Source organism: Salvia hispanica, chromosome 2, assembly GCF_029641045.1.
Source record: "Salvia hispanica isolate PSC_SH4W2 chromosome 2, Shi_PSC_v1, whole genome shotgun sequence".
Taxonomy (NCBI): Eukaryota; Viridiplantae; Streptophyta; class Magnoliopsida; order Lamiales; family Lamiaceae; genus Salvia; species Salvia hispanica.
In genome coordinates this window covers 40,540,578-40,681,565 of record NC_142693.1, presented here as the reverse complement: position 1 = coordinate 40,681,565, position 140,988 = coordinate 40,540,578, and the positions used below count along the sequence as shown (strand labels likewise).

Sequence of the window (140,988 nt, the reverse complement as noted above, 5' to 3'; positions counted from 1 at the left end):
TCACAAGAAATATGTGTCTAGATAGAGATAGACTTTTAACAACCCGACAATCCTTAAAGTGTTTTTTTTTTAAGTCAAACACAAAGTTTGTGATAAAGCACACAATCTTTGTGCATGTGTGTTGACCTTGTATAAGGACAATGAAGTGCAACTAAGTTGGTAAGACGTTTCTCCTCCAACTAATAGGTTGGGGTTTGAGTCATCTTATTAGTTGGGGTTTGAGTCATCATGAGATTAGATGAGGAATCATTGTTAATCCTCTTTAAAAAAGTGTTGACCTTGCATAAGGTGATTAATGTTCGTGACCAAGATCTCAAGTTTAAGTACAATATGATTCAATTTTTTTATAAAATTTTGTTTATTTATCTATTAAAAAAATGCACATTATCTTCATTGAATTAAGAACTAATTTATGTGTACAAACATGCAAATATATGTCGTATGCTAAATTGGAATTTGTAATACACCATTAGAGTTTAATTAGACTTATAAGTTATAATTAGGACTTGATTAAATTTCTAGTCTGCATGAGAGTGTAACACTTATACGCTCTTTAATTTCTTCTAAGTTCTAACAAGGCCATCTCCTCAAATTATTACTCCATTTAATCTCTCCACATCCCCTTATATCTTAATGTCACACGTTCATATTAACTTCTCCATGGCCGAATTTCATTTGTCTTGCACTACAAGGCTGCCATGTGTATTTGTGTTTGTCTTGTTTTATTTGTCTGAGATTCTGAATAGATGTTTGTTCCCTTCACCTCCCCTTCTAGATAGTGATATCAACTCACTTTCAAACTATACTAATCTCGATACAATTAAGGAACTTGTAATCTTTAATTAATTTCTATTAAAACAATGGATATGGAACTTAATTTTACCATGTAATATTGTATGGGTGTATGGGAACAAAAATGTATATTTATTATGATAATTTAAGTTTGAGATTCTATATAAATGGTTGGTCATACTGCAATGTGATGGAGTACTATAAATTAAGTAAAGTATGCTAGTAACAATTTGCAGTTGGGTTAACATCTGTTGTCATGGCTAGCTAGTAGAGATTAAATATTGGGATATAGAGTAATACATTGAGCTATCTTTCCCCCTAAAATAGAAATTAAAAAAAGTACTAGCTGATGGATGTCAATACAGAATCAAATAATGACAGTGAATTTAATTGATTTTATTTGCATCCAACTACAATGAACCAAAGGAAACTGGCCTACCAAAAACAGATGCAAGGAAATGACATTTTATTGTGGAACTGTTTCTTGCTTTTTATATGTTCTTGTCTGTTTTAGCCTTTGGGAATCCAATGAAATGATGGATGGTAATAATAAATTGCAGAGTATATTTATAGTCTTCTTATACAGTCCTTGAACATGGGTTATGACATTCAAGAATCAAGACTACTATTGTGTTGGTGTATATTTTTGTGTGTTTGTGCACATTTCTAAATAGTTCCATCGTCGGCTATCCCTCCTCATTTGTAGTTTGAAAATACGAATCCCAATTAAATATAGTTTAATATTTTGGATTTATTGGGTTATGAAAGTTCAAGAAATTGGTAACTTAACTGGATGAATTGTCACACTGTCCGAGTAAAACAATGTTATAATCCTCTTCATTCGTTCCAAATTCATATATATAAAGTTGGTTAAGGTCCTAACAAATGGATTGTTTTTAAGGAAAAAAATAATTCTTATTTTCTTGGATACATTTCAGCATTAGAACATTGTTACGTTGTCGTGTTCTTTTAAATCGACTTGCTATAGTTCTTAATCAACATCGGATCACCGATCTTGTCCAAAGTGGAATCTAGTTCACCTTCTGCAGAAGGTGCGAGTGCAGGGGCACTAGTCTCTGAACCCAATCCCAGTTCTACGGTCATGTGGATCCGACCTGCTGCGCGAGCATAGACGACAAAACCCGTTATGTACTTGGATCAAACAGAACAGAATGCCCCCGACATCTGAATTAATTACCAAGAGAGAGAGAGAAAGAGAAAATTGAGGGAAATTATCAAAAATTTAGAGCGAGGTAAATGGCATTTACTAATGTAGTATTAACAGAAAAAAATACAAAAAAACAGAAAAAAAAATATGACAGTAAAAGAAATCGAGGTCGACTGCTGTGAGTTTGTGACCCCACAATGTCGTCGTGAAACGATTGAGAAACAGTCGACCAACCCGATTGCCAAACCTTCCCAAAGGCAGATAGAGGAGAGGCGGCCCTGCAGTAGCGCCTCATTTGAGGTCGCCCAAATGAAAACTCTACTACAAATGACCTAAAATATTTTTGCTATCGATAGGTTGATATATCTACATACTCTTGTTAAATATTATTGTTAATAGATGATAATAGTAAATATCAGCATATGTCAAGTGCAATATGAATTGGCGATTTTCTTACATTGTGAAGATATAGCTTGGATGGATGTCATCGGATTAAAATTTAAGAGATAATATTAATTCTTACATTGTGAAGATAGTTATTAAAAGATCGCAAGAGCCAGCAACTATGTCCCTATGTAAGAACTACAATAACAAGTAAAAAAATTACCATATGTCATGTCACACTTTATTTCATTACTACTTGATGAGCAACTAGTATAGAAAACATTGATTATTATGACGCACAAACCTACATAAATACAACCATCAAAGACGCGACATGAAATAGTTAGCTCCCAAACAGAATAGAAACTTTCTTCACAATCTCACCTCCAAATATAGCAAAACCTTCCCTCAATAAATAAATAATTTAATTACATGCCAAAGCTGAAGTGACCTGACTCCAATCTTTATATACCCAATTAATCTTTGAAATTTTCTGCCCAAAAATATTATTGAATTTTGTTGCATGGGGCACCAGAAAATCATTGGATCCCACAAAAAGATTGTCCAATATTTTCATTTTATTTGTTTCAACTAATTAAATCTCTTGGTGTTCATGGAGATCTGTCTGAATATCTTTGGAAGAAGAAGAAGATCAAGAAGAAGAAATGGGTTTAAAGAGTGGAGATTTCACATTGTTCTTACTACTATCCTTTTCTTCTTCCTATGTTTTTGTGCCACTTTTATTTCCTGTCAAAATCCACAAATTCTTCCAGGTCAGTGGTTTGTTTTTCCTGAATTTTTAATTTCTCAGTTGTAATATTAATTAAATATTCTTTATTTTCTATACGATGTACACGAAATATTCATCACAAATTCTGATTTTTTTTTCACTTTATTGATGACTTTTGCTATATTTTTCATGGATTATGCAGAGAGCATGAGTTTAATGACTATTGGAGCTGATGTTATTTCTTACAAGGTGAGAAATATTACAACACTTTTTTTTATTTTACTAATCAAATGAAAAACAAACTGAACACTGAATTTAGATATGTGGAAAAGTATTTAATTTGCATCACTTATCTCTAATTGTAATTTCTGCAGAATAAGGAGAATGGAAAAATCTAGAATACCAAGAATCTGAATTTTTTTGTTTATGTTCTTGATATTATTTGTCATTGAAAATGGAATTTATTGGGATATACTGAAATTTCTGTGGTACCTACTACATTAAAGAAAATTCAGTCACCACCAAACAATAGTCTTTAGTTTCCAGTCAGGGGCCAGGCTGGAATTGGAAATGCAAATGATTTTACTAAAAACTTAATATTAAGATATAAACTGTAAAAATTATTCTTTTTCATAATTCAATCATTTTTCTGTTGCTCAACCCAATTTCTTCTCAAACCATTAGGGCCATTTTCTGCATAATTCTTGGCTTCGTCTGCATCATTGATTAGTTAAATTTACATTTCACTGATTAGGCCTTTGTAAAGTAAGTGGTAAGTTATTGATTACAAAATGATGCAATTTGAGGTGGTAGTAAAAATGGATATTTTGTGAAGAAATAAATAGAGGTTGTAAAAAAAGCATAATTAATTGGGCCCTCTAAGTAAAGCCCAAATAGCAGTTCGGCCTACCACCAAACCTATCATTTAAAGAAAATAGTAAAAATGCAATTACTTCTAAACACATTATTTATATAGAAGTTTATTGATGTAGGGCTTAGAAAGCTACAAGATTGGAGGGGCAAGACGGCTACTCAGTGGCCCGGGATCATCTCCGCCGCGATGCAGCTCAAAGTGCAGCGGCTGCACTCCCTGCAAGCCGGTTCATGTGCCGGTGCCACCGGGAACGCCGGTGACAACAGAGTACTACCCGGAAGCGTGGAGGTGCAAGTGTCGGAACAAATTCTACATACCCTAGCTAATGACTCAACCTCATTCCACACTTCATTTTTTATGCATCTCCTTTATGAGTGACAACCTTGACAAATTATTATAAGAAATATTATTTATATTATAAAATGTTTATATGTATACTACCTTTATCCAAAAAAATAGTTTTACTATTGGACGTTATAGATTTTAATATAAAATTAGGTGAGAAAGATAGAAAAAAAATAGTTAAAATATTATTAGCAGAAAATGAAACTTGTCTTATCATACAGAAATTCTTATTATTAGAAATAGAGACTAAAGTTAGTGGATGATTCAAAATATAAATATAAAATTATTTTTTATGGAGGGATGTACTCAATTACTATTATTCAAAAGCACCTATCAATAATATGAATTACTTAATAATATAATTAAATTTTGAAATCATAACTCTTATCAAAAATATTTTTAACATTCGCTCATCGTTTGTGCGCCAAAACATTTTTATGAGCTGCAATTGTTTTTTGCGATTATATATAGCCATATAGGTATAGAGATCAAAACGAAAAATAATGTTAAACATGCATAAAATAAGAGTGATACTGATATAAGGTCTCATAGTTAATGATATTTAAAAAAAAAAAAAAAAGACTCCTACACAAAAAAGAAAATTACAAATAAGAAAGGAAGAAAATTACAACTAATATTAACAAGACTCAGCTCAACACCTCATACAATAATACCTAAGCTCATTGCCAATAAGACAAATAATACTAGTATTTTGTTGTTGATAGCTAAAGTTGGGAAAAAAAGCGTCATTTTCTAAAATAATGAATTAATAATAGGAAAATAGAATGTGCAGTAACAGCATTTGCTGCCATTTCATTTAATTTATATGATGTTGGTAATAAATTATTTAATGGATCATGGAAGTATTGGCTGGCACATTGTCTATTTTTAATGTGCGATTCAACGATTCATCAGTCATATATACCGATCTACAATTAATAATAGCATCTTTGTTAGCCTTTAAATTACATGTTATTTATAATCGGAAATTTAATTTTAGAGGCATAATTCAATTAAATTCGACAATTAATTTACGTAAATATATTAAATTATTGGTCCGTTATGGGCTAAACGAAACTATTAATAAATGCATTTGTATAATTTGCTCAATTTTTTATACTACGACTTTAATTATGTCATAACATTATTACAATATTTATAAGGAAAAATGAGTTCATAGTTAGATGACTAATTACCAATTTCTGATAAATAAAAAAAAGAAGATTTATATAGCCACTTTTCCAAAAATGATGTTAGATTATAACCGAAAAATGTACCAATAGTGACTTAAAATAAAATTTTGATGAAAATGAAAATAAGACTGAACAAACATAAATATTAAAATTCGAGTGTTAATAATCTATCAGTGAGTCAATATGATACAGTATTACTCTCTTTGTCCTGAAATAGATCTCATATTTTCTTTTTCAATTTATCTAATAAAAGATACTCCTATATTTCTTTTATTGACAAAAGTCCTTTCTTAACATAAATATCTTATTTTCTCTTTAAACTTAACATACAAAATAATGTATCCTAAAATTCTATACCATTATCTAGGTGTGACATCTTTTATAATGACAAAGTGAATATTATTTTTAAAATATAAAAAATTACGAAGATTTGAGTGGAAATTTAATTTTGTTACGTCTAGAGAAAAACTGATTTTTTGCGCTACATGCCACTTACGTAATTTATAACATAGTTTTCAACGGAGTATATTTAAATTTAGAAATAGTTGACCAAGCGCCGCCGCTTCTCGGCCGATCACCGCCTGCCGCCACCCTCAAATTTAAATATCAAGAGCCAAATAGTATATAATTTAAAGTCATACTCATACTAAGAATCTTCACATAAGGTTCACACCTTACACGTACAAAAAATAAATAGCAACGTGGACCACTCTAAATTCGAAATTGATGGATCGGACCATTTTTCCGGGTCGGGTTAGATCGATTAATTTTGAAATGGAGATGTGTTTACGCGGCATTAAACGTGTCCATAATTAGGAGAAAGTAGTTGGAAATGTTGGCAAAACTCCACACCTTCCATTTTTTTAAGTATTTTTTTTTTAAATAAAGTGCTTTTAAAGAAATTCAATATACGAAGTTACATTTTTTTTCGTTGAAGCGTTGAACTTTACTTGAGTTTTATACATTCACCGGTATCACGTCTGTGCTATGCACAGATTAATATATTTTTAACATAATCAAATAAATTTATTTAATATTAACAATGAACAATATGAGTAACAATTTTAGTTATATGAGAATTAAAAATCTATACAAATCAACAATAAAGCATAATAAATTTGAAACAAATCACATAATACCTAAAATTACAATAAAATAAGAACAAAATCAATTTGCAATGCACAAAATCAATAATCAATACGTATTAAAACGATTATATGTAGTGCAAAGCATAAGATGAGACCCATGAAAGTATACAATCGAACAATTCACACCACATATATTCGATGAAGGACAAAAATATTGTATATTTGCAAGTTCCTCTTTCAATCACAATTAGATCACATCATGATACAATTAGGCTTACGATTAAGCTCCTCCTGAAGCTCTCAGCTCCGATGATCAGTTGAATTCCCAAAGTGATACACTCCCGCAGGGCCATATATTCTTCATGCTGATCAATGATGATTACAATATCGGGTAACCCTGTCATATATTCTCAGCTCTCGTGCAACTCATGTGTGCAACTCATGTTCTGCCTTCGCCTGAAGTTCCAGTGACTTCAGATTTGTCTCCGCTCGAGCAGCTCTCTCCTCAGCCAACATTGTCTCCAGTTTCGAGATGCTCTCCTTCATCCGAGCTTCAATCTGCAATAATCCATCAATCCCATAAAGACAAGGATACCACAAAATTATTTGCGTAAAATTATTCACAATTTCACATTACTTTTTCAACCACAAGATCATACTGCTCTCCACCAACAATAATCTCAGCAGTTTCCCCATCAGCAGCTTCATCAAAAATCTTATCTTTCGGCAAGAAGGAAACATCAAAACCAAACAACACTCATAAGAATAAACAGCATAAATTATAGTAATTGCAGAATCATTATCATTATTATATTAATAACAAAGGAAAAACTATGCTATTGAATGGCAAAAAATAGTAGTAGTAACAATATTGATAACTTGACACACCTTGATTTGTTGGAAGAGTGCTTACAAATGGGAGGTTGGCTGCACCGTGAAGATTCTCCGCGGCCGCAAATTGTACGGACCCGCCGCTGCCAAGGTAGCTACTGATTTCAGCACCTTCAAGCCCTAATTTTGTTGAATTTTTTCTGTGTTTTTTTTAATGCGTGTGTACGATTGATTTGTTGTTTCCTCCACAACAGAATCTACAAGAGGGAGAAAGAATCGAATTATCTTTGTTAATCTCCCACTCACTCACGTATATATGAAGCATGGGAAACTAATCTCCACTAATAAGAAGAAACATGAGAAACCTGTATATTATATTATATATTTATTAGAATTAATTTCTGAATTTTATATTAATTGCATTTACATTCTCCAGCATAAAATATTATTCAAAGCCTCCCAAAACTCCCCTTTTATATATTGTATAGAAGCATGGAAAACTAATCTCCATTAATAAGAAGAAACGTGAGAAACCTGTATATTATATTATATATTTATAAGAATTAATTTCTGACTTTTATATTAATTGCATTTACATTCTCTAGTATAAAATATTATTCAAAACCTTCCAAAACTCCCCTTTTATATATTGTATAGATGTCATCTCCAAATTTATTGGAATTCGTTTACTAAATCTTATAATGGTATTGGGTTACAATTGACGAAGTTAGGAGTGAACGAAATGAAATTGGATAAATACGGGACCAAGAAGAAAATTCTAGATAATTTTGATATAGGGTTTAAAAATATTCTATAGTTGTTTTGTTGAAATCGTATGCTCGGTCAAAGGATTTTGACCAAAAATAGTTTCAACGAGACATTTAATTTTGTGAAATTAAATGATATAGCGTCGATCTACGTTCGGAGTAGATGACCGTAGTATATTCATTTTCTCAAATCCGATTCCCGGTGAGTGAGAAATAATGTTTAAAGTTGGGCAAAATTGCGAGCTAACTAAATGAACTATGAGAGAAGCCATGATATTAATTAAGAGAGTTAATTATCCCACATTGAAAGTAATAATCTTATCAAACTAATATTTAATAAGAAGAATTATTACATGTAATAATTATAATGGACGAAGATGAGCTGTAGAACCCACACGCGCGCGCCACCGCCGCGAGCCTGAGCCCGTGCTCGTGTCCTTGGACTTGGATCTTGGCAATTGGTCTTTGTGTGGTGTTTGGACTGTTCTTTGGGCATGGTCGTAGCACTCGGTGCTTGGGTCGTGAACGAACCTAGACGCGCAGCATGTCCGATACGTCCGTCCATGATCAGACTCTCCAGTCTTTGGACTGTTCTTTGGGCCTGGTCGTGTGGTTCGGTGCTTGGGTTGTGAACGAATCTAGACGCGCAGCGTGTCCCGATACGTCTGTCAGGATCAGACTCTAACGACTTGTAACGCTTTGTAACACCCGACGGTTACAGACTCGCAGTGATGACAACCATCATGGCTGGTTGACCCCTGTAGTGATTGAGTCTATAAATAGGCTAGTCATTCCATGCATCACAACACCAACTCATAAGCATACACACAACATAAGCTCTATCCCTCTCTGCATTTCTTTTCTGTCGAAGCTCTGTTCTCTCCTCCATCCAGTTTGCTGGAGGTGCTGCTTCATCAGAGACGAAAGTCGTTTTATCTTTGGGGACGACACGCCAATCCGAGAGCACTACCGGGGCGTATCTCGTTTTGTGGAAAGAGGCCTCCTTGACTCGACTTATTTCCACTTTTACAATTTACTATTTTGATTCCTATTATGTAATTTCGTTTTAGTTTGTTTTTTTGTATTCCTTTTTTGGATTTTATTGCGCCCGGTTTATTTCCTGTAATCCAGAAAGTAATAAGTTTAATGTGATTGTAAATGCACAATATAGTACTACTAGTGGATAGTGTAAGTTGGAGTGTGGGTTAAGCGAGACGTGATTTATTATCTCTATCTTACCACTGCTTATGAATGTAGAAGGATAATTTCAATATCTTTTTAACACTAGAAAAATAAAATTTGTTCCAGTACTAGATTAAGGTCATCCACAATGTGAAGCCTCCTACAAGGCTTTAACTCTCGTCACATCATCATTCATCACTTTCTTTTTTCACATACCACAACTCCCATAATGGACACCGTCTCCCACTCCAGAATATTAATTCACACTATTCATTTAATTGGTCAGCAACCGCCTCTAGTAGGATAGTTGGATGTATATATACACTTTTGGCCGCTAGTGAACGTCACTCGTCGTGATGCCTTGTGTGCATCCTCCCCTGTCGCAGGCTTGTCCGCAACGAAGGGGGGGTGCTAGTCACAGTGCCCTGCGAGCGTCTCCCCCTCCTTACATATACTGCTAAGAACATCCACAATAAGGACGGATGTCCTGGCGGACAAGCCTACAGACATCCCAAAAACACCTCTTGTCACGTCATAAGGATATCCCACTGCACTGCCAGTGCCACGTCATAAGGACATCCCGACGAACAAGCACAATAATAAAAATTCACAAAATTCACAAATATGCAATTTACAGAATTAAAATTTCGACACGAATACGGAAAAATGCAACCATTTTATTTATAAAAAAACATATATAATTAAATTTAAAAAAAATACATAGTTCATAAAAAAAATACGTAGCACCATCCCACCCATCCCTCACATCCAAAGGTATATATTATAGTACCTGCCCATCATTCCCGGCACTTGGGGCATCATCCCCGCCATCTCGGTCATCCCTGCACTTCTGTTGGCGTTTCCTTCACCTCCAACGTGGAACGTCGGCGTTTGTGACTTGCTCGTGGCGGAAGAATCACTATCATGCTCCATTTATCTTGAATAGAAATGAGAGTAGAGAGAAATTCATTAATACACGTGGTGCAAATGAAATGAAGTGCAACGAACAGTATATATAGAGTTTAAAAAAAAAATCAGAAAATGGGATGTCTGCCGGGACGTCCGTCGAGTCACCACAATAGCGGACGACACGACGGACGAACCGACGGACGTCCGCCTATAGCCGCGGACGACCTCTTGTCCTTCGCTCTCGTCCACCGAACACTCGTCTGTCGCAATAATGGACGTCTCGGATGGACAACCCGCTCGCCAGTTGGACGTCCGCTATTGTGGATGCTCTAATGTTCTAATGACTTGCCTAAAAAATGCAATAACAGCATAACATAATTTTAAGTATTGTTGATAACATGCACATAAAATTATATCGCTTAATATATAATGAATGCTCTATACTCCAAATTATGAATGCATATGAGAAATTAGTTACTTGATGCTAAGTACTACTACTACTAGTTATACTTCATTTTTTTCAAAAATCAACAAAAAGTTAATAATTACAATGACAAAGAAATGACAACAACGAATATGCTCAATATATTTTTATAAGCACGTTGCAATTGCCTAAGAAAAAGACATTTCACCTTTCACGGTGTTCATATTTGAACTGATTTTCAGGAAAAAAAATGTTAGTTTAGAGTAATAGTGTCGATTTTACCAATATAATAAGAGCATCCACTATAGGGGCGGCGCGCAGGCTGCCCCGTTCGCAGCTAAGCCGCGGCGGCCTATTGCGGTGGACGGATTTGCTGGGGCGGAAGGGCAATTGCCCCGAATGCGGCGAGGACGAGCCGGAGGAGAGAGAAGCGTGGCGGCCGCCGCGCCTATCTATTGCACGGCGAAACTGCCGCAGCGGTCGCCGGTTTCACTTTTTTTTTTTTAGACTTTTCTCTCTCTCTCTCTCAGTCTTCCCTGTAGGATTTTTCTCTCTTTTTCCTTTCACCATTTTTCTCCCAACTTGTGCTCCACACCAACTCTACGCAGAGACTTCAAACTTCCAACTCGTGAGTCCTCCGTCTTGCATTCTACAATGCCTAAACTTTTGTTTCTTTATATTGTTCACAACACTTGTTTTTCTTTCCACGACTATTTCTATTCCAAGACACCTTTTATTGCACTAGCCGTTTTTATCTAATTATTTTTAGTTGGATAATTTTAATTGTAATTGAATTAAAATATACAACAAATAAAATAAAGTGAAATGTGGCTAAAAAAAGTGTCCACTATTGCTGCAGACACTTTTTTTTTTGCTGTGGACAAATAAAAAGTGGCTATGGACAAAAAACGTAAAAGTGTCCGACCAAAGTGTCCACTCTATAGTGGATGCTCTAACAAGACTTTCATTTTCCATGAATTTTTTATGGATTTTCTTCGTGTGGAAGACACTTTAATATCATCAACAATTATTATCTGAAAATATCTTGTTTGCCCACCTCTTGACCCCAGCAAAGAAAAAGAGAATAAAGAAAAAACAAAATTCAAAGTTTAATTCCAAAAAACAAAATAAAAGAAGTCCAAGTTTATTATCGACCGCACACGGCAGTTTCATATGACGCGTTAATTCATTTACAACAGCCATATTAAAATTCAAACTCTCCAGTCTCCAAAATATTAAAATAATCAATAATTTTTTGGAATAGTTCCCAACCACTATTTGGAAACAGCCACAACAGCTATTATTAGCTGTTTACCTAACAAAATCATCCCTGTTTCTATATCCCCAATTTTATTCTTCAACAATCTCTCAGAAATCGGAATCGTTGTTCTGCGATTAGATTCCACCGTTGATTCAGAGATCCACGGGGCGTCGAGCGCCGCCGGTGGCCACCGCTGCTTCGACCATGGCTCTGTCGCCGGAGAACGCTCTGTTCAACAAGTACGAGGTCGGCAAGCTGCTCGGCTGCGGCGCCTTCGCCAAGGTCTACCACGCGCGCGACGTCGCCACCGGCCGCAGCGTCGCGATTAAAGTAATCAACAAGAGTAGATTGAACAACAATGTGGTGCTGGAGAATAACATCAAGCGTGAGATCTCGATCATGAGCCGGCTGAGGCATCCTAACATTGTGAAGCTCTATGAGGTGCTCGCGACGAAGAGGAAGATTTTTTTCGTTTTGGAGTTTGTCAAGGGCGGGGAGCTGTTCGCTAAGGTTGCCAAGGGGAGATTCAGCGAGGATCTGGCGCGGAAGTATTTCCAGCAGCTGATTTCCGCCGTGAGCTACTGCCATTCCAGAGGCGTCTACCACCGCGATCTGAAGCCGGAGAATCTGTTGCTGGATGAGAATGGCGATCTGAAGGTTTCGGATTTCGGTTTGAGCGCGCTGGGGGATCACGTGCGATCTGATGGACTCCTGCACACGCTCTGCGGCACGCCTGCCTACGTGGCGCCGGAGATCCTCGCGAAGAGAGGCTACGACGGCGCGAAGGTGGACGTCTGGTCGTGCGGCATCGTTTTGTTCGTCCTCACCGCGGGGTATCTGCCGTTTAATGATCCGAATTTGATGAATATGTATAAGAAGATCTACAAAGGCGAATTCCGGTGCCCTAAGTGGATGTCGCCGGATCTGAAGCGGTTTTTCTCTCGATTACTGGACACAAATCCTGAGTCTAGGATCTCAATTGAGGAAATGAAGCTCGATCCGTGGTTCAGGAAGGGGTATTCGGAGGTGAAATCGGAGAGCATCGGTTTGGTGAGGGAGGAAGAGAGAAAATTGCAGAATCTGAACGCGTTTGATATCATCTCCTTCTCCAGGGGACTCGATCTCACCGGACTGTTCGACGGGAAATTCGTAGCGTCGGAGGATGTGGACCGTCTGACGGCGGAGGAGCAGCCGGAGACAGTTATGGAGAGGGTGGAGGAGGTGGTGAAGGCGGAGAGCGGCGGCCTGCAGCTGAGGAAGACCAAGGAATGCGGGATGGAGCTTGAGGGGCAAAATGGTGATTTCGTAGTGTCTCTAGACGTCTACCGGTTAACAGACCGGTTGGTGGTGGTGGAGGTGAAACGGAAGGCCGGAGATGCCACTGCGTTCGCCGGGTTGTGGAATGACAAGATTAGGCCGGTGATTCAGCGGCGACCGGAAACCACCAACTAGATTCCCACTCGGCCCACGACGGTTGCAGGGGTAGTTTCGTCATACTTTTTTTTATTTAATTTTTTGGGTTTATTTGCGATACAAAAACATACCTACTCTTGATTTGTGATTGTAAATTTATGTATTTCAGATTTCAGTGATTATTCAAAGTGTATAAATTTAGTGTTCAGAAAAATAAGAACGCAGGTGCCGGATTTTGGAATTCATGGCTGGGCGATTCATCGTCTTAGAAAATGAAAACAAATTTCTGGTTAGTTCGGGTTGTACTTTGTACAGTGATGTTGATTTTAAATATAGTTGTGAATCGCGTTAGTGTTGTTTTTATCTTTGGCTATTTAGGTTGTCTCCGGTGGCGCCCCTCCCACTAGCCCTTCTCATATCACGTCAGTACTAGCCCTTCCCATTTCACTACCACATCACTAGCCCTTCCCACTGCACTAGGACTTCCCGCAATAAAATTAATAAATTCACAATTAAAATTAAAATTTATGGAATTAAAATTTACAGAATTAAAATTTCGACACGAGCCGTATTTATAGTTTTTTTTTTTTAAAAATAAATAAATAAAAATTCGGTGGGACGTCCGAGTGGGACGTCCTACCCACGCCACAGTGGCGCCCGTCAGGTAGGACGTCGAGCTGAGGGGCGAGGCCATCGCAGGGGCACTCGGGACGGGCGTGGGCGCCCTTCCCGCCCACTATGGCGCCCGTCAGGTCGCCCGTCCCCGACGGGCGAGTGGGAGGGGCGCCGGTGGAGATACCCTTATATTGATGGTTCTTGACATCTTGTTATTAACGTTGTCTTCTAGTAATGATTTGTTGCGAGGATGGATGAAAAAAGTGAGTTATTCTGTAAAGTAGAGCATGGATACAATAGTACGGGACCACAATAATAATCAAATCGATTTGTTGGTTAATCGACCATAAAAAATAGTCAAAAAAATTAATCGGAACCGAACCGTACCAAACTCTATTTCACTAACCGACTCAGTTAGAACCGATCGATTATGGTACTAACCGAATTGGACAAAAATGAAAACGCCATATTAAAAAAGAATCATTTATCCTCAAAGTTCAATCTCTGCTCAATTTTTCGACTCTCTTCCTTCTTCAATCCCACCGCTGCTCCTCGATCCAAACTGCCTACGGTTTGATTCTCAGTTCTGTGGTAATGCTCGACTATATCCTTTAGCAAGAGCTCGTACGACGACTCGACTCAGGCATGTGCCTCACCATCTCCATGAGCTCCAACCGCCCTCTCGCGATCGCTTGAGCTCACGAATCCAGCAAGAAAGAGCCGCCGAGAAGGGGGCGAGACTATGGCTGCTCCTCCACAAAGGCGGCGGGATCGCGCCAGAATCGTCAGTTTCCATGGCATGAATTAGCACGAATTGCACCTTGGCGTAACGATTCTTGTGGTTGTGATGGATCTGTGGTAGGGATTTTGATTGTGATGTCATGATTGAGTTAATTTTGTGATTTCATGAGAAGGAATGGTTATTCGTGTGATTGTATCAACGGTGACTCGCGCACAAGTGGCATGACGGTCCATGCAAAATTGCGGTGGAATGAATGGCAACAGAAAATTTGAATTGGGCGACCTTCAATTTACAAGGGGCATGCATCCAAATCTTGGTTCGACTTTTTAAGGCAGATTCAAAAACCACCTTCCTCGAGCGATTTGAGTTCATGTTATTTTTGTTGTGAACAGTACAGACCATGATTTCACTCTCGGGCTCTTCAGGTTTGATACTTGAATACTGAACAGCCTATAAACCCCGTATAAACCCTAGAAAATGAGATTATTTCTTGGCATATTTGACGAAAATGTGAAACTAAACAAATCATGAAAAGTGCTCACAATCAAATCCAAAAAGAGATTTCAATTGTTAGGATAAAATAGAATTTCTTTCAAATTTTGAAATTCAACTTCTTTCACAAATGAGATCATGGCTCTCCAAACTTTTCATTTGAAGAGATCTTTTTTATCTATTTGAACAGATTTTTATCTTTTTTATTCTCTATTTTTCTTTTTTTATCACAAAAAAAGTTCGGAAAAGTTAGCAGTGACACGATCCCTATAATCCAATTTATCCCTAAGAGCATCTCCAACCGCGGACGTCGCGGAAGTTCGACCGGACGTTCGCCGTAGTGAACGAAATACTAGGACACGGACGTCCCGTGCGCCCGTCGGATGGGCTCGGATATCCGGCCGACGGGCGGGCGGACTTCCGCGACTGTGGCGTGGGTAGGACGTCGAGGTCGGACGTCCGACCGAAAATTAATTTTTCTTTTGTTTTTTTAAAAAAATTCTATAAATACGGCTCGTTGAACTTCATTCATTCACACCACTTGTGTTGACAAGTTTCTCTCTCTAAACTCTATTTTCAAGTATATCTAGAATGGCTAGTAGTCGTGCGGGTGGTAGTGGCGGGGGCGCTAGTGATAGTGATAGCTGTTGGGACTACCGCAGCGGAAGACACGAAAACCAAACAGGTCCTTGACCGGATCTATTTAGGTGATTATGCATTCGACTCTAATTTCATGCAATAAACATAGATCTATAGATATAACATCAAATAAACACATAATCATGCATATTCGATGTAGATTCGATTGTTACCTCATAATCCATCATTGGATTGACGTTGCTAGCTGCACCACCCGGAGATCCTTGGTTTATCGACCACGAATCTTCCAACCTATTCCCTTGTCCTTGATTCTCCATCCGTGTGGGCGGATCTCGAAGAACCAATAATAGTCTTGAAGAGATCTAGAGAAACCCAATCACAAACTCGATATTGTCTTGATCTAATCATATGAATTAGGATAGAACAAAAACGAAACAAAACCCTAATTCTCCCACGTGTCAAGGCATGAAAACCGAGGCAAGGAGAGAGAGAGAGAGCCGGCGACGGCTACTAGGGTTTAGGGGGAGGAGTGTTGTGTTGAATGGTGTGCTAGGGTTTCCACATCTCATCACTATTTATAATGGACTTGTTGGGCTAGGTTGGGGATCCATGGAATGACTTAAGTGTTGGGCTCACCCATTAGATAAATTACTAATTAAATCAAATGACCCATGATTTAATATATTATCAATGAAATATTATTTTATTCCACTAAAGAATAATATTGCACTCCCACTTAAATCACCAAATTACAAATAACTTGGGTCCATTTTATTTTATAATATTTCCCGCATTTAAGATTATCTTGATCCATCAATTTAATTATTTTGTCTGCTATGTGACTAGAATTAAATTAATTCTCCAAAGAGTTTTTCTAGTTTGAAACTTTATTTATTATTCGTGGAATAAATTCCAACTGCGCAGTTTTCTGAATAATAAATTCCTTTTTCAAACACCTCTTGGGGATCACCCCTTAGGGATTTAATCATACCACAGTGGGCACGCGAATTCTATGAAATAATATTCCAATACCTTCATGTTATTCAATTACTACCACCCAAGATATCATGAACTTGAGTTACGTACAAACTCTCACATATTGATAAGTCAAAGTGGCGTTTGATTGAATAAACAATATTGATATTAATATCATAGACTAGAAAATACTAAAACTTTCTGAAATATATTCTTTCAGTAGATAGCAATAAAGAATACATTTCGGATTAGATCCTTCCAGTGCTTTACCACACCGGTGTTACTAATCTCTTCTTAGGTAAGAGAGAATTATCACAAACACCGCAACCGTACCAATAGGTAGCCAAAGCCTATCTAGGTTGTGAATACGTTTTTCTTCTTACTAGATCTGGCCAAGTCCCCTACTGGAAAACTCATGAGGAGATTCATCGAATTTCCCTACTTGACCTTCTTAGTAAAAAGCCTTAGACTTGTTTATTATATTTCAATAATAAACCATTATATTATATTATTTATTCTCATAATTAGGTAAACAAGTGGACGTGGCGTTTCTCTTATACATGCACAAGCTGACTGTACAAAGGCATGTACGCTCGAAGCATCTTTTAGTATACAAACCCCAACAATCTCCCACTTATACTCAAAGAATGCTTTCGAGTATACCAACCGCTTTATTGGCCTTGTGCTACACATTCACACACATTTTCTCCCACTTATACTCAAAGGAGGCTTTGGCCACTATGTACTCAAAACTATAATTCTTTAAAAAGAATCTACCAACATAGTTTTCTAGAGTACATAAAACGAAAATATACTTGTAATTTATAACCTTAATTCTTGCTAAGGAGCACGATTATTTGATCAAAATATTTCTAGGCCCTTTGATCCAGTGGAATAATTTTATGTGCCTTTCTCAAGTGCACTTATACATATTCCTCTATCAAAATCCACTATTTTGATCCTTCTGAATTTCTACTAATTAAAGTAGAATACTTATAGCAAATATAAAGTTTTTAATCATGTCGAATATGATTCCCAAAACTTTAATTATATAATACCAAGCTAACTTGGTATTATCCTTGCTATATAATTTGTGATGTAAATTTATGCATGAACATAATTACCTCATCACAATGACTAATTGGAAATTAGTCCTTATGACAAAATAAAACCGAATGATTGCATTCTTTGTTTTATAGTCATAAATTCCAAGAGTTCATTTATTTAACCATTTGTTGTGACTTTTAGAAATACTTCATTTGGAAACCCAAAAGTAATTCCAATTTTTAATAGCTAACTTGGAAATATCTTTTAATGTTTATTAGAGTCTTAGAAAGTGTGCAAGTCATCACTTCTTTCATTCTAGGGTGTGAACCCTTTTAACTCTATCAAACATTACCTTAATTCCATTTATGAATATACATTACCTTAATTCCATTTATGAATATTCTATGAGACTAAATTTAGCTCCCACTTTTAAAAGTAGAAAAATACCAGTCTCAATATTCTTTAAGGCTATTAAAACAATTTAAATAGTGCTTGGAGTTAAATTCATCCTAGTTTAATCAAACGAGCTATGAAGCTCTTATTAAACACTTAGAATTTAATCATTCATTAAGAAAAGCTCCCACTATTTTAATTATCACTTTCACAACAAAATAAATAAAACAATAACTAATCAAATAGTCAACTCTGAACATTAAAATAAATTTAATGTGCACACTATATTTACTACACAAGAGTTTCTAGTATTTATAATAAATACTTATCTTGTTTCTAGTTGAATTTAAATTACTTGTCTTGTAATCAATTATTGTGATTATTTTTCTTACACCTTTATTTGAACAAACGCGATCATAAGATCATTTTATTTTGTATTGAATCCATGTCGAACATTAATGTTCTATTGACTCATCAACAAAATAATGGTTCAAAAGACTTAAGGATTAAAGAAACTTAATAATCAATATTTCTAGAAGAAAACTTCATAATAATTGAATCAACAAATTTAATCACAAGTAAACATTTTGATATTAACCATGTTACATTTGATGTCATAAATAATTGGATAATCAAAACTTCATTTATCTAATAATGCAAGCATTATAAAATGACATCGATAATCCAAAAACACAATTGATAAACTAGGAATAAAATTCCATATCAATAATCCATATGATATCAAAACCAAACAATATAAAAAACTCTTAAAATTCAACAATGTAAATAAAGCAAAATAAGACTTTCATTGTTCAAAACATAAATGTCATAGCTAGATCAAGATCATGTCTTCCTCCTAATCACATTGGGTTGGCTCGAACTCTCTGCCATGTCAGACTTGCGTCTTAGGTCAGTGGAGTTATTGACCATCCCACCCTCCATCTTCCTTATTTGGACTTGTGCCTCAATGAGCTTGCTAGAGAGTACTAGAAGAGATGTTGGCCAAAGATTGTCCATTATCTCTTTCTTTAATTTCTCATAGCTCTTTGGAAGTCCGTCGAGAATCATGAGTTGTTGGGTTTCTAGGCCTATTTTCCCACCCAACTCCTCGAGCCTATCAAAACCATCAACCATTTCCACGACATAGTCGTTAATGTTTTGGTTCTCCTTCAAGACCGTTCTCCTCAAAATGTTCACCACCGATCTCATGAGACACTTGGTGGACATTTCATCAAACCATTTAGGTTCTTCAATCAATGACCTGTCGGGCTTGTCAACCTTGCCAAGAGCATTGCCGACCGAGGCCAACAAAAACTTCTTGACATGACCGCTCGCGGTATCCCATCGATCACAAGCATCATTTTCCTTGTTTGATATGTAATAAGCAGAGGGGCGATCCTTAGTGAGGACCAACCTCAAATCACTAGCCAACTGATCAATGTCAAGTCTCCTTTTCCAATCCAAATAAGAATCAGAATCGCGTTCCTTCGATTTAAGGATCGCACTATAAACTTCCCAAGTAGTAAACATCTTTCGTTCAAGCTGAGAATAAAAACCAACAATATAAACATGTAAAATTTCAAGGAATTGCAAATAACCACAAAACAATTCATCAATTTTACATCCACAAAAATCAAGCACAAACGTTCTTCTACTAGGAAGCCGAGTCTTATTCATGCAAGAAATTCATTATTTTTACTGGCCACAATGTCGACAGATAGTCCAGAGACCATAAGAATGGCATGGCTGACTAACAATGCTAAAGCGTATAACCATAAAATTAAGCACTAAGGATTCTTTACTTGTGCGTGAACTCCTCTAAAGAAAGGTCGAACCGGACAAGCACCTCCTCCTATAGCTCCCTCTAAGTATTATTAAAATACAATCCTTATAATTTCGCAGCAATATTGCTCCGGTAAAGACCAGTCGCGATATTACTGAAAAACTAATTTTACGATTTTAATAACCTTTATCTAGAGAAGTCCAAACTTACGAACTGGTAATGTTCCTCCCGTAAAGACAGGCCGGTCACTACTTCGCACTAAGACCAATTTTATGGAGGCCATATACAAACGTGTTGTAACTATCGCTTCATATTTTCTTGCTGATGGTTTTAATAGTTTAATTATCACTTAAGCAAGGCAGGTATCCACATTCAAAGAATAATTAAACATGTACTAGCTATGCATGCAAGGCAATAAGTACATAGGCGATGCACGAGTTAAACTAGATTTTAACAAATAAAATCATAACTCAAATTAAATATCCATCAATCATCAATAAAACATGTAAACTCATTTACAAAAGGTTCACATAAACATAATGACGAAACTTGATCATTTAATTAAGCATCTAAAATAATAGATAGAATTGAAATTCTATCTCCACATAAACAAGATTATCTAGACATTAAGTCCAATCTTAAACAATCATACATTATTAGTTAAAATAACGTATCTTGATTATTAGAATCACCTATTAATACTATTAGGATTTACTTAGATAGAATTAATCCATCCTTATCCTAAAATTAATGTCTAGGTGTATATCATAAAAGATTAGCTAAGTCTTAATTTTAAATGCCCACTTGGATATATAAATCCACATTTATCCAATTAAGACTAAATCCATTTAAAACACATCAATTAAATTTGAGAACTAAATTTCTCATAGCTTTCATAAAATCACATGACAAGAAGAATCTTATTACATCTTTAATTCAAAATGATGTTTTCTAGATGAAATAAAATTCACCTTCATCAAAATTAAAGACAAAATTCAACTTAATAAATAATTAAGGATTTTAATAGCAAAATTAATGCTCTATGAATTTTCATACCTTTAAATCTCATTTGATGTTATCTAGATGAATTATGAAACAAATTCACCTTCATCAAAATTAAAGATAAAATTCAAATTAAACTAGGAATTGAATTCCAATTAAAATCCAATTAATCATTTAATACTTTAATAATTTAGGATTTAAGTAGCATGTTAATGCCAAATGAATTTTTCACTTCTTTAATTAAACCGATGTTATCTAGATGAAATAAAATTCACCTACATTATATTAAAGACAAAATTCAAACTTGGAATAGGATTCCAATTAAAATCCATCCAATTATTATATATATAATTTTCGAAAATTTGAAGGTTTAAAACAATTGAAAAACTCATGTCTTTTCCTTAGGTATATATCTATGAAATAATTCCATAACACACCAATTAAAATAAAGACTATTTCAATTAAACCTTAAAATAAAACATGAAAGCATATAGTGAGAATATTCTTTAAAATTCCATTCTATTGTGGAAAAGCCAAAATTTAGATCAATCAAAATTGAATTCCCTTATGTTAATTATCATGATATTATCTAGATGGAAATAATCCACCAAAATCAACTAATTAACAAATTAAATCAATTATTTGACTAATTATTCAATTGGCAATTTTAAAGAAGACAATTATTCTCTTTTAAATTAGAATCTTGACTTAATTGCAAAATCATTCTAATTCCCACAAGATATTTTAATTATTCTAGGTTTAGGATTTTAAACCACAATTATAAATAGCTTGCGCGTTAAGAAACGAAACGAAAACACGAAAAACAAAACGAGACGACGAGACGACGCAGCCCAAAACCCTAATTAGGGTTTGGGCCGCCACGGGCCTCGCGGCAGCCGCTGCTGCCGCGCCCGACCTCCGCTGCCTCCCGCGGCTGCTCCCACTGCAGTGGCCGCCGCCGCCCGAAGACGGCGCCGCTGTTGCTGCTGCGAGCGTCGCCACTGCCCGGAGTAAGGGCTGCTGTCACTGCAGCATTTCCGCCGTGATGCTCCCACTGGAGTGGCCGCCGCCCGCTGACTGCCTCCCGCCGCCGCCCGAAGACGACGACGCCGCTGCAGCTGCCCGGAGTCGCTGCTGTCAGCCGGAGCTGCTGCCCGGAGAAAGATGACGTCGCAGCTGCCTTTTTCTGGAGCTGATCGCCACTGCCGCCGCCGCCCGCCGCCGACCGAAGACGACGACACCCCAGCCACCGTGGCTGCCTCGCTCAGCCGGATCTGGATCGGCGATCCCCGACAAGGCAAGATCCACAGCCCGGTTTGATTGAACACATCTAGGGTTTTAGCCCTTGTATTCCTTTTTCGTTTTTCCGATTTAATTAATCTTGATTTATCGCGGTCGCTTCGCTTGACCGCGATCTTAAATCTTAATTAATCGTTTCTTAGTTTGTAACAAACTTTTATGTTCAACACATATGCACATTTAAATATCAAGCATTTAGCAATTTAAATAGATCTAGCATATTAAGAACATAAAACTATAGATCTAATGAATACTTGTTTAGATCTAGAATATTCTTGTGAAAAACTCAAATAAAATTCGAGATTCATAATATTCTTTCATCGATCCAAGTATTCAATCATGGACCACTTTATTTATTGATTCAAAAGCATATATTCACTTAAACACATACATATATGTAATCAATAAACATATAATCTAATACATATTACTTAGAATATATAGATCTAATGATGTTCATCATAGATCTAGAATATTTTTGTGAAAAACTTGAATAAAATTCAAGATTCATAATATTCTTTCATCGATCTAGAACATCATACCATAGATCCAAAAAAAAAAAATCAAGAAAAACATAGATCCAACACACATTGCATTATTTTCGAAAATCCCAAGTTTTAACACTATAATTTTCAAAAAATTCAATTAATCAAATACATAATCAGAGCCTAAAAATTGGCTAGGTTGGGGATCCATGGAATGACTTAAGTGTTGGGCTCACCCATTAGATAAATTACTAATTAAATCAAATGACCCATGATTTAATATATTATCAATGGAATATTATTTTATTCCACTAAAGAATAATATTGCACTCCCACTTAAATCACCAAATTACAAATAACTTGGGTCCATTTTATTTTATAATATTTCCCGCGTTTAAGATTATCTTGATCCATCAATTTAATTCTTTTGTCTGCTATGTGACTAGAATTAAATTAATTCTCCAAAGAGTTTTTCTAGTTTGAAACTTTATTTATTATTCATGGAATAAATTCCAACTACGCAGTTTTCTGAATAATAAATTCCTTTTTCAAACACCTCTTGGGGATCACCCCTTAGGGATTTAATCATACCACACTGGGCACGCGAATTCTATGAAATAATATTCCAATACCTTCATGTTATTCAATTACTACCACCCAAGATATCATGAACTTGAGTTACGTACAAACTCTCACATATTGATAAGTCAAAATGGCGTTTGATTGAATAAACAATATTGATATTAATATCATAGACTAGAAAATACTAAAACTTTCTGAAATATATTCTTTCAGTAGATAGCAATAAAGAATACATTTCGAATTAGATCTTTCCAGTGCTTTACCACACCGGTGTTACTAATCTCTTCTTAGGTAAGAGAGAATTATCACAAACACCGCAAATGTACCAATAGGTAGCCAAAGCCTATCTAGGTTGTGAATACGTTTTTCTTCTTACTAGATCTGGCCAAGTCCCCTACTGGAAAACTCATGAGGAGATTCATCGAATTTTCCTACTTGACGTTCTTAGTAAAAAGCCTTAGACTTGTTTATTATATTTCAATAATAAACCATTATATTATATTATTTATTCTCATAATTAGGTAAACAAGTGGACGTGGCGTTTCTCGTATACATGCACAAGCTGACTGTACAAAGGCATGTACGCTCGACGCATCTTTTAGTATACAAACCCCAACAATAGCGATAGTGATAATGAATTGGATCTCGCTGTGGAAGGGGCGATTGATCGATTGCCACGGCAGGGGCAGCAACGGCGGCAGCAGGCGGCGGTACCTCTGCCGATCCATCGCCGACGTCATGTACCCCGGGACCACATTGCTGCACATATTCGGTTGTATTAGGACTACTTCGCTCCGCAACAGCGTTTTGGGGATGCCTTATTCCTGTGACGTTTTAGGATGCATCGTCCGCTGTTTATGCGTATCGTGTGTGCTTTAGAGAGAAGATACGAGTATTTCAGGATCAGGAAGGATGCGGCTGGCAAACCCGGACACACGCCCTTACAGAAGTGCACTGCGCAATCAGGCAACTAGCGTACGGAGGCCTGGCCGACATGTTCGACGAGTACCTCCACATTGGCGAGTCGTCAGACGAGAGCCGTCGTATGTCTGCAGAATTTTTGCGCGGGTGTTAGAGCGATATTCGGGGATCGCAATCTTCGGAGTCCGAGCCCCGCAAACTGCCAGTTGCTGATAAATATGCACGGGTCGGTGCACGGGTTCCCTGAGATGTTGGGCAGCATAGATTGTATGCATTGGGAGTGGAAGAACTGCCCCGCCGCCTGGAAAGGGATCCACACTTCCGGCTTCAAAGCCAAGCATCCCACGATGATCCTTGAAGTTGTAGCTGACTACCGACTGTGGATATGACATGCTTATTTTGGAGTCGTCGGGTCGAACAACGACCTCAACGTCCTCCAGTCGTCGCCCCTGTTCAACAATTAGTGCAATGACGTTGGTCCCGCCATCAGTTTCGTCGCCAACGGCAACCAGCACAATATGAGATACTATTTGGCGGATGGGATATACCCAAACTGGTCCGTCTTTGTGAAGACGATCAAGCATGCGATCTGACCAAAGAAGTCCTACTTTGCGAGCCGTCAGGAGGCAGCGCGCAAGGATGTTGAGCGGGCATTTGGTGTGCTCCAGAGTCGATAGGCGATGGTGAAGGGTCCTTCACGGATGTGGTATATTCCCAACATCGGCGACATCATGTACGCATGTATCATTTTGCACAACATGATTGTCGAAAGTGAAGGTGACGAACTGACTCAGTGGACCAACGAAGATGATACGGCTGTCGGTCCAAGCCACGGCGTGGCCAGCGCAAATGTGAACATGGGGGTACCTCATGGAGAGGTTGAGAGGTTGCGCGCATTTGCCGACATGCGGCAAAGAGATGCCCATATTCAACTTCAGGAGGATATCATCGAAGAGGTTTGGACGCGGAGGGATCGACGTTGATGTGGTTAATTTTTTATTATCTACTATGTAATTTTTTTTTCCGAATAATGTATATTTTTTTATATGAAATATTCGCATTTCCCCATTCGTATTCGTGTCGAAATTTTAATTCCGTAAATTTTAATTTCGTAAATTTTAATTTTAATTGTGAATTTATTAATTTTATTGCTGGAAGTCCTAGTGGAAGTCCTAGTGCAGGGGAAGTCCTAGTGATATGGCAGTGGAATGGGAAGTCCTAGTGATGACGTGACAGGAAGTTTTGTGGGAAGTCCTAATGGAAAGGGCCGGAGAGCTCTAAACCTGAAATCTCTCCATCCAATTTTGTAAAATTAATTTTCAAATTTGTAAATGATGCTTTTGAAATAAAATCTGAAATTTAGGATTAGAATACTGTAAAATCAATTACTTCTATGATCTATTGAAATTATCAGTCTAAAATTGACACATTTGTTTCTGCTCTCTGCCACAGAGTTATTTGTATATGAGGCTCCATAAATGGATCGATCGCATCATGTGGAGACGGGGAGTTTGGAGTCATCATTTGTTCAAATGATCGACGATCACAATCGTGCGGCGATTGAGCTGCGGGAACGAACTGGTTAGTCACCAATTAAATTATGGATTTCACAACATATATAAGTGTGTTTGATTCTGTAACATTTTTGCTTGTGTTGGATTTTGTGGTTGGTTTTGGGGTTTAAACTTCAGATGATTTTCCAGTTCAATTGGTATTTGCTATTGCAGGAATTTACGGTTGGTTTTGGGGATCATTTTGATTTAAATTTCAAGTTGAATTGGTATTTCCACATCATGCTTGATTTTGGATGAATGCGTTTACTTTTGTGGGGAACTCTGATTATCTTTCAAGTTGAATTCATACTTGCTTTTGCATTCTGTATTTTTGCTGGATAAATATAGAGAGAGCGAAAAAAGAAGGTCTTCGGAATGCAATACGTGTGGCAGATCAGCTTATGAAGGTCGTTGATGGTGGTGTCCACGATGTATTCATAAATGAGAAGTGGATCAAGGTGGAAATTCAAGCATTGTCAGCAACTATCATGCGATTCTCAAAGCAGACTGATCAGTGGCTCGCAGTGTCTCGTGCTATCAACACCGCTGTCAAGGTCAGAGTGCGAATGGTTTCTACCTTGCTTCTTGGCTGGCCATTTGATGTATTGTTGTCCTACTGCATTTTATAAATACACGCTGGTTCTTGCAATGTGCATCTTGAATCGAGCCGTTTAGTTATAAATGGTTACTGATCGCTAGTTCATGTTAATATGTGGCTTCAAGTATTGAGGATCGTGATCAACTTCAAGCCTTTATCCATCTCTTGAATTTAGATTTGAAGTTTATTTTACCTATAGTTTTGGGAACTGAAATTTCCCATTAAATCAGGACATCGGCCTTGGAAGATACAGTTATTTGAGTTGTTAAGTTATAAAGAGTGATCAAAATGGTTGCAGCCTTCAAGTGCTGTGATCAACTTCAGGCTGATATCTAATTCTTGTACATGTCGTTTTTCCAGAGCTGAAATTTCTTGTATAAAAATCAGTACATTGGCCCTGATGTGCTCACGCATTATTACATATTTTAACTCGATGGAAAGGATCAAGCGCATTGGCCTTCATGTATTTTTTTGATGCCATAGTCTTTCTCTTGGTTCGACTTAGTTAGGCTCCAAGTTCATTGTTCTTGCAAAAGTTTGTGGAAATTGTTTGAGAACGTTTTAGCTTCAAACATAACTACATGTTTCTGCAACAGGAAATTGGAGATTTTGAGAACTGGATGAAGACAATCGAGCTTGACTGTAAAAGTATTAGTGCTGCTATCTGTAACATTCACCAAACATAACCTTCAATGCTGGATATCGTTGCATCAATGACTATGACAATTCCTGTCCTTCACAAGGCTCGCCTCGTCCCCGCACCCCTGCAGCAACAAGCATATCCGAGATCAGAAGGCGATTCCCAAATCTCGATGATCAAGTTGGAACAAATACTAGTCAGCTGCGTTTGGTTTTTCTGAGAGCAAGTTGTGCTTCTTCTGAAAGCCGGCTCATACAGTCTCCAACAAATTTGAAGGCTGATTCTCATTTCTGATCAATATCTAACATTCTCGATGGTTTCTTCTATCTCTGTAACCTTTTTAATAGGCTTAGTATTGTGATGACTACAGTTGTGCTAAATACTCCCTCCGTTTCATAGTAATGGAGATATTTCTTTTCGGCACGGAGATTAGAAAAATTTGTGTAATGTATATTAAATAAAAAGATAATAAAGTATGAGAGAGGAAAAAGTAGATAGAAGAAAATAATACAGATGGAAAAGTGGGTGAGAAGAAAATGTGTTGACTTTTACTAAAAAGGTAAATGAATCCATTATGAATGTACTAAAATGACAAATAACTCTATCACTATGGAACGGAGGGAGTGAATGTTAGCTTTGATTTCCAAAAGTTTGAGTCCAACGAACCTATAAATTTATGTTCATTTAGCTACTATAAAACCAGAAAAAATGAAAATAAATGACCCAAAAGAGGGAAATAAAAGCGATATGAAAACATTTAAAAAGGTTGAAAAATTAATTGAGAATAGCAAAAAAAAAAAAAAGGAGTTGATAAATAATCTTCGTCAAAATAGAAAAACACTCTCGGGATCCGGATCCGTATTTGACTCGAACCGCCCGGTTCGGTAACTCAGTCCACGACCGCTACTTGCTAGGGCTCAATTCCAGGTTGCATTTCGTCGTCCCAATTTTTTTAATTTTTAAAAAAATCTCGAATAATCAGAGAAAATTGATGAATGTTTGATGATTGCTATGTGAAGCTGCGGTAATGGAGCGATCGCATCAGGTGGAAGCGGGGAGTCTCGAAGCTTCTCTGCTTCAAATGGTCAGCGATCACAATCATGCCGCGATTGAACTGCGGGAACGAACTGGTCAGTTTTAATCACACTCAGTTTAATTCGATTACTATTAGTGTTTCCGTGTGTGTGATCAGTATCTATGCTTAATTTTGTAGCTTTAACCCAATACTTTCAAGTCGAATTGATATTTGTTTCTGTTGGAAATTATGGTTAACTTTTTGGAGTTTGAGCTTTAATTTGCGTTTTAGTATTTGCTTGTGCTGCAAAATGATGATTGGTATTGGAGTTTGAACCTTTCAAGTTGCGTTTTTACTTGTTTAGGGGAATTGTGGTTTAACTTTCAAGCAGAATTTCTGCAATTTTACTATTTTGGGTGTTTTAACTTTTGGGGGTAGTTGTGATTAACTGTCAAACGGATTTTCTTATTTACTGTCTGCTGGATAAAATCTAGAGAAAGCAAAGAAAGACGCTATTCAGACTGCAATACGAGTGTCGGATCTGCTGGTTAAATCCGTTGATGGTGGGGTGCGTGAGGTCTTCATCAACGAGGAGCGAATTGATAAGGAAATTCAAGCATTGACAGCAAGTATCACGCGATTCTCAAAGCAGAACGATCAGTGGCTTGCAGCATCTCATGCTCTTAACACCGCTGTCAAGGTTAGTAAGCGAGTTGTTTCTACTTATGCTTCTTGGCTTGTTGTTTGTGATTTTATTCGTACAAACACAAATTGATTCTTGCATTTGTGTATCTTGATTTGAGTTGATTAGTTATTTAGAATGAGTTAAAATGATTTTTCTTTTTGCCTTTTCCTTCTTGGCTGGTTGGAATGTGTATCTTCATTACACTGTACCTAGTCTTGGTGTAAGTGTTCTTGTTGGACGTAAAAATTTAGACTTGATTAGTAAGATCCTGCATAATGGCCTTCACGTGTTGTTTGGTATCGCGTGATAGATTCACATTTTAAAAAATAGTGTCGAAGGGGGTGACAAATTTTAGCCAGGGAAATCAAGATATGAATATCTGCAGAGGATTTTGGGAGTTGTTTGTAAAGGGTTTAAGCTTAAAACTCACATTCTGCATTTACTTCAACAAGTTGTTGGAATTTTCTGAGAATCAAAACTGAAACTTGAGTGTGCGAACAGGAAATTGGAGATTTCGAGAACTGGATGAAGACGATGGAGCTTGACTGTAAAAGTATTAGTGCAGCAATCTGTAACATTTACCAAACATGATCTTCCATGATGTATTATTTGATTGCATCATTTTCCATAACTTCATGAGTGTAAGAAACATACATCCTTGAAGAGAAGAAAAAAGAAAAAAGGAATGAATTTCTCATACAAAAATTTATGTGTGGCAATCAATCCACTTTATATTACAGTGTCAGGTTCTCTCAATTTGAGCTCCCAATCATCAGGATTCATGATACTCTTGAAAGTTGAACCAGGTTGATGTTGACGAAGAAGCTGAGTAGTTTATGGCCCGAGCTCTATATTCTTGTCAAGAACTCAACGTCAAATTGTCAATAATTTAGTATCAAATGTGTTCACCAATAATCACCACATGAGCACTGGTTATCCACAAAGCGATGAAAGCGGTTGTTATCTCTCACTATAATCTCTCTGCCAACAATTCTTGATATAAACTTCATAGCACTGTGACAATCCACACAGATCCTAAGATTCTTGGTGATCCTTATAGGGACGCCAGGAGGGAGCGCGATGAGGCCAAAAGCAAGTGCGAGCTTCTCACTGTGGTACCACACCTCTGACTCCTTTTCCTCGTCCTCCAAGTCGTACAGAGCCATCTTCGTGTCAGGTACGTAACCAGCAGCCTTGAGGTCGTGCTTCAGTTTACCTAGCATCGCTTGAATCTCAGCGTTTCGACTATGTGATGCATCCTTTGCTTGAAAGACATGGACATCGTTCTTCACAGATATCCAACTGCATCCTGCCCCTTTCTTGATCCCCACCTCCTTCATCTCCTCCCTCACCACGTTGGCCTCGTCCCACCTCCCCGCTGCGGCAAGCATGTTTGAGAGGACAACGTGGTTCCCCGAGTCTTGTGGGTCGAGTTTGAACAGATTCTCAGCTGCAATCTTGCCTAGCTCTGGCTTACCATGCATTTTACAAGCATTTAGTAGAGCTCCCCATATAGAGATTGTAGGTTTAACTCTCATCTCCTTGATGGCTTGATAGGCCCGTTCGACCAGCCCAGCCCGGCCTAGCATATCCACTACACATGCGTAATGCTCTGCCCTGGGCTCGACACCGTGCTTCTCCCTCATGGAGTTGAACACCTCCATCCCGACCTCCACCATCCCCCCTCTACTGCAAGCACTCAACACACATACGAAGGTGACATAGTTAGGCACCAAGCCTTCCGAGTCCCTCCTCTCAATCATTTCCCTGAACATCCCTAACGCCATGTCTGCACGCCCTTGATGAGCGTATCCACCAATCAACGCGTTCCAACACACCAAGTTCCTCCTAGGCAGCGCAAAAAATACCCTCTCACAATCCTCGATGCTCCCACACTTCCCATACATGTCCACCAACGCGCTCCCAACGAATATATTTTCATCAACACAAGCCTTCACTGCTAAACCATGAGCCAGTCTACCTGTCTCAAGCGCAGCCAGGCTTGCGCACGCACTGAGCACACTCGAGACCATGAAGTCCGTAGGCTCAACTCCCGCCCTTCGTATCTTCAGAAATAAGGCGCAAGCCATCTCTCCCATATCATTTTGTTCAAACACAGCCAACATAGAACCCCAAGAAACCTTATTACGCTCGCTCATCTTCTCAAACACTTTCTCCGAGAAGCCAACTTCGCCACATTTCCCATAGAAGTCGACCAGCCCATTTCCCACGGAGACGTCACCTTCATGCCCCCCTTTGATCAGATATCCGTGCAACTGCCGCCCTTGAGCCAAGAACCGTCCATCCGAGCACGCATTCAAGAAAGCACAGAAGGAAATTGAATTCGGAGCAGCCTCGTCGCTGCGGAGGAGCTCCAGAAACCTAAAAATCCCCTCACGCGGCTTTCCGTTTAACACCGAATTCGAAATGCTCGCGTTCCACATGGCTATGTTTCTCTGCGACATTTGATCAAACAGTTTGTCCGCGTCGAATAAAAGCCTCGTCTTGCTGTACATGTCGAACGCGCTGCACGCGACGAACGCATCGCCGATAAGGAGCAGCTTCACCGCGAGGGCGTGGAGCTGCTTACCGAGGAACGGCGCGTGGAGCCCCGCCGCCGCTTTGAACAAGCAAGGGAAGGTGAAATCGTTGGGCTGGAGGCCGTCGCGGCGCATTGTGGCGAAAGTGGAGATGGCAGAGGGGTAGTGGCCGTTCCCAACATCGCCGGCGATGAGGGAGGTCCATGTGACGACGGAGCGGAATTCGGGGCTTGTGAGGGAGAGGACCGCTCGGGCCGAATCGGGCCGATCGAGTTTAGAATACATGTGGATGAGGTGATTGGAAAGGAATGCCTCTAGAGCTACGCCTAGGGTTTTGACGATTCGGGCGTGGGCGGCTCGGCCGAGGCGTGGGGATTGGGCAGAGACGGCGGATTCCACCAGCGCCGCCAGCGATTTGGGGCTGAGGAATGACATTTGATCTCTGATTTAGCTGTCGCACTATTTCTCATTTAATCGGAAATAGTTAGTGATTTAGGAGGGCGGAGTTGAAGTGTGCTAAAGTAGGATTTTTGATGTTTACAGCGTCAGCCGCCATTGATGGAGGTTGGAGAGAGGGAGGGAAGTAATTTTTCATTTTTTGAAAATAAAAAAATTATGCTTTTTCATTGAATATATTTATTCATTGGGCTCAATAGCCCAATTTACTGTTAATTGGGCTCGAAATCGAATTGGTGTAACGTTTTGTGAAATGTAAGAGCAAAAAGATACGATCAGTTAAACAACTATGGCGTCTTGAATTTCAATCATAATCTCTCCACAGTTTCAGTAGCAATGGCGGTTTCCTTGCTGCGAAACCCCTTTTCTCCACCGTGGATTACATCGCTATTATCAAGAGGCTGCTCGCCAAACTCCTACGGCTTCAAGCCCCTCAGAGTTACATCTTTCAGCTTCTCCACCTCCGCCGCTGCCGACGAAGAAGTTGGGTCGTCGGAGATAGCCCCAAAATGGGAATCTATTCGCAAGAAGAAAGTGGTTATGCGCGTTGGCTACGTGGGTTCCGATTACAGAGGTTTGTGCGGGTGTGTGTGTGTGTGTGTTTTCAGTCATTCTAGTTAGTTTGTTCATTTTGTTTTTGGTTGAGCTCTGTTTCTGATTTTTGGGTTTTGTGCTAATGTTGTGGCAGGATTGCAAATTCAGAGGAGTGAACCTGATATATTAAGTGAGATGCTTCTCTTTCTTCTTTTGTGTTTTTTGATTTTTTGTTGTTTCCTTTGATCTATTTTTGTTGATTGTTACTATTTTGGGGAAAGATTTGCTTCTTTACTGGTTTTGAGACCGCATAGTTGAAGAATTCATTTCTGTGTTGTGAATTTGGAAGAAGATTTTGAAGTTAGGATTATGCTAATGTGTGTTCTTATTTTTATGTGTAATAGAACTTGTTTCCTGCTCTATCATTGGGAGAAAATGCTGTTGTGTTTGCTGAAAGATTTTGCTTTATATGCTTTTGTTTGACACTAGATAAAATACTGATCATTATCAGTTTTGACTATCTTTGGCTCTTTGATCCTTCTCTCCTTGTATTTCTGGAAAGCCATTGTCTTTCGTTGCTTGTTGCACTCAATATCAAACAAATTCTCGTGTATTATGACTTGTTTGTCAGTGGATGACATGGTTTTCAAAGTTATGTATATTGACACAGAAAATGTCTCAGCTAAATTTTGTTTGAAATGGAGTTACGAATTTGATTATAATCTATTGGCATGAAGAGATGCACATTTCTATGAATTCTCTGGTTCTCCAACCAAAAAAAAAAACATCGACTGTATTTGAATTTGACACTACTTGAGGTGGAAGTAAAAAAGATTTCACTAAGCTCTGTGATCTTGTTATGTAGCCATTGAAGGTGAACTAGAAAAGGCTATTTTTAAAGTTGGCGGAATTAGAGAGAGCAATTTTGGGGATTTGAACAAAATTCGTTGGGCGAGAAGTAGCCGGACTGATAAAGGGGTAAGCTTAAGTCACTATTGTAGGTTATCTTTCTAAGCTAGATTTTTGGCACAATCATTCGTCCTGTTGCTTCCCCAGATTCTGTAACCTTTGCACATTCAGGTTCATTCGCTGGCGACCATGATCGCTTTTAAAATGGAGATTCCAGAATTTGCTTGGAACAATGATCCAAATGGTGTTGCTCTTGCTAGATATGTTAATTCCCATCTTCCAGAAAATATAAGAGTTTTCAGCATCTTACCTTCACAAAGGTAAAGAATTCTCTATAAGGGTATTGTGACTTTGCATAATGCTTTTTACAAATATTCTTGGGGCTATTATTCTCTGTGCTTCCCTTCCTCCGGTTAGATCTTAATCTTGCAATAATAATAGACTGTTTCTATGTATCTGGCTAATTCACTTTTAAAATCTTCAAAAGTTAACAACTTTTCAGGAGTTTTGATGCCCGAAGAGAATGTAACATTCGCAAGTATTCCTATCTTCTTCCGGCTGAAGTTATTGGAGTAAAAGAAAATTCTACAGCTGATGAAATCGATCATCATGTATCAGATTTTAATAATATACTGAATGTTTTTGAGGTAAATCTGATGCATTTTAGATGTTTGGTTTTCTGCTGATAGATTTATTCGAATATTCAGAATTACCATCTTAGCGTTGAGAGATTGATCCTTGCAGTAATTTTGTATGTCTAGAGCTTCTCATAAATGTTCAAAGAAATGCCATTCCATTTACTCACAAATCACAATATGATCTTCTTCTTGACTTGGGATTTAGAAACTAATATCTAGTTGTGGTTAGACCTAAGTTGATTCTTTATGATGTGAAGAAAGAAATAAAAGTGTCATTTTGATCAACAAGTTTTGTGCAACTCTTTCGTTGTTTCAGGGTGACCATCCTTTTCACAATTATACTATTAGATCTAAATACAGAAAACGCTCTCCTCGTGGAGTTTCTGTTAAGAATTATCCATCAAAGACGTCCAAGTTATCACCTGCACAGAGTGGCTCTGACTCGGAAGGAAGTGATGAGGAAGATATCAGCGAAGCTGATGAATCCTCCGCCACAAATTCTGGGGAAAGGGAGCACGACTCTCTCCTCTCCAACTCAGACAGGAACGCGGATGGAGACGAGGACACCTTGAAGGAACATGAAAATATTGTTGTTCCTGTACTTGCTCGGTGGCTAGACGAACCTGATGAGAACGACAGGATTGGAGCATCACATTTTAGAAAGATTTTCCAGTGCTGCTGTGGCGAATTGGAGCAGTTGTATGGTGCGAAATTCATTGAAATCTCCATCTGTGGAGAGTCATTCATGCTGCATCAGGTAATGATCTTTCTCCCTTTTCATATTTCGTGTTCGTTTTGTTTTATAAAGTTGTGCTCGATGTGTTCTTACCGCAAACATGATCAGATACGCAAAATGGTGGGGACTGCTATAGCTGTGAAACGTGAGTTGCTGCCAAGAGACATTCTGAGTATATCGTTGTCCAAGTTCTCGAGGATCGTCTTGCCTCTTGCCCCGTCGGAAGGTCTATTTTTGAGGAGCAATAGCTTTGCAATCCGAAACAGACCAGGCAATCTAAAGAGGCCGGAGATGAAGGCATTGGTCGAATCTGAGGAGATCCTCAAATCAGTCGATGATTTCTATCGTTCGGTGATGTTGCCTCAGATGTCCAAGTTTTTAGACCCTTCAAACTCCCCTTGGAAAGAATGGGTGCCGTTGTTAGATGCAAACACCGGTATCCCAGAGTCTCAACTGGACAACGTGAGAGTTGCTTGGAAGTTGTGGCACGAGAAGCTCGGGAGTCAAAGGAGGATGGCAGCCTAGCCTCGATTTATCGAAGTGGTTCGGCCTATTATTTTTTACTATCAAAGGTATCCCTTAGAGCATTTGTTTCTTCGCTTACACATTGTATGTTACATTGACTAGACCTAGACCCAATTTATGAGATCGTCTCTCCATCAATCATCATTTTGATATACTATGTTGTAAATAATTTTCACATATTCTAATGTCATTATTTATTCTTAGGAAGTTTTATATTGAAAATAACAAAGCAAATTGGATGTGTTTTTCAGTACTTATAAGCTATAAGTTGACTTCATTCAAAAGCCCTTAAATTTAATCTCCGATTTTTGTGACCCTGTATGTTTCAAAACTTTTCGGTTGTAAATAAAGGAAATAATCTTGATTTTCCTATCTTCTTTACTACAGAGTTGATTTTGGGTGTGTAGGGTACTAGAAATTAGAAATAGAATAGTGTTGTGGGGCTTAGAAAAATATGATTTCAGTATATTTGTGTTAGTAAGTGAAATGGTAATGATTAGAATTGTATTTCTTGATATCCTGTCCAGAGTAGTACGGAACAGCCACGTCTAGGTCTATCAAAATGGATATTGGATATTGGATATCTGATATCCAAACCCGAAAAATTGGATAATTGGATACCTGAAATCCGATTTTTCGGGTTTCGGATCGGGATCAGGTAGTGAGAGTTTTGGATTACCGGATATCGGATAACTTCGATACCCGTTCGGGTATACCCGAATTATCCGATTTTTTAAAAATTAATAAATTATGTATTTATTTTGATTTTTAAAAAATACAAGCAATTAAATATAGTTTCTTTATCTTCTTTTTATGTTCAAAGTGCTGAACATTATTCAACAACACTATATTTATTCAACAAAGTGATAAATTCATTATAGATATTTATGATCAAAATGCTAAAAATTAAATTGTTAATAATTTTTATTACTATAAGATGTGAATCTGTGATTTTATTTTAGTCAATAGGGGCAATGCTCGGTATATCAAAGTGGCAATGGTACATTGATTGCTCGATTAATATATATAGCTATAGGTTTAAAAATAATGGCACTATATAAATTCTGATCCAACTTTGAGTAAATAGATTGTTTTATTTACATTTATTTTAATATATTATAACTTATTAATTTTGTATTTCTAAAAATATGAAGTTATTTTCACTTAAATTTGACCTGTTTCAAGAATTTTGTATTTTAAAAGTTTGTGGTTATTTTCTCTTAAATACTGTAAGTTTGTATTAATTTCGAACTACATGTTTGTATTTTTAAAAGTTTGTAGATAATATTCTAAAAAGAATTAAAATCAAAATTGGGACTCGATACCCGATTTTTCGGGACTGGATCGGGTAATTGGGTACCCGACATCAAATTCGGATCGGGTTTTAGTTTTTGGGAAATTCAGGATCGGGTATCCGAAATTTTCGGATCGGGTATCCTGGGTACCCGATTTGACAGGCCTAGTCACGCCACAACAACAAAAAACTCTTCCGCCACATCATCACAACATAAATTGAAAAAAGAAAAAAAAAAAAAAAAAAAAAAAAAAAAAAAAAAAAACTGAAGAAGACCGCCGCAGCGGAAGCTAGACCGCCACAGTGAGCCTATTGTGGACACTCTAAGGCCAAATCCAGCCAACTACCTTAAAAAAATATATGTGATTGTGCATTGAGAATATAAATTACATAGATGTATAAATGGTTGACTAATTTTAATTGTAGATTACTTCTCAACAAGAACAACCTAGAAACAGTTCATAACATCATGTTTGAATGCAAGTTTTCCAGTTCTCTATCTTATTTTGCATGCAACAGTTGAAATCTCGCCATTCGCATGCCTAAGGATCCAGTGTCCTGCTTGTTTTCACGAATGGACACACCTTTTCGAAGGTTTGACAAAAAATATTGAAACTATCTCTTCTATGTGATCTCATGGTCTATTTGGTTGCTCAGAAACAAAATTATTTTCGAAAAGATGGAACACGGATAGAATGTGGAGAAGGAGCAAATTCTATGGAGATTGGGGTCTTCAACTTAATTGCCAAAATGTTCATATTGATTTCATAAAAATCATCAACACAAACTAACTAAATTGCCACAATATTCAAATTGATTTCACAAAAATCTTCAGCACAATTTAACTTCAAACTCTAAATTAGAAAAGGTATTACAAGAAATGTAGCACTCCTAGTATATTTGAAGCGATTACAATGATTAGTGACTAAATTTTGAATCAACGTAGTAACTTTTGAATTTTCATTAATAGAGTTGAGGAGAAGGGGCGGGATGATGGCCATGGTGTTTCGGAGAATGAGCATGACCATGATGTTTCGGGGAATGGGCATGATCTTGTTGTCTGGGAGAATGAGCATGTTGAGGAGTAGGGGCAGGAGCATGACCATGGTCTTTTTGAGAATGAGCATGTTGAGGAGCAGGACTTGGAGCATGACCATGACCATGATGTCTTGGAGGATGAGCATATTGCTCGTGATCATTATGGTGAGGAGGATAAGTATGGTGGGCATGTGGAGATGGGGCATGGTGTTGAGGAGGATGATCGTGGTGGGTATGAGGAGATGGGGCACGTTGTTTAGGAGGATGGACGTGGAGAGCACGAGGAGATGGGGCATGATGATGAGGAGGATGAGCGTGGTGGGCATGTGGAGATGGGGCATGATGATGAGGAGGATAAGCAGGAGTATGACCATGGTGTCTTGAAGGATGAGCATGGTCATGGTGTCGAGGAGGATGGATATGGTCGGCATGAGGAGATGGGGCATGGTGTTGAGGAGGATGGACTTGGTGGGCATGAGGAGAAGGGGCATGGTAATGAGGAGGATGGGCGTAGAGGGCACGAGGAGATGGGGCATAGTGATGAGCGTGATGGGCATGTGGAGACGGAGCATGGTGTTAAGGAGGATGGACGTGGTGGGCATGCGGAGATGGGGCATGGTGATGAGGAGGATAAGCAGGAGCATGACCATGGTGTCTTGGAGGAGGAGCATGTTGAGTATGAGGAGAAGGAGTGTGGTGTTCATGATGGGAAGAAGGGCAACCATGTTCATGTTCATGGTGAGGAGGTGGAGGTTGATGGTGGTGATGGCGCTTGATTTGTGAATCGATATTCCACTTCATGCCGTCTTCTTGTTCATGAGCGAGAGAAGGGGTATTGCTAATTGCCAAGAGTCCAAGAAGCAAGAGAACATAGACATTTGACATTTTTATTTGTTAATTTGCAGTGTTGATTGAGAAATTAGTCACATATGCATTGCTTTTTTATAGGTGCTAATGTCCTATTTTTCCACTATTTTTACCCCTTTATTTTAATTTCTTTCCATGTTTGGAAATTTAGACTCACGAAATAAGATATATTGTTTCATAATTTAAATTTCTAACTATAAAATGAGATTAACATATTTGGGTTGCCAACAATAGAATTTGGACTTATTTATAAAAGAAATACATAACTCTCAGTGATCAATTGCTAACTACAATTAATTTAAGGTCACATGATTTTAAAAAACGTGTGGTCTACAATTTGCCACGTGTAATTTTCGTTTTTATTAATTAAATCGAAAAAGATAAAAAAATAACGCCAAATTAGGGTTTTGGATGAAAATGTCAATATAGTGTTTCGAAAATATCAACACAATGCTTTGAGAATGTCAACACAAATTTAGGATTGGCATTGTATATGCTTTATATTGACATATTATCTTAGCTGCATTGACATTAACCTGTGTACGAAAAATACGAAAATTCTAGATTTTTTTTTCAAATTTTGACGTCGGAACATATGCATGTAGTATATCGTTGGAATCCTTATAAAATTATCTTTAATTTGATATATGTTATATGAATTTAAAGTTTTGGGATTTCTTTTAAAAGTTAGTTATAACTAACTTGACATTAATACCCCTATTGATTTTTATTGGAATTAATCATATAGCCTTATTGACGTTTTTTGTTGATCGTATTGACATTTTGTGGTTGATGATCTAGGCCTTTAATTTGAATATCTAATGGCTATTATTGAGTTGTAGTTAGCAATTAAGCATTGAGTTAGCAATATAACACCCCCTAACTCCCATTAATTAGTTTGTTGTATTTGGTCAAATAAGTTTTTTGGTTAATAATATCCTATTGTCATTTAATGTAATTAATTACATAAATTTAACTTCCCTAAACAAATACGGATCATGTCACCTTATTATATTGATGAAAATCATTGAATTTGTGATGAAACATAATTATTTAGAACTTTCTTATGAAAAAAAAGATTAAATTAATTAACAAACACTATCGAAGAGGATAAGGTGGAATAGGAGCATTCCTTCAATCCCCGTTGATTATTCTTTAAGTATTATTTTAATGGTTTTAATTTCATTCAATTTGGTATAATGGCTTTTGTTTTCCATATTTTTTGCTTTCCTTTTTTTTATATTCATAAATCAGACGTGACATTCAATGTAATAATATCGTCCTCCATAATTAATTTGATGCTGGTAATAAGATTGATCAAGATTCATTAATATTGACAAAACATTTTTTACTAAAAAAAGTTATTCATTTTAAATTAAATTTATTATTTTTGTAATAATTGATATTGTTTTAATGAAAGTTATTATGTTTAAATAATAAATTATTATTCTAATGAATGAAAAGTATACCATGTTTAAAATAAATATTACTATTATTCTAAGTTAAATACTAAAAATTATTGTTTTAATGTACCCAAGTTTTTGTTCCAATAATACTATTCTTGTGGATAAAAGTTACTGTTTTTTCTGATAAAATTTATTTTTCTAATGAATAATAAATGTTATTTTAATGATAAGAGTTTTTTTATACAAAAGTTATTATTCTAATAAATAAAGTTACTATTCCTGTGCATAATTTTTTTTTTTTTGCAAAATAAAGTTATTCTTTTATGAATAAAATTTATTACTCCCTCCGTCCTAAAAAAATAGACTAGTTTTACGATTTTGGATCGTCTCCCAAAATCAGTTAACAAAGTCTAAATATAGAACGTTTTCAACAAATAATAGTATTACACATCATTTTTAATATGGAGTCCACAATCCACTAATACTCTTTCCACTATATTTTTCCTTTTTTTATATGTCTCTTATTTTACTAATTGTACATTAAAACTCGTGTTATTTATAAGTTTAAGTATTTTTTTTTAGTACGGAGGGAGTATTATTTTTGTGAATAAAACATAGTACTACTATTATTAGACCCAATTTATTAGATCGTCTCTTCATCATTTGACATACTATGTTGTAGATAATCCTTTGTCAACATCAAACTTAAATATAGGCAAAGGGATTAAAACTCTTCTACTTTGACTGATTGCGAAATCAACTAATCGACCTGTGGCTTTTCGATCCATATAGGATTGACACAAGAACAATAGCCATTCATTGATCAACCGGAGAAAATGTGGATAAAATTGTCTAAATAATGTTTTTGAGCAATACAAACAACAAAAGTGAAGGGGAAAAAAAAGCTAAGAAAATAAAATGGGGTTCGTTTTAATTTTCAAGCTCACGCGATGAAAGAGCAAAGCTAATGAAACAAATACACCGAATAGTAAGAAATGTTAAGAAATAAGGTCAATTCTATGCATAACAGGTAAAACGATCATGTTTTGATAATTGAAATCTATTTGAAGTTTTAAGGTGAATTGTAAGTTTGAGAGAGAAAATGAAAGAGATATTAAATTCGAATTGTATATATATTGAAAATAACAAAGCAAATTAGATGTATTTTTCACTACGCATAAGCTATAAGTTCACTTCATTCAAACGCCCTTATATTTAATCTCCGATTTTTTAGACCCCATATGTTTCAAAACTTTTCGGTCGTAAATAAAGGAAATAATCTTGAATTCTTGATTTTCCTATTTTCTGTACTACATAGTGACTTTGGGTGTGTTGGGTACTAGAAGATAGAATAGTGTTGTGGGGCTTAGAAAAATATGATTTCGATGCGTTTGTGTTTATTGGAGAAATGGTAATGATTAGAAATGTATTTCTTGATATGATAAGGCCAAATCCAGCCAATTACATGAATAAAAATAAAAAAAGGGTATATGATACTGTATTGAGTATATAAATTACATGGATTTATAAATGTTTCACTAATTTTAATTGTAAAATACTTCTCAACAAGGAAAGCCTAGAAACAGTTCATATCGTCACGTTTGAATGCAAGTTTTCCGATTCTCTTTGTTATTTTGCGTGCAACCATTGAAATCTCGTCATCTGCATGCCTAAGGATCCGGTGTGCTGTTTGTTATCACGAATGGGCACACCTTTTCGAAGGTTTGACAAAAATATATGAAATTCTCTCTTTTATGTGATCTCACGGTCTATCTAGTGGCTCAGAAACAAAATTATTTTTGAAAAAATGAATGTGGAAAAGGAGCTAATTCTATGGAGATTGGGGTCGTAGACTAAAAGATGGTGCCCAGAATTTCATTATTTACCTAGACAAATAAGTGAGAATTTGGCTGAAGTAGAAGATGGTCCGGAGGGAGTCGTAAAACGTAGCATAGAGTCGAAGACCATCGGTGAGGTTTTTCGCTAATCCTTTGTCTCTATTTCCTGCTACCTCTTCGGATTCTTAATGGTCTGCGTTGTTGGAGGTCCTGTTCTGTTGGCCTTTTAGTAGGGATATCAATCGGGCCGGTCCAACGGGTTTTGGGCCAACCATACTCGGGTTGCGAGTCAATCGGGTGCAATCTAATCGGGTTGCGATTTTTTCCGGGTTATAAAAGTTCAACCCTAACCCTAAAAGCTCGGGTTTCGGGCTAGCCCAACGAGTTAATTGAGTTGCTATCGATAAAATTAACACGCGATCAATCTAATAAATATTGATGAAAATTAGTTACATTTACAAAATGTAAAACATTTAATTATGATAAATTTGAGATATATGTTTAAACTCAAATATAAACATGATCAAATACTAATATTTGAGATTTGTGCAAAATCAAACATAAAGATATTTCAAGAAATTTTAAAGCATGTTTAAAAATCATACTTCTCAACATCCTTGCTTAGGAATAAAAGGGAGCAAGTTACTTCTTAGTTTCGACAAATTCCAAATTTATTTCTATTTTACCCATATCTCGGATGAAATGACGACGCACAATTCAATATGCTTTGATCTTCTCATTATTATTATTGGCATACTGTCAATTATTGTAGATTCCTTTTAAATTGACTGCAAATAATAATCCTCTTGATATGCTCGGATTTTACACTATTCTCAGGTATTTATTTGGTCTATTTTGAGTGTCAAAGTTCCATTGCACGTTTATTAATTGCATATTTGATCTATTTCGGTATTTTAACGTGTTTTGTGAGAAAATGTGCATATTCAAGCCTAAAAAGATAGCTAAAAGTCGAAGTTGGAAATCTGAATCTTTCGAGACGTCCAGCGGTCCGCTGCAACTCAGTCAGCGACCGCTGGTGGCCACCAACCATTGAGTCAGTAGCGGTCCGCTCCGGGAAAGTTGTGCATGAAAAGAGAAATACGCCCAGCGACCGTTGGGGTGTGCGCAGCGACCGCTCTGAATGATCCAGAAGCTATGGGACGATAGCCATCGGCTGCTGTTCGAGAGGAAGAGATTACGGATCAACCCATAGCAACCGCTGGCCAAGGTGCAGCGGCCTGTTGGAAAAACGCGGTGCACATATTTGACCTACTTTCCCTCCAAGATTTACCATACTTAGCCACTTTTTGCCTTATTTGCTAATTGGCGATTTTATGGCTATAAATACCCCTTCAAACCTCTTCAACAAGGATCTTCTTTCTGCAACATAATTCTGGAGCATAATATTTGAGAATTCTTACTTGTTCATCAAGGTGCAAGGGTTTGAAGAAGGAATCAAGAGAAGATCAAGGCTATAAGGATTCAACCTTTGTGTTTTATTGCTTTTGTTCTTATGTTCATTTTGTTTTCCCTACAAAACTACTCCCTCCGTCCAGCATTAGAAGTCTTGGTCGAGTTCGACACGGGTTTTAATAAAAACAAAGGAAAGTGGGTAGAAAAAATATAGTGGAATGTGGGACCCATATTTATATATTAGTTTTATAATAAAATGTGAGGGTGAATGAGTTAGTGGAAAGTGGGGTCACTACCATTTATGGCAAAAGTTAACCGGGACTCCTAATGGCGGACGGACTAAAATGGTCAACCGGGACTTCTAATGGCGGACGGAAGGAGTATGTTTTTAGCTTATTCTATCATGTGTAACTAAACTCATAGGATTCTAGGGATGTGTTAGTAACGACTTTGGTTATACAATTCCGTTTGGCTAATTAATATCTATTTTGTTCTTACTTCATTTCTTCCCTAAGTGTTAGATAATGCTTCACGTTTGAGTGACACATTCTATGATGATTTAATATAACTTGCTACATAATCGTCAGAGGAGTTTGGCGAGTTAGATCTACTTAGTAGACACTACAATTAGCTTCCCTTAAAACGGCATTGTTAATTGAGAGTGTGGACTTTTCAAGGGTCTTATAGGAGCTTTAAATTAGGCGACTCATGTTAGAGATAGTATACTAGAAATCACGTTTCGAGTGATTGAATACTGTAAAACTCTTATTTTATTTTCCAAGTAATAAAACATATTATTTTTGTCATAATGTTGTTATGTTTTACATTTAATGGATGTAATTGCATGTTTAAATGTATAAGTTAACAAAGTTTAAGTCTTTGTTTTAGTAGACCGGTTGTGGGTGGCGTCCACTTTAAAGTAACACGGTCAGTCCTAAACAAAGAAAAAGAAGAATTTCACAACCTAGATGGAATTAGACTATCCATCGTAAAAGGTTGCAATGTCAGTTCGCATATTTCTAAGCCTTACTGAAATAAGATGACATTGGTGTGGTATAGCACTGAACGGATCTAACAGCAAGACTTGTCCTTGGGCTATCTATTGAAAGGCGAGGTCTTGATAAATATTTGTTTCTTAATCAATGTAAGTTAGCATTGAGCATACGGTATTGATTATGCATTACTTTGGCTTATCAAATGGTACGGGTTTTTCGTAACCCAATAATTCTGATATATTGGGCAGTGGTGATTAATATCTAGCGGTGCTAGGATTGCTATTATGTTGAATCGTGCGCGAGGTGAGTCTCGTTTGATAATGTCCTCAAGAGGAGCTCGAAACTTATTATTCGGAACCTAGCTAGTTGGAGTTTGATCATTCTATGAATAATAAATAAACGTTTCATGCTAAGTCCACTCTTGGAATTAATAAGAAATTAATTAATTAAGTCCATAGAAGATATTAATTAATTAATGGACATTTTTATCTTAAGTGCGGGAAATGAAAGTTAAAACGGAAACCCGGATTACTTATAATTTCGGGTTTGGATGGGGAGAGTTCAATATTACTTCTATAGTGGCTGCTCGTAATATTCCAATTAAAGCTTATATTAAATTGTGGGTTCAATTTAATTAGTAAAAAGTAAATTGGATGAGCACATATCCAAAACCTTCCATAGATCCCTGTCTGGGCCCAAAAGAAACTTAATATAAATAGGAGAATAAAGAAGACATAAATCATAATTTTATACACCAGAAATTTGCGTCCCCCTCTATTCTAGAGGAGTTCGAAATTCTCTCCAATTAGGAAAATGATTTCTTTTGTCTTCTTTATTTAAGTCCTTGTATTCCGGTGAGATCTGCCCACACACTGATATCGGAGTGCAGTTCGGGAACCAGAGAGAAGATCTGTGGTCTAGTATTCAAAGCGTCACGTGGAGAAGCTGCTAGCCATCATCAATTCTTTGGAAAATTAATTAGGTATTATTCCTACTCCGTAGAAAAGCATGTTTTAGGTTTCAATATTCTTAAAGCATGATTAATTCAAGTTATGAGCATGATACATGTGAGAATTACACGAATAGATTTTGTCTAAATAATCTGCTAAATAGATCTGATTATTATGTGATTTATTTGCTCGATTAATAATTGTTAAATTATGATAATCCCACGCAAAACGCTTCCGCTGCCAATTCCTTCAACTCGTCCTACTGAAATAAGGAGTTACGGATCTAAGATTGACAACCCTAGTGTTAGTAATCTACGTTTGTATCGCATGAGCATAAATTAGGCGACTCGTCTTATTGAAATAAGAACTGTGCTAGGGTATTGTAGTAGGAATTTGTATAACCATAACAGTGAACGCACATCCCCGGAATTCTCTTATCTCATATGTTTATATGTGTTTTATTTGCAAAAGTTGTTTTATTCCGCTTTTGAAGTTTTTATTTTCTAAAATCCAAATCTCTTTCGGTTTTCCAAATAGTGAAAGACGCTTAGTAGAAGGTAGCCAATTTGTGATTGTTTTCCATGTATTCGATATTCGGTACTGACCTTTAGCTTTACTATTCTTACCCTGTATACTTGTAGGTATTTTTAGTGCTAGTAAATAGTGCATCACCTCTCAACCATATTTTTCACGAGTAACATCTGAAAAAGTTATGTACTTTGCTTCAACGATCGATAAAGTCACTGACTTTTGCTTATTTGAACTTCATGTCACTGTGTTAACTCCAAGAGACAATAAGTAGCTAGAAGTGCTTCGGCCATCCATAAAGTCTTCACTATCATCGTTTGTATTGCGAATGAACTTACACACTTCTTATTTCATATGTTGGATGTTCATTGTTTTTGTACCTTGCAAATATCTTATGCTCATTTTTGCCGTTGCAAAATTGATTTTGTTTTAGTGTAAAAATTGTTAAATCTAGGTTAATTGATGGAAGGTAAATAAGAAAGAAAATGATAATTAAACAAAATGATAAAAAAGTTACATAAAGATGGTATTTGATCCAACACGGACAAAAGAGAAAATGCTAACATTACGCCAATTGATTGTCTTTTTAAAAAATGATAGCACTCACGAGATCCTACCTCAAATTAATTAGGTCAGTTTATTGTTATATACTTATAATGAATATTTCACGAATATATTTCATCTAAAAATAGAGAAAAATTAATTAGGGTTCTAAAGTTTATTCTTTTCGTTGTTATTAATGTGCATACATATAAAATTGATTTTCAGTGTAATTTCATAGATTAGGTAGTCTGCAACTTAATTGCCATAATGTTCAAATTGATTTCATAAAAAATCATCAACACAAACTAACTAAACTGCCACAATATTCAAATTGATTTCACAAAAATCTTCAGCACAATTTAACTTCAAACACTAAATTAGAAAAGGTATTACAAGAAATATAGCACTCATAGCATTCACTTATTTGAAGCTATTACAATGATTAGTGACTAAATTTTATGCTTTTGACTTTTCATTAATAGAGTTGAGGAGAAGGGGCATGAATATGGCCATGGTGTTTCGGAGAATGAGCATGGCCATGGTGTTTCGGAGAATGAGCATGGCCATGATGTTTTGGGGAATGGGCATGATCATGTTGTCTTGGAGAATGAGCATGTTGAGGAGTAGGGGCAGGAGCATGACCATGGTCTTTTTGAGAATGAGCATGTTGAGGAGCAAGACTTGGAGCATGACCATGATGTCTTGGAGGATGAGTATATTGCTCATGATCATTATGGTGAGGAGGATAAGTATGGTGGGCATATGGGGCATGGTGTTGAGGAGGATGATCGTGGTGGGTATGAGGAGATGGGGCATGTTGTTTAGGAGGATGGACGTGGAGAGCACGAGGAGATGGGGCATGATGATGAGGAGGATGAGCATGGTGGGCATGTGGAGATGGGGCATGATGATGAGGAGGATAAGCAGGAGTATGACCATGGTGTCTTGAAGGATGAGCATGGTCATGGTGTCGAGGAGGATGGATATGGTCGGCATGAGGAGATGGGGCATGGTGTTGAGGAGGATGGACTTGGTGGGCATGAGGAGAAGGGGCATGGTAATGAGGAGGATGGGCGTAGAGGGCACGAGGAGATGGGGCATAGTGATGAGCGTGATGGGCATGTGGAGACGGAGCATGGTGTTGAGGAGGATGGACGTGGTGGGCATGCGGAGATGGGGCATGGTGATGAGGAGGATAAGCAGGAGCATGACCATGGTGTCTTGGAGGATGAGCGTGCTGAGCATGAGGAGATGGAGCGTGGTGACCGTCATGGGAAGGAGGGCAACCATGCTCATGTTCCTGGTGAGGAGGTGGAGGTTGATGGTGGTGACGATGCTTGATTTGTGAATCGATGTTCCATTTCATGTCGTCTTCTTGTTCATGAGCGAGAGAAGGGGTATTGCTAATTGCCAAGAGTCCAAGAAGCAAGAGAACATAGACATTTGACATTTTCATTTGTTAATTTGCAGTGTTGATTGAGAAATTAGTCACATATGCTTCGCTTTTTATAGGTGCTAATATCCTATTTTTCCATTATTTTTTCCCCTTTATTTTAATTTCTTTCCATGTTTGGAAAATTAGACTCACAAAATAAGATATATTGTTTCATAATTTACATTTTTAAATATAAAATGAGATTAACATATTTGGGTTGCCAACAATAGAATTTGGACTTATTAATAAAAGAAATACATAACTTAGTTTGTTGTAGTTGGTCAAATAAGTTTTTTGGTTAATAATATCCTATTTTCATTTAATGTAATTACATAAATTTAACTTACGGATCATGTCACCTTATTATATTGTTGAAAATCTTTGAATTTGTGATGAAACTAAATTATTTAAATTTTTCTTACGAAAAAAAAAATAAAGATAAAATTGATTAACAAACACTAGCGAAGAGGATATGTTGGAATAGGAGCATTTCTTCAATCCCTATTGATTATCTTTTTATTATTTTTAATGATTTTAATTTCATTCAATTCGGTAAAATGGTTTTTTGTTTCTTTATTTTTTTCTTTCCTTTTTCTTATATTCATAAATCAGATGTGACGTTTCATTAATAATATCGTAGTCCATAATTAATTTGATGCTGGTAATAAGATTAATCACAGTTGTTATTGCAAAAACAAAATTTTACTAAACAAAAGTTATTTATTTTAAATTATATTTATTATTTTTTTATAAATTTAATGCTCCCTCCGTTCTACTCTAAGTGGAGTAGTACTAATTCGGCTTGGGATTTTATATAGTTTTGTTTTATAATTAAATTAAAGAAATTAAAGTTTAAAAAGTAGAGAGAGTAATGTATTTCTGTCCAAAAACTTTTTTAAAAATTGCTCAAGTGATATTAAGTCGAAGTTGACGGACATCAAAAATATTTTCAAATTTTACGGACCAAAAATGATAGTTTAAAGTTTGGAGACTAAAAAATGTTCCTTCTTTATATTATGGATTCCACAATCCACTAACAATCCTTCCACTATATTTTCCCATCTTTCTCTTACTTTTTCTCATCTCTCTCTTACTTTACCAATTGCACATTAAAATCCGTGTTATATACAAATTTATCTATTTTTTAAGGACGGGGGAGTATTACTTTTGTGAATAAAACAAATTATTTGACCCAATTTAAGTGTAGTTTTACTATGGAACATATGCATGAAACGAGCCTCATTAATGGGGTTGGGGATGCTCCAAGGATTTGGTGTCCTGTTTGTTACTCCTCCATTCCATAGTAGTGGAGATGGTTCTTTTCGGCATGCGGTTTAAGAAAATGTGTGTTAAGTAAGTTAAGTAAAGAAAGAATAAAGTAAGAAATGAAAAAGGTAGAGATGTGAAGAGATAATAAAGAAAGAGACGGTAAAGTAAGGGAAAAGAAATATGTTGACTTTTGCAAGAAATGGAAATGACTTCACTATTATAGAACGTACCAAAATGGCAAAACGACTTCACTACTGTGGAACAGAGGGAGTATCACGAATGGGCACACCCTTTCGAAGGTTAGACAAAAATATATGAAACTCTCTCTTCTATGCAATCTTATGGTCTATCTGATGGCTCAGAAAGAAAATTTCAAAAAGATGTAGCCTAGATAGAATACGGAGAAGGAGCTGATTTTATGGAGATTGGGGTTGTGGACTAAAGGATGGTCCCTAGAATTTCCTTATATTCCTAAACAAATGAGTGAGAATTTTAGCTGGAGTAGAAGATGGTCGAAAGGGAGTCGTAAAATGTAGCATAGAGTTGAAGACCATCGGTGAGGATTTTTGCTAATCCTTTGTCTCTATTTCTTGCTACCACTTCGGTTTCTTAATTATCTGTGTTGTTGGAGGTCCTGTTGGCCTTTTAGTGCTTGTTGTGTTTTTAGCTTTTTTTTTTTTTTTTTTTTCTGGTTTTTGTGTGGATAGGATTTAATTGGTATCTTAGTTGCTTTGGTTGTATCTTCTGCTTTGCCGTGTTTAAGCTTGGAGTTTGGTGTGTTTCTCACCTTTGCTCACTGAGATGGTTACTGGTTAGAGCTTTTTTTGTGTGAAAAAACAATTATACTTTTCAGCATCCTTGCTTGGTAAGAAAAAGGAGCAAGTTGCTTCTTAGTGTCGACAAATTCTAAATTTATTTCTATTTTGCTCATCATATCTCGGATGAAATGATGACGTAATTCAGTATGCATTGATCTTTAATGCAACATCAGACCTTTTTTCATTATTATTATTGGATATTGTCATAATAGATTGTTGTAGATTCCTTTTAAATGGGCTGCAAATCTTCCAATAACCCTCTCAACCAAATTTCTTTACAAGTAACATCAGAAGTAGTTATGTTGTACTTCGTTTCAACGATTGATAAGGTCACTAGACTTTTGCTTTTTTGAACATAGTGTAACTATGCAAACTCTCTAAGACAATAAGTAGCTCGAAGTGCTCTTTCGGCCATCCAAAGAGTCTTCAGTATCATTGTTCGTATTACAAATGAACTTACACAATTCTTATTTCATATATTTGAAGTTCATTGTTTTCGTACCTTGCAAATATCCTATGATCATTTTTGCTTGGCAAAATAAAGTTTAGTCGGCTCATTTAAGCACCTTAGAGCATCCGCAATGGTGCTTAGGCCAGCCATAGGCCAGCCATTCTCTCCCCTGCCACGTCAGCAACACTAAAAAAACCACCTGCCACGTCAGATTTAGGCCAGCCATAGGCCAGCCGCAATAAAAACAATTCAAAATATACTACATTTACGGAATTAAAATTGCGATATACGGAATTAAATTTACGACACATATACGGGAAAAAGAATCCATTCCATTAAAAAAAAGTGCAAAGATTTAAAAAAAAAGTACATGATTTTTTTTTTAAAAAAAGGGCTTCAACACACGAGCCCCGCCACTCTCTACTCCTCATCGCCGTCGCCGTCGTCCTCGTCGTCGCCGCCGCCGTCGCTGCCGCCGCTGCCGCCACCCGTGGTATCTGAGCCCACGTCGGAACCCCCCAGCCGTGACCTCGCGATCTCTAAATCAGCACGCATGCTCTCGAGCATCTCGTAAAGAAACCTCTTCTCCGTGGGGTCAGTAGCGTTCTTCCACTCTCGGAAGACCTGTAACATCTGAGCCCGCGTTTGGTTACGCGAATGGAGAGTGTACTCGAGTGGGGCGGCTGGGAGGGCGGAGGACTGGACTTCGCGGGGCGATAGGGGGGATCCGCCCCTCGCAGCCCGCTGCGCCCGCTTCTGTCCAACCGGGCGGGGGCGACCAGTAAATGAAGGAGGGGATGGAAACTCCTCAGCATCCGGGGGGAGGTCGTGGGATCCGCCGCTGCTGCCGCTGTAGTCGCCGCTATAGTTAAGTCGCTGCTTCTTCGGCCACCCAGCGTCGCACCCCGCCCGGAACTTCTCGGAGTCCTTCAACAACAAGAAGCACTCCCAGAAGGTGAACTCCTTATACTTCCCCTCCAAGGGGAACTGACTCGCGGCGATCCTCCGGGCGTCGTCCTCAGTCTGCCCACTTCTGAGCTGACGGAGGGCGTTGGCGTACAAATTCGCAAAACGGCCCACCGCGGCCCTGGTGCGCTCCCACCCCTTCCGGACCTCCTCGTTGCTGAAGTCCTTCCCGTGCGGGCAGTGGCTCTTATAGGCAGCTCTGATCTTCGCCCACATGTTGACGACCCGCTGGTTGTTCGCAACCAGTGGATCGTCGCACACCTCCAACCACCCCTTGGCCACCCCGGCGTACTCATCCTCTGTCCACTTCCTCCGGCCAGTGGCAGCGGGCTGCGATGACTCGCCGACCGCCTTGCCCTTCCCCTTCCCCCTCGTCTTCTTCTTCGGCGCGGCCGGCGTCGCTGGAACGGGAGTATCATCGTTCCCGAGATCGATCCTCATATCATGCAATGACAGAAGGTCATCGCCAGAGAACTGCGTCTCCACCGGGGTCGACGTGTGAGACGAAGCCGTCCCCTGCACCCCCCCCCCCCCCCCCCCCCGGGCATCCCGGGATGCATACCGTGCGGCATCCCCCCCTGCCACATCATCCCCATCATCTGCTGCAGCATCATCTGCTGCTGCATCTGGGGCATACCCCCCCACCTGGGCGCTGACTGCTCGCCGCCCGGCATCCCCCACGGCATTCCCCCCTGGTTCCCCCCCATCGCCCCCCCCCCCCCCGGCGCACCCGCCATCATCTGATTCCAAGGGATGTTAAACCCCGGGCCCATCTGCCCCATCCAGATCCCACCGGTACTGTGGGAGTCTGAGATCCGCTCGTCGCCGGACTGGACTCGTTGTTGTGATCCATCGCTCGATGATGCTCTTGTACAGAAAGTTAGAGAAAGAGAAAACTAGTTAAAACAAGTGGTGCAAATGAAAATGAAACGAAAATCGCGTTTATATATGATTTTAAAATAAAAAAAAAATTGAAAATCGGCGCTGGCCGATCGGGCCTCCACAATGGCGGCTAGCCGATCGGCTAGCGCTTCGGCCAGCGACGAGCGATCGGCCAGCCCACGCCAATCCGCTCGCCGAAATCGCCCTTGGCGATTGCAATGGTTCGGCTAGCCGATCGGCTAGCGCGACGAATCGGCTAGCCGGTCGCTGGCCGACCATTGCGGATGCTCTTAGAGACCATACTCACACTTTGAACAATATATAGCCTTGTGTTAGCAAGGTCGATAAGCAAATCACCAAGAATTCTAAGAGTTGTGCATCAGCTTTTTTAGAATAATCATCGTTCTTCATCTTATCATTCGTTATCATTCAGTGACAAAACTAAATTTCAGTTTTCTATGTGAAATTTTTCAAGAGATTATCAATGTATTTTTCTGTGATGAGTATTTCTCCTTCAGGTTGTTACACTTAGGGCTACTTATGTGGTTATGCCGTTATCAGTTAATCGATTATTGCGCCAAATACAGTCCAGTTACAATGCTTATGTTTGATGGTAATCGATTCGAGAACTGATCGATCGATCATAACCAACTAGACGAATTGTAGCCCTAATTTTTCAATGTTTCATTTTGTTCCTTAAACTTTTTTCTCGTCTACTCTCTTGGTTTATTCTAACTTCTAAGCGTTGCGCCACTCGCCTATCTTTGGTTTCTTTCATTCTCGGTTCTAGCCGATGTAGTGTCGACATCCAACATCGTTTCTACCGCCTCGTCATGTCCTCTCATTGCTCTCGCCGTCGTTGGTCTCAACCCTCACGCCACCTATTGGGCTGCCGATCTCTACTCTCTACTAAGGTCATTGGTATAGCATATTTAAAAAAAAAAAAAAATTATCAGTTTTGCCATTTCAAGTTTTTAAAGAACTTTTTTAATTTGTACACTTTGACTTCTACATATAGTACTATATTTTTAATTTAAAATAATGAATATAGTAGTGAAATATAAATAATCAAAGTTTTCATCATCTTTAACTAATCACTGTAACAACAAAAATTAAAAGCTTCATTATCGATATCTACTCACTGTAAATGAGATGAGCTCATTTTCAATAAATATGATTTTATTAATTTTATATTAAACTATGTATGATTCAATATCAAAATAGAGTGTGGATGATAATAAAGTAATTTGGTGGTTAAAAAATAATGACAAATCGCAAATGGAGAAAGGCATCCAATCATATATATTGGCAATAAATATAAATTTCAAAACTGTAGTCTATTTCTCCCGCAAATAATTGTGGATTAAAACCCTTAAGCCCTAACTCTCGAAATTGATCGAATCTGGCAATAATGGCGGAGAGTTCCTCTGCTCCGCCCACTGCCGACAAGCCGGTGGTTGTCAGGGTTAAGCGGAAAGTTTCTCAGTTTGCGCTCGATGCTTTTTGTGAGTATCTGTGTTGCGATATTTTTGTTTCTTTGTGTTCTCTAAGCTGTTGATTTTGAGCTTTCCCCCTTAATTAGGGCTGGAAATCCATGAGAGGCCTGCTAAGCGTCCGCTGATCGACTTCGGAAAGCTATCAATATCTGATGCTTCTTCGAGTAAAGGTGCGTTATATCGTGTATTTCGTTCTGGTTTAATGTGTTCCTTTTTTAGCTGTCCTTTACCTTTTATTTTCAATTTGTCGCGATTTGATTGAATTAGTTCTTGTGCTCCTTCAATTTTACACGTTTATCGAGTCTAATGCTAGATTTTTTGTCAGCTATGAACATAAACAACACTTTAAATCGAAAGTATGGCTTGGAATTTAAGAAGTGGAGCTGTGAACAGCCAATTTTCTGAAACACACAAGTGGCGAAGTGCTTAAGTAGAAATTAGCATGGTTGGAGGATAGTGTTTACTCTGTAGTGTCGCTGAAGGTCTCTTTCTACTGCATTACATTTGACATCTATGCAGCAATGAACTGAGTGCTGATGCAAAAAAGCAAGAATATGATATTACATGCTGTTAAAAACCTTTAATGTCGTATGTGTTGAAATAGTTTGTTCAGTTAGTTTCAGTGTTGTAAATGTTTTTATGTTAATTTTGAAGATTTTTACATGTTTACGTATTTATTAATCACGCCTTTGACATCTTTTAGTGGAGGAATTCAAGACGCAAAAAATCTTGGTACGACATGTGGAGACAGTTGCTAGCTCCAAGGATACATTTGATGTGCTGCGATCTTTCGTGGTTAGTTCTTAGGTTACTTATAAATATTGATTATCTTTTGGGTGGTGTAGACTGTAGAATAGTAACTATAGAAATTACATACAAACAAGTTATAGCAGATTGTACGGATTGTATTTCCTGACTGGCGAGAGCAATAGGAAGTTCAGTAATTTATCATATATTTTGCAGCCTAATTCATCGGACGAGTTGAAATCAGATGAGAAAATTGAAAAACGAAAACGGAGTTTCAAGACTGTGGATGTGAGCTCTCTCTAACCTTTCTCTCCCTCCCCCCATGAGTCCAATAAATATTTCTTGCATGTGTAGACAAGGTCCTGTAGTAATACTCATGTTACACAATCCTTCTCATAGTTTAAGTTACTAAGCTGTTCCAGGGTATATCCATGCTCTGGCAATTGTTTGTTTCACGATTTAACATGACGAGTTTCATACATACCTTGTTGAAACTGTGCTTTTGAGACATTGATAGACCTTACTAGTATTTGGTATTACACTTGGTTACTCGTACTGAGACTTGCTTTGAGTATCTGTATTCGCTAATACAAAGAGTTGCTAATAGTTGGTTGTAAATTGTAATGTTGATGCTTCAGAAAGAAGGTCAGCGATTGGTCAACGCAAGACAGAGTCAAGAGGTATAGTGCATTTTAGGTTTGCATTACATGCTGTTGTCACACATTGACCTATTATGTTCAACCCTTAAGGTTTTGTCAAGAAATGCTCGCTTTGAGCAAATATGGAGAAGCAGAAAGCTGCAGAAAGACAATCCTGGTGATGATGCTATATATGATATGTGCCGACTCTATGATGTTGTTAGGATTGATGTTGAAGAGCACGCCGTTAAGGAGCACATCGTTGAGGCGAAAAATCAGAAGTACGGTACTTTCAGAAGTGGTGATATTGCATCATTACACAAGCTATGATGTCTTTGTTCTGATATCCAAATCTATAACCCAGGGAAGCAGATATAGATGAGTACAAGATAATGGGTGACTTCTTGCCTCTCCTGAGAGAAGTTTTACCAACTGCTGCTGAGGAGATTGAACACGATATCCACAACCTTGTTACCAAACAAGGTCTGCCTCTGTGATTTGTTCTTTTCTTAGTGTATGTGGTGATTTCACATCCAGGGATGATTACTAATTTGAAATTTCTTATATGTATATACTATATTAGTACTACTTTTAATTAAATATCAAACCATACTGGCTTTTGTCTTGATATCAAATCTTACTTTTAATTGTTTGGTTTTATTTGTTTTTGTTGATCTTATATTCTGTTTTTTTATAACTATCTGTCATGCAGCTGAACTGATATCCTATGGTCGCTCATGTGATATAAGATTTTGTGTTGTTAGTAATCTGCTACTTTTAATGTGGCATCTTCAGATGGGTACGTGTATGATGTCTATACTATTGAGGAGGATGTAAATGAGTTGGATGCTGATTATGCTAGCCAAATTCCGAAGTAAGGCTTTCATTTTCAGTGTGGTTGTGGTTAAGCTACAAATGATTTCCTTTGTCTAACTTAATAATCTGGATCAGGATCGAAGTTGATGATGATGAAGACTTCTATGATGGCCCAGATGATACAGAATATGAAAGTGATGATTCTAACGGTACTCTCTCCCTCTCTATCTCTCATGTTGCCTGTGTGTGTGGAAGGTATCAAAACCCTGAATGACATATTTTGGAATCTCAGGTGAAAACAATCCCCTGAACGATTATCCGGATGAAGAGACATGCGAGGAGGATGAGGACGAGGACGAGGATGAGGATGAGGATGAGGATGAGAGCAGATCATCTGATGAAGAATCGGAGGGAGAGAGTACAACTTCTGGAAGCCAGTCTGATAATCCGAAAGACGGAAGTGAAGTATCGTATGGTCTGTCTGACATGGGTTCGGAGGAGTATGACTGGTTAGACTATGCTGATGAAAACTTAGAAGATGAAGAATCATATTGGTGAGGACGCAATGTTTGAGCCTTGTTTTGGTATTTCTTCACATGAGATGTGAATATTAAACTTCTAGGCACTAAGTGTGACTCGCGCTTTTAACTCTATGTTAGCTTGTTTTTTGTGCATTAGAAAATGATTTCTGATCAGTTTAATGAATTTTCTACACAACTTTGTCGTTCGAAATATTTTGAGCAGTGAGAAAATGACGTTAGAATTTATATTTTGTTTCATAGAAAAAGAAATTAATGTTATCGGAGTTCTAAATAAGTACTCCCTCTGTTCCCTTTATGAGGCGAAATTTTTCGGTATAGAATTTAAGAAAATAAATGTTGAGTGTATTAAATAAATAGATAAAAGAGTAGGAGGAAATGCTAACTAATTACCAATCTCAAATTGAGACCAATTTTCAATCATTAGATTAGAAGATTTGGTTAATATGATGTCAAGTGTAATATATTTTAAATTTAAATAATTATTAATTAAATTAAAAGGGTATTAATGTCAAATCCTATATGTAGTAATTATAACTAACTACTTTCTCTCTCCTCAAAATCATCTCAAATCTTTAAATTTACGTAACTCTCTCAATTTAAATTATTTTTTCGTAAAAAATATATCAAATTAAAGATAATTTAATAAGGATTCCAACGAGATGTCAATTGCATATGTTCCGACGACGTTCGGATGATGAAATTTAATATTTTTTATTTTAGTTTTCGTAAATGTTGATACCCAAATTTTTATCAACAAATACATCAAAAAATCTCAATAAAACCATGTAAAAATCTCAATAAATATGTGTTGATATTTTCTTGTACTAATGTTGATATTCTTATATCATATTATTGATATTTGTAATACACAATGTTGATATAAAAAAACACCCACGAAAATTATCATATGATAACATAATGACGATATTACCCTTTTGTTGATATTTTGTCTACTATTTATTGAGATTTGTGAGCTTTAATCTCATCCACTCAATTTAAAATCCAAGGGTGGAGATTTAGTCTTGATTTTGGATTAGGGTGCTATAAGCATTAGAATAAGACCCTAGAGTAGAAATAGTAAAGTAAGAAAAAAAAAATTATATATATTGAAATTAGTTAACTAAGAGGGAACTTTCCAAAATGAAAAAATGACTCAAGTATAAAAGAACCGGAGGAGTAACACTAAAAGTTCAATAGTCTTGGCAATACATTGTGACCTAAATTAGATTGCTTAGTCCAAAATAAAATGCAATATTGATGAAAAGTCGTATCATCGGAATTAATCAGACCCAAAATTCTCATGCATTCGAATTTAATCAAGAAGATGGATTTATAAAATAAACAAATTAAAAGAGTCTCCACTTTTCATGTAATTAAAAAGATTCTCAAAGAGTGTATATTGAAAAGTACACCTACAACTTTGAATCATTATCAACGATTGGATCAATGCCACATTCCCATAGCAGAGAAAGAAAAAAGAATTCTTGATAAAATTCCAACTCCTCCAATTTATTTATTTTAAATTCACAGCTTTTACTTGATCAACCATGATTTGATGGGGGAGGAGAACTCGTCGATCCCATTCGAAGACTTCAAGCTCTCCGCGGATTCCGAAATCCCATTTGATCTATTCGTCTCCAAGAAATACAAGGGCCTCGGCCTCCGAGGATTTGTCAGATACGCCGATTCATCCGGAAATTTGGTCTACACTGTCAACAAATCCTCAGCTGCTACCGATCGGGATTGTGTGAAGCAGCTCCTCGATTCTTCTGGAAATATTCTTTTCTCAATCAAGCGACTTCACGTGAGTTGCTTCTCACTGATCGTCGTATTTTTTTATCTTCATTTCTGCATTGTTGAATATATTGATGCGATAAGAGTTTGAATTCTTATTATTAATATTAATTATTAGCTGAATGATGTGAAGATTTAACTGTAAACGTTTGTTGGATCTCAAGCATATTGAATTATATTAGCAGTGGATTGGTGAAGGTGAGGATGTATGTATGGTTTGTGTTTGTGGAAATGTTTATTCCGAAAAATATCAAGCTTATGTAGAGGACTAGAGACACTTAATTTGGAGAGAATCAATACAAATTCAACAATAGCTTTTGTAACTGCTCAAAGTTTTGTTTCCTCTATTATCACGCATGCTTTCGACTTGTGTATGTCGTTCAATTTCTCCAAACAGAACCTAATTTGATTGAAAATGTGTTTGTTGGTAGTGTTAGTGTTTCTTATCACCCTCTGAAGCATTTGGCATGTTGTTCTTGGTGCAGAAAGGATCATGGCGTGGATATAAGGGAAACGGTGAAGGCAAGAAAGAGATATTCACAGTAGAGAAGCATGTGGATGAGACCAGTAGAAATGAGTTCAGAGTGTTGCTTGTTAATGACAGCAACAACGAAGATTCAAAGACCGAGTTGCTGATGAAAGGCAACCCTTTCCGTAGATCCTGCACCATCTACAAAGGCGACTCCATTGTCGCTCAGGTACTTCAAAATCACACTATGCCACAGCTTTGTTTCGTTCTTATAGTTCAACCGAGAAAAGAAATGCATACATATATGAATTCCCTTTTGCTCTAGTTTGATGTGTATAAATGCTTCGTGTCACTACTAAAATGGCCAAAGATCAGAACTCTCCTGTTGCTGTAACCTTTGTTCTAAACAAAATAAGAACAAGAAGGGGACACAAAAGATTGTTATGTGCATTCTAACTAAGCATGATGTTTCTGTCCTACATGTTTGTGCAGACTAGCCTCATGTACAAGCTTGGAATGGGGAAGGTTTTCGTCCCCAGAAACCGGTTTCGTGTAACAGTTTTTCCAGGATTTGCTGACCGTAGTTTAGTTGCTTGTCTGATTGCTGTATACTTCGATGGCAGAAAGCTTTGGATATGAGGTGATATTGTGGTTTCTACTTCTCATTGGCTTCATACTCAACCTAATAAATTTTATGAAATGTTTATTTGTAACAAAGATGATATGAGATGACAGCATAGCAAAATGTTGGACTTTCTCTTGGTTACGATGACTCTTACTTGTGAATTCATCATTTTTTTGCCTACAATTCATGACAAAAACTTATAAAAGTAACCATTTTGATACATTAGCCCTATCTTTTTAACTCTAGGGTAGTCACTGAAGGGTGATTTTAAACATAACCATCATTGTAGCCTATATTAAAAAATACCAGTAATATTTGTTACTTCATAAAACATACTCCCTATACACTAATTTATCCTTATAGCATTATAAACTTTAATATATTAATAATGAATTAAATCCAAAAAGAAAGGAGATCAATACAGCCCCTGAAAATTAGATAAAATCATCTGGAATTCAATGAGTTGGGGAAATATCATATGTTGTTCACTTTCATCGGCACTGCACTATCTACTTTCTACTCATTGCAACTTCCAAACTTAGAAAAAAATGTCTCTAAATTTAATTTTTGCTCCAAGTATTGAAAAGAAAGTGCTTGTACATCAAAATAACAGCTCCAAATCCGAATTTAACAGGGTATTCATCATCAAGAACAACTTATCTGGTTTTGTTTAAAGTAATCCATCTGACCACTTATTCGATTATTGAATATTAAAACTAAAGTAAAAAACTGATCCTATATATATTCGTTTTAATAGTTTGATCTAGATCATTATGTTTGGTACCTTTGTGTGTCTAGCTTATGAACGTTGTCCTTTTTTTGCCATTTTTACGGGAACCAAAACTCATAGACGAACATAACTAAGTCATTTTTGACCCATTCAGTATAATAATCCATGATTAATTAGAATGACATATTTTCTAAATACTTGACCAATGATTTGAAAATGAAATTAGAAAAAAAACTAGGAAAAAAATATATCAAAAAATACATCCATAAATAACTTGTCTTCACTCATTTCTTTTACTTCTTTCTCATTCAACCAAGAATATTCCAAAACCCAAGTTGATGTGAATCCGGGTATTCACAATCATAGGATGCAACTACATCGAGGGCCATGGGTTGATTGGGGTCCGAAAAGAAGGTGGAGATATGGCAAGGAGCCAAGCCGGATTCGAAGGTCTGACTCAAACCAGAATTTGCAATGATGTGAATCCGGGTGTCCGAAAGATGAATCTAAGAACCGGATTTGAGGACAAATCCTTTCACAAAGAAGGAGAGGATGATGTGAATCCGGGTATTCACAATCATAGGATGCAACTACATCGAGGGCCATGGGTTGATTGGGGTCCGAAAATAAGGTGGAGATATGGCAAGGAGCCAAGCCGGATTCGAAGGTCTGACTCAAACCAGAATTTTCCTAGAAAAATGATGTCCAAATGCTGTTCTAAGACCACCATTATCTTCATCATCAAAAGATCTTCGCGTGAGTACCTTACACGCCTCAATCGGAGCTCGGATGAGGAAGTTATGGCCTTTTGACGAAAGTCACGCAGAGCTGCCAAAAAATGCCCGGCCACAGAGAAAACGCCCGGGCAAGGCCCCAAAACGCCCGGGCCGGGCGTTTTGCCCGAAAATGCCATTTTTTTAAGATTTCAAAGACTATTTTCCCTATTACTTTTGTTTTAGTATAAATACTCTTTTGTAGGGTTTTCATTCTCAGCTTTTGAATATTTGTAAGAGACTATTTCTCCATATTTGAGAGCTCACCTTCTTCATCTTTTGAAGACTTATCAAATTCCTTCGGGTTGCATTCGATCTTTTGCCGGGCTAAGGTTGATTGTAAAGGTATGCTTGCTAGTTCTTGTGTTGCTAGTTTGTGGAGCCATTAGGTGTTTGTATGTGAAAGTGCCTTTGGGATTTCTTTCTTGTTCTTCACCTAAATCATAACACTAATCCATCATCTATCCTTTTATCCATTTTTCTTGTTCCATTTCTTAGTTTATCTTGTTTATTTGTTGGGTTTATTTACAAGAATAAGTCCGGGGCAAATTCATGAGTCTTCAATCTAGAAGATTCACATTATTTGGTATCAGAGCCATTGGTTCTTGTTCTTGTATGCAAAAAAAAAAAAAAAAGAAAAAAAAATTCTCCAAAGAGTAAAATTGTTAGAAAATTGTCAAAAAAAAAAGAGAGATCTCAAATCTTATCCGTGGGCTTTAGCTATAAATTGATATATGTGTTCTTGGGTATGTCAATTTGATTGTTGGAAAGTTGTAGGCCGAAATTACATCAATTGTTGGGTCTATTGTTGTTGGATGAAATTGTGCACACAAAGTGTTTGTTAATTTGTCTCATTGGCTTAGCTCCCTACTTTCACTAATCTTATGGCTTCTTGGACTAGTTTTCACTTGCCTAGTTGTGTATCTTGTTTGTGCTATTTGTGCAACCCTTGGGATTACATCATCGAGAGCAAGTGAGGGAGAGTATCTAGCCACTAAATCTCTAAACCTTCCGAGAGACATTGGGTGTGAGTTTGCAGAATTGGGGACATACTTTGTGGGTTGGGAAGTGAGCTCCTCACTAAAGTCTCCATTCTTGGGTGTGTGCGTTGTTTGTGTTATTAACAAAAGGGATGTGTCCCTAGTCCTCTTTATCTTCTTTGTAGGTACCGAAAATGCCACCACGTACGAGGATTTCTAAGCACAATTCGCCTAGAAGGGAGGATGGGGACGACATCGCGTCCACATCCGACGACACCCTCAAAGAGATGTTTTCCTCAATCATGAAGGAGATGCGCGATGCGCGGGGAATCATGAATTCTATGCAAGAGGGATTTACGGCATACCATGAGAATATATCTCTCATAAGAGATCGAGTTAGGCATAACCATTCCATAGCACCTAGTGACCGAGAGAGACATGCTAGGAGTGACTACAAGTCAAGGTATCACGATGATGGACTTGATAGAGGGAGTAGAAGGGAACAAGTACCAAAGTTCCATGGAGAGTCTAACTCTAAGAGGATGAATGATCATGGTCATCTTAAGGTGCATGAGTGGTTAATAGGGGAGGAAGTCTCAAGTAAATCAAGGAAGAGCTCAAGCCCTCGAAATTTTGGTGATGACACAAGCCGAAGAAGCATCCCACCAAAGAAGGTGGACCGATCTCATCCTAGCCATCACACGAAGGTTTCATCGTGGTTGTCATCTAACTTCACTCCTTCAAAGAGCTTGTATCAAAATAAGTGTGGCGATGTTAACCACTTTGTTAAAGAGCATGTCAAGCATAGAGTGGATTTTGTTGCCGATGATGATGAAGAGTCTTCCACGGCCGTACATGGAGAAAACGCTCGCCCAACTTTCAATGATGGCATGTCTAGCATAGTGGAAGCCGAGGACGGGAGTGAGCCATTAAATGCCCTTCAAATCTTGAACAACGAACCAAAGCCACATGAGGTTGATAATGGGAATAAGAACTTGAGAGGGAATCGAGAGAAAGAGCAAAAGCTAGAAAATGAGAGCATGCTTCAAAAGCAAATAGAGCGTGAGAAAAGGCGAAAATGTGAGATGCAAAAGCCAAGACAGAGTGGTGCGGGTGAGTGTGAATCAACACTTTCAAGAGAGAAAAACCACAAACATGTGAGGAAAAAAGGTTGCTTGTTAGATTCTAAGATCACCCATGGGAGGGCTCTGAACCACCCTATCATTTTTGCCCTTGGTGAGGAGAATGACATTTATTTCACTAACTCTTATTACTTGTCTTTTCTCTTGGATGACATTTTGAGACAGAAATTGGAAGGATTGGAATGTGAACCTCGAGTCGTGGATGCACCGAGTAACTTCTTACCGGTGATGAACTCATGGACGCAAGGTCAAGTTGAATCACCTCTTTCCCAAGGTTCAAGTATTCTCACCTTAACTTGTGATAACGATTTAATGAAACAAGTGAATGTGATTTGTTTTCAAATGCCCATTTGTATTGATCTTATCACTTGTGGTTTGTTTGATATGTGGCATGAAAATCTAGAATCATTACTTGCTAAGTTTAGTCTTACAAGCTATGAGGATCCTTTCTTGTGTATCCCTAGCCCTTCTAAAAATGTCAATTCTTTTATGAAGACAATGTTAGGTATGTGGATTGGTAGAGTGGATGGATTTGGGACCAAGAGATACAAAGTGTTTGACGCATGTGTGTCTTGGCATGATAAGTTCTTTTATTGCATAAAAATCAAACTTTTCCATGGAGTTGGCATGTTTTATGGATCCTTTATCAAAGGTCTTACAACAAATGAGTTTGTTTTGGATTACCTTATAAAAGGATTGTTATAGTTGTGTGTCTCCATACCATGTGCTTATATTTTGGACTTGTTAGAGTATGGAAAATATCTTGATGACACGCACAAATGTGTTAGGAGAAAACTTGTTGATAGTACCATTACTTGTGATATTGAGTTTACATGTGCATTATGGTTAGGGTGTAGATCTTATGCTCCTTACTTGATGCAAGTTTCATTGTTTGATCATAGCCTCCTAATCCCTAGTGGTCGAATTTTTCCAATATTGTTATTACTTTATGATCACAATGATGGTATGATTGATGAGACCATATATGCATTAGATATACTCCACATGGAGATTTGCAATCTTGACTATATACCTCTCTACACCCTTGGTAAGCCAAGTACATCTTCTAGACCTATGATACTTGATTTGGACTTACTTGGTCTTATAGGTATGTTTGATCCGGATTTGAGGACAAATCCTTCAAAAGAAGGAGGGAATGATGTGAATCCGGGTGTCCGAAAGATGAATCTAAGAACCGAATTTGAGGACAAATCCTTTCACAAAGAAGGAGAGGATGATGTGAATCCGGGTATTCACAATCATAGGATGCAACTACATCGAGGGCCATGGGTTGATTGGGGTCCGAAAAGAAGGTGGAGATATGGCAAGGAGCCAAGCCGGATTCGAAGGTCTGACTCAAACCAGAATTTGCAATGATGTGAATCCGGGTGTCCGAAAGATGAATCTAAGAACCGGATTTGAGGACAAATCCTTTCACAAAAAAAGAGAGGATGATGTGAATCCGGGTATTCACAATCATAGGATGCAACTACATCGAGGGCCATGGGTTGATTGGGGTCCGAAAATAAGGTGGAGATATGGCAAGGAGCCAAGCCGGATTCGAAGGTCTGACTCAAACCAGAATTTTCCTAGAAAAATGATGTCCAAATGCTGTTCTAAGACCACCATTATCTTCATCATCAAAAGATCTTCGCGTGAGTACCTTACACGCCTCAATCGGAGCTCGGATGAGGAAGTTATGGCCTTTTGACGAAAGTCGCGCAGAGCTGCCAAAAAATGCCCGGCCACAGAGAAAACGCCCGGGCAAGGCCCCAAAACGCCCGGGCCGGGCGTTTTGCCCGAAAATGCCATTTTTTTAAGATTTCAAAGACTATTTTCCCTATTACTTTTGTTTTAGTATAAATACTCTTTTGTAGGGTTTTCATTCTCAACTTTTGAATATTTGTAAGAGACTATTTCTCCATATTTGAGAGCTCACCTTCTTCATCTTTTGAAGACTTATCAAATTCCTTCGGGTTGCATTCGATCTTTTGCCGGGCTAAGGTTGATTGTAAAGGTATGCTTGCTAGTTCTTGTGTTGCTAGTTTGTGGAGCCATTAGGTGTTTGTATGTGAAAGTGCCTTTGGGATTTCTTTCTTGTTCTTCACCTAAATCATAACACTAATCCATCATCTATCCTTTTATCCATTTTTCTTGTTCCATTTCTTGGTTTATCTTGTTTATTTGTTGGGTTTATTTACAAGAATAAGTCCGGGGCAAATTTATGAGTCTTCAATCTAGAAGATTCACATTACAAGTTCTATTTGTATTGTGAATTTTTGTTGAGCCCTAATTTAGTGGAAACCGTTATCTCCATGAGCCGGGAGTCACGGCTCCCATAATAGAAGTCATCCCCCGACTGAAAACAGAGAATGTTAACTGGACTTGATTCTCATTTGCTTTTATATTTGTGATGAGTGTTTGTAGTCTCATTTTCAAGTCATCTCCCAATTTTGATAAGGTTAGTGTGGTCCCTTTTTGTGGACTACAATGGTCCTTTTACTCTAGATTTTCCCGTTTCGTATCTAACGAATGAGATTTCTCGCGGATCTATCCCACTTTTTGGATTAACCAAAAGGTTCATTACATAAGTTTTAAACTGAAATTTGGATTCAATTTCATATAGTGTGAAGGTGTGTTATAACTTATAATATTGTCCTATTATAGGTCCGACATATGTCACATATCCATACTTATTTGTCAGCGTCACTTTACCTAAAGTTCATCAGAAAAAGGCGGGTCGGGTTGGGTTAGAAAATTACACAAAACACAATGCTTTATGATTTAATTGATCATTTTTAAAATTCTAAAAAAAAAAAAAGGCAAAATTAATGATTTTAGCGCATCGAGGTCGGCCGGCCCATTTAAATTTGTATTCGAAGTTAAAGCCCATCATACATTGATTCTCATTTCACTGAATCACACCGCAACCCAACCGTTTTTCTTTCGATAGGTCACTCACACACACGCAGCGGAACCGAGCTTCAACGGCGGCGAAAATGCTCACTACTGATATTCCTCCTAACCAGACCATCTACATTCGCAACATCAACGAGAAAGTCAAGAAAGAAGGTATTATTCCCCCTATTTCTCGTTTCTATCTGAGTTAGGGTTTATGCCAACTCGTTGTGGATTTTCGATTAGGGTTAGTTTAGCTCATTATTCACCTATTCCTCTCTCTGAGCTTCACTATTAAACATTTCGGCATTGTTTCTGGCACCGGTGTAGCCGTAGCGCATCGTTTTCAACTATAGACTACTGTCTAGAATAATTTGTTATGTTGTTATTGTATATGAGTGAAAAAGTTTGCGATTTTTTCGGCTTGTGATGTGATATTGTATGTAATTGATTCCAAGCTAGATCAGTTAAGCTGTTTTTGATAGGGTTTTATGTAATTGGCATTTTTACTCCTGCACACGGCCATCAACTAGCATTCATGAATTCTTTTGCTGACGTTGGTGCCTTGTCTTCTTTAATACCCTGGACAGAGCTGAAGAGATCTCTTTATGCCTTGTTCTCGCAGTATGGAAGGATTTTGGACGTAGTTGCACTAAAAACACCTAAGCTTCGGGGGCAGGCATGGATTGTGTTCAGTGAAGTGATGGCTGCAAGCAATGCTGTGCGTCAGATGCAAAACTTCCAGTTTTATGAAAAACCGCTGGTGAGTTTGTATCGGTGCACTTGTTTTGCATAATGTTTGTAAGTAAACCTGTGCAATCCCTATGGTTTTAAAATTCACTTGAGGCTGTGAGTTCCATTTCCTACATTCAAATCTTCAGAAATGATGATCTATATTATTTAGTTGAGTTAAACATGCCCCCTCCCCTCGAAGAAGGGCCTGATCAACATCCTCAAAGTTCATTTTATGTCCACCCTTATAATACCCACCTTTGGTTCACTATCTCCTTGCATTTATGTATGTTTACTTTATAACGTTCCATTCTAATTGTTTACCTGCCACACAGAGAATTCAATATGCTAAATCAAAATCAGATTGCATTGCTAAAGCCGAAGGTACCTATGACAAGAAAAAGAAGCAAGAGGAAAAAGGTGAAGTTTCTGTCATACAAAGTCAGTTCTGTTCCATATTAGTTTTGGCATACTTGCTTCAAGAAGATCAGCATAGCTGTTCCTATGTTTTGTTCTCATTTATGAAGACACTATAAAATAAATAGAATTCAGCAGCTTTATTGAAAGTTTTTAATTTTGATACACCAAGGAGTCTTTGCATAACATTTTGGACTCATAAAATTTTGTTTTGGGTTATCCAGCTGAGAGAAAGAAACGAGTTGATGAAGGTCAGCCAGCTCCTAATGCTACTGGTCCAAGATCTGATAGTAATGGAGGCCCATCTGTAAGCTTCTTTCATTTATCTAACTACCTTTTCCTTCCTATATTATTTATTAAAGTGATATGATATATTAAACCTCAATGAAGTTGGTATGCCAGCATTTTCTAGAAAGGGGGTGTTGTTTCCGGCTAGCTAAAACAAACTGTGACCTCGACCATGAGTCATCTTCTTTTATCTTGTGTGATATGCCTTGCACTGCACAATGATTTTTCTCTTCTTTAGTTTACCATATCCATGTGCTGTCTAACTCGGACTCTCTTACTCAAACCATCAAGCTCTTTTTATGTTTGATGAGTATTTCTTTTTATTTCATATGGTTTTATACAAGAAAAATTGAGTTATTTGCTTACTTCGATGCATGCCATTAAGCTCTGAAAGTTTTGTGGCGTGATCATGTCAAAATGTGTTTGTGATTCATATTAGTAAATAAAAGTCTGTTATTGTTAAGACATACTGTGATACTCTCTCTATGTTGACTTCACATCAGACCTTCTGAAGGCTAATACTTTTGTTTGCTGATTCACAACATCCATCCACAATCTTTATGGTTCTTGGTTTTTACAAAAGGTCCTATTTTTTTTTATCAAACTTGTGCAGTTGCTTGCACTATTGTATAGGAACGATTTTTTTTCACAACTAGCTACTATGCTCCCCTCTTACTGGGTACACGATCTCAAATGCACTCATTAGTACATACTCATCACATGCTTGTTAGGAAAAAGTTATTATGCATTTGTTGGCACTTAGCTGTATTATATGATGATCTGATTCCCCATTCATCCATTTAGACTTCCCTGTGTTTGGTTTCTGAAATTTACCTCTAAAGGAGTATGCTTTATTGTATTGCAGGCTGCCACTAGGCAAGGAATGCCTAGCGCACAAGAAGCAGCCGAGCCCAACAACATTCTTTTCATACAAAATCTACCTTATGAAACAAACAGCATGATGCTAGAGATGCTTTTCAAACAGTACCCTGGCTTTAGAGAAGTTCGGATGGTTGATGCGAAGCCAGGTATCGCCTTCATAGAATATGAAGATGATTCACAATCTTCAGTTGCCATGCAGGACCTTCAGGGCTTCAAAATAAGCCCCCAGAATGCTATGGTGATCACGTATGCCAAGAAATAAGGGCTCATATGGCGGGGCTGAGTGCTGCCTATCTGTTAATGTCAAGTAATTGTAATAGTTCCGCAACTACGTATACTTTGCCTAACTGCATTCAAGGGAAGAGCTGCCCGATCCTTGTTGTAATGATCACACCTCGTTTTGAAACAGTATGTTTTGGTTAAACCTTTGATCGAGATGCGCAGGAAAAAAATGAAAATGATATTGTGATTTTAGCTACGTAATTGAATCCTCTTATCTACTTTGGGACTCGTTGTGGAATTTTCTACTATTGAGATGAATGTACATTTTGAAGCGACCAAGAGCTGTTTCCCTTTTGGCCCTTTCTCTCTTCTTATTGATGTTAATTTCGTTTTGAAATTATGATAGTAGTATAATGAAATGATGATTCCAATTATATTTTGCTCAGTGATTTATATTCCGAAAATGATGGGAGTTGCTTGAAACTTTAAAAATCGCTAGGCAGCAAGTAGTAGTAGTAGTATAATAGTTTTTGCTCGTACCCATTTCTTGAGATTTGTGAAACAGTATTGGTTGATTGAATTTTTTTATTACAGTTTGTCCTTTCTTTTCCTCATGATATGAAATGAATTCTATCATGTTGATTTACTCTAATTTTGATATTTACCATAAATCCAGGTTTTTCTTCTCCTATGAAATTCCAAAATATTGCATAAATAATGTATTCATCAATTTTAAAATGAATAGAATTGATGGAGAAAGGATGACAACAATGGTACCTTCCCCAACAGAAAACTTCCCCAGTGTCCATTTCAGTTAAAAATTAGTTAAATCTCAACTATCCAAAAAAACAAAAATGCAAAGACTGCAACTCCTCATCAACAATCCAATGGAATCTCTTTCAGAAGAGATCATCTTCACCATCCTCGACTACCTCGACTCCGACACTAAGTCATTCTCCGCCACCTCCAAATCCTTCCACTCCCTCGAATCCCGCCACCGCAAAACCCTCAAACTCCTCCACCCCGACTCCCTCCCCGCCGCCCTCCGCCGCTACCGCCACATCCGCCGCCTCGATTTCACAAACTGTCCCAGCGCCGACGACGGCGTGATCTCCGCCGCCGCCGAGGCCTACTCCGCGACGCTGAGATCCGTGGATCTGTCGAGATCGAGGCTCTTCACGCACGCGTCGCTGTCCCTGCTGGCCACGAAATGCGGGGGGCTGGTGGAGCTGGATTTGAGCAATGCGACGGAGCTCAGGGATGCTGCGGCGGCGGCTGTGGCGGAGGCCAGGAATCTGGAGAAGCTGTGGATGGGGAGGTGCCGGTTGGTGTCGGATATTGGGATTGGTTGCATTGCTGTTGGGTGTAAAAAGCTAAAGCTGGTTTGCTTGAAATGGTGTGTTAGAATCACTGATCTTGGTGTTGCTTTGCTTGCTAATAAATGCACTCTCCTTCGTGCTTTGGATCTCTCTTATTTGCCGGTAATTACTTCTTCTTCGTCTTCCTCGAGGATATGTATATTGCGTTGTATGCCAAACTAGCTTTAAATGTAGAACGGAGAACCATAATGCGAAGGTCATTGTTAGGTAACACGGAGTTCATTATTAGCTTCGCTTTTAGTTCATTTTAGAAAATTTCATGTTATGTTTAATTCATCTCGCGAGTGTCAAACATATTGTAAACTCAACCGGCTACTGAATTTCTAAACAATGGCTGCTTGTGGTGTTTTAGATAACGGATAAGGGGCTCTCGCCTGTCCTGCAGCTGAAGAATCTAAAAGAGTTGGCGCTCGTTGGATGTCCTGGTATCGATGATGACAGCCTCAAGCATCTCAAGCAAGCTTCCAAATCTTTAGAGGTAGATCGTACTGTACAGTAAAATTCGAACTAATCAGGTGTTTTTTAACATATGTGCTCTTGGCCAGGTTCTTGATGTGTCCTACTGCAGCAATGTTTCGTGTAATGGCATAGCTTCTCTTATTAATGATGCCGATTCTCTTCACCACCTTAACATAGCCTATTGCTTTTCTGTGAGTGTGGAATTGTAAGTAAATTTTAAGTTTATGATATAGAGTTTGGTGTTTGATTGAAGATTATGGTGTTTTAGGTCACCTTAGATTTGTCGAAATGCTTCTACAAACTGTCTGAGCTGCAAACCATCAAGTTGGATGGCTGTCACGTCCCATTTGCTCTGATGAAGGGTATAGCCGACTGCTGTGCCTCCTTGGAGGAACTGAGCTTCTTCAAGTGCAACGGGGTGGGAGACGAGGCCCTCTCCTGCATTGCAAGGAAGCACCGGCTGCTGAGGAAGCTGGACATCACGTGCTGTCAGGAAATAACAGAGGCCTCAATCGACACCATCACCAATTCATGTCCGCACCTCACTTCATTAAAGATGGAGAACTGTAGTATGGTGTCGAAGGAAGCCTTTGTCTTGATTGGGACGCGCTGCCAATCCCTTGAGGATGCCGACTTCACTGAGACTGAAATCAATGACGAAGGTTGAGATACTAAAATATTACTATCTTTTTTGTGAATGTTGATTTTTTCTTGATCAAATTGAGTTCTTGATTTAGGTTTGGAGGCAATCTCAAGATGTTCCAAACTCAAGAATCTAAAGCTTGGATTGTGTCGCAACGTCACAGATAATGGACTCTCTTATGTGGGAAGCCGTTGCCAAAATCTCACACACCTTGACTTATACAGGTGACAAACATCTTCAATTTATTGATATTTTTGCTGAAGTGTGTGATTATTGAAAGATTAGAATACCAAAAAGAAGTTGTCTAGTGTTCTCCTAATCTATATATCTCCCATTAGGTGTATGGAGATAACTGATATAGGCATTTCAGCCATTGCTAATGGCTGCCCTTTATTGGAGATGATCGACATGGCCTACTGCGATAAAATTGGGGACACCTCGTTGACAGCACTAGCTGCCTGCATCCATCTAAAAACACTTGAAATCCGTGGCTGCCCTTGTCTCTCCTCACTCGGTTTATCAGCTGTTGCCATTGGATGTAAGCAGCTAGCTGTCTTAGACATCAAGAAATGCTACATCACTGATGATGGATTGATTTCTCTTGCACAAAATTCACAATCTCTGAAGCAGGTACATATATTGTTTTTTTTATCTCATGGAAGCGTAGCTCAAATGCCTCGTTTAATTATTTGCAGATAAACATATCATACTGCCCGGTGACAGATGTTGGGCTGGTGGCATTGGCCAGCATTCGCCGTCTGCAAAATTTGACAGTCTTGAATGTGATGAAAGTGACTGTGGATGGCCTTGTTGCTGCTATTCTGGGTTGCAGAGGGCTTATGAAGTTGAAACTTGACACAATGTATAAGTCGCGTATCCCTGAGGCGTTTCTGGATGAGGTTGAAGGGCGCGGTTGCAATATCCAGTGGCGAAACAAGGCGGCTCTGCGTTCCCAATATGCTTATAAACCTCAGTGATCACTTATTTCTTGGAGTTAGATTAAGTTTTGGTACTAATAGATGTTAAAGAGTGAGTTGGAGATGGAGAAAGTATGGTTAGATATTGTAGTATAGTGAAGGGAAATCCTAAGCCTAGGTTGAACTAAATGCAATGCTTCATGGCAAGTTTATTCCTATATGTAATTTTGCAATCATGTTGGAAATAAGTCAATTTATATGTGACACCTAAGAAAAAATACGAAATTTAAGCTATAATATCAGTAGCTCTTGTAGAATAATTAGTTGTCTCTGTACTTGATCACCACTAAAAAAATATTTTTCATAGAATTAGTGTGCTCTGTATAAATAGAAATAGTTGTGAAAACTGAAAACAGGCCATGACACTCTATAAAAAAATACTAAAATATAAAAAACAACAACAATAATCTAATAACCACTAAGAAAAAATTAAAACAGAAATACATCTGTAATGGCGCCAAAAACTCAGTGAAACTTCAATGGCGCATCTAATTACACAATCAAGCAGTAAAACCTCTAACCAATACGTCAGTCGTTCGAGTCACCACGGGATAGATTGAGAACCATTATTTATCTTCTTTAATTAGAAAAATAAAATTAAGTAGTAAAATATTAAATTTATTAGGGCTAATAGTAAAATACACCAACTGACTTTCGGCCAATTTAAGTTTTTACCACGAACATTTAAATGTGATGAAAAATACACCAACTTTTAACTTGAGTAATTTCTCACTGTTAAATTTTCTGAAAAATTAAAATGTGTGTATTTTGTTACAATATTATAAGTTCATCCAATAAATCGCGTTGTTTAAGGAACCGACGGAGATGACATAGACATCTCATTGCGCCACGTAGGTATAAATTTGGGTGTAGTTGAATTTTATGGGAAATTTACTTTATGGAATATTAAAGGTTGATATAAATTTTTTTTACATTAAAATTTATGGTAAAAATCTGTTTTGACCCAAAAATGGTGTATTTTTTGGATATTAGCCCAATTTATTACTATCTACAAGATAATATACATAATAGTATATAAAAGTGAGACTTATATTGCACTATAACTTTTTCAATTCATTTTTCATTGCATTTTTTAAAATTTACATCAAAATCAAAGTGGATAATTTCTGGAGTACAAAGGGAGTAATTTGAAGTAGAAATCACCATTTCATTCTCACCGTAACTCTCTATACGTACAAAGTGAACAAATATCCAATTGTTTAAATATATAAATAATTTGAAAGAACAATCCAAAAGAAGAAACCGTGTGATCATGTTTTATAGGTAAATATGGGTTGTAGCTAGTGGATGGTATCCATGTGATTTGACTAAACAATTATATGTGGACTGGACTACAGATAATTAATAAATACCACTATGATTTTCCTAATTTCTTATATTCCTATTTTGTACTACTATGATTTAAAAAATCTATCTATATGTAGGGTGTATGTAACTTAAATTATATTTTTAAGCACTAACTCAGATTAAAATAAAAGTCAATAAATATGATTTTTATGATCAAAATTAATCCTTTATAAGCTGAAATAATATTTTAAAAGATGGAATCAATAAAGGGTATTTTAAGAACAAGAAAATATATCTTGTAATTGGATCTGTATAATGCATGTCTTTATCTTTTCTAAAAAATTTCAAAAAAATTAAATTCCTTGCGACTCTTTTGAATTTCACCAAATGTCATAATTTATGAACTTCAAAAACACTTCTTTTTGGAATGATAGTAATTATGTTGAAGTTTTGATAACAAATAAATTCATAATAAATCAATTAATATACATGCGAATACATACTTTAGGATTAATTAAATTTTCGTTGACTATGGAATAATCTGACTTTATAACAAATTACATCCAAAGATATGACCCTGATCTAGCCAGCTAACATATATCTGTCTCCCGCGGAATGAGGTAATTAAACATAATTTTTTTTAATTAGGTGTACCCATAATAATTAAATTAAAATCGAATACCCAATATTTTGACGACGAAATTATTGGTTTACAATTCTCTCTTTTCCAAAAAGCCAATATTTGTAAAACATTTGTTAGTAATTATTTTTATCAATTCAAGTTCTCCATTTATCCGAATTAATTCGGTATTTCCACTGTATTTAAAATTCATATTTTTTAAAGCACGCGATATGTCTATGACTAATTGACTATGAGTACTTACTACACAACCCAAGAAATTAATTACACAAAATGAAGATAATTGAATAATTCCACTTGCACTATAGTAAATAAAAATTACAAAAGGTCAAACTCGAGTATTCACTAATCCACCGTGGAAAAAATATATTTAAATATCTATTTACACATTTAAATTCATTTTCAAAAGTAAAAAAAATCACCCCTTGCAAAAATAGGGAATAATAACCAAAAAATGAGAAAAATCAAAATTCCTCATGAATGCTGTCCAAATGCGGCTGCCACTCTCCCGCCGTAACCTTGTGGCGGCGGCGGCGCTTCTTCTCCTCCTCGGCGGCCTTCTTAACGACCCGATTCTTCGTGGAAGAGTTGTACGTTTGCTTAGAAGAAGAAGGCACCAAGAAGTAAATGGAGCCCCGTTTGAGTTCGGATTCGGGCGAGATTATGAGAGAGCCGGCGGTCGAGGGTTTCGAGAGGACGTGATCCGGGTAGTGCGTGAGGACGTCGCCTGCGGTGACCCGACCCGTTAATTCTTCGACGTAGCCGTTGGAGTGGACTATTCGGATCAAATCGAGGGCTCCGCATGGAAGAATGCATGCCAAACAGCACCTTAGGACGTTACTCTTTTTACCCATGATTTCTTTTTCTTTTTGTTTTTTAGGGTTTGATTATTATGTTGAGTTGGGGGGTTTGGGGTATATATAGGTGGGGGGAATTAGGAAAGCGTATAAAATGTAATCATTGATATCGTGTCTAATTATTTATTTATACTTATATGTGTACTCAACTAATTTCTTGAAAATTTGCTTCAGATTTGAGTATTGAGAGACGCTCTTGTTATGCCTAATAAGAGGGCTAAATCTTGAAATGAGGTATGCCCTACCATAGTCAAAGGAAATTAGACGGTTTCATCAAGAAATGTAAAGATAAATTGGTTTGAAAAAAGTTAGTGGAATGTGGGACCCATTTTTTTATATTGATTTTATAATTAAATGTGAGTGAATTGAGTTAGTAAAATGTGGGACATACTTATCATGTATGGTAAAAATGAAGTGTGACTCTTAATTGGGGACGGACCGAAATGGAAAAGTGTGACTGTTAATAGGGGACAGAGGGAGTATTTCATATTGTATCTCACGATTATCTTGTCTAACGAACAGAATGTCACCTTAGAAAAATCCTAGTAATATAGTATACACTTATTCTAGATATAACAATTGGCATCCTAGCTACTAGCTAGTATGGCTTAATGAAATAAATATGTTTGTGTATAACCGTGTCTTATAAAAAAGTTTGCTCTTTCATAAGCATTTAGAACTATATTATACGCCTCTGTCTCTAAAATATATAGTTAATGATGTAATGACAAACTAAATAGCACAAAAATGACTCGTATTTTTCATCTTAATCACAAACTAGCTAGCATTGTCGTCATTCTTTTATGGCAAAATAAGTACTACTAAGTTTGTAATTTCCATTAAATATGTTTTTCTAATTATGTAGCTGTTATTCACTTCCTACCACATGTACATACAAAAACACCTAAATTAATATGTACAAAATGTAAAATTATTAAATCCACTGATTGAATCTCACGCTTAATACATCCACTTCTTCCAAATCCAGAATTTTAGTAGATTTGTGCACTTTTTAATCTGCATAGTTCCAAAACTTCCAGCTGTCTTTGATCTATGGTGATCTTTCTAATATGTTAATTAAATGAAGTTCTCAATAAGACAATAAGTTTGCTTGATGTAAATGTATATTTCAGCATAATTAATAATATAAGTGTACGTGTATGTGTACATATACACGGTACTTAACCTTTTCATATTAATTTTGTTGATTAGATCAATACTTTTTTTGTTCGAAGCCAGTTTCAGTCCACCAGAATCTCACACATTGATTATACTTACCAGTTTATTTTTATATCCATATGAAATCTCAAAGGTTGATTTCATTTTGATTTATTAACTAAAGAGTAGTACAATAACTTTTTTATTTTCTTTATTTTTGTCACTCCGAGGGGTGTGGGTAAGTTTAAATTCAATCACAATTTCTGGTTTCTTTATTCTGTTCTCGTTTAACTTAAAAAACTATCGGCTTAATAAGTATATGGGGTATAAAAAAATAAATGTTATTATGCTAATTTAATTTCTTTTCATTTAGTTTTATATATTACGAGCTGAGGAAGTTTCGTGGTGCTTGTGCACCGCCAGCCAATCGAATCTTAATTATACCGAAATCATAATAAAATACTTATTGGATAATAATTTATAGGAATTTGCACGAGCGATATTCAGTTCAAGAATTAAGGTTTGTACTAATTAGACATTAGTCATAATTATTGATATTAGGGAATCCCATAACTTAATCCGGTAGTCTCGCCGTACACTTATAAGGGAGTATCTCTTTTCACTCTTCGTTGGCGTAGTAGGGCTTTCAATTCAACATGACATGCCCATGCACGAAATTAATGACAAATCTTATCGTGATTGTAACCGATAAAGATACGATAATTTTAAGTTGGGTTCGGATTAGACAGGTAACTATTCTAATTAATGTTATTTTCATTTTTTTCACGTCACAAGTAGAACAATGCATTTCTTTTGGACACCGGAATTTAAAAAGTAGGTTTGTGAGTGGGTGGAGAGATAATAAAGTAGGAGTATTATAGTGTAGAAGAATAAACAATAAAAGGTAGAATTAACTTCTGTTAAAAGAGAAAATGTATGACATCATTTTTAGTTGCAGATTTTCTAGAGTCTGTTGTATTTTGGATGCAATAGTTAGAATCTCAACTTCTACATGCTTAAGGCTCCAAAATCTTGCTTTATTACATGGACGGTCATGCCGTTCAAGAGATTTGACAAGAAATTTTGGAGCTCTTTCTTATGTGTGGTCTCTTGGTCAATTTGGTGGATTAGAGTGAAAGTATTCTTTGAAGTGATGAAACCAAACTGAGATGTTGAGAAAAAACTCTTTCTTTAGAGGCTTGGAGTGTGGACTAAAGGGTGGTGTTCGAATTTTTCTTATTCGCCCAGGCAAGCATGCGAAGACTTACCTGAAATTAGAAGATGGTCAGGACACAACTGAAGTGACAAATCTCATTAGATGGTTAACACAAAGATGACGTACTGGATCAGTCCTTGTATGCCTAGTGAGTTGTGGCTATTCATCTTTGTGGTGATTGACTGTTTCTGATTGGTGGATTTTTGGAAGTAAGGCGTTGCTTTTGAACTTGGTTTTTTGTTGTAGTTGTTAGAATGTGCTTTGTGTGTTGGTGTTGTCGTAGTTCTTTGCTTTTGAGGAGCTTTGTATTTGTTCTAACTTTTGTATCTCCTTTACTCTTCAATCATTCAATGGTTTAAGCCTTTTTGTTTATAAAAAAAAAAGGAAGAAAATATATTACTTGCCTTGTTAAGTCCTAAAAAATACGAATCAATCTTATGTTAGAACATTAGAACGAAGAGATAATTTTCGGTTGTTATTCTATCACTTTTCATACGTTGTCTGCACTCATGATGTTATAAGAAAAAATTGAGGCATTTTATACGCTTCAATAGAAGTCATATTGAAAAAGTTATGACATTTCCAAAAAAACAGCAGATTTTTTATTTAATGCAAAAAATAGCAGATGTTACATGGTTTAGATCTTAATAATATTGTTAATTTATTACCGTACGAAGTAAAAATGTTGATGTATGGCCAACAATAATAGATATACCCTCCAAAAAAAGAAACAATGATTAGAGTATAATTAATTATTTCTTGTTGAGAAGATCTTATCGAAATTTGTTGTCAATTTCCTTAACCACAAATTTTGTCTTCATTGCTTACAACGTGGAATGATGCGCATGTGCACGTAATGACAAATTTAAGATTGGTTTAATGTAATTATTGACTCAATTAATTGTCTCTTAGTGCAATTTTTAGTCTAATTATATGTCCTATATATGAATGGGCAGGATTCGAGGTTCAATTAAGTGCCCAAAATTCTAAAATAGATAGCTCCATATTTGTTTGGATTAATTAAAGCTGTTAGCGGGCCATTAATCTTTAAATATTTAACTTTGATTTAATAATTACTATATGATAGCTCAACTTATATCAGCTTTAATCAGTTAAATGAATGTAGTTTCATTTTATTTTTTATACAATCTACTATATGTATTAAATTCTTTCCGACATTGTCTAGTTTTTACCAGGTTTTTTACTGACTTAGATTATACTCCTACAAAATGATACTCCATTAGATTTAAATTTATTAACGTCTTGTATTACAAACTACTCATACAAGATAGACATATATTACTGAAAACTGGAGAGTTCTTGATTATGTGTGTGATTTATGTTTTTATTTTTGGCTTTTGGTAAAAATAGGTCACTCACCCCCTTAGAAAGCCTCATAAAAGGGAGAGTTATTCGCATGAGATAGGATTATCACCGAGTTGATGTGAGACAAGATTTTTTTTTAAACACGCCCTCACACTTGTAGAAGAGAGTCGTATCTACATTATTCTCTTACTTACTTTACTTTCTCTTCACTTTAACTATATTATCATTTTCCTCAAACACGTGTCGAAAAGCAGTCAACCACTTGAGATGAGACGGAAAGAGTATGTAGTATACTTACTACATACTTTATGAAAGACAAGAGCATGATAACTCCAGCTGATATATATGGGGGATCACTGATCAATGATCATTCACATTCAGTATTATTACTATTAAGTACTAGAGGATTGAAAATTTTATGACCCATCAATCGTATTATATAGTAATTTGGTTCGGTTCTGGTATCAAATCTCACCGCAAAATCTTCTAGAAAAAACATTAACTTGTCACTAATTGTCATACATTTTTTAAAAAATCTGAAAACGAATGATTAGTAAATAATGCAGTACGAGCACTAATATTTGGAGAGAAATCTTAAGTTGGTGAGATATGACACATGAACACTAATATTTGAAATTTCTGCTGAATCTTATTTATAATTTCATGCATGATTCTGTGCCAAATTATTACCCCTAGCTCGTTCGGTTTCAGATTTTAAATTGAGCAAAACTGAAAATCTGGATTATTTTATAAATATAATATGATTATTTGGATACTGAGGATATGCATGGTTTGTCGTTTTGTTACATTATAAATTTTATGGAAGCTAATCCACATGCTAATACTCCATATGAATTATGTTCCATGATCGAATGTAAAAACGCTTGTTTAGTTTGGGCTAACCATAATCATAAACAATATTCACCTTGCAAACTAGCTCCAAAAACAGTTCAAATCATAGTATTTAAATTATATCTATAGCCATAATATTATTATTATACTAGTATTAAATTTTGCAAGAGTGTCTTCATGGGAAGGGGTAAATGGAGATGAAAAGATAAATAGAAAGGGTATTTGAGAATGTATTATACATTCTTCGATTTTGAAAAAGTATTTTTTTATCTCTTCTTCACATAAAAAGTAAAAGATTAATTATATTTATTTACCTTCTTCTTTTGGAGCTCATTACTTTTTAAGAAGGTATAGTTTCATTTCTTCTTAATTTACATTTTTCCTTGGAGATGTTCTAACCGTAAACTCATATTAGACATAACAGGGGTGTGATCAATTGCTAACTTTCTCAAATTGCTAACTTGCTAACTCATCAGCGCAGTGTATTAAAAATGTCAACACATAATTTTGTTGAACTTCAATATCAATGGGTTGATATTATGTGTTAACATTTTAATGTCACTGTGTTAACACTTTTAATATACTGCATTGATGAGTTAGCAGAGTTAACAACTTAAATTGTTAGCAATATAACGCAACCTAGATATGACAAGTAAAGAAATGTAGTAGAAAGTACTATAATATGAATAAGTTACAATGTGTGGGAGTGTAGTGTGGTAAACATAAACTAGTGCAACTCAAAGTTTCTACTACGGACATACGGCTAAGGTTAGTAGACCAAAATTATAAAAGAGGAAGGGATTAGAAGCTTTTATACCTGGCCCGACGTAGTTGGGCCATAATGGGTTTTCTGAATTTGAGGCCTTTAATATGAAGCAAGCCTTCGTGGTGACGACGATGCAGTTTGGGCTTCCGGAATTTAAGCCCACGAATACGAAGTAAATCAACGTACATATCTTCCAATTTCGGCTTACTTAACTTCGGCTTGCTTAACTTAAAGTGAATTGTATCATCACACCTATTTCCATTCAATTCAACTATATTAATACGTACGTATACATACATTTCCTCACATACCCCATAAAATTCATCAACCACATATATACATGTTCACAATTTACCTATACTTCTCACTAAAAGATATTCCATCCGTCCCAACTAAATTGAGTCAAAATTTTTGGATACGGAAATTAAGAAATTGTGTTGAAAAATAAGACATAGGGATAAAATAGGAAAGATAAATAAAGAGTTAAAGTAAGTGATGAAATAAAATAAGAGTCATTGAATATATTGGTTTCTGTCAAAAAAAATGACTCAACTTAGCTGAGACAGAAGAAGCATGATTCTCACTTTAGATCACCCTCTTGTTACTATATATGCATGTCAATTTTAGTATCTCATTTTATAGTTTAATTTTCTTAATAGCATATTGGAGTCCTATACTTTCACTTCCAGTTTTTCAAAATTTTGGATCCATGCTCCTTGGTTTGTCAAACATAAGTTTTTGGGTTTCGTTTATGTTAAATTTCGGTTATTCCTAAAAAGTTTACTATGTGTCTAGGAGTATATGATTGTACTTTGTTTGTATATTTATTTGATGAAAAGGTTAAGAAGTTGCCTTCTTAATAAAACTGAAAAAAAAAAGCACATCCCAACTTTCATTACCAACCCACGTTTCATTTCATAGAAATGTGATTCTTTGCAAGGGAGAGTTTTAGGCTATTTACTAAAAGGGGCTTTTGTATCTTTGGGAAATATAGGAAGTCATAAACATTTTTTCCTAGCAAATACTCACCCTTATCCTGAATGCAAATTACACAGGTATTCAATTTTTTATGCAGTGATCAAGTACAAAATGAGTAACTTTATAGAGTATTTGCTTGGTACTCATATGCAGTAGAGGCTTTCCATTTTCAGCACTCATTTTGAAAAAAATTATATAAATAATTAAAGCAGAGAGAAAGTAAAGTAAGAGAGAAGACTCGTATCTATATTATTTTCTCTATTACTTTACTTTTTCTCCACTTTAACATTTTTCCAAAACGAGTGCTCAAAATGAAACGACTCTACTACATAGGGACGGAGAGGGACGTAAGGAGTACAATTTTTAAAGTCAACACACACTATTCATGTGACTATAGATGCATAATAAAGTGGCTACGTTCATCAACAAGATGCACCATTCCTAATCAAGAGTTCTAAAGCAGTAACATGAATGAATTTCACACTTATCCTAGAATGAAAATTGCACATTACACAATACAAACACACAACTCAACTTCACAGAAGCAGTTTCAACCCAAGCATTTAGGAGCTCACAATCACAGAAGCAGTTTCAAGAAAATGGGAGTGCAAAATTATACATCTCAACATATCAAGAACATGGTCTCAATTTTAACATACAATTCCTGTAAAGAGTTCTCGCAGATTAAAATAAAGGCCAAAATAGACATAAACAAACAAATATTTTAGAAGCTACAATCATCATGTATACCATCATACAATACAACAAACAGAACAAGATCACTTTTTTATACTTGCATCTGATGATCTTACCTTCTTCCACTGCTTCCTCCCACAAAGAGCTGGCTGATCCGGGCCTCCACCTCCTCCACATTAAACCTGATATACCTATCTGCGTTTTTACCAATATCCGAAGCCCCCTGAAGCCTACCCACGAAGCTCCTATACGCAGGGCACAACGTCCCTGTAATAGAGCCCCTAACCTCATCTCTCAACTGATCATCGAATATCACCCAAGAAGACTGCACCTTGCAAATCTCCTCAAAGTAGGAATTGAATAGCTTCAGCTTCTCCTTCAGATTCTTTGACGTCTCATTAGGCGACATCGAGCTGCCCTCAGCTTTCAGAACCCCCAAAACCTTACTCCAAGAACTTCTTTGATAGTTCACATGATACTGCCTCACCTTCGCCGCATGTTTCCTAATCCAATCCTCACCCAACAGCATCCCCAGCTCGTTGTCCTTCGCCTTCTGCACAATGTATCTCCCATTGTTCATCATGAACACAGCGCACAATGCTGGATCCCTGTAAATTTTCGACTTAGCCTCCAAATTACTCTCCAACAACTCCATGATCCACGCTATTTGGACCCCTAAAGACGATGAGGATGCCAAGGCCGCATCATCCCCTTTTCTATAATCAAGATTGCTTCCGCCACCAGCAACGCTCTCTTCAAAAACCTGCTCCAATGTCTGCCTAGCCCGGCAAGCAGCACGGAGGTAATTCATCACGTATCGAGTGATCGGATGCATTCTGCCACCGGGGACGGGTTCCTTAGCCGGATCTCTACGGATTAAATTCTCCAATTCCATAAAAATTCCCCTAATTGCTTCACCTAATCTTTTCCAAATAGTAACCGCTTCATTCCTCAAAGACACACAATACTGATCGGAAAAAATTATGTCAAATTCAGGCATCAAATCCCTAACCGTCTCGTAGACATCGAGCACCTTGAACAATCGCTCCGGAGCACGACTCCCTATCGCCACGGCATCAGCGAAGTTCAATAGCTGAATTGTGGAGCCTCTGCAGACCTCCATGAATGAGAGATCGGCAGCCGAGGATAAACCGAGGAAAACGCGATCGCAGAGGCGGCGCTCGCTTGGGAAGAGGATCCTAAACGCGACGTTCATGGCCTTGATCCATTTCTCGATTTCATCCTCCAGCTGAGTCCACTGCATTCTGTGGACATCGTCGATGCTCAGCTTCTGAAGGCCAAGACGCGAGAAGCTCTCCTCGAGGAAATCCCTCCGACACGAGCTGTAGGCGTGAGCGCACTCCTTCATGTACCCTGCCGACACCATCCGCTTCGCGATCTGGTGGAGCTCGCCGACCGTCCCGAGCGGCAGGGCGTCGATCACGATGTCGTAGTCCGTGATAGGCTGCGCCACGGGGATGAAATTCTCGTCCTCGTCGCCGAAATCGTCATCCTCGTCGGAGAAATCGGGATGGTGCGGGTGAGCCGACTCCGCCTGAGTCGCGTCGAAAGACTCGGCGCCGCGCTCGACTAGGGTTCGGAACTCCTCCTCGAGGCGGAACATCGACTGCTGGAGTAGATCCTCGGCGCGGTCGAGGCAGGCTGAGATCTTCTTATCGTCCGCTAGCGGCGTCCAATCGCGCACGGCGGCGATCAATTGGTCGACCGAATCGAGGAAGGCGCCGGGATCTGCGCCGGCAGACCAAATCGGGCGGTCGGAGGAGATGAATTGAGTGATCTGGTGGTCGATTGCATCGAGGATTTGTTCCATTCCGTCGTCGGAGAGCTTCTCGGCCAATTTCTCGCGCAGCCTTCCGTCGAAGCTGGAGAAAATCTTCAAAATGTCGTCGGTCATGGTGTCGGTGTGGCCGAGGGTTTTGGCGATGTGGCGTGCGACGGCTATGAGCTTCTCCTCACCGTTTTCCGCCATTGTTGCCGCGGACGAAAGCTCTGCTCCCCCGATGCGATGCGATGCTCGTGCCCTAATCAGCTCAGAAATCCGAAAACCGAGAAAGGAGGCGTGAAATTGGAATGCGGAAATTCAGAGAAAGAAAGAGAGATGGGGACACGACGCAAAGTGGTGGTGGGGAGCGCAGATTGCGTGAGTCGGAGAGAGAAAAAGGAAATTGAATTGAACGGAAAAGAGGAGAAATGTGATGAATTTCTGAAAGAGAAAAGTAAAAGTAACGTAAAAGAGAGGATTGATTGTGGCGAAGCAGACAGGTGTGGTGATGTCATTTTTGGCATTTCCTCCTTTTTGGTGATAAAATTCAATGATAGTACATTTAATGCTCACTTATTTTTTTTTATTTTATTATTAAATGTTTAACTTCATTTAGTTCGTTTATTATGGCTTCATCGCTCTAAAGTATTATTTTAATGTTTAAATATTACTCCATCCATCCCATTAAAATATAGACAATGGATATGAGAGCATCCGCAATGGTCGGTAGGCCAGCCATAGGCCAGCCATTCTCTCCTCTGCCACGTCAGCAACACTAAAAAAACCACCTGCCACGTCAGATTTAGGCCAGCCATAGGCCAGCCGCAATAAAAACAATTCAAAATATACTACATTTACGGAATTAAAATTACGATTAAAATTAGACACGTGTACGGGAAAATTCATTAATTGCATTTAAAAAAGTTACATAGATAAAAAAAAAAAGTACATGCATAATAAAGAAAAAAAACTATCGTCGTGCAGTCCTCCGTGCCCACAACTCTTCAATTATATCCTTTTGGAGTTGAATATGAGTATCCACTTGGCGCATGCTGGCAAATTCCTTGAGTCGGCCGGCTTCATCGAGGGGTACCCCCTGTCGTACACTAGGGGTGGCCGTTCCATGGCTTGGACCGGCTTCATCGTCACTGACCCAACTAGTCAGTTGTACGCCTTCGTGTTCAACGATCATGTTGTGCAGGATAATGCAGGCGTACATTATCTCGGAAACGCATCCGACATCCCACAAACGCGTTGGGCCCTTGATTGCCGCCCATCGAGACTGGAGCACACCAAATGCGCGCTCCACGTCCTTGCGCGCCGACTTCTGTCGTTGCGCAAAGTAGGCCTTCTTTTCATCACTTGTTTGTCGGATCGTCTTCACAAAGACCGGCCACCGAGGGTATATCCCATCCGCCAAGTAGTAGCCCATATCATGCCGGTTGCCGTTGGCCACGAATGAGACGGCTGGACTGACGCCCTGGCACTTCTCGTTGAAGAGGGGAGACGAGTTCAGGACGTTGAGGTCATTGTTCGACCCGGCTACCCCAAAATACGCATGCCAGATCCACAGCCGGTAATCAGCTACGGCCTCGAGGATTATCGTGGGGTTCTTTGACTTGTAGCCGGTCGTGTAGGCCCCCTTCCAGGCAGTCGGACAGTTCTTCCACTCCCAATGCATACAGTCTATGCTGCCTAACATCCCGGGGAACCCATGCTTCTCCCCGTGCATCTGCATCAAATTCTGACAATCTTCGGGAGTAGGGCTTCGAAGGTACTGCTCACCGAAAATGCTGATCACGCCCCCACAGAACTCCTTCAGACATTTCAGGGCTGACGACTCACCGATGTGGAGGTACTCATCCCACATGTCTGCCGCGCCTCCGTAGGCCAACTGCCTGATTGCCGCCGTGCACTTTTGGATAGGGGTGTGGCCGGGTCTGCCAGCCGCATCGTGCCTGAAGCAGAAACACATATATTGACGCTCCAATGCCCTAACGATGCGCATAAACAACTCCCTGCGCATTCTGAAACGCCGCCGGAACATGTTGGCGGGAAACCGCGGGTACTCTGCAAAGTAGTCCCCGTACAGCCGCTGATGTGCAGCTACGTGATCCCGATCAATCACTGCTCGGTGGTGGACAACTCGTGGAGGGCGAGGTATCGCCTGCTGTTCCACCATACGCATGTACCGCTCCATCCCGCGGTTCATGTAGGCCTCCATAGCCTCGTTCATCCTCCGTTCGTACTCCTCAGGATCCCCACCACTACCGCTACCGCTACCACCCGCGTGATCCATCGCTCGATGATACTCTTGAACAGAAAGTTAGAGAGAGAGAAAACTCGTTAAAACAAGTGGTGCAGATGAAAATGAGACGAAAATCGCGTTTATATATGATTTTAAAAATAAATTTAAAAAATCGAAAATCGGCGCTGGCCGATCGCTAGCCGATCGGGCCTCCACAATGGCAGCTAGCCGATCGGCTAGCGTTTCGGCCAGCGACGAGCGATCGGCGAGCCCACGCCGATCCGCTCGCCGATTTTGCGCTGGCCGACTGCAATGGTTCGGCTAGCCGATCGGCCAGCGCGACGAATCGGCTAGCCGGTCGCTAGCCGACCATTGCGGATGCTCTGACAAGAGAATGAAGACATAATTCGTAAAGTAAGAGAGAAGAGAAGAATGGTATGGTAAAGTAAGAGAGAAGGGTACATTATTAAATTAATACTTCGTCCCATAAAAATATGTGCATTTTTCATTTTCGCTCGTCCCATAATAATATGTGCATTCCATTTTTAGAAAGTTATATATCAATTTAATAATGTAGATTTCACCTCCACTAACACTACTTTAACTACCATTCTTCTCATCTTTTTTACTTTACCAATTTTTTTCTTATTTCTGTACCATACCCATTGTCTATATTTGTATGGGACGAACGAAAATAAAAAGTGCACATAATTTTATAGAACGGAGGGAGTATTATTCATAAGGCCTTATCAACTTGTTATCAATTCGCATAAACAACTATTTGCTCATGACGCCTAGGCACAACTAGATCACACTTGGGGATCATCGTCGTAATAATCTTGGACACGAGGCTTGCGGCAATTTCTTCACATTCTCATACACGTACTGTTAGAATTATATAGTACTATCTCCGTCCCAGATAATTTGTCTCAGTATTCCATTTCGGTCCGTCCCACTTCACTTTTATCATTTTTGGTAGTGGACCTCATATTCCACTAACTCATTCCTACTCACATTTTATTATAAAACTAATACTTTAAAAGTAGGACCTACATCCCACCAACTTTTTCAACTCACTTTCCATTAGATTTCTTAAAACCCGTGCCGGGTCAAAGTGTCTCAAATTATCTGGGACGGATGGAGTACTAGAAATCATGTTTTACGCGTTGTTTATTTATTACTCCTTTGTCTCATAAAAGAGTCACACTTTGTCATTTTTGTTCATCCTACAATAAGAGTCACACTTTATTTTTATATTAAATGATAAATAGGTCTCGAATTCCACTAACTTACTTTACTCACATTTTATTATAAAACTAATAAAAAAAAAGTGGGTCTCATATTTCGCTAACTTTTTCAATCTACTATTCTATACATTTCTTAAAACTCGTGCTCATAATAAGAGTGACTCCTATTGTACGACGGAGGGGAGTATTATATAGCTTTACCAATTCAATTATGCTACACTAGAAAAGCTCTTGCTCTTATTTTGTGAAAGAAAAGTTAACGATAATGCAGGCGGGCCGGATCGCACCTGGATCCTGCCCTGCGCGTTAGAGGGGAGGGAGACGTGGCCTAAGCCACGCCTGGGGACGGAGGAGAGGCCCGAGGCCGTGCCCGGGCCGGCGTTGCACACTCTCGGGGCGGACCGCAATTCAATTTTATTTTTATTTTTTTTAAAAAAAATGAATTTTGTTGTGTTGTTGAACATACGTACCTTCATATCTGTTGTATTCTCAAGTTTAGGAGATGAGTGGTTGACGGAAATGGAAGTTGAGGAAGAAAATGAAAAAGAGAGGAGAAGAAGATAACTGCGTGGGAAGAGAGGAGGGGAAGAAGAGAAAGGAGAAAATTTTAAGTTGAACATATTTAGTGGGCTGGGCTATATTTCAATTTTATGTACTCCCTTCGTCATGAAGAGTATGCACTATTTCCTTTTTCGTCCGTCCCTAAAGAGTATAAAAATTTCAATTTTAGAAACTCTCTTTTCTCTAATAAGGTGGGACCCATTATCCACTAACAATACTTAAAAAAATTTCTCTATCTATCTCTCTCTTATTTTGTCAATAATGTATTAAAACTCGTGTCGAACCCAAACTTCATATCCTTTGGGACAGAGGGAGTATTTAAGTACTTGTTCAATTTTAATGGGTTGGCTTTTTTTATGTATTTTTTTTAATTTTAAATTTCTATGTTTGTAATTTTTAATTTTCGAATGAACGAATGAATTTTTGCGTATTATAATTGGTCAACGTTTTCTATTTTACTCGTAAAATAGTTTGTAGTTGTAAATAATGCAATTTAATAATTGGAGTCTGGATGGAGCCTGCAGGGTTATGGGAATTGTGGTCTGGCCTTGAAAATTAGGGGAATGATGATGTGGAGAGAACTTGGAATCTGGATCCGGAGCGGGGTAATTATGCTCTAAAGCTCTTATTTTGAAACAAAAATCTGCATTGTCTTTTCTCCTTTCTCTCTTTAACTAGAACTATTATATAATTGTCTAATAATACGTATTAAGTGAAAGTTTGAAATAAGTTAAAGTTCCAAGGTTGAATCGAAGGAACCAACTCAAGAAAAAGGTGCGAGCAACCGACATATTTTTCAAAGGTATAAATATTAGTCCTTTAGTAGCCATGGTTTATGATTTTTATAATTCTTATTTGTTTGTTAACGTGCACATCTAGCTTATAGAATTTAATTTTGAATTCATAATTGAAAATCTCTACAGCATCTGAGATAAATCACTGGTGTTTGGAGTATTCTTTTATACAAATTTTATTCACGTATCCATGTTTATCGAGGCCTTGGAACAACATCCATTTGTCACATATCCTTCCAAGTTCTACCATACGATTAGCTTCTAACATCAACTGAACAATATCATCCTCACCATTGGAACGATCATTTTCTTTGTGGGGATCCATGAAATTTTAGAGAGAATTTAGAAATAAAGATGAATTGTGATGGCATGGTGATGTATTAATAGGAAAAAAGTGAATAAATATATATTTAAAAATGAATTTTTAAATAAAAGAGAAAAAATAGTTAGTAGTGCAGTTTCGATCCCACCTCGCAACACAGCCACTGCGGGACAACACCTCAAGCCTGGTCTCGCACTGCCATCACGTCCCGGATTGTCCCTTTCAGTATCCAACAACGCACCGGCCAGACTGCACTGCAAATTTTCACGGTCAGATTCCATTTATGAGCAAAATAAAGATACTTTTACATGACACAATTATCTCGTTAAATTTTGTGTATTGTTACATTAAATTAAAACGATTTCACCAATTATAACGACGTATAACTGACAAAATAGTACTCTCCCCGTCCTCCAAATTTTGTCACAGTTTGATCGGACACGGATTTTAAGAAATGTAATGGAAAGTGTGTTGAAAAAGTTGATAGGATGTGGGTCCTACTTTTAAAGTATTGGTTTTATAATAAAATGTGAGTGAGAATAAGTTAGTGGAACGTGGGGTCCACGACACAAAAATGGTTAAAAATGAAATGTGACAGATTTTGTGGAACAGACTAAAATGGAAAAATGTGACAAAATTTTAGAGACGGAGGAAAAATGTGACAAAATTTTAGAGAGGATGGAGTAATTGCATTTATTTAACAAAACTAACACAATAGTAATTGAATTTTATTTAACAATAGTATTTTTAATAGTGTGACATGGCGCATTGATCTCGAGTAGATTTATCGTAAGAGAAATAAGCTCTCACTTTTGAATTTGTAGTGTGGACTAAGTCCACTAATATTATCTTCAAAACCGATAAAAATAAAATGATCCTACCAACTATTATAAGACAAAGTTTGACCCCACTAAACATCACGTATTCACAATAGTTTTCTGATCATTTAGACCAAGTCAATGAACTGTTACCTAACAAACAACCTCCACACCCCAAAAGTCAATTGTTAGCACATCATAAAGAATGAGCCACATTCTTCTCTTAAAATTGATTACTTTTTTTATGATTGAATTGCATAATAAGACAGATGTCAGTTAAATTGTTAACCATATCACAATAAGACAAATATGACGAGGTCGCACCGTCGCTTGAAAATTTCGCCATCCATGAATGAAACGGTGCAAGTCTTCCGTTTACTTTCTATTCTCTCTTTGACATGCCATTTATTTATTTATTTTGCATAGTCGCTCAAATAATAAGGTTTAAAAGGAAAAAAAAGTCCCCAACAATAATTTTTGTATATTTAATAATCTCGACCCCATAAAAATAAAAAAAGGTATCGCTTTGACTTACATGGGTGATGATAGAAACGTTGTCCCTCTCACTAACTATTGTAATTAAAATTTAAAGCATAGGAAAAAAATCAACATCCAATTTTTTTACACCACGAAAATTGGAAATGACTCCAACAAATGATATTCTTGTTTTGCACTATATCATAAGAGGACGTACAAACATCTCTTCTAAAACCAGAAAAACGTCCAACAAATGGAGAAATAAAACTAAGACTACTTTATGTATGATGTTTATTACGAACCATCAGTCCTCTTTAAGCTACTAGTTCACACCTCATAGCGAAAAAAGTCAAAGAAGAATCGAGTAATATACAAGTTCTCTACCTGGTCTCAGCGTATCTGCTCGTCTCCTCCGCCACTTTAGTCCACTCGATTCCAATTTTCTCATTATATGCGACCTGAAACGACCATGAGAAAAGTTAAGCCTCCGTGTTGAGACTTGAGAGATCCATTTTCAAGAATCATGCATTTTGGATTCGACTATGCATGAACAACTATTTTCAAGAAGTGTTTAGCTTGTGTCAGTGTCGTTTCAATTGCCTACCAGACATGATCTATAGATCGGCATTCAGTAATCGTAACATCAACCTTGCCAAATGTCAGGAAGCCGCATGTATTATTCAGATGATGCATTTTAAAAGGCAGAGAAATCAAGCCACACTAGGAAGACTACCTGATTTTTTACAAATCCTTTCAGCATGTTAACGAAGTCAGCCTTTCTTTCTTCATCAAGCCTTTGGATTTCAGTCCGATTGTTTTCCTGTGATCACACCCTGGAGCAGTTAAATGGAAGAAGACAAAAGCTACCCTTTCCCACTTTCTTAACATTTAGGTAGGAGAAACAAATATTTATCGCAAAAATTAGAAAAAAACTACCATCAAGATAGAAAGATAGCAGGAAAAGAAGACATCATGTAACTGGAATAATATTCAGGCCAAGAGTTTGCTTTCCCATATTCTACATAAACCAACTACTAATACTCCATTACTTCACTTCACAATGAATTAGTCGGTTCAAACAGCTAGCATTGTTCTCAGCATTAAACTATAATGTTGTAGAACACTGCAATCACTCTTGAGACTCAGGGGAATTCAGACCTATAATGCACAAGAAGTCAATGCACATGAAAGAGAATTGATTCCTGTATTTACTAAGCTTTCAGAATATGTAATATTTGGAATATCTTCAGCATAACATTTTGCAGGTCTCTATCTCTTGATAGTGCATAAGCGTAGAATACCCATAAGCACAAGGATATATTGCTCAAGTACAAATACTCTAATGAAGCACCAAAGTAAGCACTTCTGGGAACAACTTAAAACCAGATTTTCATGTAGGATTTACAATATCTACAAAGTATCATCTCATCCTTCAAAATCACATTAAACATCCAATGAAATCTCACATTTTATGCAAGTTTGCTATCTGATTAACAGGAAGGAAAATAGGGAACACTTCAAGTCTGCAAATGACCACAGTTAAAGAAAATAATGGAGCTCTAAGCAAACAACTAAAGTAGAGAGTCATAACAGACAGAAACTACAGTTTCTTCTGCAATCAAAGTCCATATGATAAGTACAAACATATCCTACACCTCAAATGTCTCCATAATAAATAAAAAAAGAGCTCTGAAATAAAGATAGTATGCTATACCAAGTTAGATATTTCATGTGTAGCAGCACTGAATCCTAAACAAAATAATTTATCCCTCGAAAAGGAACAGGTAATACGCATAAGCCAGTAGCTGATGTCTCTCTTAAAGATTCTCTAGTTGGACAAGTGGATAAACAACTACAGTGGAATGTCAGAGTCAAAAAGAGGATTCCTAATTCTTTCTCATTCAAATCTGTAAGATAATTAAATTATTCCTTTAAAAACAAAATAATAATACCATACCAATGATACTTGATGCACCACCATATTTGTAGAGAAAACCAGGAAAATACATGGCTGGCAACTAAACCTATTAGACAGGAAGATCCAAAAAGCTAGGCCATTGTAAACTACACAGACAAACGAAAGCTCAAGTACAGGACCACAAGATCAGGTTTACCACTCCAAAAAACAAGTGATTCAACACAAAAACCTGAAAATAGGCACCCTATAAAAATTTAATACAGTATAATATACCAACAAAAGTTCACTATACCAAAAACAGCAATGAATCTAGTTTGGAAATTTTCAGGAAACAGTCCAATAATTTATACCTTAATCCTTTCATATTCTTTGATGGCACAACTTTTGGCATCCTCTGTGGCCCTAATGGCATTTTTTATGTCCTCCAACTTGCGGACCCTTGACTTGTCACCACCAAAAATTTTAGATGATGAAGTTTCAAGCTTATCAGCTCTTGAATGCAAGGCAGTCAATTCTGATATAAGAGTTTGCACTGTCAGTAAGGCACTAGAACGATCTGTGAACGCATTCTGTACAGCTAACATCATTCCCATGTGCTCATGCAATGAATCCTGCAATACAGAATTACAGATTAGAGTTCAAAACTAAATTATAATTTTTACAGGAAAATATCGGAAGGTATTTAACTCTTATATTGTTGGTGGGACAGCTTTAGCCAAGAAAAAAAGGAACTCAAAATGGAAATATTAGAAATAAGTAACAAAAACAGGAAAATCATCCTTAACAAGAATGGAATGATACTTGATAAGAGAAAGGGAAACTTTGTCGACACTTACAAAATGCTTCACAGTGTATGCATTTAATTCTCGATACAATCTGCTCACTTTAACAGCTGCAGTTGCTACATTCTTCATGTCAGAAGCCCTCACTCTTTGGGTATTTGATGCTGTCTGCTCATTCTCAAACTTGGTTAACTTAATAAAAGCCAATCCCAATTCTCCCATGATTTCCCCCATTTCTTGTTGTGCCTTAACCAATGATTCTGCCTGCCAGTTCATAATACAAAAATCAGGAGACATGAATGTTGAACATGAAAATCAAACCTAAGCTAAAACTCTTTCGGCAACTAAGTGCAACTTTCTCAAACTTAACTCCTAGACCCCAAAAATATTAATTTTCACAATAACTGTAATAAAAATACAGGCTTGGATGCAGTTAAACCTGCTTCGACGCATTTGTGAGGTGTTGCTCGAGGTCCTTCAACTTGATCTTTTTCTCTAAGAACTCCTTATCTTCCTCCTCCACAGAGGGCTTCGCGTTGCCCCAATCATTTACAACAGATTGCTTGAATTCCTTAAAGAACCTCAGCATATCCCTCCCACCTTTAGCCGAATGCACCACATCTTGCGGCTCAATCACGCTGCTCGACTCCCCTAATAGCTGCTTCGGCAGCCTCACAGCCCCATCAAGCATCCTCGAAGCCATGTCAATGCTCGTGGGCAGCGGCATTCTCCCATGCACAGTCAAAAACACCCTCAGCTCGTCGCTCTTCCGGATCATCGGATGCCTCGCCAGCCTCTTCAAATACTTCTCCAGCTCCACTCTCCTCTGCTCCACAAAATCCTGCTTCTGCATCACCTGGCTCTCAACCAAACTCTTATCCGGCCGAGGCGGGATGAAGAACCCCCTATAAGCCTCACTCAGCCGATCTGACAGCGTGACTACGTCCCTAAACCGCCTCCGCACGCTGAAATCTGACTCCTCATAGTCCGCAATGTTGGTGCTCGTCGTGATCAGATAGCTAATGTAAGTATTCCCACCGGGAACAATCGAATTCGAAGGCTCAGACTCCTTCTGCGGATCGGAAACGCTGATTCTGAGGTAATCGGAGCTGGACGACTGAGACAGCGGCGAAGAAAGCTCGTCCGCGGCAGAGATCTCGCCGTTGCCGTTGGATTCCGGTAGCCTGTCGAGGAAGGGATCGAACATGACGTCGGCGTAGGATGGGGAATCAGGAGAGGGGTTGTGAGGGGGGAATAGAAGGGGATCCGAGACGGCCGGAGAAGGCGGAGGGAAGAGAGGCTGATCGGTGGAGGAGGAGGAGGAGAGTGTTGTCATGGCACTGCGATAGTGCGAATAGGAATCGGAAGTGGAGAGTTGGCCATTGAAGGTGTTGTCGCCGTCGGTGGGGAGGGTTAGGGTTTGCGATTTATCGTCGGCGGAAAGGGGGTGCAGAAATTGATGTCGTTCTTCTTCTTTTTCGCCATTATTTGCTTCAGGATTCTTCTCTGATCCCATGATTCTTTCAGTGAATCTGCAATTTTGGGGATTTGATCAGATTGCGGGAGAATTTGAATCAAATAGCTGATGAAAGAGTGATGAACTTCGTTTTCACTTCATCTTCGTCCACCAGCATCAACACCAGATTTTGTTCAGTAATTTATACTCCTATAATTTTAAAAAAACAAATGTATATATGGAGTAATAAAATTGAGTTACATTTTTTATTTTTATTAAGTTGATCTACAATTGATCTACTTTGTCCTTTATTCATCTTGATTGGAAAATAAGTAAGAAAAAATTCGGTTTTTGGTTGATTTCATAGTGTACATTCTATAATTACCTTTCTTTATATTTTAGATATGGGCAAAAACATCAACCACGTTCGTGTTTTTATTATTATCTACACGCTAACGTGCATGGAGTGTTTTAATTTAATTTAAATCAGAGATGGAAGCGTGAAACGCTACTCGTATTAGCGTTTTAATTTAAAAATAAAAACAGAAACACGCTGATCATGTTAGCGTGTTTTCCTTAAAAATAAATTAGGATCATTTTCTCCCTGCAATCAGAACCGAGACCCTGTCTTTCTATCATTTGCGCGAAACCCTAGCCCTCTCTCTACCTCGATTTGAGATAGAAGATTGCAAATTGGGCTCATTCTTCCACGCGTTAGTTATCCTATTCGTTAAGAATGTATTATTTTCGACCAATATTGAAGAAATTTTGATAATCATTTAGTTTATTCTTGTTGCAGTAAATAAGATTAAATTCTCGATTTTGTGTAATTTTAATAGTTTAACAACGTTGGATAGTTTATGATAGTAGTATATGATTATAGTAGGTTGAGTTAGGTTGATTTTATATAATTTTTTTTCATGTGTGGTTTTACTTTTCTAGTTTGTAATGTGTTGAATTGTGTCTTGATGCATATGGTTTGAATTATATTTTGTTGAACATATATTGAATTTGGTGTTTTAGCAAAAGGTGTTGATTTCTCTAGTGAAGTTGATTGAAATTGGGTTCAAGTGGTGTGTAAAGTTAAAGTTAGTGAAATAGATTTATATATATAATTATTTTAATTTATATTGCTTATGTTGTGTAGATGAATTATGCGAATGTCATCTAGCTCTCGAGAACGAATTCTATGTGGTCCTGAAGACCCTCCTTCTATATTGGTAAACTCCCTTAGAATTGACATGGATAACGGACATTGGAAAATAAGTTTTTGCTAAAACCATCATCATCATCAAGACTGTACCATGATTTCTTTGTCGTAGGTCACTTGATAAAGCAATGATGAACTGGATGTTGTTGCTCATGGTTTGTTGTGACTGGGGAAATGATATGATGCAACCATGGATGCCGCACATCATATTCCAACTTTGTTGAAGGACTTGCCTCGACCACGAACAAGGGTCATGACATGACAGTATGTCACCTCTAAGATGCGACAATAACTCTTTTTTGAAGCTTTACAAAGGAAGATGAATCAACAAAGAACTAGAGGATGTTGTGCTCGGAGTTAAGAACGAGCGTTCAGATCAAAATAGCAAAAAGAGGGTTACACTAGTGATGAAACTCGAAATATAAATAAGTTGGAGCTGAAATTTTAAAATACAATATAAGAGTTTAATATACTGAGTTGACGAATTATCATAGTTATATTAATATATATACGACTAAGGAATCATAGTCCAGTCTCGACAATAATGATGGCTTTAGCAAAACATATTTGATGTGAATCAAATTGTAGTCCTTTATTGCATTATGTTAACGCACTTTTTAATATGACAAATGGACTCATTTTAATATATTATAGGACAAAAGACCAAACTATAAGAGAGAGAGGGGAGAAAGAAAACATGGTCCGAATCTGAACAGTAATCAGCCCTTGAAGATCAATTTCAAATGCTTCTACAAGTCCACCATTGCATTCACCTTCGAAAGAGCTTCGCGTGGATACCTCGCACGCCTCAATCGGAGTCCGGATGAAGAAGATATGGCTGTTTTACGAAAACTGCGCAGTGCAGTGAAAAAAGCCCGACCGGACGATTTCTGCCCTAAAAAACGCCCGGCCGGGAAAAGTTGACTAGGCCTATTTTTTCAGCCCAAACTATATAAAAAGATAGGGCATGACTTCCTATGCGACTTTTGGCGGCTGGAACGATTTTTTAGAGAGATTTGGAGCTTGGAAGCCACACTTGAAGAAGAAGAGCAAGATTGAAGCTTCATCCACCCAAGCCTTGTCCCCCATGGTATCATTAGCTTGTTTCCTTGTTATTGTGACCACCATGGGTGGCTAGAGCTTGGGATTACTCCTAATTTGTAGTAGGGTTGTTGAACATGAACTTCTTTATTTGAATTTTTATGATCTCCTTTGTTTTTTAGTTCTTATTTTTGGTGATTATTCTTATCCTTGTTGAGTTGAGCATGTAAACTTAATTTGGAAATTGCCTTAATTCTAATGTCTCTTTAACTTAGAATAAGGAGCAAACAAAGGTAAGGAACCTTCGAGCTAGAACCGATTAGGTGATAAACCGGGGGTGGATCCTTTGTGTTGAATTGTGTTATAAGCTAATCCCGAGCTTACTATGCGACTGTAGGAGTGAGGGGTTGGTGAGTAGAGCCTGGGAGACGTGATCAGCCTATCCTAGGTATACAATTCCTCGATCAGTGATCAGCTGCGAGTGAGTGAAAAATCAACACGATCCCTAAAAGCATTGGAAAAATATTAGGAAATAGAAGTTATGTGAAAAAACAATTCGAACCAAATTAGGAGTAGTTCTTCCCCTTTATCGTGTTAATCTCAAGTTAACTTTCTCGATCTTTCTGTTTGAGTCGTTTGTCCAAACCCATAAAATTACAAATTTATCGCTTTTTAGTTAGATTTAATAGTTTTAGCAATTAATCTCCTCCTTGTGGGTTCGACACCTTTTATACTACATTGCGCGTCTGAATACTTGCAGAAGTAGTATTTTTAGGGATTTATAACTTATTTTGTGTACTCAAATTGCACCCTAAAAATCACAACAATATTCTCCACTACCCATTATCCATGTCAATACTAAGAGCGTTACCCATATGGAAGGGTCTCCAGGACCACACAGAATTCGTTATCCCTAATAGGACCCTAGATGATATTTGTTTTCGACGAATCGCCATGCCTTGAAACAATCAAAGAATAGTCTCATTTTAAAAAAAATTAAAAATATCTCTCTCACTATATATAATTAAGATATCATTCATTCAATAGTCTCCATTCTATATTGCACTGAAACATTGATTTTTGTAATGGTTGATAATCGATCTCAAAAATAAAATATTGTTCTCATTTGGAACACTAGAACTTAATCATTCCTTAGTTTTTTTTATAAAAAAATCCTTGTATTTTGTTTCTAAGTTTCAATAATAAAAAAATATTATAGACTTAGGAGAAGAGAATAATAGAATACCATTATATAACATCAAACTTCAATATGATTATATTATCAAATAATTAATTTAGAATTTTTACTTGAAAAACTCGGGAGTCGGTGGTTGTAATCGGAGGACGGTTGGTGTTAGCGACTCGTTTGCAATTTTTTGGAAAGTTCGCAAGTCCAGGCAGGACAACATGATTCTTTATTTGATGCCATGATATAACATTAGGCTTCTAAATAATTTTTTATTCCCATTAAAAATAAAACATTTTTCTTTTTGAATTGTCCTACTAAAACGTTTCTTAAAATGAAAACATCTTTATCTCTACTATTTCACCTCTCTTACTTTACCCTCTCTTTTTTAACTCACAAAACAACACTATATGAAAATCCGTGTCGATTCCCAAATATTGCATATTTAATGGGACGGAGGGAATGGTAATTACAAATAAATTGTATCACCAAAATTCTATGAGAAGAAGGCTACCGAATGTAGGGATGCCAATTGGGCCAACACCGGGTTTCCGGCCAACCCTATTCGGGTTGCAGGTCAATCTGTTGCGAGCTAATCGAGTTTTGATTTTTTCGAGTTATAAAAGTTTAACCATAACACTAAAAGCTCGGGTTTCGAGCTAGCCCATCGGGTTGCTACCGATAAAATTAACATGCGATCAATCCAATAAATAGTGGTGAAAATTAGTTATATTTATAAAATGTAAAAATATTTAATTTTGATAAATTTGAGATATATGCTTAAACTCAAACATAAATATGATCAAATACTAATATTTGAGATTTATGCAAAATAAAACATAAACATCAAGAAATATTGAAGCAGGTTTTAAAAATTCAAATATACTCCATCCGTCCTAGTTTTGGAGTCACATTTTGCCATAAAAGTTCGTCACAGTTTTAGAGTCACATTTAGAATTTTTCATATTTGGTCATACAATTTTACCTCATTGTTCATCAAAATGTCATTATCTGCATTAAAAAAAATCAAAACAAAAATAAAAAACCAAAAAGTCAAAAAAGGACCCACCTTCAACCAACTCACTTCATTTATTACATACTTCATTATCTCACTTCATTTATTACACACTCCACCATCTCACTTCATTAATTACACACTTCACCAATTCCTTAGAACCCGTGCCATAACTAAATGTGACTCCAAATATGGGACGTAGGGAGTATTTTTTAGTGAATTTGAAGTTTCTAATTTATTTACCTATTATTATGTTAATAAAAAATTAATATACTAATTTATATATTTAATATATAAATTTGAAAGTTATTTTTTTAGCAATCTATATTATAAAATAAGCAATGAAGTGTCGAATTACAGTCAAACAAATAGAACGATAGAAATTTTATCGGGTTTCTGGGCCAGCTCATCGGGCTTTCGGGTCTGGCCCTAATGGGTTGCGAGTTAATCGGGTGCGGGTTAATCGGACTGTAATTTTATCGAGCTAGAAATTTTCAGCTCTAACCTTATAAATTTGGCGGGTTATTCGGACCGGCCCACAAATGCGGGCTACATTGACATCCCTAACCAAAAGTTCTAAGAAGCCAAAGGCTACCAAATCATTTATATAAAGTCTGGAAATAGACCAAGGAGAAGAGTTCTTCTTCCTCATTTTCCAATTTTCTGCAATTTCCCTTGCAAGTAGACTGGCATAAGCATCATTGTTGCACCTCCAAACGCATGGATGATGCAATTTCCAGAGAGGTGGTCCTATTCCTGCCATAGCCCATATGGGCTTATTGGTTAGAGTAAACTACCTTAATAGTTCCTGATCTTGTTACAAAATGCATCAATGGTCCTTAAAAAATTTTTATAGCATTTTTAGTATGATGAGACTAAAGTAACTCTTGGCACAAAAAATGTGAATTTTTAATGTTTGAGGTCATTTTGGACCTTAAATACTAGTATACTATTTTGTATTTTTAGCTACTTAAAATAGAGGTGCCCACAGTTCCGGAACTGGCGGTTACGGTTCGAAACTGCCGGTTCCGGTTTTGGAAATTGCCGAACCGGAATTGAACCGTGAGGGCGTTTCGCGGTTACTGTTACGGTTCCAAAATTGTCGGTTTCGATTTCGGTTTCGAATCGGCGGTTTTTCGGCAGTTTTTTATGATTTTTTACGGTTCTGAACCGCCGGTTTTTGCGGTTCCGGCACGGTTTCGGTTCAAAAATTTTTGAACCTGAACCGAACCACGGTTAAAAAATCAACGATTTCAGTTCGTATAAATTCTCACGGTTTCGGTTCAGAACCGTAACCGGCGATTACGGTTTCAATTTTAACCGCCGGTTTGGTAAACGGGCAGCTCACTTAAAATAGTTTATTGTCATAATGTGTTTAAAAATAAATACAACTTTAAAATAGTTTAATTATACTTTATTAATTTTTCAAATTAAATATTATTCATTATAAATTCAATCTATACGGAGAAAAAATAAAATCCAATAGTAACTTTTTCTTAATAAAAATATTAAAGTGAATTATAGAGAACTCTTTTTTCATGTGGGATTTATTTTACTTAAAAATTAATTAATTTTTTAAAATTTGAAAAGGAAAAATATTATAGTGAACTATAGTAATTTTTTACTTAAAAAATGTTACTTAAATATTTAAATGTTACTATACTTAAGTGAAAAATAAATAATTTAATGATGTTAATTAAAATATAGTATACTGAAAAAATATTTTTTAAGTATAATAATTAAAATTTAAGTGAATTATATCTAACATAAATTACAGCGAACTCAAGTAACATTTTTAATAAAAATACTAAAGTAAACTAAAGTAACTTTTTTATTATAAAGCTTAATCTATACGTTATTCAAATAATTATTAAAAAAATTTAAGTGAATTATAATTCAAAAGAAAATGTTTTCTGTTGTAAAAATATGAAATCAACTAGTACCATAAATGTAAATAATAAAATTCTGCCCAAAAATGTGCTTTTATATATGTCCAAAAAATTGCAAGACTGAAGAGGTAGCGAAATTGTGATTTCCAAAGACCAAAATGCCTTTAGGGGATTTTTCGAACACAGAGGGGTATAAAGACCGACAAGTACCAAAAAGGCTATGAAAATTTTTTAGGGATCATTGGTGCATTTTTTTGACAAAATCATGGACTATTTAGGTAGTTTACTCTAGTGGTTATTAAATTTATTTTATATTTTACTCCCTTCGTCCACCAAAAATAGACATAGTTGTGTATGACATGAGTTTTAATATGTGGTAAAGTAAGATAGACGAGAAGAAGTAAGAGATGAGTAGTGTTTGTGGATTATGTGATCTACATTATGAATAGCACATGAATGTTTAAAACTTTCCAAATTTAGAAATTGGTCTAATTTTGGTGGGTGACCAAAAATGGTAAAACTAGTCTTTTTTTTTTTTTAATGGATGAAGTATATTATTTGGGATTTATTAATACTTAACTAGGAGTATTTTATTTCAAAGGAAAATTCTAATGCCAACTAATATATGCAAAGATTTCCATTCACATTTAAAAACTGGTAAAATATAAATTCACTATTGTTTCTAATTTTAAAAATGATTTCATAATATGAAGAAAATAAAATGGACTGTGCGTAGAGCGAGTGTGATACTAGTATATTAATTAAAGGCCCAATTGAACTTCATAAATAAAACCCATTTTATTTCTTCTTCACTATTTTTGAGCGAAAATTCTCAGTAAAATATTTTTAAAATCGATGTCGGGCGTTGGGAGCCAGCACAGAGAACAACCATCGGTGGAGCTTTTGGCAACGCTCAAGCCCCGCTGGAGTGTTGGCTTGGGCCATGGTCCGTCCGTCCTTGGGTGACACCTAGTCGGATGAAACCACATAAGCAAAACCATCCAACAAAGTGGGCAACATATAAGTTACGAAGACTTACTTCGGTCGAGTGACCTTATAGCCGTATTTTGGACTAAAAAAAGTACCAAAAATGTAAAAGTCTTTCTAGTAATCTTCTTGGAAAAAAGACAAAATATATGAACTTAATTTGCAATTATCACTTATAAATTATAATTAATACTCCTCCCGTGATTGATTTTTTTTCATTTCGAGTCATACAATAAAAATAATCCCTTCTATTTTTGGTGTTTTCTTTTTCTCTAATAAGATAGCTCTGTTTTTTTAATAACAATACTATATTTTTTTTTTCTATATGTCTCTCACGTTACCAATTATACATAAAATCTCGTGACGTCCCAAATATTATATTGTTATGGGACTGAGGGGGTATTATAAAAAAAATAAAATTACCCTTTATATCTTTGGTTTGAATGTGTTTTTTCCGAAATAATTTTTGAGCCGTTCAAGTTATACAAAAAGGAAAAAATCTAAGTGTTAACGAAGATCTATAATTAATCAAAAATAATCATAATCAAGTAAAATTATTAGAATAAATACAATGATGGAAAACTGGTGCGACACACTCTTGTATCGCTAGCTAGGTTTTACGTCACAAATCCCGTTTCAGCCGTTGAGCTCCGTTCCTATTCATACACACTCAGACTCTTCTCTCTCACAAGAGGGGAAGCTCAATTCCACACCTTCTCACACACATTTTTCACCAATGGCCTCCAAATTCGGTTTAGCGGGCGGTATACCGGAGCGGCGGGTCCGACCCATTTGGGATGCCGTTGACTCTCGCCAGTTCAAGAACGCACTCAAGCTCTCCACCGCACTTCTCTCCAAATACCCCAGCTCCCCTTACGCGCTAGTGAGTGCAAATTTGGTGTTTCAAGATTGTGTTTTTATTACTATTAGCTAAGTGGATGAGTTGATTTTTTTTGTTTGTTTGCTTGAATCGTTGTTGGCTATTGCGCAGGCGCTTAAAGCTTTGATTTTGGAGAGGATGGGGAAGAACGAGGAGGCGCTAGGTGTTTGCTTAAATGCCAAGGAGATTTTGTGCACGAATGATTCTAATGTGTTTGTGGACGATCTCACTTTGAGTACTCTGCAGATTGTTTTCCAGAGGCTCGATCACTGTTAGTGCTCTTACTTGTTCAATTCTTTAGTTAATTAGTGCTTCATATTGAAATCTTTGATTGGGATGGGCAGTGGATATGGCGACCAGCTGTTATGAACATGCTTGCACCAAGTGCCCGAACAATCTTGAGCTGATGATGGGCCTTTTTAACTGTTATGTTCGAGAATATTCGTTTGTGAAACAGCAGCAGGTTGGTGTAATGACGTCTCTCCATGGGATTTCTTCATTGCATGTTGTGCTGTGATTAATGGGTGTGCCTTGTTGTAGATAGCTATTAAGATGTACAAGACTGCTGGCGAAGAACGCTTCTTGCTTTGGGCGGTTAGCAGCATTCTGTTGCAGGTTCGTCTAATTTATCTGTGATAGGTTTTCTCACTGGTTAATAATGGCATGGTGGATCCAAAATTTAAGCTTCAAAGAATCTATGTTTGCTTAAAAAGTTGTAATATTTTGCATGGTTCAGAATAGTGGCTAGTAGTTGTACACAATGGATACCAAGCATATGTATTTCTGCACACAGAGTTGTAATGACACATAAGCTGCTTAATTTTATAAGTTATCATACCTCATAATGCAACGACTGTTTAAATTTAGTCTATATAGGTTCCTTAGTTGTCAGCTGCAGATGGTATTACATTTTGCCAGGATGGTTCAATATTATATTGATAATGACAGTATTTTGTTATTTGAATGTAAAAAAGGTTTGTTGTGGCAATGGAGGAGAGAAGCTTTTTCAGTTGGCTGAAGGTTTACTCAAGAAACATATAGCTACTCATGGCTTACATGAACCTGAAGGTTTCTCATCTTTTTCTTAGTCCTTATGTTTTGGTGATTTGAAGGAATGGGTTTTATTATTTTGTAAGATTGTTAACTTTTTAGCCACTGAAAGAACTATGTCATGTGCAGCTCTCAGTGTTTATATATCTCTCCTGGAGGAACAAAATAAGTATAATGATGCATTGGAGATTCTTTCTGGGAATTTGGGATCTCTTATGATGATTGAAGTAGACAAACTGCGGCTAAAGGTATATTGCAGAACATTCTCCTCCAGTTGACGTGTATCAGTATAAAGTTTTTCCTTTTTCATTATATATCATGGCTTCGGAATCTCTGATATTAAACTATTGTCCATGTTGATCTTGAGTTGAGATCGATTCACAGTAGTTGTTAAAATCTCACAGAAGAGTTGTGAGCAAAAGGCCTTTGTGTTTGCATATTTTATTATTGGGTTTTTGGCTTTTTAAACCAAAACCTTTCTCCGAATTCCGGTTTTTCCCATAAACTATGAGATTTGTTTTTAAAACCACGAACTTTCATTTCGTTAGGATTTTCCCCCGGCGGGTCAACGACGAAACCCGGGTTGTCTACATGTCAATTTTAATCCCATTTGTCACTAAATTGATTACTTGGATCCTATTTGGCACAATATTACATATAGTCACAATTATTACATAACAAATGACAACTTTTGAATAAACAAAACACAACTTTAACATTTTGAATTATGCTATTCGGGTCGGAAATGTGCTATTCGGGTCGGGTTGGGAAAATCCTAACAAAATGAAAGTTCGTGGTTTTAAAAACAAATCTCATAGTTCATGGGAAAAACCGGAATTCGGGGAAAGGTTTTGGTTTAAAAAGCCAAAAACCCTTTATTATTCTATGAATTGTTGATTCCATGGTGTCCTGTTAGTTCCTGTTTGTCTTTATTTAAGTTTGTTCCTGTAACTTTTAAGTTGACAGGGAAGGCTTCTTGCTAGGGAAGGAGACTTTGCTGCTGCAGCTGATGTGTTTCAGAGTGTTTTAGAACTATGGTATGCTACTAAACATCGATGCATTGAGTATAGAATTCTATTTTTGTTGTTAATTAGTAGTAATAGCACAGTCATTTCTGTTCGGATTTATGTTTGAGCGTCATCCCAAATAATACATGCAGTTGAGCTAGCCATAGCTTTTCTTCAGAAAAAATAAATAGCTTATATAACTAACTTCAGACTTATAAGGCGATAAAATTAAACCATACCCAAGAAAACTCTGCATTCTTTTGGCTGGTGTCCATACAAGGCTTTTGGTGAGTTCTGGAGTCTCCCATCTATCAGAATGTCATGAAAACTAATTTTTTCTATCCCCACTATGAAGTGTGTTAGCATACTTGTTGAACCCTTGCCTTTTTTATTTTGGAAGTGAAACAACTTTCAGAAGACTTTAGTAGTTTCAATTGTCTATAGTCAAACTCAATGACTAGTATCTAACATTAGCTAACTGCTGAAGATTTTTACTTTACCATTGTTTTAACTTACTTTTCCACAATCTTCACTGATGCACTCTAAACATATCCCCACTTAATATTCACATATTTTTTGTTCTGAACTTTTAGTCCTGATGACTGGGAATGTTCCCTACAATACATTGGCTCTCTGCTGGAAGATGATAGTATCTCGGTCAAAGATAATGGTCCTGTTCACACAACAAAATCTATCGAGTGCAAGAATCTTCATATGTCCGGGGAAGTTGTAAGCTCCTGAAAACTCACTTAAACTTAAGGCTATGCTTCTACAACGTTTGACTCATTTACTTCTCTATGCAGTTTGATTCACGCATGTCAAGAGCCGTGAACTTCATACAAAAATTAATGGAAGCCAGTAGTAATTCTGAAAGAGGTCCATACCTGGCACTTCTTGAAATTGAAAGACGGAAGCTTTTGTTTCAGAAAGGTGATACTGACAAATTGCTTCAGGGTCTGATGCAATATTTTATCAGGTATGTTTCAACATGTTGCACTGAAGTTATTACTGATCCAATACATTGTAATCTCCTTCGACAGCAATCCTTCCCCTATCTTCTTCGAACTCTAACATGTTGCACTGAAGTTATTACTGATCCAATACATTGTAATCTCCTTCGACAGCAATCCTTCCCCTATCTTCTTCGAACTCTTTCTTCTCACTCTCATGCTTCACAGCCTTCACTTTCTTTATGATATTTCACTGCGATCTTGTGTAAAAGTTGATCTATGATTCTATTCATACACTTATGATGAGTTCAACTTACAACATGTTCTAATTTTCACCCGGGGCGAATATGAGCAATTGCAAAGGGCTCTAGTTATCTAAATCTTTCAATAATTTACAAGTTGAAGTGTATACGAGATGCTTTTTTTGACATTTACATACTTATTTTAATTGACTATACAATTGAATACTTTATTCTCCGGGACAGGTTTGGTCACTTGGCGTGTTTCGCTTCAGACGTTGAAGAATTTCTTCAAGTACTTGATAGTAATAAGAAGAGCGAGTTTTTGAGAAACATAGTGAAGGAGAATGAAGCGACCACAATCGTGCCAGCTAAAGCTCTTGGGCAGTCCATAACTGTATTCAAAGTCCAGAACTTAATTGGAAATTTAATAGCTCTACCAGTGGATGGTATGCCTGATGCCATTTCATTTAATAAATTTATCTGGCCAGCAGTTTCTTTTATACTCTACTAATTGCCTTTCAATCATAGTGGTCTTCTTTTTTTGCGTTTCACTGAGTTGTTGAGAAAGCAACTTTTTGCTCCTTTACCTTGTTAAAGCATTTCCAGACGATGCTTACTCATGGATTATTTGCTTCATTAAACTATAGAAGCTTTTCTCCCAACCTCTCCTTTTCTTTCCCCCCCCCCCCTAAATACTAGTGTATGTTGCCACTGCCATTCTTATATCACACGTCCTCTAAATTCTGATGTTGCAAGCATAGCCATATTGTTCTGTTGTTTTGCTTTTTGAGGTAACCACAAATCATTTATTTATCTGACAGAGCTCGAGAATAAGGCTGTACAAATGACACAAATGTTCTGTAACAATCTTCCACTGTCAAAAGACTTGGATGCACAAGAGAGCATGTATGGTGAAGAGCTTTTACCAATGGCATGTAATATTTTGGTTCAGGTACTAAATTATGTTCACTGAAAAAGTGTATTTTTCGCTTTGTTTATGTGCTCAAGTTTTCAGGAATTTCTGCTGCATCAGTGGTAAGCCTGAAATTATATACTAGTAGTACTCTCTCCGTTCCCTCATAGTTGAGGCGGTACTTTTCGGCACGGAGTTTAAGAAATGAATGTTGAGTGTGTTAAATAAATAGATAAAAAAGTAAGAAAGAGAAAAAGGTGGAGAGAATAAAGTAAAAAGTGAATAAAGTAGAGAGAATAAAGTAAGAGAGAGTAAAGTAAGAAAGAGGAAAAAGTTACTATATATGTAAATGACTCAACTATGAGGGAACTTCCCAAAATGGAAAAATGACTCAACTATGAAGGAACGGAGGGAGTACTATATATTATTTGTATTGAACTTTGATAGAGTTAGCTGAATATTGATGAACCTAAAACATCTAGTTTCATTTTGCTCCTTTTGCTCATCTACTCTCTCAAGATTTTGTTTTTAGCTATCTATATTTGTAGCTTGGTAGAAGATCAAAACTTATGTCAATCTGCTTGTAATATTTCACATGGTGGCTCAGCTTTACTGGCGGACAAGGGATCTTGGCTATTTGGTGGAGGCTATTATGGTTCTGGAGTTTGGATTAGCTATCCGAAGGTTAGAAAGTTAATTTTGCTGATTTTTATCTTGTTACATAAGTTTACCTCACCCTAGTGTTGGCAAACATGAAACTATAATTGTATACTCCCTCCGTCCCATTAAAAATGAAACTTTTCCTTTTTGGATTGAACGTTTCCTAAAATGGAAACATCTCTATCTCTACTTTTTCATTTCTCTTACTTTACTCTCTCTTCATTAACTCACAAAACAACACTACATAAAAACTCGTGCCGATTCCCAAATGTTGCATATTTAATGGGACAGATGGAGTATTAATCATGGTTGTGGAAGTATTACTAGAAGTAAATTTTATTTCCCATTATTGTAAAGAAGAAAGATATGAGCATACAATGTTTATTTTATTAATTTGACATGTCCATAGGAGAAAGGAGAATTGTACTTCCTCTTCATCTAAGCATATGATGAGATGAGTGGTTTTAGTCAATTGAAACCATGTTTTTTTAATAGAATAGACTTATATTTGTTTCGATAATTAATAAACTATACTGTGCGTATTATTTATAACCATGTATGAATCTAACTATTAATTGCCCTGGTTTTTTGCAGATATGTCTTCCAGTACAAAATTTTATTAGTTCATCTTTATTCCTATTGGAATTCCCTTCCGTTAGCTTATGAACGGTAATTGGAAGATGTTGCATCAGCACATTTCATCTCTACTCCCCCCCCCCTCTCGCTGTCACACACACACACACACAGACAGAAACCCGCATCCATACAAAAGCATCAAGCCTACTATATTTCTTGGTTGTTGGGCTTGAGGTCCATTTCAAAATATTTCTCCTAATCCTGACTTGAGTTCTTTTCCATGTCTCTGTAGATATAAATCCTTGGATGTAAAGAATATATTGTTGGAGACAGTATCTCACCACATATTACCACAGATGTTAGCATCTCCACTCTGGCCAGATTTGAATATTCTGTTGAGTGATTATTTAAGATTCATGGACGATCACTTCCGAGAGTCAGCAGATCTCACCTTCCTTGCTTATCGCCACAGGAATTACTCAAAAGTAAGAAGGCAGCTCTTGATTGTATATTATTATACTTAAATTAGCATCTCAGTGGCATGTCACATTTCTCTTGAACAACGAAGTGCTTAATGTTCCTCTTGTCTTCATGGTCTTAGGCAATTGAATTTGTCCAATTCAAAGAAAGATTGCAACGTTCCAGTCAGTACTTAATGGCAAAGATTGAATTGCCAATTTTACAGATAAAACAGAACTCAAATAATATTGATGAAGAGGAGGTAACTGTGGTATGCTTTTGTGCTTTTCCAATTCTTGTTTACATGATTATTCAAGTAAAGTTTATCTTTCAGTCCACCTTGGAGAGCTTGGGATATGGAACTCACTTTATTGACCTCTCAAATGAGATCGGAAGCAAATCATTGACCTTTAATGAAGACTTCAATTTACGGCCTTGGTGGACGCCAACTTATGATAAAAATTATCTCTTAGGTTAGTGTGTTCTGCAGTGGCTGCTTCATTATAAATATCTGTTAATGACAGTGATTATTCAATTGCTGTATATATATGATAGTTTTATAATAATTCATTCTTAACTGGTAAAATTCTTTCTCTAATGGTGTTTGCAGGACCCTTTGGAGGACCATCATATTGTCCTAAAGAAAACATGGTAATGAATTAAGCTGTTAATTAGTATCTATCTGATGCTTTAACTTTCAGTATATTAGTTCTTACTGTTAAAGTCGCAAATAGATATCCAATTTCAATGGCTCAAAAAGTTTATAGTAGAAGATAGTTTTCTGTTAGTTTTGTTAATGGAAGAATATGGAGTTATTATCAAAACTATAGTATAGTTGATTATTACATGTTTCATGGCTGTTGCAGCAAAATCTGATCAAGCAAACAGAAGTGGATGCAGTTAAAAAAATTGAAAAGAGATCCCTTCTTCCACGAATGATATATCTATCCATATATTCTGCTTCAGTGTCAGTGAAGGAAAACATTGAAGCCAATGGTTCCACAGTTGACCCAAAGCTCCCATTGGAGCTGAAAATATTACTTGAACGCTACGCAAAGATCTTGGAGTTTCCCTTCCGAGATGCTGTAGAACTTGTCTTTGGGGTATCAAGCGGCCAGAAGTCCCTAGAGGTGTGTTCTTTTTCGTCTAAAGCTTTTGGTTTATTTGTTTTTTTTTTTGTCTAAAACTTGCCATTTGTTGTGGCTAAGCAATCCTGCATAATGTTTACTTATCACAGACTCTGTTAGTAGATGAGGGCTATAGACGTATTGCATATGTGTCACCTATTTTTCGGCTATCATTTTATTAGCTGGGGATAAAGAATGCCAACATGGCTTAAATAGTGATTTATCTGCGTGTATTTGTTGTGAATTTTGATGCTTTATCTTTCAAACATGATTGAATGTTTGATTCATGTTGCAAGATAGGTTTTTTGACCCCTTAACGATTCGTATCCCCTGAAAAATAATGATTCGTATCTCCTTATGCAGGTACCCAGTATGGATATTATTGACTGGACTAATTTCGTTGTCTTTTTGAATGCTTGGAATCTAAAGTCTCATGAGATTGGCCAAGGCGATTCTGGCCGTAGCACTTGGAAGCTAGCAAATACTTTTCTAAGGAAATATGTCGAGGAGATGATCAAATCTGCAGGGCCCGTAGTTTCGTCTCCAGGAAACGACCTTTCTTTTCTGGTGCAGCTCGTAACCGAACCCCTAGCTTGGCATGCTCTAATCCTCCAGTCCTGTGTCCGCTCCTTGCATCCTTCGGCAAAGAAGAAAAAGAAAGGTGGATCTGTTGAGCAATCAAACTCCCAGCTGCTGAATGAGCTTCAGATCTCGATCCAGTCTCTCCGTGATACGATAGAGGTTGTCACAAAATGGTTGAAAGATCAGCTCCAGAAACCCCACGACGGGAAATTCGAAACCATGTATTCCATGGTTCAGAGAGACGACACGTGTGATGGGCCAGGGAAGGTCTTCAAGATACTCAGATCTCCCGTGTCAGCGATGAAGGATGCTGAGGTTGGCGATAGGATTCTGGAGGCGCTGCAATCTTGGGACCCTGCTGATGTCGTGAGGAAGATTGTGGCCGGGCAGGACGGCCTGCTGCTGGAGCTCCTCAAAATCTGCGAATCGAGGATCAAATCATTGCAGGCTCTGAGGATTCAGTTGTAGCTCAAAACTTCAAATGCAAGAGTGAGTTGAATCATTTTCAGGTAATGATTCCTTATGTTCTGTTTGATTTGAGGATTATTTCTTTGTTTTATAAAAATAATAATTTGTTACAATTTTGTAGTTTGGGTCATTTTGCTTTTAAATTTATTTCCATTCATTTTTTTTTTATAGAAAATGTATGGAAGAAAATTACAAGAAACTTGTTTGTTGAGGTTAATTTACATTTTTACTAGTATGTAACGTTGAATTCACTATGTTGTATATTAGAGTCGATAAATTTTCTTTTAATTTTGTGTTTCATTCTATTAATGCAGACGTTATTTTGTAACAGAGGATCTGATCTGACTTGATGAAGTGTTAAAAAACCAGAGTTAAAAGAAGTTGGAAATTTGATTGTATTTATTTTGGTTGGTTGGTTGCCTATATCATTGAAAATAAGTGTGTTCTGCAGCTTCAACGATTTCGTTGATAAAGCGTCGTTGGTAAACAAACTAACTGACCTCAATTGTCTATTTTTTTTAACTTATTTGATTAATTCCAAATTAGTGCCTTGATTGAAGCTGGTTTCATCATTAACTACTCTGATGGTAAGGTGTCCAGATTTTTTGTATGAGACCCTATGTAGAGTCAAACACTAATTATATACTATTATTAACAGTGTTAATCAATGTTTTTTCGTTAGTGGTAGATGTGCTTGTTTCTTTTCATCTTTGACAAGGGAAAGCTGTTAAAAGTGGAGCCACCTAATTTAGTTGGTTATGATTATTTTAAAGCATGAGCATGGTTTTTCAGCCAGATGAAAATAACCAGCCCAAGAAAACCCTATTACTATGAATATAGATAAATGTATTTATATGATTACATCAGTAAATTAAGAGTGATATGCAAAATGATGCCACCCCACGTAAGATTGCATCAGTAAATTAAGGTATTTAGTATATTATCGAGAATCTCCCCTGACAGAGCGTGGATTATAGGGAGGGTTTGGATTCTTCTTGTTGGTAAATGCTGTATGGATACTGTTTCATACACTCATAATTTAATTATAAATTTTAATATTAAAATAATACTCTCTCCGCCCCATAATAGATGTCACACTTTCCTTTTTAGTTTGCCATACAATAAATGTCACATTTCCTTTTTTGGAAAAAGTTTCTCTCACATTAATATAAATATATTATTTTCTCTTTCCACTTAACACACAAAATACCACCACCTAAAATCCCGTGTACATCTCCAAGTGTGACATCTAATATGGAACGGAGGGAGTAGTATTGTTGGCATTCAGCCATAATAGGGATCCAAATCCTGATAGGAAACAAAGTAAAAAAACCATGAATTGCTAGGCTAGATCCAAATCCTGATAGGAAACAAAGTAACAGGGGCAGCGTAGTTGGCAACAGAAGGGCAGATCTTGTTGCAATGAGTCTGGGTTTAAATCTCACTGCTATCGTGTCTAGTTGCTTCCATCTTTCAGGCATAGGTGTGATGCCTTGGGAGATGGGCTTCTGGCAGCCAATGGATTAAAGACCTCCTCATTAATGGGCTACTGCGTATCCTGATTGAATCTCCTCAATGATGTCGGTCCTTAGTGTGGGGGCCGCCAAGATGACGAAATCGCCTTTTGTTGCAATGAAATACTAGGCTAGAGAATAAGAAGATGAGAGCGAAAAGTTAAAAAAAAGTGCTTATGAGAGCGAAAACCTGCAAGGCAAAACATTAAAGTGAGTTGAAGTTATAAAAATTTACAAATAAATCGGATTATATATGTATTGAATCAAGACCAACCCCAACTCTTAGGGGTGACCAAAATCCGAAAATTCAATTCGAACCAAATTGAATTTAAAATTCTATTCAGATTTTCGGGCAATTTTTTGAATTGATTTTTTTAAAAATTTCGGATGCGGATGCCGAATGATATTTTAAAATCGGAAGTGATCCGAAATAGTATATTTATTATTATTATTATTATTATTAAAATAAACCTAACGAATATAAAATATGTGTTTGAAAAATTCTAATGATGTTTGGTATTAGACTTTCGAATTTCGGTAGTGAATTTGCAAATTTTTGGATTTTAATATTGAATTTTCTTATTTTTATACTATTTTTATGTAATTTCGGGTTTATTCGGACCGGAGCGGATTTCATAGTTCAGAATTCCATATTCGGATTTTCGAACAATTTGGAACAGGTTTATTTTTCATATAAATTTGGATATTTCGAATTGGGAAAATATCCGATAGAAATCCGAATACACCTGCAACCTTGACATATAATCAATGCTAAAACTGTAGGAGTATATTTTAGCTTTAAGATATAGCCATGTAGGTCAGATGATTTTTTTATTCTAAACTTTTCTACTGTATTAACTAAGTCAAGCGAAAGAGATGTAAAAATATGAACATCACCTAAACCTAGTACATATTCAACCTAATTTCACTAACTCGCCAACAAAATCCTATCTTTCACACTAGAAAATTCAATGCCATAAGTTACAAAGTAAAAGTGAGTCAATTTATAACTAAATAAACTCATAAGTCATAGTAACACATTTCAGGTGGCAATTGTCTTCTCCAGATTGGCTTTATTAATATATTCGACTGTTTGGCTAACTAACTACTCTTTTATTTTACGCGCCATTTAATTTAATTAATATTTGAATAAAAACACTTCAATTACTATTTTGAGATGTAAATTTATCATTAATGATAGCATGATTACAAATATAAGATGTTATATGTGAGATTTTTTTGTTACCAATTCAGTTACATTTCATATTATCATTGCTATAAAAGAATGTCACGTGTTTTAACCATAAAACTACCATAGACTGAAAGGAATGTATTTATCTTTCATTTTCATGAATTGTATTTATTTCTGCCTCAAAAGCCCAATGTTTTAACGCTGGATTGTGCAAATGATAGCAACAAATTCATTTGTTATTTATTTACTACACATACTAATTTGAGCATTAGAAGGTTTATCGTTTAGCCAACAATCTCAGTCCAAAACTCTAATTTCAAATCTTAAAGCTAGATTTACAAAAGTAGTCTATAATGATGCACAAAAAAGTTATGCATAAATGGGAAGGATTCATTCATTTAATTAGCTTGCTTATAAATCAATAAAGCTTACCAACTACCATCGATTTAAAATCTATAACAATTATATGTGAAAATAATAAATTTGACTATGTCATCACATTCTCGAACCCCAATAGTTTTCATTCTCCTCAAATAATTTTCAAAAACCACTAATAATATAAAATTTCAATCCCTTGTCAGTTTAGTATAAATCTTATACCTTCATCACTTCAAGCTCACTAAACCAAAAAGGCCAAATAAAAGACACACACACACACTTCACAAGTTATAGAAAACGAAAGAAGCAAAAATGAATGTATTGCTCATCTTTCTTTTAGGCATACTATCTGTCGCCACTTCTTTTCCGGAAACTCACTACCATGAGTTCGTGGTACGTTTTAAATTAATGCTTTACTATTACATAACTTTTCCCTCCATATTTTAGTTAAAATTCTAACACGACAGAATCAACCGCCGTGCGCAGGTCCAAGAAACACCGGTGAAAAGGCTGTGCAAAACTCAAAACATAATCACGGTGAACGGACAATTCCCGGGTCCAACGATCACTGCAAGAAATGGAGACTCACTAGCCATTAAAGTCACCAATCGAGTGCGTCACAACATTAGCATCCACTGGTAAGTCTATGCACCGCCAATAATTCAAAATTGAGATAGATCTATTTTAAATCAAAACACTCACATGCACTTGGCCTAATTGTTGGATCGTGGCACTAGGCACGGTATACGACAGATGCGGACCCCGTGGGCCGATGGTCCTGAATTTGTGACACAGTGCCCCATCATGCCCGGCAGAACCTACACTTACCGTTTCAAGATTGAGAATCAAGAGGGCACATTGTGGTGGCACGCCCACAGCCGGTGGCTCCGAGCTACGGTCTATGGAGCCCTCGTTATTTTTCCAAAATCGGGCTCCTCGTATCCCTTCTCTGCACCCAAGATTGATGTTCCCGTCATTCTTGGTAAGTTTCACTCACACATTTTGCTTATTATATTTAGACATTGATGACATCTAATGGTAACAAAATGCAGGGGAGTGGTGGAACAGAAACATCATCAAAGTTATGAAACAAGCCCTCTACACTGGAGCTGGCCCAAATGTTTCAGATGCCTACACGGTCAACGGTCAACCAGGAGATCTCTACAAATGCTCTGCCCAAGGTACGTTTTTTTTAATAAAATGAACATAAATTTAAAGGTCGTGTCATGATGGATTTGCCTCAACATTAACCACACATGTCTCCATGCTTCCATGCAGACACGAGCAAGATCTCCGTAAACCCTGGTGACACCGTGATGCTAAGAGTAATCAACGCTGCACTCAACCAAGAGCTCTTCTTCTCCGTGGCCAACCATAAACTGACCGTGGTCGGGTCCGACGCCGCCTACAATAAGCCCTTCACCACCGACGTGATCATGGTCGGGCCAGGGCAGACCACCAACGTCGTCCTCAGAGCCGACCAGCCACCCGCGCGCTACTACATGGCCGCGCGGGCCTACCAGTCCGCGCAAAACGCGGCTTTCGACAACACCACCACCACCGCGATCCTCCACTACAAAACTGCCTCGGCCGCCACCAACCCTGTCCTGCCCCGGCTACCCGCCTTCAACGACACAGCCACCGTCACCGCATTCTCGAGCCAGCTCAGGAGCGTACGAGCCCTAGCTAAAGTCCCAACACAAATAGACGAAAATCTATTCTTCACCATTGGATTAGGCCTCATAAATTGCAATCCCGGCCCAAGATGCCAAGGCCCTAACAACACACGTTTCGCCGCAAGCATGAACAATGTATCTTTTGTGCTGCCAAGAACTGTTTCCCTTATGCAAGCCTACTACCAAAACACGCCGGGAATCTACACGGTCGATTTCCCGCCTTCTCCTCCGCACAAATTTGACTACACGGGCAACGTGAGCCGGGCGTTGTGGCAGCCCGGCTCCGGCACCAAGCTGTACAAGCTCAAGTTCGGGTCGAACGTGCAGATCGTGCTGCAGGACACGGCCATCGTGACGACGGAGGACCACCCGATCCACCTTCACGGCTACCACTTCTTCGTGGTCGGTGAAGGGTTCGGAAACTTCAACCCGGCAACGGATACCGCTAAGTTCAATCTCGTGGACCCACCGGTTCGGAACACTATCAATGTTCCGGACGGGGGGTGGGCCGTCATTCGCTTCCACGCGGACAATCCTGGTACGGTTCATTAAATATCTCATTTCATTTTTACTATATTTAAATATACAGTAAACTCATATGGAACACGTGTCGCAGGCGTGTGGCTTTTCCACTGCCACATAGATTCACATCTGACATGGGGTTTAGCGATGGCATTCATCGTCGAAAATGGAGAAGGGCCGTCGCAATCCGTCGAGCCGCCGCCGGCTGATCTGCCAAAGTGCTAGAGTGCCTATTCCCATTTTCGTATTAAATCAAGTTTTTAAATGATGTAACCATTATATAGAAATGTATTGTATTGAGTTGTCTCATGTAACTCAAGTTTACATTGCGCTTGTCTAGAAGCATAGAGTTTGGTTTTTTTCGTTTCCTACGTATGCTTTGTATTGTCTCAATTGAGTTGAACATGCTTTCAGTTGTATGCATTGCTATGTAATCTTAGAGCATCCACAACTATTAGGGTGGGTCCCCTCATGTCTCGGGAGGATGAGTCGCGTTTGGTACGCATTGGAGGCCGATCACCACATATCGTGATACCCACTCGTGGATGTGCGAATGGTCATTATTTTATCCAATTTTAAAATTATATTTATAAATATATTTTTAAATTATGAAAAATGAATTTTAATTGAAAATTTGAATATTAGTTATTAAAATCCATTTTTAAGTAAAATAAACTAAAATTTTACGATGAACCCCATTTAAAGTCATGTCTGTAAAGTAAAAGATTATGTTTCGTGGTATCCAATTATTCACATTTGATAAGTGGATTTTGATCCTTGAGGGAGCCTTTAACTTTATGAGTAGTAAGTAGTAACTTAGTACTTGTATGAAATTAATTACTAGTTTTTTTTTAATTAAATATTTGAACTTTATATTTTATGGAGTATAACTTAATTAGAGCTTAATTCAATTTTTACAATTATTTTTATTCTAGATGACAAATACACCAAACAAAGATTTGCTGTTTTAAATATGGTGGCACAGAATAAAGTTAAACCATTGGACAAGAACGGAGGAGTACGAGTGTCCACTATAGGAGAGCCGCGGCTCGGTCGTAGCCCGGCCGCGGCTCCCTATAGTGAGAGCCATGAAGATTGGTGGGGGGTGGGGGGGTGGGGGGGAGCACACCGGCGGCCCAGCCGTGGCTCTCCTATTGCAGCGGCTAAGAGCCGCGGCTCTCCCTAATTTCAATTTTTTTTAATATTTTCTTAATTCTATAAATATACCTATTTTTCTCTATTTTTTAGCCCATTCCAAATAATATACACTCTTTTCAATTTATCTCCAATTCTACTTTGGAAAAATGAGTTCCGACGATGAGTTTCAAAAATTGGTCGATAGGGAGTTCGATGAACTGGTTGAAGAGATGCAACGTGAAGCTAACGAGGAGGCAGCGGCGGCGACAGTCGTTCAGTCGTTCCATCATCGGCGGACAATCCGCCGTGACCATGTCGGAGCCGACCTGCGGTTGATGGAAGACTACTTTGGCGATAACCCCCGCTCAAAATGTCGCAACGGCTATTCATCCATATAGAGACGACATTGGTGCAGCGGTATAGGTGCTTCACACTGCGCCGTGATGCTAGCGGCCGACCCGGATTGTCAACATATCAGAAGTGTACCGCTGCAATTAGGCAGCTGGGTGAAACAACTGCCCTAACGACGCTGAGATAGTTTTGTAATGGTATCCAGGACATCTTCGGTCCGGAGTATCTATGGAAGCCAAATGCCGATGAGTGTCAGAGATTGATAAATATGCATGGGAGGGTGCACCATTTTCCAGGGATGATGGGCAGCATCGATTGTATGCACTGGGAGTGGAGGAACTGCTCGGTTGCTTGGAAGGGGCAATTCACATCTAGATTCAAAGGGAGACACCAACGATGATACTGGAAGCTGTTGCTGACTACCGTTTGCGAATCTGGCATGCGTATTTTGGTGTAGCAAGGTCGAACAACGACATCAACGTTCTACATTCGTCTCATCTCTTTAATGACGAGTGTCAGGGTGAGGGTCCGACGGTCAGATTCGTGGCCAACGGCATGCAGTACAACAAGGCATACTATTTGGCCGATGGGATATACCCTCGGTGGCCCGTGTTTGTCAAGACGATCCGGCAACCGGTTGGGCCGAAACAATCCTATTTCGCGGCAAAACAAGAGAGTGCTAAGAAGGATGTTGAGTGGGATTTTGGTGTCCTCCAAGTGCGATGGGCCATTCTACGGTGCCCGGTACGAGTTTGGCACGAAAATGATGACGCCTACATCATGTATGCATGTATCATATTGCACAATATGATAATAGATGACGAAGGATATTCTGCAGAGCGTTGGACACCGGATGAGGGTGCTAGTACGAGTCACGGTATTGCAACCGCCCCACTGCAGATGGATGTACCGCGTAGTAATGCATACTTGATCCAACGGTTCACCGATATACGGAGGAAAACATCACATACGACACTGGAGGCTGATTTGGTCGAAGAGGTCTTGAATCGTAGGGGAGGAGGGGGCAGAGCGTGATATGCATTCGCGGTGTAGTTTATGTGATGTCGATAATCCTCGTTGTATTATTTTACCCCTTTCTATATAATACAACAAAGATTTGGTTCTAATTTTTGTTTTTTATTAAATATGCATTTTTTAAAATTATTATAGTCCAATATTTTTTATTATAGTTAAATTAAAATATACACAAAATGAAAAAAATAATTTATTTGGTGACTTGGACGTGTCTATCCTAGTGTAAAACAAGTTTTTTGGTGGCTCGGCCAAGTTTTATGGCTTGGCCATGATTTGTGGTTTGACCGGCCAACTATAGTGGATACCCTAAGTCTTCTCTATATATATTAGGTGAAACGTCTATGGTTATAAATTTATAATATTTGACGTGTAAGAGAGAACAATTTTTTTTCTCAAGAAAATACGTGAGTACATCAATATCTTTGTTATGTTATGAAAATAAAAAATTACCTTAGTTTAAAGTTTCGTTTAAAGTTTCGTGTATAGTCCTATTAACTATGACCCAATTAAGTAGAAGTAACAAATTATCAATAAGATTTTATTAATTTAGATCATATTAATGGTTATCCTATGCCCAGGGTTTGCCGCATAAGCATATTTTATTTATCTGATTATGATAATATGCATCCCTCAAAGAAAAAGTTTTAATTATATGCATATAGAAAAAAATCATTCATTTGCATATACAACTTGAAATATTTTTGCAGTGGCTTAATTGACGGATGGGATGATCCTCTATCCCATGTGATTAACGGCTGCAGATGGTATTGAAGAGTTGAATCCTTGCTTGCTGTATCCTATCAATTTCTAATTACACACTTCCTAGATCCAGTAAATCAACTAGATCACAAGGTCTAGAGACTCACAAGACTGGAAGTCTGGTCGTTGGTACGCAAGCAAACCTTCAAAACCCTCAACCACAGATACTAAACTAGCACAGGGAAGTAGGGATCGATCCCACAGAGATGGACTCGTAAAATACATGCGTAGAGAATTGGAAACTATTTTTGGGTTGGCTGCTGCCACGCATATTTTGGGTTGAGGAATTTAACTAAGTGAATTTGGAAATAAAGTATGCTATGCTAACTGCTAGATCTAGGCAAAAAATGAATTATGTATAAGAACTAAATCAAATCAACTACTAGATCTGGGACTTCTACGAACATCTCTAGACCAAGGAGATTAAAACAAGTGGGGACCAAACTCTGAAAAAGGTAAGTACGGACAGAATCGAATCTGCAGCCTAACTAACTAAAGCATCAACTGAATTGACTTCATCTTCTTCAACGAACACAAATAAATGCAGAGATCAAGAAAAACAAACTCAGATGTAGATCGGAGGCATAATCTTAACAGAAAACTAAACAACGACGGAAATTAAACTGCTAGACGAAGCAAACCAGGCAGAACAAAATTTCCCATAATTTCATGCAGAAATTCACCTCCCCTGTTCAGATCCATACTTCGGATGCTAAATCCACTCCGGATCCAAGCATCAGAACAACAAACCAACCAAACACAACTCCATAGCCATGATTCTCAAATCTATTAAGATATTCAGCAACAAATTCAAGATAGCATCTCAAATAAACACTCCGAAATAGCAAGCATCATAATAATCAACACGAAATCTAACTTCATCAAAGCAAATCAAATGTAAACAGAACGGATAAACTGATTCAGCAACAAAACAACAAGCTCGACTTCCAAACGTGAAGTTCGAGACTGAACTGAGTACCAAACAGAAATTTTAAAAGAACAATTGTTTCTTCGCCCTCAAGTGACGGTGGTGCACTGATACGTAATTCACGAAAACGAAAACCTCCCCCAATTCCCCATTTCCCTAGTGTGTGTGAGCTAAGAGCGTGACTGTGTGTGGAGTGTGACGGATCTGCCATTCTTGTTGCGCACTCCTTTATTTATAAGCTTCGAGGTGGGGCCCAGCGAGGTATTGATTGACTTGATTGCCCTCAGCTTTTGGCTTCCTTCCTCTAGCTTTTCCTCGTGATTCCGTTCCTGCTCCTCGCTAGATATCCTCCTCCAGCATCTCCTGGATCTAGCGCTACACACACACCTGGCTTAACAAAACTTGTTAGATCCAGCAGAAATGTGATGTTTTTCACTACATAACCAATGCATGAAATTAGCCTTATCAAACTGCTCACACTTAAACCATACTTGTCCTCAAGTATAAAGACAAGAAGAAAAGAAGAATAAGGCGAATTTCAAGCATGGTTATCCCCTTGACCGACTCTACAGACTCTAGACAAAACTCCTACACCTAGACACAACTGAGGCAAAGCTAGACACTAAAACAAAGAGTACATAATCACATAGGATGAAAACATATAAACACATATGCATGAACTGGTTTCAACTTTTAGGCAACCGTCCCCACAAGATTAAGATCAATCCAACAGGCTGCACTCCTCCAAATAGGCCTTTTTCTCCCCTCTACCTAGCCAACCTGTCAGCTCGTCAAGATAGCCTGTTACTTCCCCAATTGTTAGATTCACTCGATCGCTCATTCCTTACCAGGGATGTTAGGACCGATTCTCTCTTAAGTTATTGCCAAACCACTGAAGCCTCGGGTTATGAGAATTTCCTCCTTCTATCCTCCGTCACTATCCCCCCCTTTTTTTTTTTTTTTTTTTCTTTTTCTGGACTTCGTCCAGCTTATACCTCCTTGATTTCCTGGACTTCGTCCAGCTTATACCTCCTTGATTTTTTCCCTTTTTTTTTTTTTTTTTTTTTTTTTTTTTTTTTTTTTTTTTTTATTTCCTCCTCTGGACTTCGTCCAGCTTATACCTCCAAATTTTTGCGATTATATATTTTCTCCTTTCCCTTTTTTTTATTATTTTTTTCTTTTCTCTTTTCCTTCAGCATTCAGTGGCAGACTTTTGACATGTGTTAGCTCTAAGTGTTATCACAGGCTTATAACTCACCTCTAGAGTAGGGCTTCACAACTAGGCAAGTAAAGGCATTTACTATCGTTCTTGCTTCATTCAGATTGGTTCGGCTTACTAAAGAATCAGGCTTCTAAGTTGGAATACCTCCTATTTTCAATTACTCTCCCTAAGGGAATCTGCCGTATTATATCCACTAGTTCATGCGATACAATCCTAGACCTACAACTCCTCAAAGCATAATAACACTGCATTGATTCCTCTCCCCCTCCCACTTCACTCAAGCTTGTCCTCAAGCCATCGTCGTGAAGGGGGGAAAACAGAGAATTCAATGCAGAATTAAACAACAATTTCACTTCTCACACTTAGACCGAGCAACGGGCTAAGTGGGAGAAGAATAAACCAACAGAAAACATAGAACTTCTCACACTTAGACCAAGCATTGGGCTAAGTGGGAGAAGATAGCATAAAACACAGCAACGCATGGAAATAAAACACAGAAAAAGAAACACAAAAACTAAAATTTACTTGGTCTGGGGAAATTGCTCATTTCTGGGGCTGGCTCCCGCGAGAGCCAGACGGTGGTGGAACACTGGGGCGGTTTGTTTTCACTTTCTTCTTCGCTGGTTGCTCCAGCTCTTCCTTTCCTTCTGCAGCTTGATCGAGTCCTGGTTTCCTCATTAGCATTTTCGTCCTCGGTGGATTTGGAACTTTCTCGGGAATAGTCGGGGTGGTCAACTGCTGGAATGGCTTGATCGAGGGACTGCTGTGGATGATCTTCTGTGCCTCGCCACTTGACCCAGGAGTCGACTTCGACTGGGTCAAGGGAAGCGTCTGATGCAGCCATTTCAACATCCGCGTAGATATCTCCACAGCTTCCGCCACTCTTTCACTTTGTTTGGCACATTTCGTGGCCAAATCTGCTACGTTGCTGCTCAGAACTTTTACTTCTTCCCGACTCCCATTGAGTTCCTTCATCATCTCCTTTTTCATCAGTTGCATTTCCTTTTTCATGTCCTGCACCTCCTTCCTAAGCTCTTCCACCTCTTCACTTGGCATGGCCTCCTCAGCTTCCTCCGGCTCCTGTAATTGCAGCTTCCTTTCTTCTTCACATGCCACAGACTTCATATTCATTTCCTTAATGGCCCAGTATGCCTTGTGCTCCACTTCCACGGGTAAGTGACACATTTTCCCAAACACCAACCTATAAGGTGACATCCCGATTGGTGTCTTGTAAGCAGTTCTATACGCCCACAAAGCATCGTCAAGGCGTTTACTCCAATCCTTCCTTGTGGTGTTAACTGATTTTTCCAAAATACTCTTTATCTCCCTATTAGAGACTTCAGCTTGCCCATTCGATTGGGGGTGATATGGTGTAGACAATCTATGATGCACGCCGTATTTCCTCATGAGCGCTTCTATAGTGCGGTTGCAGAAGTGTGTTCCTTGATCTGAGATAATCGCTCTAGGAACTCCATATCTGCTGAAAATGTTTGACTTCAGAAACTTGGCCACCTCTTTAGACTCACAAGTGGGCGTAGCCTTCGCCTCTATCCATTTGGAAACGTAGTCTACAGCGACCAATATGTAAGCATTTCCGTACGACGACGGAAATGGGCCCATAAAATCCATCCCCCAAACATCGAAAATTTCGCAGATCACTATGGGCACTTGGGGCATCTCATCTCGTCTCGAGATTCCCCCTGTCTGTTGACACCTTTCGCAGCATTGACAGTATTCAAAGGCATCCTTGTTCAATGTAGGCCAGTAGAATCCACTGTCTAGAACTTTCCTTGCGGTTCTCCTTGGTCCGAAATGCCCTCCACACGCCAAGGAGTGACAATGATGGAGTACATCTCTTTGTTCCCATTCAGGAATGCAACGTCGAATTATCTGATCTGCACACATCTTCCAAAGATAAGGATCATCCCAGAAGTAATATTTGGCTTCGCTTTTAAGCTTCATCTTCTGGGCCCGGGAGGCTTCCTCTGAACTTGGCACCTCTCCCGTGACCAAGTAATTTGCCAGGTCTGCGTACCATGGTTCTGCGTTACGTACGCGCTTTCCTCGATCAGATTCTCCTGGACCGGTTAAAACTAAGACAGATTCCCAGCTTATCGGTCTAGGTGGTTCGTCCATATAGTACAAATGCTCTTCGGGAAAAACATCGGGAATAGCCTCGTCCGTATCTCCTTGATGAATTCTACTCAAGTGGTCAGCCACTCGATTCTCTGTTCCTCTTTTGTCTCTTACTTCCCAATCAAACTCCTGTAGAAGTAGGACCCATCGAATTAGCCTTGGCTTTGATTCTTTCTTAGCTAGCAAGTACTTTATTGCTGCATGATCAGTGAAAACAATAACCTTTGACCCAAGAAGATAAGGGCGGAATTTTTCGAACGAGTAGACGACAGCCAACATTTCCTTCTCCGTAGTATCGTAATTCTTCTGAGCTTGATTTAGTGTCTTGGACGCATAGAAAATTACGTAGTTTTTCCCATCTATCTTCTGCCCTAGGACGGCTCCCACAGCGAAATCGCTCGCGTCGCACATTATCTCAAAAGGGTGATTCCAGTCCGGTGCCCTGATAATTGGTGCGGACACTAGTCTCTCCTTGAGCAATTGAAATGCCCTCTTGCATCCCTCATCAAACTCGAACTCCACATCGTTGTGCAGCAAATGAGTGAGTGGTTGCGCAATTTTTGCAAAGTCCTTGATAAACCTTCGATAAAACCCTGCGTGACCGAGGAATCCTCTAACTTCCTTTTGATTTGTAGGGTAAGGTAGCTTTGCAATCACTTCCACCTTTGCCTTGTCCACTTGTATTCCTCTTTCAGAGACCACATGACCTAAAACAATCCCCTCAGTTACCATGAAGTGACATTTTTCAAAATTCAGAACTAGATGTTTCTCTTGACATCTTTGCAGCACTAGGTCAAGGCTGGCTAAACAAGTGTCAAATGAGCCTCCATATACAGTGAAATCATCCATGAATATCTCGATGCACACCTCTAGTAGATCCGAAAAAATACTCATCATACAACGTTGGAATGTCCCTGGTGCATTACATAGACCAAATGGCATCCTTCGGTAGGCATAAGTTCCAAAAGGGCATGTAAATGTGGTCTTTTCCTGGTCCTCTGGGTTCACGAAAATCTGGAAATAACCGCTATATCCGTCGAGGAAACAGAAATACTGTTTGCCAGCCAGCCTCTCTAGCATCTGGTCAATGAATGGTAAAGGAAAATGATCCTTTTTGGTGGCTTCATTTAGTTTCCTATAGTCGATGCACATCCTCCATCCAGTGACCAGTCGAGTAGGCACCAACTCGTTCTTGTCATTCTTCACCACTTGTATTCCAGATTTCTTCGGTACCATGTGAACCGGACTGACCCACTCGCTATCTGGAATAGAGTATATGATTCCAAGGGACAGTAGTTTCAGAACTTCCTTGAGCACTTCCTCCCTCATGTTTGGATTCAGTTTCCTTTGTGGATCACGCCGAGCCTTTGCCCCTTCCTCTAGTCTGATGTGGTGCATGCAAAGATCAGGGCTAATTCCAACTAGGTCAGAAAGTGTCCACCCTATGGCCTTCTTGTTCCTCCTTATTACTTCCAGCAGCGCACTCTCTTGGTCTTCAGTCAAGCGGCTGTTAATTATCACTGGACAAGTTTCTCCTTCCTCCAGGTATGCATACTTTAAATTTTCAGGCAAAGTTTTCAACTCCTTCTTCGGTGTGATGGCTTCCTGAGGTAAAGGGTTCTCCGCCTTACTTCTTGGCGCCATTTCCTCTAGATTCGCTCCCTCGTCTGGGCTCTTCTCCTGAACAGATCTGGCTGATTGGAATGATAGTGGCTGGTGGCAGAATGCCATGATCGCTTCATTGATCTGATCATCTGTCAAGTCCTGTGTGAAAAAAGTTTCACACCATCCTGTCACCTCCTTTTCTACAGTCTGGCTCAGCTCCGAATTGTCAAACTGTTCCTGCATTAGTTCAGTCTCAAGATATTCTTGGACTAGGGGGTTAATTACATCTACAACATGCAAGTTTTCAACATCAAGCGGTTTTTTCATAGCTTCTTCAATGTTGAAGGTGTATTTCTCCCCATGATAGTCCAGGCATATGGTTCCATCAAACACATCAATAACAGTCTTCGCGGTGCGAAGGAAGGGTCTCCCCAGTAACACCCCACTAGACTCAGCAGATTCATTACCCCTCATTTTTATCACATGAAAATCAGCTGGGTATAGGAAATCATGCACTCTGACTATGACATTTTCCAATACTCCCTCAGGCGATATGCATGTTCTATCGGCCAACTGAATCACTACTTTAGTATCGACCAAACTGACTCCCACCAATTTTTTATATATTGACAGCGGTAGGACATTTATCGAAGCACCTAGATCACACATGGCATGCTCAATTTTAATATCACCTATAGAAATAGGAAGAGTGAACATACCTGGATCTGTACACTTTGACGGCATCCTCCTCTTTTGTATCACGGCGGATACATTTTCTCCTATAACAATCTTCCCATCAGGTTTGGTTTTTCCTGCTATGAATTCCTTGATGAACTTGCTGAAGGTGGGTATTTTCAGAGCCTGCAAAAAGGGTAGGTTAATCTCCAGCTTACTAAATATTTCCACAAGGTCCTCAGTATCATCTTTCTTTTTCTTGGCTTCTCCTCGATATGGGAATGGTTTGGGTCGCTTTACTGCATTCGTGGAACTCCCTGCTGGGGCTGCACCTGTCTCCCTGCTTCCCTCTTTAAGTTCCAACTCAGGTTCTGGATCAAGGAAAAATGGGTCACTTAGTCGAGGCATAGATCCCCTTAAATCTCCCTCCTGGAGGTCATCCTGTATAGGAATTTCTCTGAGTCCAGGATCATCTCCTCGAGACTTCTGATTCCCCTTTTCTCCGTTCATCTGTGAGGGTGTCTCCTCGTTTATCACTTGCTTCGGTCCTTCATAGCCTTTCCCCGATCTCAAGGTAATTTGACTAATATTTGCTCGGTCTGGTGGTTTGACAGTGGCAGGCAATTTCCCTTCATTTCCCCGCATTTCGTTCAGCGACGTGGCCAACTGGGACATCTGCTTTGCCAACATGTCCATGGCAGACTTCTGCTCCTGCTGGGCATCTTGAATTTTGTGCACCACGTCATTGTTAGCCTGCATGTTATTCTGCATGTGTTGTTGGAAATTTACCAGGTCATGCACCATGTCATCAAGATTCCGCTGTGGTCGGAAACCTTGAATTGAACTGGGATTAAATCCTTGATTTTGATTGGTTCCAACCACCTGGTTCTGGCGAAAATTTCCCTGACCTCCTTGATTATTGTTGTACTGGGTTGCTGGACCTGGGTGACTCTGTTGGAAATTTTGATTGTTTCCTGAATTGTTCCTCTGATGCGGTGGCACATAAGAATTCCCTTGGTTGCTCTGGTTCCTGTTGTTCCAGTTATGCTGATCCCCTTGGTTACGGAAATTCCAGTTGTTCAGCCCCTCTTGCTGCTTCCCTGCCCAGTTAGAATTATGCTGTGGTCCTTCCTGATTCCGGCTGGGCCATGTCTGCTGGTTCTCCGCTGGACCTGGGTGTTGTGACTGTGGTTGTTGGTTCCCTTCAGCCCATCTGAAACAAGGATTGTCCCTCCATGGTGCCTCCTTAATCTTCCACTGGTTCCAGTTGGTATTTTGATTACTTTGATTCCAATTCCCCATTGCATTCACTTGAGCTTGGAAATCTCCATCGAGTGAGGGATTATTGTAAAATTGAAGCTGATGTTCCTCTTGACCTGGGTTTTTTTCCTTATCAGTCGACCCAGGGGTATTTTTCTTTTCAATGGCATTTAGCAGTGCCTTCTCCAGTCGATCTATTCTGTCTCTAACCTCTTCTCCTTCTCGTTCCTTAACTGTGTTCGCGGAGCTTCTCCTCATGATAGCACGCGGGCAGTCATACGCCTTCTTCGCGTCGATTAATCTTCCCAGAATCTCGCGTGCCTCGCTTGCCTTATTCTTGGTGAAATTCCCCCCGCTCGAGGAATTCATTAAGTCCTTGGACTCAGGATTTGCCCCTTCGTAGAATAGATAAAATGTTTCAGCCTCCGTCATCCTGTGATTTGGGCAAGCGTCAAGCAGGCCTTTAAACCGAGACCAATATTGGCTTAAAGATTCATCGTAGTCCTGCTTACACTCTTGAATTTCTTTTTTCAAAGCGTTTGTCTTATTGGACGGAAAGAAATAGTCCAGGAACTCCAATTTGAAATCCCTCCATGTGGTGATCGAGTCAGGTGGAAGCCTCAGCAACCAAGTGTTTGCCTCTCCTTTCAATGCAAATGGAATCGCTCGCAGGCGATAGTCCTCCTCGGTAGTTTCGTTAGGCCTTTTCTGGATGCTACATAGCTTACTAAACTCGTTCAAAAACTCATAAGGACACTCATTCCTCCGTCCAGAGAATGTAGGTAAAACGCCCAGCACATTCGTCTTGATCTCAATAGACCGCTGACGTTGATTTGACACTATGGCATGAGCTGGCTCTCCGTCGAGATGTGCAGTTAGCGAACCAATCTCTGGGTCTAGGTCCACTAAGTTTGCCATTACAGACTCCTCTTCCTCCCTTTCCGAATGCTCAGTTTCTGACGACGACCGTGAATCCTCTTTCCCCGATGAATTCCACTCTTCTTCACTCCCTGATTCAAACGGAAATGGATCTACAGTTGACAACCCCGATCTGGTAGTTATGGCGGATGTTGATTCCTTAACTTGCCACTTCAACTGCACGTTCCTTGACCAAGATGGGTTGCTCCAGATTCCTGACCTTGAGCCCTTGCTCATAAACTGCCAAAAGCGAAATTCAAAAGATTAAAACTATTTACACCAAATCTCTAAACACATAAACAAACTACGCCATCCATCCCCGGCAACGGCGCCATTTGAAGAGTTGAATCCTTGCTTGCTGTATCCTATCAATTTCTAATTACACACTTCCTAGATCCAGTAAATCAACTAGATCACAAGGTCTAGAGACTCACAAGACTGGAAGTCTGGTCGTTGGTACGCAAGCAAACCTTCAAAACCCTCAACCACAGATACTAAACTAGCACAGGGAAGTAGGGATCGATCCCACAGAGATGGACTCGTAAAATACATGCGTAGAGAATTGGAAACTATTTTTGGGTTGGCTGCTGCCACGCATATTTTGGGTTGAGGAATTTAACTAAGTGAATTTGGAAATAAAGTATGCTATGCTAACTGCTAGATCTAGGCAAAAAATGAATTATGTATAAGAACTAAATCAAATCAACTACTAGATCTGGGACTTCTACGAACATCTCTAGACCAAGGAGATTAAAACAAGTGGGGACCAAACTCTGAAAAAGGTAAGTACGGACAGAATCGAATCTGCAGCCTAACTAACTAAAGCATCAACTGAATTGACTTCATCTTCTTCAACGAACACAAATAAATGCAGAGATCAAGAAAAACAAACTCAGATGTAGATCGGAGGCATAATCTTAACAGAAAACTAAACAACGACGGAAATTAAACTGCTAGACGAAGCAAACCAGGCAGAACAAAATTTCCCATAATTTCATGCAGAAATTCACCTCCCCTGTTCAGATCCATACTTCGGATGCTAAATCCACTCCGGATCCAAGCATCAGAACAACAAACCAACCAAACACAACTCCATAGCCATGATTCTCAAATCTATTAAGATATTCAGCAACAAATTCAAGATAGCATCTCAAATAAACACTCCGAAATAGCAAGCATCATAATAATCAACACGAAATCTAACTTCATCAAAGCAAATCAAATGTAAACAGAACGGATAAACTGATTCAGCAACAAAACAACAAGCTCGACTTCCAAACGTGAAGTTCGAGACTGAACTGAGTACCAAACAGAAATTTTAAAAGAACAATTGTTTCTTCGCCCTCAAGTGACGGTGGTGCACTGATACGTAATTCACGAAAACGAAAACCTCCCCCAATTCCCCATTTCCCTAGTGTGTGTGAGCTAAGAGCGTGACTGTGTGTGGAGTGTGACGGATCTGCCATTCTTGTTGCGCACTCCTTTATTTATAAGCTTCGAGGTGGGGCCCAGCGAGGTATTGATTGACTTGATTGCCCTCAGCTTTTGGCTTCCTTCCTCTAGCTTTTCCTCGTGATTCCGTTCCTGCTCCTCGCTAGATATCCTCCTCCAGCATCTCCTGGATCTAGCGCTACACACACACCTGGCTTAACAAAACTTGTTAGATCCAGCAGAAATGTGATGTTTTTCACTACATAACCAATGCATGAAATTAGCCTTATCAGGTATGTTTACGATAAAGACCATAATAATGAATGTTAATTAAGTTAGTGTTTAACACATAATGAGGTTAAAAGGGATAAAATCAGAAACAAGATTGTATAACAAATGCTACTATTGAACTTATTATAATTTGAATTGTTAACTAAATTGATTCTACTTACTTTTATACACATTCACTTTTTTATTTATTTCAAACGCATATTAGGTACTTTGACTTTAGATTTGACCTAATCCTTGCATATATTAATACTTCTACTGAATAAAGCCTTCGGATGTCAACCTATGCACTATCAATATCATTATTTGCCTCAAAAAGAAAACCATTCTTATATTTATAAAATAAAACAACCAAAACATGAGAGGTAGCAAATAATCACCTCAAAAGTTGTTTATAAAACAACCAAAACATGAGAGGAAACAATGGTTGCACCAAATCCTCAATATATAGTAGCTTTAGTTGACACAAACTCTAATTTGCAGTATAAATAGCAAGGTCTACTTCATTCTGAATTCATCACACAAACAAATATCTTCTTCCAATCTTAATTCCACCATGCAACGCACAATTCATTTTCTTGCCAATATTTTTGCTATTATTCTCTCAATCTCTCTAGCAAATGCCGAGACTCACTACCATCAATTTGTGGTATGTCTCTTCCCATTACAAAGTTTTACTACATCTCAATTATTTCCAATTTACTAGGAATGCATGTACTATATAATTTTCAGGTCCAGGCAACTCCAGTGAAGAGGCTGTGCAGAACTCACAACATAATCACCGTCAACGGACAGTTCCCGGGGCCAACTTTGGAGGTCAGAGATGGCGACACCCTAGTCGTCAAAGTCATCAACAGTGCTCGATACAACGTCACCATCCACTGGTAACCGTTTTTTCACTTTACTAGTACATGTCATCATATCTTTGCCATCATGTTATGGTACCTTAATTTCTCATCTATTTTCTTATCTACTTACTAGGCACGGCATTCGCCAAATGAGAACACCTTGGGCTGATGGGCCTGAGTACGTGACTCAGTGCCCGATTCAGCCCGGGGCGAGCTACACCTATCGATTCACCATTGAGAATCAGGAAGGAACCTTGTGGTGGCATGCTCATAGCAGATGGCTTAGAGCTACAGTCTATGGGGCCCTCATTATTCACCCCAAACTCAATGTTCAATACCCCTTCCAAAAGCCTATGACAGAGATTCCTATACTTCTTGGTAAGCAATTAAGCTTGCACTCAAAAATGACAAAATTTTCCCTACTCACATGATTTTTCCTCAACAGGGGAATGGTGGGATAGAGACATCATCAGTGTGCAACGACAGGCGATTTTCACTGGCGCGGCGCCTAACGTCTCTGATGCATACACCATCAACGGCCAGCCGGGAGACCTCTACAGATGCTCAAGAAAAGGTTACCTTAAAATATATCACCAACTCCTACATTGATCAATTACATATTTTTCTCTACTTATGTTCATCATATTTTGGTTTGTTTCAACACAGAAACTGCAAAATTCTATGTCAAATCTGGGGAGACAGTTCTCTTGAGAATCATCAATGCTGCACTCAACCAAGAACTATTTTTCACCGTTGCCAACCATATGCTAACTGTGGTTGGAAACGACGCCGCCTACAACAAGCCCTTCGCCACTAGAGTGATCATGATCGGCCCCGGGCAGACCACCAACGTCCTACTCACTGCGGACCAGCTAGCCGGCCGTTACTACATGGCTGCACGCGCATACGCCACCGCTCAAAACGCAGCATTTGACAACACAACCACCACTGCAGTCTTGGAGTACTACTCTTCTCCTCCCCCTTCCACAAGGCCTCTGATGCCTGCGCTTCCGCGATTCAACGACACAAACTCAGCGACCACCTATACCAGCCAGCTCAGAAGCCTGCCATCCAACAACAACAGAGTCCCAACTCAAATCCATGAAAACCTCTTCTTCACCGTGGGATTAGGCCTCGTCAACTGCATCCCCGGCCCACGCTGCCAGGGGCCAAACAACACGCGCTTCGCTGCGAGCATGAACAACGTCTCATTCGTGCTTCCACGAACCACCTCGCTCTTACAAGCATACTACCAGAACATTCCAGGAGTTTTCACCACGGATTTCCCACCGGTGCCTCCTATTGCGTTCGACTACACAGGCAACGTGAGCAGGAGGCTGTGGCAGCCGCGCCGCGGGACTAAGCTGTACAAGCTCAAGTACGGCTCAAACGTGCAAGTAGTGTTGCAAGACACTGCCATCGTCTCAACAGAGGACCATCCCCTGCATCTCCATGGCTACCATTTCTACGTCGTAGGGCAGGGTTTCGGCAACTTCAACCCGAGAAGAGACACTGCGAGATTCAACCTCGTCGACCCACCTCTTCGCAACACCATCAATGTGCCGGTTGGAGGCTGGACCGTGATTCGTTTTGTTGCGGATAATCCTGGTAAATGTAGCTTGCAACTTAACATGTCTATGTAATTTTTTGTTGAGTACTAATTGTGGTGGTTGTGGTGCAGGGGTGTGGCTGATGCACTGTCACATAGACTCACATCTGAGATGGGGTTTGGCCATGTCATTCTTGGTCGAAAACGGACCGGGGAAGATGCAGTCTGTCCAACCTCCTCCACCTGATCTGCCTCCTTGTTAAGGAGAAATATGTGATTCATGTAATGTGTGTTGATTGTAGAATTTTCTTGGAGCTTTAAGTTTCTTGTTCTTACATTCATTGTCTGTATTTATTAATCAAGAATTTGTATTGGTAGTTTGTAAAGAGTGAAAGAAATGTCATGCTACCTTCTTTGTTCTCCTTCCAAATCTTGTTCATATGCAATTGAATGGTTTTCTACTAAGTTAAGTCAGCACATAAAAAAGGACTAGTAACATATCTTGCAAAATAGAATTCAGTTCAACTAAAATTGAAGCGTTGCTATGGGTAATCATATTAATAGTAGTTCGTTTCTATGTACTTCAAGTTTATCGCCAAGTACTATCTAGAGCATAGAATTTATTGATGGATTTTTATATACTAAAGAACATAAATAAATAAAATATTTAAAGAAAATAGAAGGAAAACGAGGTTTAATCATCAAAGAAGGAAATTTTAGGACATTAACTTCATTGACTATTTAGTACTAATTCAATTATGCATTCAATATTCAATTATGATGAAGTTATACAAGAGAGAACAAATAATTGTTGTTGAAGCTAAGTTGGGGCATACTCCCTCCGTCCAAAAATAATAAGGCAATTGATCTATGTCACGAATTTTAATGTAGAATTGGTAAAATAAGAGAGAAGAAAAAAAATAAGAGAGAAGTAGTGTTAATGTGAGAGAGAAGTTTTAATTCTAGTGGCATAAGTGGTAAAAAAAATAATATGTAGGGTTATTATTTTGTTGAAAACTTTCCATAAATGAATGTGCTCTAATTTTTGTGGACGGCTAAAAATGGTAAATGTGTCATATTTTTTGTGGACGGAGGGAGTATATGTTTTATGGGGCCGATTTCGCATGTGCAAATCTCTATTTCTTCGCGTTCTGAACACATTGGCAAGATGCGGTGCGTTTTCCAGCAATGAACGATTGTGCTAGATGCGAGAGGCTCTTATTTGATGCCAGCCTCCATGTCGCCGAGATAATGAGTTTAGTTTTTTATTCATGTAAAAAACCCGAGACAATGGGGGTGCGAGTGTGTCCGACGGTTTTAAATCTTGTAAATTTTTAATTTTAATCAACTAATTTCTGAATTTTAGTTTTTCTATTGATTTTACTTAGGGGTGAGCAAAAAAATCGAAAACCGAATATCCGAACCGAACCAAACCAAAATTTTGAAATTCGGTTCGGTTTTAAAAATACAAAAATTTCGGTTTTTCGGTTCGGTTCGGTTCGGGCGAAAAAAATAACTAAAAAACCGAATTATATTTTAAATATAATATTATATATATTTATTCTATTAATTTAATATATTATATCATATGTATATAATATATATTCTATTAATTTTATATTATATATATTTATATTCTATTAGTGGGGTGTGTTATATTGCTAACTATTTAAATTGCTAACTCTGCTAACTCATCAATATAGTGTATTAAAAATGTCAACACAGTGACATCAAAATGTCAACACATAATATCAACATATTAAATTGAAGTTCAACAAAATTATGTGTTGACATTTTAATGTCATCGTGTTAACATTTTTAATACATTGCGTTGATGAGTTAGCAAGTTAGCAACTTAAGAAAGTTAGCAATTGATCACTCCCCTTCTATTAGTATATATAAAATAAAATAATTTATATATATATATAGTATATTAATATATACTATTTTTTTTGGTTTTCCGGTTTTCAAATTTTTCGTTTTTCTGGTTTTCGATTTTTCGGTTCGGTTCGGTTTGGATTTTGAACTAAATTCGATTTTTCGAGTTTGGTTCGGTTTTGGCGAAAAACCGAACCGAAACCCGAATGCTCACCCCTAATTTTATTGCTCTTACAATTAAAATAAATATATAAAATTATAAAATAATAAAAATAATGATAAATTTGAAAAATTGAATTGTGACTAAAGTAAGTTATTGTATTGCAAATGATAAGATTGAAATGAGATTACATGACATGATAAATTAACTATAAATGAATTGCCAAAAAATCAGGTTATATACCACTACTGGCCTTATATATGCTCTTATTAAATGCAGAGTTGCGTTTGATTTTTTCAGAAAGCATAACTGTAGTTATAACTACGTATAGATTTGATAGAAACAACACTGCAGATGCCTTATGCTCTTATATTATTGATTTTTTTTTATATTATAATCTGTTTTAAATTAAAATCGCACAATATAATATGCGTACGACTGACCAATTAATTATGAATTTCAACCGAAATGTATAGATTAAATCTTAGAGGATAAAGATACACTTTTTGCTGATGTAGTCGCACTACCGTGTCACAGGTTGTACCATGCGATCACCCTTTATAATTCGATTAAATCTTACTCTAGAAGAATTTGTATACCACAGTTAGATAACTAGACTTTTAAGGGGCTGTTCATTTTGATGAGTATTAAAGTATAAAATGGCCAAACAAATTCAAATTTAAAATTCATTAAAGTAAGTAGTATTCCGTATTAGTTAATCATTCTTAATTACACGATGCGGCCACTGTACATACGGAATGATCAAAGTATGGCTAATCTAAAATGCAAAATTAAATAACACAAATTCACTATGATTTATAGTGAAGTATTTATATACTCCGTGAAATATTAAGTTCACTATAATAGCGTTTTGGTTTACTCCGTGTTTTCATCAAAGTCGTGTTATGAACTAAATCGCTCTTATAATTAACCATATTCGTATTCTCTAGTTATGCATTCAAATACTGTAGCCCTTTATCATACATATACCCATTTGTATAGTGAGTATTTGTATGTGGAATCATGTTGTACACTAACTAGTAAGATTTGCAAAATCAATCCTCATTATAGTAACACAAATTTTAGATGTCGCCTGCAAATTAATACAGTAGTATTGGTTTAGTTGTGCCCTAAAGTGTTGTCTTTTCTCTAAAATATACTATATCCATAACCAATCTCCATGTTACAAGTGGCATTTTAATTTTAGGCGTCCCCCCATTCTTCCTGGTCTCCTATCTCCCACATGCACGCATCAAGATCAAGTGTAACAATATCTTAAAATACATACAACTATATACAAGTACAATTTAAAAAAAAAAGTAGTCTTGAATTGATAATTAATATGAATAAACACAATTGTATTAAAAATGAAAAAAAAAACATAAGTAATTAAATTAAAATAGAGGTTGGTGGTGCAAAATAAATAAGAGAAGGGAGTCAACATCCACAGCTATAGAAATTGATGGGGCCATTGTAAAAAGCCTGCAAAGAATTTAAGTCAAAAGGCGTAACAATATAAACCCTAGCCCATAACTCTTTAAATTCTCTCTCTGTACAGAAAGAAATGGCTGACCACTGCATTAACTCTCATCAAATGAATGCCTCACCAGCAAAATCATTTTCTTCCTCATCATATATTCCTCAGATTTCTGCATTACAATTAATGCACTTGTCTATAAAAAGGAAAGGAGAAATTTAATTTCTCTGCAAGGAATTTATGGATACATGTACAAAAATCCCCAACTCATGATGATCAAGAACATGCATATCTCAGTTAGTAGATAGTACAAGAGGTTGTGATAAATCATAAAACAATGGCAATCATGAGTTTCTTGCTATCTACACATTTTTGTATATAGTTATTTTTATACATGTACAATAGGATTCTTTTGTCGCATTATACTTTTTATCAATATATAGGAGTACTACACCATATATTTGTAAGATTATCACAATAGTTGCGGATGTAAAAATTATTAAATTTACAATTTCAAATCCGTGGCTTATGCGGATCTGTGACTCTTTACAATTTAGAAAAACAAAAATAAATACAAAAATTGGGGACAATTATATGGTTGTATCAATGTGTTGGTAAATGGTAATTAATTATTCATCAAACTAGAGAAGAAAAATCAACATAAACGGAGATCTATTAGGACAAAAAAAATTGATAAGAACTTTCTCAAACAATTTAATTCCAACATTATATATAATGAAAGCATAAATTAACTAATTAAATCATTTATTTTTTTTGATCTGTAATCTCATTCTTGCAAATAAATATATCGATGGTTGAATCTTGGTCGTCCGTACTATAAAAAACACACGCATTCGTGTAGACATAGGTAAGAAAAAGAAGAGAGAGAGGCTAATTTTTGTTTGATTTTTGGGAAATTAATCGAAAGAGAAAAGGAAAGTGCGAGAAACGTGGAAAAGGGCTCTCCTCTCTTGTCTGGACTCAAGTTGTCAACATGGCCACTCCCACAATCATCACTAAAAGCCTGCAATTAAACAAACTACACACAAAATATATAAAACAAGAATTATTAATTTCATCCAACAAAGAAAATTTACACTGTAAAAAAATAACTTGGATCAGACGACGACGAAGACGACGAAGCTTGTAGGTAGAAGGAACCGTGAAACTCAGGATGGATAGCGCTATGACATACTCGAAGAAGTGCTCGTTAGCTAGCTAGCTAGTTAGCCATGGCACTATCCCTCCTGAGCTTTACAGTTTCCTGCTCTACTTCTCTACTCTCTCTCTCTCATGAGTTTTGGTCGTTTTCAAGCATTTACATGAATGGTGTAGTGTAGTAGAAAGGGTGTGTATTTATAGGTGGAAAACTTTTTATTTCAATACACCACTACTTTTTTATATAGAGTATATTTAATTGGGTATTATCTTCATCACATGCACCTTTGCAATTGTTACAATCTCCTTTTATTTTGAGAAAAAAAAAGAACATGTTACTTTAACGTGCATTGCCGACTTGATTTGATCAATGCTAAATTAAATTCTAGAATTATCAACCAATGCATGAGAAATTTAGTTGATCTAAGTTGTGTTTGAATTTTTATTTCAATCTACCCCTTGCATGCTATTATGGACTAGAGGAAAAGTAATTTTGAATAGGACGACTTCATAGTCTTACAATTAAACGGGATAAAAAATATGTATAGATATGCTAACTACAGATCACAATTTAATTAGGTAGTGATGTGATTAATTGTAATTAATAAAGTAGCATATATTCAAGTGTACATTACTATCATAGTATAAGTTTAATGGTTTAGTAAATGATATGGAACATTAGGTAGAATTATTGGATAGCAAAGTGCAGAAAAAATAATAATTGAATTTTTTTAATCAGTAAAAAGACATGCATGTTTTATTTCAAAAAAAATAAAGGTAACATTTTAATTCAAAACAAACTAAAAGAAACTATAGATATTTGGAATGTGCTCGTAGCATAGATGGATGGACAGCCCTTGGTCACATGAATTTCCTGATATTTTCAAGAAAAGGGTTGTGATATAAGCATATTTTATTCTTAATGCCAAATGTCGAACTAAAATATGATTCATATAAGAAAACACATAATTTATTTTAAGACCATTCTAATTTTATTTTTCTGTAATGAAGTAAAACGATTAAATAATAAAGTTCGTACAAATTAAAATGAAGTAAAATGATCTAAAAGAAGTGTATCATTTGCTTGATTTATTTTATCCACTGCATTATAAAAATGGATAGTTAAGATTTGGTCTCTTGTTCGATTTTTAAAATTAATTCGACAATGAATACAATCCTATACGTATACGTGACCATCATCGTATCTTATATGATGACCGTTATTTCTTTTATAATATCATTGATTTTTTTTATATATATAAGATGTATGTACCGACAAGTATTTTGATGTGCTTATATTTGACTTTTGTCTTTTAAACATTAAGATTTAAAGTAGTAAATATTAGGAGTACTTTTAAACCTTATAATTTAAATTGTAATTTTTGATTTACTTCTAGTTAATTAATAAGTACTGAGTAGCATATTAAACTATACTCCAGTTTTCAAATATTTTACAAATGTCTCATACGATTAAATTATGATGAAATTTGTTGTGATTTTTATATCTTTTGTTATTATGTTGCCACCACATATATAATTATTTAACTACCATAATTTAGAATAATAGCAAATTAATTCAGAAATTAATCAAATTTTATGATTTAAATGACAAAATTACAGAACTTTAATTGAATGGAACATTTATGAAAGGCACAAAAGTTATGACCTCTACTTTTGAAAATGATAAAATATATACACTCCATAATTTTAATTTGAAACTCTTTTTGGATTCTAGTGACAATTTTTGGCTCAGTGGTGGATATACATGTGAAATATAGCGTGCGTGTCATATATTGAAATGACTTAATTGACTTCATTAAAACATTTTTTATATATTCTATATTATAAAGTTGAACATATTGAACTATAAATTAAAGTATTCGGAGTGGGTTATATTATCTTTATTGTTGGAGTTGTATGAATTATTCTACTTTCATGATGATGGTAAGGCATTCTTTTTAGCTCAACCAATTGAAAGTAGGGATTTGAGAAGCTTCTTATTTAAGTCCCACCTATCATGTTAACATGTTTGTTAGGTTAATTATTATTATATTTATATTGTTGTCTTGTCTGATATTAGAAGTTAATGAGAATAGTTTATATCACTTCTTTGAAATTTGTCTACTTTAATCTTCAAGAAGATTGGTTGTTAGAATTACTCCACTATTTAATCAAGAGTTAACCATTACCAATAATGATGATATAAGTGAATCTGATTTACCATATTAAGTAATAAAAAGCAAACAAATAAAGATAAAACAGTAGCGAAAGACTTTGTATAGCCACCACACAGTTGCCATGTAAATCGTAATAGTATATAGTTTATGTTGGCATTACTTTTTTATATTTTATTTTATTTTTTTGTTATGGATGTCCATATTAAATATATTGAGCAATTAGAAAATTACGATTTCGGATGCTAGACACAAATTATTTGAACTAATCATACTAATCTTGTTTGTCACTATCCCAACATAGTATCGTTTATTGTAAAAATCGAATATTACTTCAAGAGTAATCATGCTAACCTTATTACTCCTGAATTACGTGGTTTCCAACTCCTAATACATTGAGAATTAAATTTATGTTGCACAATGCTGAAGTACCTATTCTTTTTTCTAATAAATGAATATAATTTTAAAGCTCGTGTAACAGTGATTCGCACGTGACACATTTGATCTAATTAGATATTAACCATTAAGCCAGCACACGTACACTACTGAAACACTAATCTTGATATATAGGCTGAAAGTAGATTTTGTCCTATTGTTTGTGGTGTTCACTTATAAATGTCTCATCATTATGGTAATCCTCATTACATATCTAATATAGTAGTTTAAATGTTGAGAATAAAATATCAATAGAAAAAAATTTCAACGATCGAAATATTAATATAGTAGCCGAAGTTAGATATCATTATACATGTGACAATACACATTTGTGGTGTACTATGAAAATTTTTTAGTTTTACTTAATTATGTCATGTCGTCTAGGGGCTTTTTACTTAATTTTATCTCAACGTTCGAGGCATTTACTCGATTTTGTCTTATAAAAACATTGAACCGGAACAAATTGAAGGAAAGTGTTCATCGAAGAATATTCTAACACCAAAAATTTATCTAAGGTGTCGTACATATGTTTTGATTAAGTACAAAAAATGAAATTTACTAGAGACACACATTAGAAAAATCTACCATTGAGACAACGACGATTGTTTGCTCATTCTCTACGAGTTAGTTCCTTCATATTCAATCTCAATACACACTCTCATTAATAGTCCTATAATTTTTCCCATCACTTTTCTTTACACAGTTAAACAATGTCAAAATGAGTCTTTAAATTGTGTACGGAGAGACTAGTATACAATTACAAAGCAAGTAATTGTATTCTTTGTTACAATTAACTCTGTGCATTGTTTACTTGAAATCTTGAATCTTGAACTTGATAGACAAATCTTCACCTCAAAATTGAGATTAAGCAAAAATTAGGCAAAGAAATAAATAAATTAGAACCTGTCGACACAAGTTGATCGATTTGTATTCATCAGTTTGTATTAGCTGTCAGCATATCATTTTGTCCCCATCCTAGTTCTTGCAACATAAATAAAATATATAGAGCTGTAAAACGTGATTATATGAAGCTGATAATTGGACTTCATGTTTGGAAGCTTGACCAAAAATGGTCTAGCCATGATTCCATCGAGGCGTGGGCTTTTCCACAATTTATGCCATTTTTTCCATTTTAAGCATTACATTATTTTGACCATTACCCTCTTGATGTAAAAGGATGAAATGCCCATCATAAATGTAAATCAATGATTCATCTCATTTTATGTTCGATTTTAAAATCGAATCCGTATTTTTGAAGCATTCAGTTTCTAACAAATAGTACTCTTATTTCAATAAATCTAAATATAGTATAGAATTTGTGGCTGTAACATTAAGGTCCTTCTTCATATATAGGAGTAGAATAGAACGAAGATGAGATTGAATGAAGATAAGAATAGTAATAATTTTCTTAAAATTTTTATACTATTTTTACTTACATTCCATTAAACTGTATCAAGCAATAAATAAACTAAAGAGTGAACTATAAAAATAGTCCTTGGACTATGCGTTTATCTCGTCAATGAATCCTGGACTTAAAAATATCCCCAGACAACTCTGGACTAAGCGTTTATCTCAAAAATGGTCCTTTTTCACAATTTCGTGACGAAAATACCCTTTTGGGGGTTTTGGGCAGTTTGGTCTTTTTACATTTTAAATCTGATATTGTTTCAGTGATGTACTAAATTTGATATTATTTCAAAATTATCATTCTTTTTCCTTTTGTTATCCTTCACTTTGTTTCTTTATTTCAATATTAGATTTAATTTTATAAAATTAAATTTTAAATTTCAATTTTTAAATATCAATAATTTTTTTTAATTATTAAAATTACTAGTATTAAATAATAAATTAATAGTTTTAATCAATATTTGATAATGTCTAATATTTAATCAATAAGGTACGATGACGCCTTAGTTTTAATCAATATTTAATAGTTTTAATCATAAATAGGTCATATAACACGATTTATTCCGAAATAAATATGCATCTAATGTATAGGAGAATTTGACTAAAAATATTATGAAGTTGACTAAAAATTTGATACTACTAAAAATTTGATATAGGAGAATTTTTTTGTTGAAAATTTCTAGTTAATTTTGATTGTTTTCAAATTAATAAACTAAAATTATATTAGTCTTACATTAGATGCATATTTATTTCGGAATAAATCGTGTTATATGATCTATTTATGATTAAAACTAAGGTGTCATCATACCTTATTGATTAAATATTAGAGACCATCAAATATTGATTAAAACTATTAAATTTTTATTTAATAGTAATTTGAATAATAAAAAAAAATTATTGATATTTAAAATTTGAAATTTAAAATTTAATTTTAAAAATTAAATCTAATATTGAAATAAAGA

At 37.3% G+C, this 140,988-nt stretch overlaps 17 protein-coding genes across 19 annotated transcripts; 13 read left to right on the top strand and 4 right to left on the bottom strand.

Annotated features, from left to right (window-relative positions):
- Positions 1–2,698: 2,698 nt before the first annotated feature.
- Positions 2,699–4,383, top strand: CHAL (allergen-like protein). Its single transcript, XM_048101055.2, has 3 exons — positions 2,699–3,117; positions 3,277–3,323; positions 4,067–4,383. Exons 1-3 carry the CDS (start codon positions 2,958–2,960, stop codon positions 4,268–4,270), a joined length of 411 nt encoding a protein of 136 aa, XP_047957012.1. The 5' UTR covers positions 2,699–2,957; the 3' UTR covers positions 4,271–4,383.
- Positions 4,384–11,940: 7,557 nt separating this feature from the next.
- On the top strand, positions 11,941–13,724 carry LOC125201229 (CBL-interacting serine/threonine-protein kinase 11-like). The gene has a single exon (XM_048099258.2). It carries the CDS (start codon positions 12,153–12,155, stop codon positions 13,398–13,400), a length of 1,248 nt encoding a protein of 415 aa, XP_047955215.1. The 5' UTR covers positions 11,941–12,152; the 3' UTR covers positions 13,401–13,724.
- Positions 13,725–19,068: 5,344 nt separating this feature from the next.
- Positions 19,069–19,755, bottom strand: LOC148932406 (uncharacterized). The gene has a single exon (XM_089065088.1). The coding sequence runs from the start codon at positions 19,753–19,755 to the stop codon at positions 19,069–19,071; it is 687 nt and encodes a 228-aa protein (XP_088921214.1).
- Positions 19,756–25,705: 5,950 nt separating this feature from the next.
- LOC125200347 (biogenesis of lysosome-related organelles complex 1 subunit 1-like) lies at positions 25,706–27,506 on the top strand. The gene is made up of 3 exons (XM_048098005.2): positions 25,706–25,878; positions 26,199–26,404; positions 27,045–27,506. The coding sequence occupies exons 1-3, from the start codon at positions 25,776–25,778 to the stop codon at positions 27,132–27,134; spliced, it is 399 nt and encodes a 132-aa protein (XP_047953962.1). The 5' UTR covers positions 25,706–25,775; the 3' UTR covers positions 27,135–27,506.
- A 385-nt stretch (positions 27,507–27,891) lies between these two features.
- LOC125201230 (biogenesis of lysosome-related organelles complex 1 subunit 1) lies at positions 27,892–29,493 on the top strand. 2 transcript variants are annotated; one of them, XM_048099260.2, is made up of 4 exons: positions 27,892–28,015; positions 28,108–28,218; positions 28,598–28,803; positions 29,290–29,493. In XM_048099260.2, exons 2-4 carry the CDS (start codon positions 28,116–28,118, stop codon positions 29,377–29,379), a joined length of 399 nt encoding a protein of 132 aa, XP_047955217.1. In that variant the 5' UTR covers positions 27,892–28,015; positions 28,108–28,115; the 3' UTR covers positions 29,380–29,493. The 2 variants fall into 2 exon arrangements, with proteins under 2 accessions (XP_047955217.1, XP_047955216.1); XM_048099259.2 differs by lacking the exon at positions 27,892–28,015 and having other exon boundaries at positions 28,026–28,218.
- A 56-nt stretch (positions 29,494–29,549) lies between these two features.
- LOC125201228 (Pseudouridine synthase family protein) lies at positions 29,550–35,333 on the top strand. Its single transcript, XM_048099257.2, has 9 exons — positions 29,550–29,744; positions 29,849–29,965; positions 32,110–32,358; positions 32,473–32,508; positions 33,184–33,296; positions 33,399–33,547; positions 33,730–33,874; positions 34,182–34,622; positions 34,710–35,333. The coding sequence occupies exons 1-9, from the start codon at positions 29,711–29,713 to the stop codon at positions 35,124–35,126; spliced, it is 1,701 nt and encodes a 566-aa protein (XP_047955214.2). The 5' UTR covers positions 29,550–29,710; the 3' UTR covers positions 35,127–35,333.
- A 17,826-nt stretch (positions 35,334–53,159) lies between these two features.
- On the top strand, positions 53,160–56,248 carry RDM4 (RNA-directed DNA methylation 4). The gene is made up of 10 exons (XM_048100185.2): positions 53,160–53,324; positions 53,402–53,485; positions 54,019–54,110; positions 54,279–54,350; positions 54,701–54,742; positions 54,812–54,981; positions 55,065–55,183; positions 55,496–55,574; positions 55,652–55,725; positions 55,809–56,248. The coding sequence occupies exons 1-10, from the start codon at positions 53,231–53,233 to the stop codon at positions 56,072–56,074; spliced, it is 1,092 nt and encodes a 363-aa protein (XP_047956142.1). The 5' UTR covers positions 53,160–53,230; the 3' UTR covers positions 56,075–56,248.
- Positions 56,249–57,483: 1,235 nt separating this feature from the next.
- Positions 57,484–59,087, top strand: LOC125201898 (LURP-one-like protein (DUF567)). The gene is made up of 3 exons (XM_048100186.2): positions 57,484–57,862; positions 58,338–58,550; positions 58,814–59,087. Exons 1-3 carry the CDS (start codon positions 57,614–57,616, stop codon positions 58,958–58,960), a joined length of 609 nt encoding a protein of 202 aa, XP_047956143.1. The 5' UTR covers positions 57,484–57,613; the 3' UTR covers positions 58,961–59,087.
- Positions 59,088–65,466: 6,379 nt separating this feature from the next.
- On the top strand, positions 65,467–68,349 carry U2B'' (U2 small nuclear ribonucleoprotein B). Its single transcript, XM_048099030.2, has 5 exons — positions 65,467–65,643; positions 66,060–66,232; positions 66,537–66,621; positions 66,843–66,925; positions 67,772–68,349. The coding sequence occupies exons 1-5, from the start codon at positions 65,571–65,573 to the stop codon at positions 68,048–68,050; spliced, it is 693 nt and encodes a 230-aa protein (XP_047954987.1). The 5' UTR covers positions 65,467–65,570; the 3' UTR covers positions 68,051–68,349.
- Positions 68,350–68,649: 300 nt separating this feature from the next.
- On the top strand, positions 68,650–71,628 carry LOC125201103 (F-box/LRR-repeat protein 3-like). Its single transcript, XM_048099029.2, has 7 exons — positions 68,650–69,491; positions 69,742–69,867; positions 69,935–70,039; positions 70,117–70,510; positions 70,586–70,715; positions 70,830–71,121; positions 71,187–71,628. The coding sequence occupies exons 1-7, from the start codon at positions 68,865–68,867 to the stop codon at positions 71,466–71,468; spliced, it is 1,956 nt and encodes a 651-aa protein (XP_047954986.1). The 5' UTR covers positions 68,650–68,864; the 3' UTR covers positions 71,469–71,628.
- Positions 71,629–73,723: 2,095 nt separating this feature from the next.
- On the bottom strand, positions 73,724–74,281 carry LOC125195102 (uncharacterized). Its single transcript, XM_048093302.2, has one exon. It carries the CDS (start codon positions 74,268–74,270, stop codon positions 73,881–73,883), a length of 390 nt encoding a protein of 129 aa, XP_047949259.1. The 5' UTR covers positions 74,271–74,281; the 3' UTR covers positions 73,724–73,880.
- A 6,877-nt stretch (positions 74,282–81,158) lies between these two features.
- Positions 81,159–83,537, bottom strand: EXO70B1 (exocyst subunit exo70 family protein B1). The gene has a single exon (XM_048099093.2). The coding sequence runs from the start codon at positions 83,253–83,255 to the stop codon at positions 81,378–81,380; it is 1,878 nt and encodes a 625-aa protein (XP_047955050.1). The 5' UTR covers positions 83,256–83,537; the 3' UTR covers positions 81,159–81,377.
- A 6,102-nt stretch (positions 83,538–89,639) lies between these two features.
- Positions 89,640–93,871, bottom strand: LOC125201200 (sorting nexin 2B-like). Its single transcript, XM_048099218.2, has 5 exons — positions 92,655–93,871; positions 92,270–92,479; positions 91,784–92,044; positions 90,249–90,335; positions 89,640–89,973 (listed from the first exon to the last, which is right to left on the bottom strand). The coding sequence occupies exons 1-5, from the start codon at positions 93,729–93,731 to the stop codon at positions 89,896–89,898; spliced, it is 1,713 nt and encodes a 570-aa protein (XP_047955175.2). The 5' UTR covers positions 93,732–93,871; the 3' UTR covers positions 89,640–89,895.
- A 7,721-nt stretch (positions 93,872–101,592) lies between these two features.
- Positions 101,593–110,455, top strand: LOC125200648 (Tetratricopeptide repeat (TPR)-like superfamily protein). Of its 2 annotated transcripts, XM_048098343.2 has the most exons (19): positions 101,593–101,882; positions 101,991–102,150; positions 102,224–102,342; positions 102,420–102,494; positions 102,854–102,947; positions 103,059–103,177; positions 103,896–103,966; positions 104,530–104,665; positions 104,740–104,912; positions 105,372–105,574; positions 105,950–106,080; positions 106,649–106,725; positions 107,296–107,370; positions 107,570–107,762; positions 107,879–107,998; positions 108,071–108,209; positions 108,347–108,387; positions 108,603–108,866; positions 109,227–110,455. In XM_048098343.2, exons 1-19 carry the CDS (start codon positions 101,736–101,738, stop codon positions 109,911–109,913), a joined length of 3,024 nt encoding a protein of 1,007 aa, XP_047954300.2. In that variant the 5' UTR covers positions 101,593–101,735; the 3' UTR covers positions 109,914–110,455. The 2 variants fall into 2 exon arrangements, with proteins under 2 accessions (XP_047954300.2, XP_047954305.2); XM_048098348.2 differs by lacking the exons at positions 101,593–101,882; positions 101,991–102,150 and having other exon boundaries at positions 102,424–102,494.
- A 2,795-nt stretch (positions 110,456–113,250) lies between these two features.
- On the top strand, positions 113,251–115,629 carry LOC125200649 (laccase-3-like). The gene is made up of 6 exons (XM_048098349.2): positions 113,251–113,390; positions 113,484–113,635; positions 113,735–113,979; positions 114,050–114,178; positions 114,276–115,211; positions 115,290–115,629. Exons 1-6 carry the CDS (start codon positions 113,310–113,312, stop codon positions 115,418–115,420), a joined length of 1,674 nt encoding a protein of 557 aa, XP_047954306.1. The 5' UTR covers positions 113,251–113,309; the 3' UTR covers positions 115,421–115,629.
- A 1,450-nt stretch (positions 115,630–117,079) lies between these two features.
- Positions 117,080–117,718, top strand: LOC125195094 (uncharacterized). The gene has a single exon (XM_048093294.2). The coding sequence runs from the start codon at positions 117,080–117,082 to the stop codon at positions 117,716–117,718; it is 639 nt and encodes a 212-aa protein (XP_047949251.2).
- An 11,754-nt stretch (positions 117,719–129,472) lies between these two features.
- LOC125203260 (laccase-3-like) lies at positions 129,473–131,802 on the top strand. The gene is made up of 6 exons (XM_048101571.2): positions 129,473–129,589; positions 129,673–129,824; positions 129,922–130,166; positions 130,234–130,362; positions 130,455–131,396; positions 131,470–131,802. The coding sequence occupies exons 1-6, from the start codon at positions 129,497–129,499 to the stop codon at positions 131,598–131,600; spliced, it is 1,692 nt and encodes a 563-aa protein (XP_047957528.1). The 5' UTR covers positions 129,473–129,496; the 3' UTR covers positions 131,601–131,802.
- The last annotated feature ends 9,186 nt before the right edge of the window (positions 131,803–140,988 follow it).

Excerpts from the sequence above, each read along its gene's own strand:
- CHAL (XM_048101055.2), top strand. The coding sequence starts at position 2,958 with ATGGAGATCTGTCTGAATATCTTTGGAAGAAGAAGAAGATCAAGAAGA. Across the intron at positions 3,118-3,276 it reads AAATCCACAAATTCTTCCAG|AGAGCATGAGTTTAATGACT; the intron begins GTCAGTGGTTTG and ends TGGATTATGCAG. Across the intron at positions 3,324-4,066 it reads CTGATGTTATTTCTTACAAG|GGCTTAGAAAGCTACAAGAT; the intron begins GTGAGAAATATT and ends TTATTGATGTAG.
- LOC125201229 (XM_048099258.2), top strand. The coding sequence starts at position 12,153 with ATGGCTCTGTCGCCGGAGAACGCTCTGTTCAACAAGTACGAGGTCGGC.
- LOC148932406 (XM_089065088.1), bottom strand. The coding sequence starts at position 19,755 with ATGTTTACTACTTGGGAAGTTTATAGTGCGATCCTTAAATCGAAGGAA.
- LOC125200347 (XM_048098005.2), top strand. The coding sequence starts at position 25,776 with ATGGATCGATCGCATCATGTGGAGACGGGGAGTTTGGAGTCATCATTT. Across the intron at positions 25,879-26,198 it reads TGAGCTGCGGGAACGAACTG|AGAGAGCGAAAAAAGAAGGT; the intron begins GTTAGTCACCAA and ends GGATAAATATAG. Across the intron at positions 26,405-27,044 it reads CTATCAACACCGCTGTCAAG|GAAATTGGAGATTTTGAGAA; the intron begins GTCAGAGTGCGA and ends TTTCTGCAACAG.
- LOC125201230 (XM_048099260.2), top strand. The coding sequence starts at position 28,116 with ATGGAGCGATCGCATCAGGTGGAAGCGGGGAGTCTCGAAGCTTCTCTG. Across the intron at positions 28,219-28,597 it reads TGAACTGCGGGAACGAACTG|AGAAAGCAAAGAAAGACGCT; the intron begins GTCAGTTTTAAT and ends GATAAAATCTAG. Across the intron at positions 28,804-29,289 it reads CTCTTAACACCGCTGTCAAG|GAAATTGGAGATTTCGAGAA; the intron begins GTTAGTAAGCGA and ends GTGTGCGAACAG.
- LOC125201228 (XM_048099257.2), top strand. The coding sequence starts at position 29,711 with ATGAGCACTGGTTATCCACAAAGCGATGAAAGCG. Across the intron at positions 29,966-32,109 it reads CAGAGCCATCTTCGTGTCAG|TTTCAGTAGCAATGGCGGTT; the intron begins GTACGTAACCAG and ends ATCTCTCCACAG. Across the intron at positions 32,359-32,472 it reads CGTGGGTTCCGATTACAGAG|GATTGCAAATTCAGAGGAGT; the intron begins GTTTGTGCGGGT and ends ATGTTGTGGCAG.
- RDM4 (XM_048100185.2), top strand. The coding sequence starts at position 53,231 with ATGGCGGAGAGTTCCTCTGCTCCGCCCACTGCCGACAAGCCGGTGGTT. Across the intron at positions 53,325-53,401 it reads GTTTGCGCTCGATGCTTTTT|GGCTGGAAATCCATGAGAGG; the intron begins GTGAGTATCTGT and ends CCCCTTAATTAG. Across the intron at positions 54,982-55,064 it reads GTTGAGGCGAAAAATCAGAA|GGAAGCAGATATAGATGAGT; the intron begins GTACGGTACTTT and ends TCTATAACCCAG.
- LOC125201898 (XM_048100186.2), top strand. The coding sequence starts at position 57,614 with ATGGGGGAGGAGAACTCGTCGATCCCATTCGAAGACTTCAAGCTCTCC. Across the intron at positions 57,863-58,337 it reads TCTCAATCAAGCGACTTCAC|AAAGGATCATGGCGTGGATA; the intron begins GTGAGTTGCTTC and ends TTCTTGGTGCAG. Across the intron at positions 58,551-58,813 it reads GCGACTCCATTGTCGCTCAG|ACTAGCCTCATGTACAAGCT; the intron begins GTACTTCAAAAT and ends ATGTTTGTGCAG.
- U2B'' (XM_048099030.2), top strand. The coding sequence starts at position 65,571 with ATGCTCACTACTGATATTCCTCCTAACCAGACCATCTACATTCGCAAC. Across the intron at positions 66,622-66,842 it reads AAAGAAGCAAGAGGAAAAAG|CTGAGAGAAAGAAACGAGTT; the intron begins GTGAAGTTTCTG and ends TGGGTTATCCAG. Across the intron at positions 66,926-67,771 it reads ATAGTAATGGAGGCCCATCT|GCTGCCACTAGGCAAGGAAT; the intron begins GTAAGCTTCTTT and ends ATTGTATTGCAG.
- LOC125201103 (XM_048099029.2), top strand. The coding sequence starts at position 68,865 with ATGCAAAGACTGCAACTCCTCATCAACAATCCAATGGAATCTCTTTCA. Across the intron at positions 70,511-70,585 it reads GACTGAAATCAATGACGAAG|GTTTGGAGGCAATCTCAAGA; the intron begins GTTGAGATACTA and ends TTCTTGATTTAG. Across the intron at positions 70,716-70,829 it reads ACACACCTTGACTTATACAG|GTGTATGGAGATAACTGATA; the intron begins GTGACAAACATC and ends ATCTCCCATTAG.
- LOC125195102 (XM_048093302.2), bottom strand. The coding sequence starts at position 74,270 with ATGGGTAAAAAGAGTAACGTCCTAAGGTGCTGTTTGGCATGCATTCTT.
- EXO70B1 (XM_048099093.2), bottom strand. The coding sequence starts at position 83,255 with ATGGCGGAAAACGGTGAGGAGAAGCTCATAGCCGTCGCACGCCACATC.
- LOC125201200 (XM_048099218.2), bottom strand. The coding sequence starts at position 93,731 with ATGGGATCAGAGAAGAATCCTGAAGCAAATAATGGCGAAAAAGAAGAA. Across the intron at positions 92,480-92,654 it reads TCACAAATGCGTCGAAGCAG|GCAGAATCATTGGTTAAGGC; the intron begins GTTTAACTGCAT and ends ATGAACTGGCAG. Across the intron at positions 89,974-90,248 it reads AAGGATTTGTAAAAAATCAG|GTCGCATATAATGAGAAAAT; the intron begins GTAGTCTTCCTA and ends TGGTCGTTTCAG.
- LOC125200648 (XM_048098343.2), top strand. The coding sequence starts at position 101,736 with ATGGCCTCCAAATTCGGTTTAGCGGGCGGTATACCGGAGCGGCGGGTC. Across the intron at positions 103,967-104,529 it reads CAGAGTGTTTTAGAACTATG|TCCTGATGACTGGGAATGTT; the intron begins GTATGCTACTAA and ends CTGAACTTTTAG. Across the intron at positions 107,371-107,569 it reads CTTCCGTTAGCTTATGAACG|ATATAAATCCTTGGATGTAA; the intron begins GTAATTGGAAGA and ends ATGTCTCTGTAG.
- LOC125200649 (XM_048098349.2), top strand. The coding sequence starts at position 113,310 with ATGAATGTATTGCTCATCTTTCTTTTAGGCATACTATCTGTCGCCACT. Across the intron at positions 113,636-113,734 it reads CACAACATTAGCATCCACTG|GCACGGTATACGACAGATGC; the intron begins GTAAGTCTATGC and ends TCGTGGCACTAG. Across the intron at positions 114,179-114,275 it reads CTACAAATGCTCTGCCCAAG|ACACGAGCAAGATCTCCGTA; the intron begins GTACGTTTTTTT and ends GCTTCCATGCAG.
- LOC125195094 (XM_048093294.2), top strand. The coding sequence starts at position 117,080 with ATGATACTGGAAGCTGTTGCTGACTACCGTTTGCGAATCTGGCATGCG.
- LOC125203260 (XM_048101571.2), top strand. The coding sequence starts at position 129,497 with ATGCAACGCACAATTCATTTTCTTGCCAATATTTTTGCTATTATTCTC. Across the intron at positions 129,590-129,672 it reads CTCACTACCATCAATTTGTG|GTCCAGGCAACTCCAGTGAA; the intron begins GTATGTCTCTTC and ends TATAATTTTCAG. Across the intron at positions 130,363-130,454 it reads CTACAGATGCTCAAGAAAAG|AAACTGCAAAATTCTATGTC; the intron begins GTTACCTTAAAA and ends GTTTCAACACAG.